The 110,229-nt window shown below is 52.5% G+C and overlaps 4 protein-coding genes across 13 annotated transcripts; 3 read left to right on the top strand and 1 right to left on the bottom strand.

The window, feature by feature from the left end:
* Positions 1 to 1,240: 1,240 nt before the first annotated feature.
* On the top strand, positions 1,241 to 43,398 carry MKNK1 (MAPK interacting serine/threonine kinase 1). 8 transcript variants are annotated; one of them, XM_080800678.1, is made up of 16 exons: positions 1,264 to 1,283; positions 1,828 to 1,919; positions 11,265 to 11,438; positions 16,905 to 16,959; positions 17,946 to 18,052; positions 20,209 to 20,310; positions 22,406 to 22,503; positions 25,438 to 25,517; positions 27,076 to 27,149; positions 29,945 to 30,049; positions 33,444 to 33,499; positions 37,050 to 37,145; positions 38,809 to 39,003; positions 39,687 to 39,851; positions 40,830 to 40,873; positions 42,065 to 43,398. In XM_080800678.1, exons 5-16 carry the CDS (start codon positions 18,037 to 18,039, stop codon positions 42,297 to 42,299), a joined length of 1,266 nt encoding a protein of 421 aa, XP_080656804.1. In that variant the 5' UTR covers positions 1,264 to 1,283; positions 1,828 to 1,919; positions 11,265 to 11,438; positions 16,905 to 16,959; positions 17,946 to 18,036; the 3' UTR covers positions 42,300 to 43,398. The 8 variants fall into 8 exon arrangements, with proteins under 8 accessions (XP_080656809.1, XP_080656806.1, XP_080656804.1 ...); XM_080800679.1 differs by lacking the exon at positions 1,828 to 1,919 and adding an exon at positions 5,721 to 5,812; XM_080800677.1 differs by lacking the exon at positions 1,828 to 1,919.
* A 6,411-nt stretch (positions 43,399 to 49,809) lies between these two features.
* KNCN (kinocilin) lies at positions 49,810 to 52,764 on the top strand (the record flags this gene model as incomplete). Of its 2 annotated transcripts, none has more annotated exons than XM_080802266.1 (4): positions 49,810 to 49,960; positions 51,052 to 51,120; positions 51,769 to 51,873; positions 52,685 to 52,764. In XM_080802266.1, the coding sequence occupies 4 exons, from the start codon at positions 49,810 to 49,812 to the stop codon at positions 52,762 to 52,764; spliced, it is 405 nt and encodes a 134-aa protein (XP_080658392.1). The 2 variants fall into 2 exon arrangements, with proteins under 2 accessions (XP_080658392.1, XP_080658393.1); XM_080802267.1 differs by having other exon boundaries at positions 51,799 to 51,873.
* Positions 52,765 to 63,648: 10,884 nt separating this feature from the next.
* On the top strand, positions 63,649 to 64,176 carry TMEM275 (transmembrane protein 275; the record flags this gene model as incomplete). Its single annotated transcript, XM_080802514.1, has 1 exon — positions 63,649 to 64,176. One exon carries the CDS (start codon positions 63,649 to 63,651, stop codon positions 64,174 to 64,176), a length of 528 nt encoding a protein of 175 aa, XP_080658640.1.
* Positions 64,177 to 82,262: 18,086 nt separating this feature from the next.
* DMBX1 (diencephalon/mesencephalon homeobox 1) lies at positions 82,263 to 87,549 on the bottom strand (the record flags this gene model as incomplete). 2 transcript variants are annotated; one of them, XM_080802516.1, is made up of 4 exons in its annotated part: positions 82,263 to 82,714; positions 83,519 to 83,867; positions 84,113 to 84,291; positions 87,396 to 87,549. In XM_080802516.1, 4 exons carry the CDS (start codon positions 87,547 to 87,549, stop codon positions 82,263 to 82,265), a joined length of 1,134 nt encoding a protein of 377 aa, XP_080658642.1. The 2 variants fall into 2 exon arrangements, with proteins under 2 accessions (XP_080658642.1, XP_080658641.1); XM_080802515.1 differs by having other exon boundaries at positions 84,113 to 84,306.
* Positions 87,550 to 110,229: the final 22,680 nt, after the last annotated feature.

Here is a 110,229-nt window from a genome sequence, read left to right on the forward strand (position 1 = left end):
TTGAGGTTTCCTGCTGCCATTCCCACTGTCCCACCCCCAGAAGCTGTTATGTAGTGCATGGTGACGGGAGCCACCGAATCAGTGGAGGTCCACTGATTTGGGGGAGCCCTCCTGGAGCCCTTCCTTCTCTGAATCCTCCAGAGCTCTCATCTAGTATTAACTGAACTATGTACTTAGAGACATAGCAGTTTGAAGAACCTGGATTGAAACATAGGCCTAAGAGACTCAGGACCAGCTGACTATTTCAATATTCAGGAAACAGAGAGGAATAGGCAAGCATGGCCACAGAAGACATGAAGCTTGAGTGGGCCTAGAAGGTGATGGGTGGGAGAGGTCAGGATATACAGGAGCCTTTGGATTGGACTGAGGGATTCTCTAAGTGACTCAGCACAGAAGCTTGGGAGAAGGCCCCCTCTCCAGCCTTCACCCAGACTGAGAAATGTAGCAAATTCCTGAATGTTCTCTCAGGTTCCAAAATCCCTTCCATCACACAGATGAGAAGACTGAGCCCAGAAGGGGAAAGGAACAAAGCTTTATTGGGGTGGTGGAATGGAAGTCTAAGGGTCTCTATCAGCAGTGCTCACCAGACCCACATAACAATCCTGAGACAGACAGGGAAGGGATATTTTACTTCCATTTCACCAAGGAGGAAACACTCTCTCTAGAGTCAGGACCTGAATTAAACCCAAGTCAGCACTCTCGTTCCCTCATTACACTTGCAGCCTGGGGGAGCGGAGGGGGCTGGTTGAAATACTAATTTAAAAGCAGCTGGTTTTCTCCAAGAAATGAACTTTTAAGTGTTCGATTTTGAACTACTGGGGGTAACGCTTTGCTCAAGAAAACTCTTACGGTGAAATGATAGGTACACAAACATCTGAGGAAATTTTACAGAATTAGCCCTCGTCTTAGAAAAGACTGGCAGCATTTCCCCGTATGCAAAAGGCACTTTAAAAATTCCATCCTGGCACACGGAAGCTCTCGGAAGCTCTCGGTAAATGGTAATTACACCTGCCGCTGCTTAGCTCCCCGCATCCTGGCGCTTCCCCGACCTCCCGACCTTCACTAGAAAAAAAAAATAATAACGTCAAGAGGAGCTAAGCCCCACCCCCCGCCCCAGCAATCTTCCCGCCCCTCTCTAGCAAGTCTTCCCAGTTTACTTAGCTCGCCCCCACCCTTTGGCGGGGCGTAGCCATTAGGGCGCATGCGCAGCTCCTCCCCTCTCTGGTCGGGCCCGCCCCTCGGGCCTAGTACCGCCTCTTCCGCGTTCTCGGAGCGACCTGCAGGTGGGTGCGCGCGACCGGTCCCGTGGCTGAGGTAAAGGCGACACAGCGAGGTACCCCTCCGAGCGAAATGGGGCGGGGGTCTGTGAACGAGTCGGTGTGCCCGGGACAGGGCAGTTAGGGCCTTCAAAGTGGCCCGAGGTCACGATCCGAGCGTGCTGCGGAGGGACCGTGGAAGGGAACGCTTCTTTAGGGCTCTCCTCAGGGACCCCGTCTGTGACCTGGCAAGGTTCCGTCCGTGGCGAGCTCAGGACGCGGCGTGTGTCCCCGGCCGGGGCTCAGCTGGTGCCTGGGGTGAGGATTAGGTCGTGACAGGTGTCGGACGTCGGAGCTCCGTCGGTGGCCAGTTTGAAATCAGTCCCTAACACACCGTATGGCTGGGCTCAAGGCTCAAGAGTCCAACATCACGAATAGATTTTCACGTGAGGAGTTTACATCTGTGTGCACTGCCTTATTTTAAAGTTAACTGTTTCATCCCAAAGCTCTTGACATGTGTGGGTTCGCTGTACAGTGAGGAGAGATGATGCCTGATGTATTCTCTTCTTAGGGAGTTTCCAGGCTACCTGTCAGATGGTCTGTGGCAGATGAGAGCCCAGCGCAGGTGACACGAATGAAATGTTGGAAGTGCTTGACTTTGGGGTAGGTAGTCCTGGGTTCAGATCTCACCTCTGCCACTTCCTAACTGTGTGTCCTTGAGTCATTTCCCCTCTCAGAGCTTTGGTTTGTCTTGTATAAAAGGGACACAATAAGGTCATTGTAAAGGTTGACTAGGATCACAGGTGTCACCTAGTATGGCACCCATCACAGAATGGGTGCTGAAGACATGGCAGCTGTGATTTCTTCAAACTAGGTCATTTTGGTTGGGAGTACTTTAGAGAGGTCCCTGGGGAAGAGTTGAGGTGACCTAAGTCTTGAAGCCTCCTTGGGCTTTATAGGTGGAACTGACCTTGCAGGATGGGAAGGGAACTAGTGCTTGTTGAACATGGCTCATGTGCCAAGCCATGCACTGGGCCATGGATGTATATTGTTGCACTGGATCCTCAGCCCTCAGCCTGGTGCTTTCAGTCTTACTACCCTTTGCTTTAACCCCTCTAAAAAGGACGAGGCTGGAAGTGATGTAAAGAGGAGACCAAGGGATTGGGTTTTCATATGGAACTGAACCAGCTGGAGACTTTGGTGTCCCCTTCCCCAATTTCTCCCATCTCAACTCTTCCCTTTTTGTGATCCCGGAGTTAATTGGGTTCTTGACTTTGGGAAACCTGTTACTCTAGTGATCTAGCAGACTTTGGTGGTTTGAAGGCCTGGCAAGAGAGCACCTCTCAAACTTAGACTGCGTGAAGCTGAACCTTGGCAGAGAGAAGCTCTGTGAACAGGACCTGTGGATTCCAGCACATGCTTAGAAGTGTAGGTGGTCTCCTGCTATGTGGTCCCATAGTAATCTAGTAATCTGGCCCCTTTTGCATCCTTTTCATGGGGGCCCATGCGATCTTCCTCAGACAATGGTCTTCATCATGTTTTGTCTCTGCTCAGAAACCTTGGCAGGCTTCCTTGCCTACTGTATAGAGTCTGAACTCAGTCGCATAGAGGAGTTCCCCCATAATCTCTTCCCATACATCAATCCTGCCTTGTTTCCCTTTGTTCTCCCAAACCTACACCCTGTGCCTCAGTCAAAATAGCTAGTTTTTGTTCCTTAAACACTCCCTACATGTTCCTTTGCTTGCACTCTCTTCCTTACATTCCCTTTTCCTTCCGGTCTTTCAAGGTCAGTGTCTCATATGACCTTCTCAGGGAAGCTTCTCTGATCTCCTTGCTGGATTAGTTGCCCTCCTTCCCATCTTTGGTAACAGGGGCTGAACTTCAAATATAGCTCTGATTACTATCTACCTTGGGGTATGTCTCCCCATGTGTATTCTGAGTACACTGGTAGTAAGGGACCATGTCTATTTCATCCCTCCTCTTCCTGGCACATAGTAGGCCTTTGCAGTGTTTGTGGTTGAATGAGTCATTAACATTTTTTATTTATTCACTTTGGTCTTTGTTTTATGAGCTTTCAGGTTCAGAGTGGGCCTTTGTGTTTTTCCTTCTCTTTGTGCCTAAGGAGAGCCCTAGTTTAGATTGATGATGCCCTGATTTCCAGCATCAAAGGCAAGAAAGTGCAGGAATTCTGTACAAGGCAAGATTTTTTATTGCTGTTTTTGTTCTCTTGGCTTTGCTGTGAGTTTTGTTAGAAGGAAGGCGGTGCTCTGTTCAAAGATCTGAACTGAGTGTGATACAGTTCATGCAGGGGAAAACTCACAGGTGGTTTGTTAATCTGTTGTTCTGCCTTTGGCCTTGGCCTTGGGGCTGGTCCTTCTCATTTGGGAACCTGCAACTACAAATTCACATTTTTCCTTGCCAACAGCTTCAGCATGTGGAACAGAAGGCTCTTTGATGATCATAGGAAAATACACATCATTGATAGTAGAAGGAGCTTGGGAACCATCTGGTTCTACCTCTGATTTTACAGATGGGGAGAGGTCCCAAGAGAGGAGGGACTTGATTAAGACTGCACAAAGAATCAGTCAGTGGTGGAGATAGTACTAAAATAAAAGTGAGATAGTACTACAAGTGAAAGTCCTGACTGTTTTTTCCGGTTCACTACCTTTTATTTATTTATTATTATTATTTTTTAAAGATTTTATTTATTTATTAGACAGAGATCACAAGGAAGCAGAGAGGCAGGCAGAGAGAGAGGGGGAAGCAGGCTCCCTGCTGAGCAGAGAGCCCGATGCAGGGCTCCATCCCAGGACCCTGAGATTATGACCTGAGCTGAAGGCAGAGGCCTAACCCACTGAGCCACCCAGGCGCCCCGGTCCACTACCTTTTAAATATCATATCTAACAGATTGAGCACTTATTATATGGCAGATACTGTTTCTGTGCTTTATATGTAACACCTTAAAACTCTGTTTATAGACTTGGAAATTGAGGCAGATAGAAATCATTCAGATTTACTTTCTGATTCCACAACTCTGATTTTTAATATGGTGGAAATGGCAGCCATCTCCTCACCAGTGGATGGAACAGTTCTCCAAAGAGCTTGCTCCCAGATTGTGCTACCTCTGTGAGTGAGAGCTGTCCTCCTGGCGATGTCCCCCTGTAACCTGGGGAGATGTCTTGAGAGGAATCCAGAGTGCTTTGAAGGAACTAACAAAAAAAATGAAGGAAGCCCGTGAGTATTCGTTTATCATATTTATCAAGTCAGATAGTAAATGCAGTTTTAGAATAAACGTAGTCGAGGATCTTTCTGTAAAGATTCCCGGTCAAGGGTGGCAAGACTGAATTCAATAAACACATACTGAGCTCTTGTTAAGTACAAAACCCTGGTATTGAGAAATATACACAGAGGAAAACAACACATTTCCTGTGCTCCAATAAGTAATTGTCTTCTCAGAGCCTTCTCCCTCCAGTGTAGTTGGAAAGACAGAGAATCACATAAATAACTGAAATCAGACTGACTGTGGTAAATGTAGTAAGGAATGTAAACAAAGTGGGAGTTTGGGAAAAGGAGAAATCAATCCCAACATGACCAAAGGGAGTCTAGAAAAGGATTCCTGAAGGTGGAAATTTATGCTGGGCTTTGGAAGAAGTTCATTCCTATGCAAAGCTGCAATTTGATCAGTAGTCTAGAAGTGGAAAGGAGCAGGTGTTTGTGTGGGGGGGTGGGTGGGAGAGAGGAATGGACTTGGTAAGGAGAGGAAATAAGCTGAAATGGTAGATTGTGGCCAAAATGTAGAGGGGAGTTGGGAAGAAAACATTAACATTTATTGAGGGTCTGCTCTGCACTGTGGCTTGCAATATGTTAAATGCTTTACACATTATGATTTATTTAATCTTCACAGTCCTACAATATGGGGATATTTATCCCTGATTTAAAGATGAAGAAGCCAGACCTCAGCAAGATTAAAGTGACTTTCCCAAGGTCAGGTAGCAAGTAAGTGGCAGAACTTGGTCCAAACTTAGGAGTGTTGGATTTCAAAGACCTATGTTCTTTCCATTATGCTGCAAGCCTCCTAATACCATCACTAGGGCTCTGTTTACTCTGGCTGCATAATGGAGGCTGGTCTGGAGCAAAGAAGGTCCCAGAAGGAGGACATCATCGAGGAGGCTGTTGGAATAGTCCAGTTCAGGCTTAAACTGTGAACCACCAGCCTAACATGGAAGCTGCCTGGTCCAGGTCTGCTTGATTGGTTTAATGTGTGAGTATTTCTGGCAGCTGCTGTAGCACCATCAACCAAGTGCATTGGCATCCTTTGCTATTAGAATCTCAGAATCAGTTTACAGAGCCTGCTGGCATGTGTTTCAGGCATAGGTTCTAATGTGAGATTAGCAACTCATCACAGAAATGTCTGGGGAGGGAACCCACTTGGCAGATACCATTCCTTCATTTTCTCACCCTCAGATTCAGCAAGAATCTATAATGGAGGAAAGAGGTCCACACTCAAGACTTACTAGGCTGCTTCATTCAAGTCCTCGTTCTGCTCATTATCATCTGTGAGTTGTTGATCTCGGCTTCTTTGTCTGTAATATTGGGTCTAAATGGGTTCACTTCTGAGATCTCTTCTCTTGCTAATGTCATGTGTTGCTTTGCTCTTCCTGGCTTGGGGTGGTGTAAGGAAGTGGCCAGGAATATGCACCTGGATTCTGAGAGATTAGGCTTTAAATTCCAGCCTCTCATTCTTCTGGATTCACAGTAGCTAGGTTACATAAAGATCCAGAATTGGACTGGCTAGGTTTGAGTCCTGGCTCTTTCACTTGCTAGCAGTGTGGCTGGGGCAAGTTATTTAACCTTCCTGGTTTTCAGTTTCTTCATCTGTAAAATGGGGATACAGGTATTACCTACTGCATAGCATTGTTGTGAGGATTGAGATAACCTACGTCAAATACTTAGCACAGTGCCCACCATATAATAGGTGCTCAATGAATGTTAGCTTTAATAGTAATCATATTAACAATTATTATTAATGTCCCATTAGCTATTGTTTTTATAGAAGGTGTATTTATTTGGGTAGTTTTCCCTACTGTCTTACTCTGACATCTCTGCCTTCTCTTGCCTTCCATTGATTCATCAGGAAACTTTGAAATAATACATTGTTCTGTCGCAGAACTGCAAAGTGTAACGTGACAGGAAGTGCCTACAGGAGAAGGGTCTGTTAAAAGTCAGTGGCTCATTAGAAAATCTTACCTGACTTGTGTTTTCACCCAGCTCTCTCCACAGTAAACAGGAACAGAGCAGCATACTTACTCCCTTTTGCACAGCCTTCAACAAAAGTGCTAAGTAAGCTTCAATTCACTTGCCAAAAAGTACAATAACAGTATCTCTGGAAAAGTGGTACCTAATTTGGTTCTTTCTCTCCAGCTTAAAACCCTCTGACCTTAACTTAAGCCATTTCTTCTTGTTCCATTTTCCTTGAATATGGAAAATGTCCTTCTGATTATAAAGGCAGGATGAGATCAAGATTTTCTCATGAGAACCTTTTGTGTACTTAAAGCCAGAATCGAGTTAGGCCTCCTCTTCTCTTCTCCAGACTAAGCAGCCTTAGTTTCTTTCACCTCACTCTTAAAACCTATTTTCCGTGGCTTGGATCACATTGGTCATGCTTCTTTTCTTTCTTTTCAGTTTTTCTACTTCTTGGCAGTGACCCAGACTGCTTAGTCTGCTCGTAAGAGTCCAGCTAAAACAATATAAGGGAAGAATAACTTCAGGTGTTTTCATTCATGCATTAACATGTATTGAGTATTTGCCCCATGCCAGGCCCTGTGCTAGGTGTAAGTACCCAGAGAGGAATCAGACACAGTCTTCACCCTGTCCCCAGATCACAGGCTAAGGGGAGATGTGCAATCACATGTGACAGATGCTGTGATTGGACTATGCACACGTGTGGAGAGCTGGGAATTGTTGAAGGCAATTAGGTAGAAACAGATCCATTCTGCCTGGACTGTAGGTCGGGGTTTCTGTAGAGGAATGGCAGGACCTAATGAAAGAGGGGTAATCTGGGGCAAGGTTGTGAGCCCCTGAGTGACAGCACAGAGGCCTGGTTATTCCAGTGGAGTGGACAACCATTAGAAGTGTTGGAGCAGGGAAGTGACAGGCTCAAATTTGACTTGTGAACCAAGGACAGATACCACAAGCCTGAGTCTTATCTGCCCTTCATGGATGTTTTCATATTACTTAAAAATAATATGATGGATTCCTTGTTTTTTAATAGGCCTTTTTTCTCTAAGACTTCTATAGAAAAACTAGTTCTTGAACTCTGGGAAAATTTCATTCCATATACATGTAGGAAGTTTAGAAGAAATGAGGGAATTGGGTGCCCCACCTGTCTTAGACCCAGTGGCACTCCACTGTGTGTAGGTGTGGTCTGGCCTCATTCATCCTTTCCCAGCCCTATCCCAGGAAGACCTCCAGGAGGGAAGGGAGGGCTCCAGGGCTTATTGGGGTATTTGGTAAGCAATGCTGAGAAGATGCAGGCAGTGTGAGTCAGAAGTTCTTTCTGAGGAGGAAAAGAGACCCAGGAATTTGAAATGGTGCCAGAAGGAATCAGGGCCAACCAGGCACTTAGAATCCTGGGTCATGAATCTGAAAATCTTCATATTCTATCTCTCTGCCTTTGTACTTTGCTGTCAGTTTATTCCTTCTGGCTGCCCAGTTGTGGTTTACAGAGCGCATTCTAGGGCCTCAGCTGATCTGGGGAAGCCATATCTCAAGCTAGAGTCATAATTGCTATTTATTGAGTGCCTACTCCATGCCAGCCATTGTGCCCTGAACTTGAAATACATTAGCTCACTTAATTCTCCCAACAACCTTACAGCGTCGGTGTTCTTGCCTCCATTTTATAGATGATGACAGTAAAGCAGAGAAGTTAAGTATTATGTCCAAGACAACTTATTAGTGAATGGGAAGCCTGGAATTCGATTCTAGGCCCTCATGGCTCAAAAGCCCATGCACTTTGTACCTCCACAGCCCTTGAGTAGTTCTAAACAGCAGAATAACACAAAATCCATAAATAAATTCTGAAGGTTGTTTTTACCATAGGCTTGCTAGAGGTGGGAGCAAACGGAGGTGCGTTTGTGTGCATGTGTGCGTTGTGGGGAGGGAAGGAATGGAGTTGGCAAAGAGGGGAAATAAGCTGGGTTGGCAAACATGGCCTATCGGCTATATCTGACTCATCATCTGTTTTGTATGGACTGCAAGCTAAGAATACTTACTACATTTCTAAATGGGTGGGGGAAAAATTCAAGAGAAGATTAATATCTGTGATGGGAAGATTATCTAAAACCCAAATGCTAGCAGTGCCTGGGTGGCTCATTTGGTTAAGTGTCCAAGTCTTGGTTTCAGCTCAGGTCATGATCTCAGGGTCCTGAGACTGAGCCCCTCATTGAGCTGTATGCTCACCAGGGAGTCTGCTTGAGATCCTCTCCCTCTCTGTCTGCCCCTCCCCCACCCCCTGCCCCTGTGTTGACTCTCTTTTTTCTCTCAAATAAATAAATAAATAAATAAATTGAATAAAGGGGCACCTGTGTGGCTCAGTCTGTTAAGCATCCGACTCTTGATTTTGGCTCCGGTCATGATGTCAGGGTTGTGGGATCAAGCCCTGTGGTTGGGCTCTGTGCTCAGTGCGGAGTCTGCTTGTCCCTCTCCCTCTGTTCCTCACCCCACTCACACTTGCTCTCTCTGTCTGTCTGTCTCTAGAGCAAATAAACAAAATATTTAAAAAGAAAGACAAAGAAAGAAAGAAAATCCAAATTAGGCTTTATTTTTTTTTTTTTCAAGATTTTATTTATTTATTGTCAGAGAGGGAGCAAACACAAGCAGGGGAGGCAGCAGGAAGAAAGAGAAGCAGGCTCCCCACTGATCAAGACACTCAATGCGGGGCTCGATCCCAAGACCCTGGGATCATGACTTGAGAAACATAGCCACAATCATTTATTTACATATTGTCTATGGCCCCTTTCGTTCTACAAAGGCAAAATTAAGTAGTCACAATAGAGATCATGCAACATAGAGAAAGCCTGAAATATTTACTGTCGGGCTCTTTGTGGAAAAAAAATTGGCCAACTCTTACTATAGGCAATAAGATGGAACCTCTGGCAAGACTAAAGGCAGAGTTATAGTTCAAAGGTGTTCCAGGTAGTCCCTGGAAATGTAGCCTTAAGGAGAGGGAGTGTAACCTGAGCTTCTCTGGGCCCTAGAAATAGTTTCATTGGGCCACAGAGATTTGTTGGGGAATAAAAAGCACGCTAGGAAGAATAATTATGTATGCTAACATTCTCTATTGGACAATAAAGAAATATTTTATGGATGAAGTAATGTAGTTAGATATTTCCTAGAGCCCTTCTTGAGCTAGATACTATGTTAGATACTAGACAAACATGGAAAAGATCCATCCCTGCCTTTGAGGAGCTTACGGCCTAGTGGGCGAGCCATGTATGTGTGTGAATACCCAGCTCTGTGTATTATCATAGCGTGGATGTGATGAAATGCTGGGTGAAATAGAAAAAGGTTAGGGACTGCTGTAATTTGTGGGATCACTTTCAGTAATTCCTGAGGGGCCCGGAAGGATGAATATAGGTGTTCTTTTCAAGAAGCAGCATACCAGGCTGAGGGAAAGCCTGAGGGTGAGAACATTAGGGACAACAAGGTTAGAGGAGAAAGAGATAGTGGAAATGATTCAAATGATCTGTGGCTGGGCAGCTGCCAGGGTGGCAGAATCTGATAGAGAAGAAGGGAAAGGAGGAAGGATGGGGGTTGGGATAAGTCAAGTTTGGGACACATGATTTGAGATCCTGGTGAAGCATATCCGGCTTCCAGTTAGAAGACCATTTTAGAAATGTTAGCACAAGGGCCCATAATTCAGATTTTTTTTTCAAGATTTTATTCATTCATTTGAGAGAGAGACAGAGCACGAGAGGGAGGAGAGGCAGAAGGAGAGAGACAAGCAGACTCCCCACTGAGCATGGAGCCCACACACATGTCACAGGGCTCCATCCCAGGACCCTGAAATCATGACCTGACCTGAGCTGTAGTTAGACGCTTAACTGATTGAGCCACCTGGGTGCCCCATAACTCATATTTAAACTGCATGCTCAGAGCTTTTCCACTGGGGAAAAGGGGAAATAGATACTCATTTTGTAGAGAAATTGGCAAATCAGCTTTGACATATGGTAGCCAGAGTCGCAAGATTGAAAATCGCAGTGGACATATAGAAGATCAAATTATCACATGGAAAACTAGCAATAATTGTGCATTGGACTTAAAACCTTTTTCATGTTTATACCACCTGCTGCTCTCAGCATTACTTTATCTTTCTGGCTCTGTTGCCTCCTGCCTGTGAGACCTGGACCTGGCCACTAAGAGATCGAGCCAGAGTTCATTCATCTCTAAAAAGCATGGGTGACAGGGGCGCCTGGGTGGCTCAGTCAGTTAAGCATCTGCCTTTGGCTCAGGTCATGATCCTAGGGTCCTGGGATGGAGCCCCACATCGAGCTCCCTCCTCAGTGAGGAGCCTGCTCCTCCCTCTCTCCTTTTGCCCCTCTCCCTGCTTATGCACACGTGCATGTGCATGCACTCTCTCAAATAAAATCTTTTAAAAAAATAGAATAAAAACATGGATGACAGAGAAGTGTCAGATTTTACCTTCCGCAGGACACTCCTCAGTGAACAGAGCTGTCCAGATCTATCCTCCAGGTCCATGTCTGGACTCCCACAGCGGAAAGAGAATCTGAAAACTACTCAGACCCTCATCACATCTTCAAATGCTTAGTGTCAGCATTTTCAAATGCTCAAGTTCCTGATTTTAAAGATGGGAAATCTGTGATAGTCTTGTATGTATCTACTTACTGATGTGATGCATAGGTTTGGGGGACATGTAGGGTGTGCTTTATTTTCACTGCTCATTTTAAAGAAGTCGGATTTGTATATCTTTTCTATTTCTGCTTTTTTAAGATTTTCATGAAGCCAGAGGAAGCAAAAGCCGGTCAGGAAGTGAAGAATGCCTGCTACCTCCAGAGACTATTGACACATTTCCTGTAGCTGGAAGACAGCAGCCCTCCAACAGGAGCATTATTTTATTATTTCATTTCAGTTTACAGAGGATTTACTTCTCAGAAGTTGGGCAAGGTAAGATTGGATGCACATTTTGCTTAAGCTTTTAGGTTGCTTTGGGTTGAAGTTATCTGATAGTTCCAGAGGAAAGGGTGGGTGGGAGATTTCAGTATTCAGTGGGCAGCTAGGATTAGCTGAGCTGCCTGGCATGCCTAAGTTATGTAGTAAGGACGAGCACATTTCTACCAGAATACAATGGCAGAGAAAGTAAAAGGGAGATTGTGCAGTAAGTAAAACATACTTATTTACTTGTAATTATGAAAGTAAAACAATTGTGCCATAAATAACAAAATCAAATACAACAGAGATATGAAAAGTATAATTCTATACCCCCCTCCAGTTTCGTTCTCTCAAAGTAACCATTGTTAATAATGGCTTGAGATGTATCTTTCCAAGTTTTTGTTTTTCTTTTTAACTTGCCATATTTGTGACATATACAATGCTCTTTTGAAGTGTTCTTAAATGCCTGAGGCTCTGTCATGCCTGGCAGGTTAGAAATAATGCCTTAGTTGGAGATGGGGTCAAATGACGGTTGGGCGAGGATGGTTTGAGTCTGATCTGTGAGCTTTTATACTCCTTGGCTGCTGTGTGTCAGTCACCCTTCTTCATCTGAAGCTTCCCAGCGACACACCATCTTCCCCGCTCCCCATTCCCAACCAGCTCCCCTTCCTGAATTCTCCCCTTCCTTAATGGTACCACTGCTCTTCTGGTTACCTGACTTTAGTTCATAAAAATATATTGAGGTCCCCCTCTGTGCTTGCTCCCTGCTGGGCAGAGGGGCCAGAGAGATAAAAGGCCCCATCCCTTCCTTCAAAGATGATGGGCATGTCTGACTCTTCCACCATCTCCAGTCGCTCAGCAAGACTAGTGCCAGTTCCACCAGTTCCACCTCTGAGATTTCATCCCCTCACCTCTTTCTCTTCCTTCCCATCCCTGCCTTAGTTACAGGCCTTCCTTGCCTTCCTGCCTGCCGCAGCAGCCTCTCCTTGTTCTCACAGTCCCCGGCCAGCCTCCAGTTGCCTCTTCACATCGCAGCCAGTTTCACGGCCCAGTCCCGTCCCACTGCTTAGAGCAGTGATTCACAAGTGGGCTATGCGGACCTTGGGGGTCCTGGAAACCTTTTCAGGGTATCGACCAAGTCAAAACTATTTTTGTAACAGCACTAAAATGTTACTTGTTGTAGAGCAACAGTGCGTAGAACTGCTGGAACTTTAGCATGAATCAAGGCAGTGGCCCTAATGAACTGTCCTTGCAGTCATGCTATTCCTCTTTGCTACATCTCAGGGTTTTGTTTTTGTTTTTGTTTTTAAAGAATGTCCTGTGGCGCCTGGGTGGCTCAGTCCTTAAGGGTCTGCCTTCGGCTCAGGTCGTGATCCCAGGGTCCTGGGATCAAGCCCCACATCGGGCTCCCTGCTCAGCGGGAAGCCTGCTTCTCTCTCTCCCACTCCCCCTACTTCTTTCCCTCTCTAGCTGTGTCTCTCTCTGTCAAATAAATAAATAAAATCTTTAAAAAATAAATTTTAAAAATTAAAAAAATAAAAAAAGAATATGCTGATGAAGCAGTAAAATTGCTAATTTTAATGAATGTCAACCCTCAAGTACACATCTTTTTAATATTCTGTGTGACAAAGTGCAAAGGCTCATAGAGCACTTGTGTGCATGCCAAAGTACGGTGGTTGTCTCAGCGAAAAGCATTTGCGGGATTGTTTGAATGACGAGCTGAATTAGCCATCCTTCATTTTTATTTGGAAGAATGACTGAGGCCTGGTGAGGCTGCGGAGCAGATGGGGCCAGACGTTGGAGGACCTTGTGGTCACATTATTAAGCTTGGCTGATCTAACTTCAGCCTGCCTTTTTCAGCTTTTTATTCTGTCCTCTTGCTCACACAAATACAGTCCTTCCCTCTCGCTTACTCTTTCTAAAGCACACACTTCCTTTACCCGCTCCATCCTTCCTCTGATCATTCCTTCTGCCAGGAGATGCGGGTGACAGCTTTGAAGGCTGCTGTGATCCCAGAATCAGAATGGAGGAAGAAGATGGGCCTAACTCCAGACCTTTTCCCTCTGGAAATCTTGGTGTCCCAGCCTTGTTTGAGGCCTGTTGTGACTCACCGCCCTGCTGGCACCCTAGTGGGCCTCAGACTGCCCACTCTCCCCTAAGTTGAGTGAGATGCTGCAGTTTGCCTAACGCTGACCAGCCTCACCATACATAGGCCTTTGGGAAAAACCCGTGAAATAGCCTAGGCCCTCAGAATCACTCACAGACTGGCCTTTGAGTGAGCTGATTGCACAGGTGGCTCCTTTCATCCATCATGCCTTAAATATGACTAGCTTCTGTTTGAGTGTACTTTTTCCTTGACCTTGGTCCCTATGTAGTAATGATACCATCAGAAATTACATCAACCAACTAATACGTCAGATAGAAGAAGAATGTAGCCTTGTGCTTGATACCAGAACTGCCACGAAATCATGTGGTTGGACTAGTTTGTAGCTCATCCTCTGTAATATGCCAAAACGCAAAATACAGTTATCTCCAAGTAAGACAAAGAAACTTCTGATTAATTAGATTTCAGATTAAAATAATAATGGAAATATGGTGATAATGCCTTTGTATTTGTGTCAGCTAGAGCACACGCAGAAAATGCCCACACAGGAAATGATGTTCTTTAGCCCGGTGAGAGCATCAGTATCTCATTCACAGTGCCTCAGTAGGGAAGCTCTGTGCTAAGGGTTCTAAATAAAAGCATTCTTGTTGGTTCCTGGCTAACTCTGACTGGGCTACCCCTCCTGCCTTTCAGCATGAATAGCTCAATAGAATATTAATAATATTAGATATATGAAATAATATTAAATATACTACTAGTAACATAATAGTTAAAGGCTTGAATTTTAAGCCAGTCTGTCTCAATTTAAATCCTAGCTCTACCACTTACTAGCTGTGTGACCCCGGGCAAATTAATTATTTAATCTCTCTGTACCTCAATTTCCTCATCTGTAGGATGTAGATAATAATTATTCTTATCTCCTAGAGTTGTGAAGATGAAAGGAGTAAGGACATGTAAAATGTGTTTGTGAAATGCTTAGGACCTTGTGCCTGGCATCTGGTGAGCACAGTGTAGGTGTGTGTACTGTAGCTGGTAGCACCGTGCACAGCGCGTTAGTACTACTCCTTCAGAGAAGTCAGTGTCCGGGCTCTGTCTTCCCAGGCCCCTCCTCATTGCCGCCTCCTTGACCTCCCATTTCTCAGTCTTGGCTCTTCCTTAAGAGTGTCCGCCCTCTTTCTTTCCTTTTGTCAACTCTCCATCGTTTGAGGGCCTCCACCAGCTGGCGACTGAAGAGGCAACACCACAGATAGTTGTACTCCTCAGCTTGTTGTCACCACTGTTCCTTCTCTGGAAAGCCTTTGTGACTGAGGGAAATGACTCTTACAGGTTGGGAAGAGGAGGGAACCATAGACTTTGGAAAGAACTCTCGAGTACTCGGGAGAGTAGCATGAACTACATTTGCTGAGCTGAGTTAGCCAGCAAAGTCGTGTTCTTAAGGGGAAAGCGATCATCTTGGGTATCACATTCCAGATGCTGGAGCTGCTTGGTTCTCTGTAGGCTCCACCAAAACATGGAGAACAGATCTGCTGCTTTTGGGGGCAGTGTGGCTCCTAAGACCCTGGAGAAGTGACAATTCTTTCAGAGGTGGGCCTGGCGGTCACCTGTGGGGAGAACAGTGATGAAGGGTACTTACCTGTTGGGAATAGCTGTTGCTGTTGCAGGCCCACCAGGTGAGACTCCTGGGCTCCCCCCTCAGCAGCTCTGGGAGTTCTCCCCAATTCACACTGACCAGCCATGCCTGCTCTCTTCGGCCTTAGCACACGCTCTTTCTCTGTCCTTCTCCCAAGGCCCCACCCTGGCCAGTTCCCACTCATCCTTCAGATGGCGGCTTAGCTGTCCCTTCCTCTGGTTACTGAACTGAATTTGATGCCTGTCTTCTGCTCCACAGCACCTGGTACTTGCCTGTCACATAGCCCTTGTCCCACTCTACTGAAACTGTTTTATGTGTCAGTGGATTTAAATTCCTAAGGGCAGAGATACTATGTCTTCTCTCGTAGTCTTACCATCTAGCACTGGACAATCCGTAGGTGCCCAGTAAATACAGTATTTGTTGAATGAGTAAGTCATCAGCACTTTCACACCATGTCTTCTTTGACCCTCACCATAGCCTCGTGGTGCAAGCAACGCAGGCCTCACTCTGACCTCTCTCAGTATATGAAGAAACTGATACTTAGGGAAGCTAAGCAAGCTGCCCAAGCACACTCAGTGGTGGGAGCCAGGATTTAAACTGGTCTCTTGCACGCTCATTACATCATTTTGTTTTTTACAAAGTTTTTCCTTTAAAAAAAATAGCATTTAAAAAAATAAAAATTAAAAAAGAGTGTTTGTTGTTTTCCAGGTGCCAATATTCCTGAAACGTTTTTTCCTCACTTATTGTCGAATTTCAGTGCGGAGAAATCTAGATATGATTTTAAATACTCTGTATATAATCAGATTCTGAATTCCAGTGTGTGTTGGAGAAAGAGTATCGTGTATTTTATTGAAAATAAGACTTGGCTAAAATAATAATAGCATTAAAAAGTAACACATTTCATTGTATAAAATTTGGAAAATGCTGAAAAATGTAAAGCAGAAAATAAAAATCACCCCATCACACAGAGAAAACTATTATAGATTAGAAATGTCCTGGACACGAAAGGCAGCACTAAGATTAAAGCCCAGTTAAGCCACTAACTAGATGTTTGGTGTTAGGTAGATTGTTTAACCTCTGAGCCTCAGTTTCCTTGCCTTAAATATAACAAAAATATTTACCTTGTGGGATTATTGTAAGAATTAGAATTATTGTAAGAATTAGAATTACTGTCATGTACATAAAATATGTAGCACAGTGCCTGGCATATACTAGGCTCTCTTTCAGATTGTTGTAGTATTAGCATTTTTGTGTATTTCTGTCTAGTATGTCTACATACCTATGCATACTCATAATTTTTAATATGCATTCATTATTTTAGAGAGGGAGAGCCAGCAAGTAGGGCGGGAGGGGCAGAGGGAGAGGGAGAGAGAGAGAATCCCCAGCAAACTCCCCGCTGAGTGTGGAGCCCAATGCAGAGCTTGATCTGACGACCCTGAGGTCATGACCTGAGCTGAAATCAAGAGTTGGACACTTAACCGACAGACCCACCCAGGCGCCCCATACACATATGTTTTTCCTGCACATTTATATCAAGTATGTCATTGGGTCCTCACAGGGTTGCTGGAAAGGGCAGATGCTAGTTTAAAACCTGTTCTGTAGATGAGGAGGCTGTGACTCTAAGAGGCAGAGTAACTTGGCATAGCCTTGGTGCTGTGTCTACTAATATCTGAGCTGGGACTTTCTCTTTGGTCCCCTGATGCCAAGCTCATGTCCTTTCCCTGTCAACACTGTGCTTCCTCTCCAGCTCCACCTCCACCAGTACACGGATGGTAGACCACCGAGCCCTGACCAAGGGGAAGGTAAGGGCTGGAGGCCATAGAAGTACTGGGAGCTTCCACACCAGCTGGGGTCTGTCTGAAAACTTCAAAGAAGTGCTTGTTTCCTCCTCTGAAATCACAAACACATTGCCCAATCCTGCAGCAGAGACCACGCTTCTGGCTAGAAGGACAAGAACCTTCCAGGCCACAGGACTCTTTCTGAGGAAGAGTTTGTCAGAGAGCTCATAGAATGGACTAGCCTCACTCTGCACAGTCTGTAGGGCAGAGTTGGACCTGCTTTTCTTTCAGTGCATGCACTTGTTACCGAAAGGCCCTGGGTGTCAGGCACAACACCTAACACTAAGTATGCGCATCATTTCCTAACATTTCATTTCAGGGCCCATTTTCTGATGGTTGATGTGGATCTGACACTGTGCCATGGCTTGCAGGAGATACAGAGATGAACAGGCCACAGTCTGGCCTTTACAAACACTGCGGGGAGAGAGCTCAAGGCCAGATCCCATCAGTGCTCCAGTAGAACTTCTGGCAGGGTATTCGGGAGCAGAGGAGGAGCACTGTTAGTTCTGTGCAGTAAAGCCATCTGTTTGCCTAGTACCTGATTTCCAGAGTGTTTGTACGAACTGAACTCATTCAGGCGGGTGGAGACTTTGAGGGTGTGGGGAGCAGAGACTTTTGAGCTGGGTTGTAGTGGCCGAGAGGACGTCTCCGGCCAAGGGAAAGAGGTGAGCCAAGGACCAGCGTGATTATGGAGACTTACGCCCCAAGGAAACTTCCATCCAATGTTTGCATGCTTAATAAATTAAGGTCCCCCAGACCCTGCCAGTGGACTGTCTGCAATAGAATAGAGATTATAGACAGGCTCCAGGTGGGGAACCTATCAACCCGTTGGTAAGATTATGACACCTCTCCCTCTTCCCTCCCCCCATGTAAACAGGGAAGTTAAGGATGGTTGTTTTTTGTTTTTTCTTTTTTCACTTCACTGCCTTCCTACATTTTTTTCTTCCTAGTTTCAAAAACAACTCTCCTTCAACAAGTTCTGTTTCCAAGGAAAGTCTTAACCATTTGTCCCTTCTGGCGTACCCTCTTCCATTGAAATCCATGCAGAATAGACCAGGTACTCTATCTTTTTGTGTGTGAAGCCATAAAATCTAATATTGAGTATGTGGCGGTGCTCAGAGGTATGATTCTTCCACAAGAGGCTCCCTCAGCCCTGCTGTGGTAAAAACCAAGTATAAATTGCCGCTAACAGGGTTTTCTAGCTCGGGTCGTAAGTATGTCTGAGCATCCCCTGTGAATTATAATGCTGCCAGCTCTCTTGCTGCTTCTCTGCATTGCCTGCCTTTTGGCTGTTTTGCTTGTCTTCAGGCCCTCCGTCTGAGAGCAGGCAGAGGAAGGAGAAGGAGAAGGGAATCCAAAATCGGTCCGCTCTGCACTTGCCTCGCAGTGCTGATAAGAAAATGGATTGGCCTTGACTGCACACAGGGCAGGGCAAGAGGGACAGTGGGCCCTTCTCCTCAGCCTGCTGTCCCAGTGGCCAGTCCCTCCCTGGGCTCCTGAAGAGCCCCCTGAGTTTCATTTCTGTAGAATTTCTCACTGTGTTGGGCAGCTTTTTCCCTTTAACTTAGCTTGATGAGGGTAGATATCGGGTGCCGATATTTAAGTTGGATTCTTTGAATTTATAGTGTGTTGCCACCCCCAGATAGATCTTGTGCTTGAAGCTGTTGGCCAGAGTAATATTTTGAGATCCTCTGTGGATTCCTTTTATCCACGTGTTTATCCATTCTCTAACATATAATTGAAAAATCTGCTGTCATCAGATCCAAAAATGGGAGGAAGAATGCACCTAAACTGAGCCGTCAGACACTTGGCTGTCTAACCAGGCTTTCCGGATTATAGTGGAAAGTACCACCGTTCTGTGTGCTCTCTCCTAATAGCTGTTGTGTACTTGCTCCTGAGAACAATGTAGAGACATGCAGCGGCCCTAATCAATCTTCCCAAGCAGACTTGCCATTTTTCTGACCGTGTTCAGCCGGGGTCCTCTGAGAAGAAAGTGGGCCTTTCCCCTCAATGGGCAAAGAGCCAGCTTCCATTTCAAAATCTCTTAGAAAAAAAAATCCAACAAGTCAGAGCCTGTGTTTATTGAAGGTTGGTGTAAAAGTCTCTCACACTGAATGCCCCACCAGCACCCGAGTGCCTCTATTTTAGAAGGATGTAAAGGTTTAATCACCCTGGTGGGGATTTAGACCCAGAGACTTCAGAGAAATCTTATTATTTCTAACTGCAGGCGAAGAGTATTAAGGCTCCGCTCTGGATCAGGGGCATGACATGTTCTATAAGTAATTTATCTTTAACAGGAGAAGGCCCTTACTAGAGTGTCTTAGAAACAGTGCCCTGATTGGGTCCTGGTTCCCTGTTCCTCCTTTCTCTTTCCCCCTCTCAGTCTCCTGCTTATTCTTTCCATCCCCCCTTTCCTGCCTGGCGTGCCCAGTGTCAAAATGTCTGCCTCACAAATCCACCATTTAATGTGGGGAGCCTCCCTTTAACCTGCTGGCCAGTGAGAGATAATAATGTTTTTGCAGTAAATGACCTCATCCAGCAGCCCAGTGGAGACCTGTCAGCTGTAGACTTCTCAGACTTCTGAATAGACCCTAACTGCATCCTCTCAAATAAGGAGCTAAGGGGAAGGGGAGAGGATGCTCAGGGTTGCATAGGAACTCAGGTGTGTGTTCCCAGACGTGAAGTAATTTAGGGCCATCCTCAAAGCCGTCCCCTGCCCTATTGTACCCCCAGGGGCAACTCCACTGAAGGCCTGTAAATCCCTGCGCACATCCTCTCGGATGTCACTGAGCATATGATTTCATTTGCTTGGACCCCTCCCAAGCTCACGCCCTTGCTTAGCTCCCTGGGCCCTGCCTTTCTGGTGCTGAGGCAGGAGGATGTCACAGGTGGGATTCGGCTTATAGAATCATTGTTTTTGTTGGGAACTACAGTTTGACTGGTGGCAGATCTAAATCCACGTGCTAATGAGCTTGGTTAAAGCAGGCTCTGCTATCCTCTTTTAATCTAGCCTGTCTGTCTGAGTTCCTTTCCACAGTTAATGATCTCCAATAATGGCTTTGCCTTTAGTTTTGCCTCCTGGGTCAAACAAATCAATAGTCCTCACAGATATTTAAAAACCATCAGTGTAAAGCTCCTGGGTCCCCCTGCTTCTGGGTGAACTTATGCCTTGATCAGTATAGTGATATTTCCCTTACATCTCTTTTCTCCCAGAGATGGGCAGCAGTGAACCCCTTCCCATCGCAGAGGGTGACAAGAGGAAAAAGAAGAAGCGGAAGGCCCGGGCCACTGACTCCTTACCAGGGAAGTTTGAAGGTTGGTCACACGACTCCTCAGATCTGTGCCTGTGGCTCCCCGAGCATGGGAGGAGCATCCAGGTAGCCCACAAGTCTAGCTCTGAGCGTGTGTATCTGAGAGTCAGCTTGTGCTGATCTGTGTGACAAGGGTAAAAGGTGGAATGACAGAGCTCTCAGATGGTGCAGTCTGAATGGTTTCAGCACCTGTTTGGGAGTTAGAAAGACCGACCCATCAGACTTGTATATGGAGTGAGATTGCTTGGTACATTTTGGCCCTTTTCTGATGTGCTCTTTGCCCTGACTGTTCCTGGAGGGGCTGCTGAGAGGTAGAACGACCGTGTAAAAGGATGAGAGAACACCAAGGCCACAGCTCCAAGTGAAAGTTAAGTCTTCTAGAAACAGAGGATTTGACCTCAAGAAATCACAGCTACTTGTGCTGTATGAGTTTGACTCCACTTTAAAAGCGCATGCTGTGTTCAGGGGATACGATGTTGGATCATCAAAGATTTTGAACACTGTGGGAGGCACCGGCTCAGCGCTGGTCCTGTCATCGCTGGGCATGCGATGGCATGAAGTGAATCATCATACACTTCTGCAAGGGACTGAAAGCGTCAGTAGCTACTCCAGGATGGTGTTTCTTTCACTGTGAGACCTAAAAGAGCATCCCCTCATGGTCCCTCTTTGCAACATCGAAGATAGACTAGTGAATCAGTTGTTTTGTACAGTGGTTCTAGTAACAAGCCCTTTATGAATCAGGGGTATTGGGCTTCCAACCACCAACCTATCCTGAGGTGCACAAAAGGCTAATACCAAAGTGTCCATTGCCGGAGACACATGTCATTTAAAACACTTAGAAACAACAGTGTGCGTGCTTATAAACAGCTGCAGGACCCAAGAAGGTAATTAGAGAAGGGTTTGTCTCTTTGTTTGTCTTTAACTTAAACAGTAGATATATGTGTAAAGGGGTGGAATGGAGGGATGGACAAAAGTCTCGAGATTTTCAGAGGAGTTTCCAAATCAACAGGTCTTGCTCTTTCTGTGAACATGAGAGTATTTCCTGTTATTCGAGGGTGGCTTGTGCAATTATGGGCCTTCACTCTAGGAGTGATAAAATCTAATTTCATGGTTTAAAAGTGTTTTGCTCACCCTGTGGGTTTAAATGCTGGGCTGCCTCAAGAGGGAAGGACTGAAGAGTGGAGGTCAGGGAAGGAAGAGGTCAGCTTGACAGAGACCATGATGGAGCTGTGGCTTCCTTTGAAAGGGGCTCGAAGAGTCTGTGCTATTTGTGAGCTTGGGCAGGTCACCTAAATGTTCTTTCACCCCAGCCTATTACTCTGTGAGAACCACCCTGAGTCAGCACCCTAAAAACCTCAAGGCATCCGTTTGCATCCTACTTCTGTCTCCTATTTCCTGTGACTGACTTCTGGAAACTTCTCAGAAACCTCCAGTCACTTCTGTGTGTGGTACACAGTGAAACAGTGCTTCGTTCCCCTTTGTATCACCAGTGTCAAGCACAGCTGGGCACAGAGCTGGTGCTCCACAAATGAGTAATATCCATTGAAATCACACTCCTTCTGTGATGATCCCTTAGTTTCCCTACACAGATTTAACCTTTCCTTCCCTCTGCTGTTTTTTGTTTTTTTGTTTTGTTTTGTTTTGTTTTTTGTCCTGTGTCTTGTCCTTTTATGATGGTACTTACTACTGCCTGGTTTATTCTGGGGTCACTTGTCTGCATGTCTGTCTTCCCTACCTGACTGTGACCATCAAAGGGCAGGAACTATATTTTATTCCTCACTGTGTCCCTATTATGAACTTAATATGTTGTGTGGCACATAGTAGGTGCTCAGGACACATGGGCCAAATTGAAACTCTTCCACTGACCTCATCTCTAAAATGAGGAACAGGATGCCTTTGATGTGGTCTAGTTGTTGAGAAACTGAGTCCTGCGATGGCGGGAAGAGTTAATGGTCTTCCTTGTCACTGTGTGCTGCAGAGTCACCATGTGTGCCCTCGCTGTCACACCAGGGAGGCTGAATGACAGAAGCTCTTCTTTCCATCTGAGCTTGCAAAGGCACGACTTACCTTGTTATTCCTCTCACCCGTTTCACCTCTAGATATGTACAAGCTGACCTCTGAATTGCTTGGAGAGGGAGCCTATGCCAAAGTTCAAGGTGCTGTGAGCCTGCAGAATGGCAAAGAGTATGCAGTCAAAGTGAGTGTCTCCTCTGGATGCCAGACTTAACTTCGCATGCAGTCACTCCTAGCTTGCCTAAGCCATATACGCTTCATAGTATGCAATATGGCAACTCAGTAAAAATGAGGACTCCGAAGCTGGACTCACTGGATTCAACTCTTTGTTTCTCTTTTTACTTGCTGTGTAACATTGGGCAAGTTACTTAACACTTCTGTCCTTCAGTTTCCTTCTCTGTAAAATGGGTGTAATCATAGAAGTTTTAGAGCACTGATGTGGGGATAGAATATATATAAAGTGCTTAGAAGCATACCTGGCTGATAGTAAGCTGCTGTATCTTATTCTGAAAAATGGAGTAAACTTCAGGGAGTAGACAACCAGATTTGGAATGAGAAGGCATACCCACATCTCTGTTTTACCAAACTACTACCTGACTTTGGGCAAGTTGCTGAATCTCCTTAAGCCTCAGTTCCCACATCTCTAAAATGCGGATAACAATACCTAGCTTTCCTATTTCAGTGGAGTGGTTAGGAAGATGAAAATAAAAATGAACCGGGAGAAGTAGAAACACTACCAGTTACACAATGCTGTAAAGTGATGTACAGTATCATAATGAGGGCTGAGCATTCAGCTCTGGAGCAGGAGAGGTAGCTCCTTGTGGCATGACCTCACAGCGGCTCACTCTCCCCATCTGTGCTTCTGTTTGCCAGCTCCATGTGGAGAAAGAGATGGATCTGGAGCACTGGTTCTCAAAGTGTGGTTCCTGCACCAGCATTGCCTGGGACTTGTCAGAAGTATGAATTATCTGGCCCTATCCCAGACCTACTGAGTCAGAAACCAGAGATGGGCCCAGCAATATGATTTTAGCCAGATCTCCAAGTGGTTCTGACGCTTGCTGAAGCTGGAGAAGCCCTGATATGGGGCTGCTTTACATTCAGGATGAATCAGAATCATCTAGAGAGCTAATAGCACAGAGACCCAGTTTTCTTGATAGGGGGTAGGGCCTGGGTCTTTGTGTTTTTACCTCGTTCGCCAGTGAGTCTTATACTCACCAAAGTTTGGGAATCACTGATCTAGAAACAAGGTCTCATTAAATCCAAGGAAGCAAGTCAAATGTAATTCATATCATCTACGTGAGCCCTCAGGTCTAAGCCCTGCCTCACACAGGCAAACCCAGCCAAAGTGGCTCCTGAAAGAAGTGTTTCTTCTTTTAACCAACTGGCCATAGTCCCAGTTATGGATTAATAAAGGAGAATACTTCTGCTAAGTCACATTCCCTTTTTGCTGGAGTTTTGCTTCATATGGTAACAAAAAGTACTACCTCAATTCCTTTTTGGAAACTTGAGTATAAATTACAAGTAATTTTTTAAAAATATGCTTAAGTGTAGTAATAAGCTACAAATATAAGTTGATTTTCAAAGGTTTGGGGACATTTATGCATCCGTCCAGACCTATTTCTTCAGGTTTGGATCATAAGAGGAAAACCTGGCGCTCTGTGCCCCTAGGCATTTTTGGTGCAAACACCAAACCCTGGCTTGGTAATTCTTTGATTTGAGCAGTTCAGCCCACATCTCATATCTCTCCTGTCCTTTGGAAGCTCCCTAAAGACGGGCTTCACCCGTCATGCCCTCACAATATTTGATTTTATTAGGGCTTCCCTATAGGCATCCAAATGATGAATCCTAGAGTCTCAGGGTTGAAATGGAACTTCAGGATGGTCCTGAATTTCTTCCAGATCTCCTCAAATAATTGTCCATGTTCTGTTCCCCGACCTCTGATAGCAGGAGCCCATTACTTATGCAGAGAAAATAATGCCGTTGCTGAAGAGCTTGCCTGCTAGAAGGTTCTTCCTGACTTTGATCTGAAATGCTGGGTAAATGAACGAGTTAGATATCTTCTGTGCCCTGGCTCTACACTTCTCTGACTGCTTAGAATGTGGGCCCACCGTGGTTTACTCCCAGATGTGGAATTGTGTAGAAAATTACACCTGGTCATAGGCGTTTATGCTGCAACACATGGGAGTTGTTTGAAGTATTCTACACAGCAGTCTGGGAACGAAGGAGAAGGATGTTATCATCTGTGCTGCCCACTCCGTACCTGGGGCCATAAGGCAGAGCCAGCTCTGCAGAACACTTGCCCCCAGACTCTACTCGCAATGGTCTGGGGCTGTTCATGGGTCCATGGAGATGTACAGAGTTAGCCAGTCCTTGCTTAAACTACCTGCTCATCTGTTGGCTCACCCATGCCTTCAGCTCCTGCTTGCCAAGCATCTCCAGGTATATAGATGGGAGACAATGTCTCTAGGTTGTCTGAAAGAAGCTGGATGGAACATAGATAGGGGTAGGATAGCAAGGGCTTTGAAGTCAGCTCTGGGCTTGGATGCCAACCCTGTCACCACTTATCAAGCTGTGGGCAAAATGTTTGACCTCTTCCTGTCTTTTGGGATTATGTTGTAAGAACCGAGACTGTGTACCTGAGTTACTTAGTACAGTGCCTGCCAAAGGGCGCGTTCTCTGCAGAGGTGGGGTCTGAGCCGGGTCCTGGAGCTCTAGTTCCTCTCTGCTGCCTCCTCCAGCCCCACTGCTCTTCCTCCAGCCCTGGAAGATCCTTCAGTGGGGGTTGTAAATCTCACCCTTACCACAGGAAGAGATGCCCTTGAGGTGGGAGCCAGGTAGAGGTAGTTCTGTGTCTTCTTGCTGGCTGCCTCGGTGTCCCCATAGATTTTCACAGCATTTGCTTAGCCAGAGTCAAAATAGGCCTCAGCCAGACTGAACAGCCTTGGGTCCGTCTCCTGTGCTGCTGGTGGAGTCACAGCGCCTGTGTCACCAAGGTCTACTCCACATTTGTGCTTGAATCCAGTCGTGGGCTGAATTGGGCCTTGCATTTGCCCAGAGGGCTCCTGCCAAGAGGCATTTCAAGGTCAGGTGGGTATAACAGATTTTATTCTTTCCACAGATCATCGAAAAACAAGCAGGGCACAGCCGGAGTCGGGTATTTCGAGAGGTGGAGACGCTCTATCAGTGTCAAGGAAACAAGTGAGTGCAATCTTGGGTTACTTGCTGCTTCTCTTGGGGGGATGCTTAGCTGCAGAAAAGGTCATTTCTCACCACCTCCGACCCCAGCATTTAGCTCACGTGCCTTGGCCACAACCGTAGGGGATTCCTTCTGTCTTTCCATGTTTAAGAGAGTGGGGAGAGGAGACGCAGCTGCAGCCTTTGCTTTTGTTCAGGCTGAAGTACTGTGAATAACAACCCAGGCAAATTGGAAGAATGAGCCATCTGAATGAGGGGCTGGGAGAAGATGGGGTTCCCTCCTTCAAGTGCCCTTGGGAACAAGGCTGACTGAGCGTTACCCAGTACACACTGTTCGGGCCCAGCTTTCGTGACTAGATGAGGACAGTGTGAGCTAGCACGGGTACTTGCTGTGTCCCGCACCCAGCATGTTAGTGGATGTGCAGCTGCCACTCAGGCTCCGGAAGCCCGCTCCAGCACTCTGCGGGCCCGCTAGGCCGAGGTGGCCTCCAGCCCCGCCTCAGCCGCCTCACCACCAGCTCCAAATGAGTGGTTCTCCCACGGTGGCTTTAAATCAGGGTCACCTCTAAGACTCTGCTTCCCCCTCTGCCTCCCTGCACAGCAGGGTCAGCGGGGAGCCAGCGGCCAGGTATTGATGGCTTTGTCATTAAGCTTGGAGGATGGGGGCTGCTGTTGATTTAACTCCAGGCGCTGCCTCCACAATCTTCTTTCAAATCAGGCCATTTTAGTCATCTTATTTGGACGCCTTCATACTAGTAAAAACCTGGTGTCTCCCAAAGTGGTCAGCATTTTTTATGAGGGACAGATTTTTATTTTCAGCCCTGCAGCTTCTGAGTTGAGCATTAGAGCCTCTACTTGGTTTATTTCGTTCTTTAAAAGAAAAAAAAAACCCCAACACCTCCGATATCCAGGCCGGTGGCTTCCCTCCTGAGTTACAAGACGACCTTGTTGGCAGAGCACGGTAATGCTCAGGCAGACAGAGAGTGCTCACCGGGGAAGGCCACAAGTGCTACGGCGGCCGGGAACGCGGCCGTTTCATTAAGCAGCGCTTAGCAGTTAGGGTCTAGCGGTGCCCACGTTAGGCCCCAAGTCTATTTGACAGATGTTTCCATTTTCTCCAGGCAATGTAAATACTGCCCCGTGATTTATGGGCAAGAGGGAGGGCAAGTAATTATTTGCTGCTTGCCTCCAGGACACACACCTACTATTCAGTGTTATTAGCCGCAATTGCTTCCAGTCGGCTGCAGATTTTATTCAGTTTAATGTGACCGGGACTTTTTTATAACTCTACCTAGTGGGTTTTAGGGTTGGGGTTTGACAGCACAGACTTGGTGAAAACACCAGAGACTGAACATTATGGAAAGATAAGGTGACCTGAGTCTTGCTAACACCATTGGCTACTTCTCAGACATGGGTCTTTAATAAGCATTCTGATTTCAGGTTGATTTCTGCCCTGCTACAGGGCATTGTATATTTTTTTCACTGTATATTTGTAAGTGGGCTTTAATATATAATACCATTTCCCTTTTTTTCCCTTTCCTCCTATTTTTTCCTATTTAAGGAACATTTTGGAGCTGATTGAGTTCTTTGAAGATGACACAAGGTTTTACTTGGTCTTTGAGAAATTGCAAGGAGGTACTTACTGTTGAGTATGTGTTTGGACTTCTGATTAAGACCCAGGGTGGTGATCATCCATCATGAATCCCAGAGACTTCTAAAATGAGTCAAGCTAATAAAAAGGATGAAGGACTTAAAACTGCCCTTGATTTGGGAGAAGGGAGGCCGGAGGGAAGGGTGATAATTAGCATTTTGCAGAACCTAGAATGTCACCTGTGTGGGCATTCTATAAATGCCTTCTCCTTGTAGTAGGACTCATATAGATACATTTAGTCATCAATTTATCAATCCATTGTTTTGACCTGTTCACTATTTAAATTAATTATGGGGTAGAAACTCTTGCATACATTGTGAGGTCCAGAAAGGCTAACTAGAGCAAAGGAGGGTCCCATGGCTTAGGACATACACCCAGGATAGAGAGGAAGTCTGAGGATTTGTGTCCTTCGGATGGAAAGATGCCACTCTTGACTGTCACCACTACTGCCGTCACACACACACGTGATCACTGGAACGTGTACTGAAGTTGTTTTCCTAACGCAGAGAAGGGGCTTAACAGCCCTTGCCCTCACCGTCACTCACCCAGCCCAAGGATAGATTTGCAGGGTGCAGGTTAGAGAGGATATCCGGAGCTGAATGGAGGGCCACATGGAAGGGTTTGGTGGTTAAGGGAGCATGCTCTAGAAACCAGCAAAGCTGGGTTTAAGTGTAGCTCCATCACTTTCTAGTTGTGTGACCTTGGGCAAGTCACATAACTTTTCTAAACAGTGTCCTCATCTATAAAATAGGGATCATGACAGCACCTACCTTTTTCGATAGCTCTGAAGATTCATTGAGATCATTTAGATGAAATGCTTGGCACAGTGTCCCGTGGGCACTAAGGGTTCAATAAATGTCAGCTATTAATATTATTAAAACTATTGGGTATGCCGAAGGCTATCTTAGAAGTAGGTAGCATATTACTGTCTATCTGCCCTTTTAATAAATTTGGAAGCAAGAGACTCACTACAGTAAAGCAAATGTGAGACCTAGCCAGGAGCCGGTTATCTGGGAATGATCCCTAGCATGCTGGGATCCTTTCATTGTTTAATCTGGCAGGTGAAAGATCTGTCATCCCTTCCCCATGCCAAAAACCAGCAATAAGTTAATTTGTGCCATTTTTAAAAAAAGATTTATTTATTTGAGAGAGAGAGTGAGCAGGGAAGGGGCAGGGGGAGAGAGAGAAACTCAAGTAGACTCCCAGCTGAAAACAGAGCTCCATCTCATAACCCTGAGATCATGACCTGAGCTGAAATCAGGAGTCGGACATTCAACCGACTGAGTGCAGGCGCCCCTGTGCCATCTTTAAGATGCAGAAATGAGGGCACCTGTGTGGCTCGGTGGGTTAAGCCTCTGCCTTCAGTTCAGGTCATGATCTCAGGGTCCTGGGATCAAGCCCCGCATGTGGCTTTCTGCTCAGCAGGGAGCCTGCTTCCTCCTTTCTCTCTCTCTGCCTGCCTCTCTGCCTACTTGTGATCTCTCTCTCTGTGTCAAATAAATAAATAAAATCTTTAAAAAAAAAAAAAAGATGCAGAAATGACCCCTTCGGCCCTGAAATACTGACTTCCAGTTGTGAGCATAGAGCACATGGAGCCAGGCCATGTGCTCATGCCTGTGCCATACGTTCATGCCCCTGCCCTGCCACCACCAAGACGTTACATTTAAAATGCTGGGGGTTGTCTGTAAACATATTGCTTAGAGTGCAGCCCTGCTGAGGCCAGAGCCACTGCAGTAGGAAAGGAGACTGTGGTTGGCTTAGTGCAGCCCGTGCCCCCGGCAGCCAGACCACATGTCCAGCTGAGGGGTAGTCTGTACAGGTTCTAAGGCCAGACTCACTGAGCTTAAGTCCTGATGCCTCCACTTACTGGTGTGTCATCTTGAGCAAGTTGCTGATCCATTCTTGACTTCAGGTTCCCCATCTATAAAACAGGGATAACTCTATTTTGTACATTTTGTACAGTTGTGGTGAGGCTAAGGTAACCTATTTGAAGATTATTACATAGTGCCTGACACATAGTCACTACTCCATAAATGTTAGCCATTGCCAACAAAATAATACTATTATTAATAAAAAATAGGAAAGTCAGAGGGAAAGCACTTTTCCCCCTTTTTCTAGACTTTCCTAGACCTTTACATATCTGTTGAAGGCGTGGCACCTCTGTTTGAAGGCTTGTGCTCTTGTTTGGATCTGAGATCAGAACCAAAGGGGAAATGTTCCTGTGGTGAGGCCCCTGCCCAAACCTTATGTGGATTCACTTTAATTCTTTCTTATTTCAAAAGCCAAATCTGCCTCAATGGCACTAATATTTTTGGTCATGCATATAGTTGTTTTTTCTCCCTTCTCCTTTTCTCATCGTCGGCAGGTACAGAAGATGGCAGTCCAGTTCTGTTCAGTCCAGTTTTTTTTTTAATATTTTATTTACTTATTTGATGTTGAGAGATAGTGAGAGAGAGAGAACACAAGCAAGGGGAGTGGCAGGCAGAGAGGAAGGGAGAAGCAGTCTGCCTGCTGAGGGAGAAGCCCAATGTGGTACTCGATCCCAGGACCCTCAGATCATGACCTGAGCTGAAGGCAGACACTTAACCAGCTGAGTCACCCAGGTGCCCCATGTTCATTCCAGTTTTGTGCTGGCACCTCGTCTGTGCCAGGTACTACACTTGGTGCTGAATGAATAAGGTTCTGTCCCCACCCCAAACTTGAACAGACTTGACCTCTGAGAAGTTATACTTCCTAAGACCTAAAAAGACCATACCTGTGTGTCTCCTCTGCTCCCCAGGCTCCATCCTGGCCCATATCCAGAAGCAGAAGCACTTCAATGAGCGAGAAGCCAGCCGAGTGGTGCGGGATGTGGCCGCTGCCCTTGACTTCCTGCACACCAAAGGTGAATCAAGCCTTTGTCTTCGTGATTGGGTTGGAACAGCCAGCCTCAGGGGACTGATGGAGAGGGACAGGCCAGGCAGAGAGCCAGGCCAGGCAGAGAGCCAGGCCAGGAGCTGGTGTACCTGGCAGCCCCACCCATGAGGGTCAGCAAGCAAGCCAGGATGGCCCTGGGCTTCCCATGTGGATGGGGGGCAGATGTGGCAGTCTTAAGAAGGGCAGGGACAGGGGAGAAAGAGCAGGGGGGAAAAAGAGTACATTTCATGATGAATAAGATGAATGAGTGTGTGAGTATGGATGATCTCCTTTTCCTGTCCTAGGAGGATGCAAGCCTCATCCTAATACTATTCTAGTGTAAATATTCGGGTGTTACTTTTTCTAGGTTTTTGGTGTTTTTTTGTTTTTTTTAACTCTGGACCCCTGATCAAGACCTGAGCCGAGATCAAGAGTCAGACACTTAACCAACTGAGCCACCATGGCGCCCCCTTTCTAGTCTTTTAAAATATGTCACCTATATCTCTCTCTTTCAAAATGAGCATGATAGTATATATCTAGTTTTATATCTTGTTCACGATAAATGGAAAAATGCATTTTTCTACTAACGTGGTTAAGTTTGAGGTGTCTGTTGAACATCATGATGGTAGATTGCAGGCTGCCGTTGTCCAATTTACACTCAGTTTACAAGTCCCTTATCTAGGACTGATTGTTTAAGAATTTTTATAGTGAATTAAATCTTTTTACAAATTGTTTTTGTATTTCCAAAAATATATCTGACGGTTACCTTTTTAAAGCGTGCCTTACAGCAGTGCCATGAAAAAATGAGTTATGGCGTTACCTTTTCACCAGCTGTGTGCTCTCTCGGTAATAATATCTGCCCCCAGAGTTAGGGTGAAAAGAGAGAGAATTATGTCATCAGCGATAGTTAGTGCTGCTCTGGTTAACGTGCAGCACTGTCCTCACTCACTTATGGAGCCGTGTGAGCTTGTGGATGAATCGTGTGTGTATAACACAGTTGGGGCACAGGGCCCAGCACATAGAAGCTCTGCAGAGTGTTCCTTCCTTCCTCCGCCCTGATCCCCCCACCAGACAGGAAGCATTTTCATTCCTAGTATTAATACTCTTTTTTTTTTTTTAAAGATTTTATTTATTTCTTTGACAGAGATCACAAGTAGGCAGAGAGGCAGGGAGAGAGAGAGGGAGAAGCAGGCTCCCCACCGAGCAGAGAGCCCAATGCGGGGCTCGATCCCAGGACCCTGGGATCATGACCCGAGCCAAAGGCAGAGGCTTTAACCCACTGAGCCACCCAGGCGCCCCTCATTCCTAGTATTAATACTCTTAAAATAAAGCCTTCTGTCTGATGAGGGGCGGGGGTGGATTGAATAGTTGGTGACTTAGCTCTGCTCCCTTCCGCATTGTGGATATTGGCCAGCCACATAGGTTGTGAGTGCTCCAGACCACTTGTAGGCATGGTGGGCACACATCTTGCCTTGGGCCAGCAGCGCAGTACACGCTGGGGGTGGGGGGCACGTGTGTGGGGAGCTCAGCCTCGCTGGTCCTACGTTGTTTCCTCCTGCTGCTGAGGGGACACCTGCACGCTGACAGTGGCCGTGCTGGGCGCCTGACTTGCACATGGGACGAAAGTTCCTAGAAGGGGTGTCTGTACTTTCCCCAGCATGATGAATAGCACTAGTTCTGTTTCTGAAAGCCAGGATGCATGTAGGTAACACCTGCTTGACAAAGATTTACAACTGTTCCCCGAGCTGCCTCTGCAGACTGCAAAACTGGGTCACACTTTTTGCAAGACCCATACCTTAGACGGGGGCAGAGGCAGTTTTATTTTTTATTTATTTATTTTGTAGAAGGCGGACTAAAGGGAACAGAGCTGGTATGTGTGTTAGGAGTTCTGAAGTGCTTGCCAGCATCTAGCCAACCAGGTGCCTGTGTGACTTGAAGTTGGGATGAAAAACAATTTCTAGCTGAACTTGGCTGTTTTCTAAATAACTTCACACTGGGAAGATAGATTGGGCAGGAATGGGTCAGCCTGGAAACAAGTTCCACACTTTTAAATACTGGACACGCTGCAGCTTAACCTCTGGGAAATGAAGCAGAGCAGCTCGATGGCCGGCGTGCTCGCAGAGGCAGGCCCATTATCCCGGCATGGCGCTCAGTTCTCAGGCTGGGGGACGACTGGGCCATCGGCACCTATTTGGAGAGCAAGGCTCCATGTGTGGCTCATGATCCTTCTGTGGGAGCACTTGCTGTAATGGAAAATATCTTTCACTTTTAGTGCAGCATGCTGCAGCCCGACTCAATTTGTACAGCCTGGACTGAGTTACTCTGGGTTCTTACTCAATTAGGTGACTGATGAAGTTACTTAGCCTGCTGGAGCTCAGGTTTTCCCTCCCTGGCGAAGTGCCTCCTGGCGGGGAATCAGAGGGAGGCCTGAGAAGTTGGTCATCGAGGGAGTTTTAGGAAAGCAGGTTCTGCTTTTCCCTGTGACTCCATGAAAATTCTGCTACTTTGTAGGACTTCTGAGCACTAGCTGTTTGGTTCTTGCTCAACCTTCTGGCCCCTCTGTCCCTGCACTGTGCATTCTGCAGGAGGCAAGAGGGATGGAGTGCCAGTGTCCACCACACTTTGAGTTGGTTCTCTGTCCCTGTCTTTGGTCAGAAGGTGGGTTTCTCCCCAGGGGCCTTCTTGGCCAGGTTACCAGCTTTTAACCCCTCATGGAGTAAGCTGCTGTCTGTGGGCTCCTTTAGGAGGTCTGGTCAGAATGCAGGGGAGGGAGGTGTCTCTTAAAAACAGCACCCTCCAGCCAAAGCAGTCCTTGTTGTGCTTCCGACAGGACTGCCTTGGAAATGCAGAGCAGGTGCGAAGGGGATCGGACAAGCTTTGGAAGATTTGTTAACTAACGCTTGGTCTTCTGAACATGCAGGGAGTCCCACCTAGGGAATCATTTTTTTCCTAAGTCGACCACACAAGAAGAAACGAAGTAGAGCAGCTTCAGCCCCCTGAGATGCTCTTAAACAAGGCACTGATTATTTCTGCATTGCAGTTCCAAGCATGGCCTTTGGCAGGGCTCTTGGCTCTGTTTCATATTAGGCTTCTTATTCTTGGTTGTCACTGCAGTGCTGAGAGGCCGACTAGCTGGGATTCATTTAGCCCCTTCTTATTCCTGCCTGACTTGTAAAGCTTCGGCTTCAAAAGAACTTGCAGAACCAACTGTGCTTTTGGTTCATCTCTGGTTACTTCTGCCTCCTGCAGCTCGTTGATTTTTTAATGTACCATAATTGGGAATTAATCTGCGAACAACAGCATTTGGAAAAAATTAATTGTGTGTGGAATGTTTGATAATTATGTGCGTATGTTAACCATTTCTTTGCTCTCTGTCATTTCAGGCATCGCTCACCGCGATCTGAAGCCAGAAAATATATTGTGTGAGTCTCCAGAAAAGGTACTTACGGCTGACTTGTTGGGGCACACAGTTCACACCGAGGTGGGGAAGCCTCGTCTACTTTCTGTTAGGTCGTTAGCAGCTCTCCCAGCTGCAGGTATCAACCTGCCCTGATTATTATGGACACGTGAGAATGTCAGACCAAACATGTAATGTTTCCGCGTTCCAAATCGGGTTAATCTCTGTCTCTCCTTTGTTCTTTATCAACAGTGTGATTGGCTTACACCTGAGAGTTTGTAAAATACATGAGAACTGCACAAAATGAATGTTTTCTAGCCCAGTGCACCTGTCTGTTGAGCAGTTGGTGTGAGTCATAGACAACAACTCAGTCTTCTGTGAAGTGAATCTTTGCCTAAAAAAGATGTTTATGCTATGGTATATATGCCAGCTGGTGCCTAGCACTTGACATAATAATTAGGAAGCAAGTTACTGAAAAGGGTTTCTTGTTTCCATTTTTATTTCCAAAGGTGCCCATTAAAGAGCAAACATGGATACTGGGTGTTAAAGAGATGCAACCTATTGTAAACTTTACCTTAACCTCCTACTAAATGGAAGTGTCTGTACTTCCATAAGCATGTAAGAATTTGACAAGCTCTCTGTTTGTTTGGAGGGTTTGAGGCCCTGGTGGTTCTGCTGGCTGTGTGTGTATGTACACGGGCACGTATGTATGAACACACCCTGTCGGTCTGAATTAAGGGACAGCCCATAAATAGAAATGGCTGCAAGTGAATGTGTCAGCTGCTCCTTATTTGTCAGCTGCTCCTTATTTGTCACCAATATCGTTATGATTATTAATAATAATTATAGCTAACATTTCTTGAGTGCTTACATTGTGCCAGGCACTTATACTTATTTTATTAAGTATTTATAAAATCTCATGAGGTAGGTACTATTACTATTCTAATTGTATGTATGACAGAAGTGAAGCTCAGGTAGATTATGAAGCCTGCCCAAAGGCCCTCAGCTGATAAGTAATAGGGTACAGATTAAAACTAAAGTAGTCTGATGCCAGAACTCCACAGACGCTCTGATCTTCTCTCTTGCCTCCGGTTCACAAGATGCTTTTATGGCTTTTGTCCTTTCATTTGATCTTATTGGCTCAGGTTTACTGCCCCTTTTCTGTGGTTGAAAAACTAAAACTAAGAGCAACCAAGCATCAAAAGACATTATCCAGGAAATGAAAAGATAAGCCACAGAATGGGAGAAAGTATTTGCAAAGCATATATCTGATAGAGGTTTAATATCCAAAATATAAAGAACTTCTAAAACTCAACATCAAAAAGATAACCCAGTTTTAAAAATGGGCAAAATGGGTGCCTGGGTGGTTCAGTCGTTAAGTGGCTGCCTTCAGCTCAGGTCATGATCCCAGGGTCCTGGGATTGAGCCCCACATCGGGGTCCTGGGATCAAGCTGCATGTTGGGGTCCTGGGATCGAGCCACACATCGGGCTCCCTGCTCAGCAGGAAGCCTGCTTCTCTCTCTCCCACTCCCCCTGCTTGTGTTCCCTCTCTTGCTGTGTCTCTTTCTGTCAAATAAATAAATAAAATCTTTAAAAAAAAATAAAAATGGGCAAAGAACTTGAATAGACATTTCCCCAAAAAAAAGTATACAAATGACCAATAGCATATGAAAAGATGCTCAGCATCCTTGGTCATTAGGGAAATTGTTGATCAAAACCACCATTAGGGGCACCTGGGTGGCTGAGTCGGTTAAGCATCTGCCTTTGGCTCAAGTCATGATCCCAGGGTCCTGGGATTAAGTCATACATTGGGCTCCCTGCTCAGCCGGGAATCTGCTTCTCCCTCTGCCCCTCCCCCCGCTCATGCTTTCTCTCTCTCTTTCTCTCTCTGTCTCTCTCTGTCTCTCTCTCAAATAAATAAATAAAATATTAAAAAAAACAAACAAACATCATTAGACACCACCTCACAGCTGCTAGGATGGTTAGAATTATAAAAAGAAGAAAAAACTAGAGAAGAGCAAATGCTGATGAGGCTGTGGAGAAATTGGAGTCCACTGCCAGGGGGGACTAGAAATGATGTGGCCACGGTGGAGCAGTGTGGCGGCTCCTTGCCGAGCTAAACAGGATTACCACAGCACTCAGCAGTTCCACACCTATGTATATACCCAAAAGAATTGAAAACAGAGGCTTGAACTTGAACATCAGTGTTCATGGAAGCATTATTCACAACAGCCAAAGCTAGAAACAACCTAAGTGCCCGTCAGCAGGTAAATGGATAAACAAAATGTGGTCCTCCTCATACAATGAAATATTGTTCAGCCATACAACAGTTGAAAGTTCTGATCTATGCTACACCATGGACGAAACTTGAAAACAGTATGCTAAGTGAAATAAGCCAGACACAAAAAGCCAGATATTGCGTGATTCCATTTAATGAAACATCTGAAATGGCCAAATTCTTACAGATGGAAAATAGATGAAATGTTACTGGGAAGAGGGGAGAATGGGGAGTTCCTACCTCATGGTTTCCTTTTGGGATGACGGAAAAGTTTTGGAAACAGATACTGGGGATGGTTATAATTAGTGCCACGGAATTATACATTCAAAAATGGCTAAAGTGGATTATTTTACGTTATATATGTTTTATCACAATAAAAAAAAAGAGACTAGGTGAAAAAGAAGGGTATAAGAGAGAGAAGGAGGAGAAAAAAAAAAAGAGAAGGATGAGGAAGGGAGAGGGGAAGAAAGGAAGGAAGGAAGGAAGGAAGGGAAATTGAGAGATGGTTGGCTTCCCAAGCAGGGCGGTAGTTGAGCTGGGACTCCCGCAACCAGCATGTTTGAGAGGCTCACTGTGCTGCTTCCACCACGCAGGCTGTTCTCTGGCAGGCACGGGAGGTACCCTCCCGCTCAGCTCCAGAGATGACTCATGCTGTCTGTGGTTTCAGGGGCAACATCCAGTTTGGGTGACCAGATCTCCCAGTTTGCTGGGGCCCAAGGGGTTTCCCAGGATACACAGCTTTCAGTGCTGCAACCAACAAAGTCCCAAGCAAGCAAAGATGAGTTGGTCACCCCAAGCCACCTGAGGTGGTGCCCCCCACTGAATGGGCCACCAGGAGTCTTTCAGGAATATGTACTTACTTCTCTGCTTCTGCAGCCTACACCATCATTTGTCATTTGTGGGCAAAAGTTCTGTAGGTTTGCTGCTCATTTTACTAAGTGCACAGCAGTCTGACACCACGTAGCACGCACATTTTCTCTTAGGAAGTGAGGAAAGAGTGTGGGGCAGAGGACACCTTAGGGTAAATCCTCACGTGATTTCTAGTTAACCCAAGGAGAGTAAACATGACGTGGCAGATAAAGCTGGGCTTTGGCATGGCAGCCATAGAATGAGAGCGTGCGAGAGAGAGAGTGTGTGTGTGTGTGTGCACGCACGCACGCGCACACATGCGCGCACACACGCGTGAGCAAGAGCCATTGAGTGAGAGGGGAAGGAGTGAGGGATGGTGAGTGACTGTGTCACACTCATATTGGTCTCCTCTTGCCCTTGGGTTTCTTATATTTGTAAACTTTGCTTTTTGCTGTCCTTTTCAGGTGTCTCCAGTGAAAATCTGTGACTTTGACTTGGGCAGTGGGGTGAAATTGAACAACTCCTGTACCCCCATAACCACACCAGAGCTGACCACTCCAGTATGTATGGCTGAGCCCCCTGTACCACCTCCTTCAGGGCTCCTGTGCCCTTGGAGTACCCCCAACCCAAAGCTGGAGTCCAGAACAGAGAGCTAAGGAAGGAAAACCGAGCCCCCCCACCCCGGCCCCGTCAGTGCTTAGTTGCTAATGAAACTGACATGAGAGCTTTTTGTTCAGGGCAGGTCCTCTGCCAGTGATGAGACAAATTGTATCTGTGGGACAGGCTGAGCCCTGACTCCTGACCCAGGTAAAGACAGACACTATCCCAGGCCAGCCCTTTGCACGTGGTGAGTACACGACAGCTCTGAGTTCCGCCCTCCCTGGCAGTGTCTCAGTGCATCACCCTGTGATGGAGAGGGGGAGTGTGGTCTCTCTGTGGCCAGAACTGAGAGGTCCCAGCTCTCTACGTGTAGGATCACTTGCCTAAGTTATCCTGTTGCTTCCTTCACCTCATATTTCATGCCCAGATGTGCAGCTGGGAGCTGTTCTTCCTAAGACAGCTCTTGAACATACCCGATGTACTATAATTATTATGAATCTTTTGAGATTTGCATGCTTCATAAGTGAATTTTCCTAATAACCTTTTTTAAGACATGCATTTCAGTGTGCTCATGTCTTATTCTAATTGACATTATTAGAAATGTTTCTGTATTAGCTTCTACTACACTGAGGTACCTTGTTCTCAAAGTCATTAACTCTAATTGCCAATAACACGGAAAATGTCCTTTCTCCACTTCCTGTCTTCCCATCTAATTAGTTGTGTATGTTGGGGGCCAGGGAGGCATCTCTTGGCAAGCCTGCAATAAGGAAGATGGGAGCAAAAAGAATTTGTTTTGTTTTTATCAGCATCTTCTATGCAAGGATGGAAGGAAAAAGCCCTGAATGTACTGGGTTTACCACTGGTGTGCTGGAACCAGATCCCTGCCCTCTCCTCATCCTTGGTTTTCCCATCTAAGGAGAAGCAGGGAGATTGGATTTGTTCTAAGAGCTCTCCCAGGTTGGACGGACTCTTAATTCTGAATCCTTATACCTCTTTTACCTCCTTATACCTCCAAGCTGGCAGAGAAGCTTGGCAGGACTTCACTTTTAAGAACTCCTTCTCTTTTGGGGGCACCTGGGTGGCTCAGTCAGTTAAGCATCCGACTCTTGATCTCAGCTCGGATCTTAATCTCAGGGCTGTGAATTCAAGCCCCGTGCCGGGCATGGAGCCTACTTACGATTTAAAAAAAGAAAAAGAAAAAAAAAAAGAACTCCTTGCTTTTGGGATCAAATGTCCACAGAGCCCTTCCCAGAGCTGTGCCCCTGGTCCGTTGAAGCCCCTGTACATGAAGTGAATGCAGAGAGCTGAGGCAGAAATTCCTGCAGCTCCTTGACCTGGAGCCTACTGGAGAAGGACCTGGAAAGATAGGAAGGTGACCTGGAACTGGTCATGTGGACCGTGGGGAACGCTAGGACTCCATTTACAAACACAGTTAGCCCAACTTCTCGAAGTGCATTGGTGGTATCAGGCGAACCCTCTGGCCAGCTTTCCTGGCAACTCCTTGCTCTGCGGCCCAATCCTGCTCAAGTGCCATCATTACGTTCTGCTCTTGGCCATCTCCTCTCCCTGTGACTAAACCTCTCCCTTCTCTGCCATTTCCCCTCCCAACCTTGGCCCCCACAGTGTGGTTCTGCAGAGTACATGGCCCCGGAGGTGGTGGAGGTCTTCAGGGATGAGGCCACCTTTTACGACAAGCGCTGTGACCTGTGGAGCCTGGGCGTGGTCCTCTACATCATGCTGAGCGGCTACCCCCCCTTCGTAGGTCACTGTGGGACCGATTGTGGCTGGGACCGGGGAGAGGTCTGCAGGGTGTGCCAGGTGAGCGCAGCTTGGTCACCCACTGCACAGGGCCTGCCGGCGGTGGGGGGAGGGTGGTGGGAGTGGTCAGTGTGCTTGGGGGGATGCCCAACAAGACTGGGCTGGGGGTGTTTCTGCTCCAGAAGAGGGTCCCTAATGCCCCTTCCCCCTTCTGTCCAAAGGCCGACGACAGGCTGAGAGAGAGACAGGCTTAGCTGGGAGTTCAGGGGAGAGTTGTTAAGAGTGGAACCTGCGAACCTGAGTCTTACCCAAGAAATCCAAGCAGGGGTGGCAGCACCAGCCAAGACAAGGAGGTGTGAGACAGCTGCATGGGTACAAGGAAGAGGAGTAGAAATGTAAGGTTAGCAGAAGGGGCAGCTGAAACCTTATAGGATGCCAGGGGCCCATTTGTGGGGGCCCCATGTGAAGGGCTGAGGAATTGGGGCTGTGTTCCCTAGTTGGCATTTGCCACGTGTCACCCATCGTCCAAGTAGTGTAGCCATCCCTGCCCGACAGGCATTCTGTGTGGTCTGATGACTTGGCAGGGAGTGGGGAGCTGGGGAGGGCCCTGGCCTCTGGCATCCCCAAGCCATGAGCTGCAGCTCCGGCTGAAGCCAAGGGGACCCAGGATGACCAAATCAATGGCAGGTACATTCTGCTTATTCCGTGGTAGTGTGGCTTCAGGAGGAATCTTCTTTACCTAGAACAAGCTGTTTGAGAGCATCCAGGAAGGCAAGTATGAGTTTCCTGACAAGGACTGGGCACACATCTCCAGCGAGGCCAAAGACCTCATCTCTAAGCTCCTGGTTCGAGATGCAAAGCAGAGACTGAGTGCTGCCCAAGTTCTGCAGCACCCCTGGGTGCAGGGGGTGAGTAACCCGGAGAGGGGCGGCAGTCCACCTCCCCAGGCCTGTAGCGTGGCGGGGAGGAAGCTTTTAGAGTAGCAAGTACTGGATAGCAGCCCAGGGGGCTGACCTCAGCTGGAGGGAGGCCAGCTTCAGTCCCTGCCCATGTAGAGTGAACTGGCCATTGACGTAGCCCCCGAAGGATCCCCTTATGGGTCATAGACTTCGCATTAACCTTGGCCTAGGACTAGGCTTCTAACTGACCCATGCTGCTCAGGAATGAACAGAGGCCTCTGGGGGATTTGGCACATGCATCCTACCATTGGCAGAGGCACATAGGCTTGGAAGCAGCCTGGTATTGGCATTTGGGGCCTGTGTCATTGGTCTGCCAGGCCCTAGCCAGCCTCAGTGGCCCTTCCAGTGGGAGGAAGCAAACATGGCCAGCCCCATGTTACAGTGGGGGACCCAATCTAGAAACCTCTGAGTGGCTGATTGCTAGCCACCCAAGAGCTGCTAACTTTACTGAGCACCTACCCCATGCCAGACTCTGGTGATACTGGGATGATTAAGACCCAATCCCTGTCTTCTTACTCTAATGGCGAGGGGGAGACAAGGCAATAAATTATGGGATAGTGTAACAAAAGTTTATCAAAAGTGCTAGGAGCACAAAAGGATGAGATTCCACCTCTGCTTGGACAGGGGTAGGGAGGTGGCAGGGGTGGGAGATTGAATGCTTCTCAGAAGTGACCCTCGAGCTGGGTCTCAGAGGATAAAGAAGACTTTGCCAGGCAAAGGGAGTGAGTCTCCTGGCAGAGTCAGCTGGGCTCAAACTGTCCTTTCTTGCTCTCTCCTTGGAGGGTCTGACCCTGCAGGCAAGCTTGGCCAAGTGTCTGTGCTGGGCTGGGAATCTCTAGTAGCCTACCCACTCTGCACTGGTGTGGGTCGGGCAGCTCCTAAAGGAGGGAGCATTGCTTACCCCCACATCTGTCCTTCCCATTCTAGCAAGCTCCAGAAAGGGGACTCCCCACGCCGCAAGTCCTCCAGAGGTAAATGCTCCAACCACCCCTGATGCCCTTCTTTCTTTGGTTTTTACTTTCCCTCAAACTCTCAGCCACACTGGGGTGGAGGTGGGGACAGGGAGCCTAACTCTAGGCTCAGGTGTCGTCCTCCTGAAGGGGCTCCCCAGCCTGCCTTCTCAGCGCGGCCCCTCCCCTCCCGCTCCTTCAAGGCCCCTGTTTCCATATCCGCTTGCATCTAACTAGAAATCACCATTTATAGCCCAAAGACCTTATCTGTAGGTTATTCACCCCAAGGTTCCTTCCTGCTGATGCGGGTTGGTGTCTGTGGCAGGAGGGGTCGCTGTGAGGCAGCTGGACCAATTGTCCCGTCATGGCTGCTCTATAGTAAATGCATGCCACGTGCCAGATCCAGTGCTAAGGGCTTTACAGAACTTCTATTCATACTCTTTATGATCAATTTAAAAGAGAGGTGTTCCTATTACCCCATTTTATGGATGAGAAAACCCAAGCATAGAGAGATTGAGGTTTCTCCCTCAGGGCTCCACAGTTGCCTTCGGGAGTTGGACTTTGAACCTGGATCTGTTTGACTCTAGTGCCTTTTAACACTAGACCATACTCCTAGTAGCACTGCCCTATTCCCAGAGGACCGGGGTACCACACAGTGGGAACCCTGCCAGGGGGCCACCTCATGACAGGGTGCTGGGAGTTTCACAGGGAAGTCTTACGTATCTATAGTCGCCACTGGGGTGAGCCGGAGTGCTGCTGCCCAGGGCAGCCCTACCTGACTCTCTAGATCCACCCTACCAGATATTTTTGGTAGACCGCACTGCCTGCTGTATACTCGCCCTGGGCTGGGCCCCAGGGACACAGACGCAAAGGCAGAGCCTTTGCTCTTGGAGCTCCCTGCCCTGATGGAAGAGGGGGATACGTGGGTGGGCGCTTCATGTGCCCAGCCCTTTGGGAGAGCTGGGTGCAGAGCATGGGAGCGCGGAGGGGATGCTCTGAATAGAAGGGGGCATTTGTCCCAACTCCTAAGTCCAAGGACTGTAGTTGAGGCTAAAAGCCATTCCAGCCTCAGTGAAATCAGATTCCAAACCTGGGCAAGAACGATTTCCCTGGGAGAGCAGCCCAGAAAAGGCCTCCGGGGTCGGGAGCGGGCTGGCCAAGCCAGGGCGCTGAGCCCCGCTTCCCTCTGCTCTGTGCTGCCCGCCCCTGTAGAAATAGCAGCACGATGGACCTGACACTCTTCGCGGCCGAGGCCATCGCCCTCAACCGCCAGCTTTCTCAGCGTGAGGAAGACGAGCTGGCAGAGGAGTCTGAGTCCTTGGTTGAGGGCCTCTGCTCTGTGAGGCTTTCCCCGCCCTGCAAGTCCCGCCTGGCCCGCCGGAGGGCCTTGGCCCAGGCAGGCCGCAGCGGTGACCCAGACCCGTGCCCAACTCCAGCCGCACTCTGACCCGCCTCAGCCACGGCTTCCCCAACCACGGCCTGCCCAGGAGTGACCAGAGTCTGCAGAGTAAGCCGAGGAAGCTGCTGTGTGGCTCCATCCTGTCAAAGGCCCTGAGGTTCCCACCCAACCCCCTATCTCCCCAGAGTCCTCAAGGAAAAAGCTTCATCCAAAGGGGTTGTCTTTGAAAAGGAAAGCAATCACTTGTCACTTTGCATAATTGCCTGCAGCAGGGACATCTCTCTGCTGGGCTCCTGCCCACCTGCTCACCCGCCTGCAGATCCAGGATCCTGCCTGCTCTCCCGGGCCACGGCCAGTGGCGGCAGCGGCTGGGGCTGTGGCCCTCAGGGAGCCAGCCTTGAGAAGTGGCGGTTGACAGAGGCTCGTTCCTCTCTCTGCACTGTCACCCCCCCCATCCCACCCCTTCCTCTGTCCTCTGGATGTCCTCCCCTGGGCTGAGCAAAGCCATACACTCTATTCCGGAAAGGGCAGGGAGCCTTCTGCATTCAGTAGGCCAGATCAGTCTTCCAGTCTGCAGTGCCGGAGAAGCGCGGAATCTTTGCCGGGACCGAAAAGTGTCCCTCATTCATCATCCTCTTCTTTGGTTGGAATTGCTGCTGAAGTCCGTATTAATTCGTTTTTGTTTTTTTTTTTTAATGTTTGTTTTTTTAACCATGCACTTCCAGCAACTATGGGACTTCACACTCCCACTGCAAGCCGGTGGATTTTCCAGCACATGCCATGGCTTGCTCTTCCTTGAATGACCACACATGTGAAAGGTTTTATTCAGCTGTTTCCTATTATTCTAACTGGTTTTAAGCTGTTAAGGTGACCAGTGACTCAGAGGCTGTGTCTGCTGAAGGGCAGCACCAGTCCAGGGCAATTAGAAGGGGCTCCGTGCCTGATGGGGACCCAGACCGCGGGCAGCCCTGGGTCCGGGCCAAGTGCCGCCTGCTGCCAGAGAGCCTGAAGGCGCATCTGGCCTCCAGGAAGCTGAGTGCCCAGCTGCCTGGAGAACATGGATCTGTACAAGTCAGACGGACACTTACACAACACGACAGTGCTATTACACGATGTGCTTGTTTTAATAAAACTGTTTTAAATTCTAGCCGTGGGCTTTCTGGTGGTCCTTTCTTCCCCCTGTAAACCTGAGAGGGAGACGGGCCTTCTGGAGAGGGGCCGAGTGTAGTCCCGTGGGGAGAAGGTGCCCCTCATCGGGACCGTCTAAACCTAGCCCCTCGTTGGATCAAAACAAGGTGAAGCAGAGATCATTGCTTTTCTTTTTTAGGGGAGGGAATGAAGTTCATCAACATTTGCCAGTCTCCTATTCCGTGGCAGGACCCAGAGATGAGTGAGAAACAGCCTCTGTCCTGTAGGGTCTCCCCATCAGGTGGAAGACCAACATCAGCAACCATCACACAAACCGGCTTCAAAAAAATGCCTTAGTAGGTGTGTCCTGTGCCCAGGCCAGCCACACGCCCAAGCAGGAGCGAAGGTCCCCTCTGTCCGGAGCAGCACTAAGCCTTTCTCGAGGATCCGTTGTGTGCCCAGGACTTGCCAGAGTCGGAACAAAGAAAAATGGTGCCTCACAGCCACAGCTGTCCTGTTCGTCGTGCAAAGGGCTTCCATGTGCTCTGTCCCATGTCACCCTCAGAACCACACCGGCAAGGGCTGGGGTGGGAAGGGGCTTCAGAAGTTCCCAAGGAGGAGCAGGAGGGAGGTCTGAGGGCCAAGGCAGTAGAAGAGGTGCTGCTGGCAGCTTCTCTGGGGAGAGGGGAGGTGGGGTCAGGGGCTCCTCACTCTAGGAGCCATCCTGCAGCATCAATGCCTCTGTGTTGATGCTGACATCCTTTCTGTTGATAGTCTTCCCTTTGCAGCAACTGATAGGTCCCCCAATGATAGGTCCGTGATCAAAGGAGCGAGACTGATACAAAGCGAAGGTCGAGCAAAGCTTTATTTCGCACCAAGCATCGAGAATCAAACCAACCGTTCGGGGCCGCCTCTTACAGAGAGGGCGACCCCTCCCTGCCTCACAGACTAACTTTTATAGAGCAAAGGCCATGTGGTTGAGCCTGGCCACACACAGGTGGCCAGTGAAATTGTAACACACAAAGAAATCTGCACAGTCGTGCTAGGTCACACACGGGTGGCCAATTGAATTACAATTCACCCCATAGTAGCTATTTGAACTAGCCTATCACCTTGGTCAGAATTGGCGCCCAAAAGGCACCCAAAAGGCAGGGCCCACACTCCCTGGTAGCTAGGGAGACAGTATGCATGCCCCACTGATTGGATGTCTCCACCTGGCCGGACTCATCCCTGCATTCGGGCTCTGTTACCTCCACCTGACCTGACCTGCCCTTCTATTTGGGCTCTGTTATCAGGGACTGGTCCACTATATTTTACTGGTTTCCCGGACTTGCTTTTAAGTAAGTTCCCCTTGGGGGGGGGGGGGAGGCAGGGTCAGTTTATAAGTTTTACTGCATAAACAACAAAATCACTGTTTAACCGGATGGAATCGCTCTGGCTAAACAGGCCCTTACACAACTGTCACCACCCTCACACCCCTTGTTCTCCCTGGAGGGGGATGGGCTGGAAGAAACAGGCCTGCAGATTCTAAGCCTTTTGGCCCAAAGCCTCTCAGTCCCTGGGGACTTGGAACCAGGGTATGAGTTTAGTCCTCTGGGTTGGCCAGCTGAAAGGTGATTTCCAGGGTCTTCCTGGACCAAGTGTCCCCATCCAGTTCTGGGTGCAGCTCCAGCTGGCTCTCAGGCCTCTGTGCCTTTGCTCAGAAGGCCCACCTCTACCAGCCCACCTCCCCACCCCAGTCCACCTGGCAAGGCCCCTGTCATCCCTCATGGCTCTGCCTCAGTGCTCCAGTGTCTCCTCTGGGTTTGTTAGCATTGTCGTGCACTAAGCAACAACTGCTGGCAGAGAAACGTCCTGGCGTTATCTTGCTTAGTTTCTGTAGCCATCCTGGGAGATAAGTCACCCGACTTAGAAGAACTGAGCAGAGAAAGGAGAGAAAAGCCCTGAGGTACAGGTAGGAAGACAGAACTGGGATTCTTCCCAGAGACACTCGGGACCCAGAGCTAGGCAGCCCGGCTTCAGATCCTAGCTCTGCCACGTAACTAGCTTTGAGCCCTAGGCAAGTTAGTCAGTGTCTGGGAGTGGCAGTTTCTTCAACCCAAAATCGGGGATGCTAGTGCTTACCTTATGGTCCTGTTGTGAAATTATGGATTAATAAACGGGGAGTGGTTAGAGCAATTCCAGGCACACACAGCCAGTGCGCGATCGAGGGTTGGCTATGGCTGGTCCTTCTTACTGCTGTCTCCTCAGCACAGGGCGCAATCCCTCTACCCGGAGCCAGTGACAGAGACAGGTTTCCCCCACTTTCCTTCGCTTGTGTGGGTGGAGATGGATCTAGACTTTCCAGATGGGTCTGGCCTCTGGCCCTTCGCGGGGCGTGTGGTTCTCCTGCTGCCTGGTTGCTCTGCCCCTCTGGGCAGGGGTCTCTGTCCCCAAGAGGCAGCCATAGTGCCAGGGGCAGAGTCTTCGTTTAGGGATCAGGGGGCCCTGGGTTCTAGTCCTTCTGCCACTCTTCACTGGGTGATCTTGGGAAGTCCCCGGCCCTTTTTGAGGACCAGGCCATGGGCCTGGCTCTGCTAGGCAGGGGGAGGTCTGGCAGACACACTGAGGGAGGGAGGCTCTGGGGCCCAGAACTGTGGTGGCCAGTCCCCTGGCTCTAGGACTCAGGTGTGGGCTGGTCTCAGCCAGCTGGCACATCCTAGATCTCAGGCCTCCTGCCTCAAATCCAGTTAGCAGGACTCCTGTCTGACCCCTGTCTGGGGGCCTGGGCACAGGGGCCAAGTCTTTCTCCCTCCAGATGTCTACCTGCCTGAGTTCTTGGGGGCCCCTTCTCCCTCCTGGCTGAATGCCTCTCACCAGACCCCGCTCCTAAACAGCAGGGCCCTGGTCCTGTGCCAGCTACTCCAGCTGCTTAGGTCTGGAGGGGATGAGGAGGCAGGTCCCCCCTCAGCTGGCATTCTTGTTGCCATGGTAGTGGTTGCCTTGGAAGCCACTTCCCCGAGTTCAGCTTCTGAACAGTCTGGGAAAGCTGCCCGTCCCCCAGGGGACCAGTGCATTAATCACGCTCTTTTCCAGGGTCCTCACCCCGCAAGGAAAATAAACAGAACTAAACCACACTGAGGCCTTTTTGCCCAGTCTTCCTTCCCACCCCATGCCAGCCTCGGACTCAGCACTTCTGGGAAGGAAAGAGCATTGGCAGGCACTCCAGCCCAGGCCTCTCCAGGAAACAGATTTTGAGGCAGAACTCAGCTGTGACCCGTGGCCCACCTGCTGCCCACTCACCACCCCGAGTCCAGAGGCCTAGGGGACCCAGACTTCAGCAAGGAGGGCCCCGAGGCTTGTGAGGTGGGGAACAGGTGGGGCGATCGGCCTCTAGTAACTCAGACTTCCATCTCCTTACCTACTATAGGAAGCACAGCATCCAAGGACAAACTTGTATTTTCTTTTTCACAGATGAAATAGCCTGTATCAAGGAAAGAATAATCAAGCCTCCTTCTCTACATTTCCAGTCAACAGGAGAGCAGGCATCACAAAGGTTTCAAGCAGCCTTTAATGACGCTCCCCTGTCATGGGGAAAGAGGTGGAGGCCTTGACTGAACGCAGTGTCTCCCCCTGACGGTAGGGTTGCCAATTCCTCCCACCTCAAATAGGACAAGTCAGAAATCCAGGGACAGAGAAATGCTAGAGGACTTCCCAGCTGCGCACGGAATCTGGACACTGAGGTTCTAGCAAGAACTCTGGGGCCATCCTACCACTCCCCACGTCTCAGTTTCCCCATCTGTTCTCTAAAGGAACATGGAAGTGTTTGTCGTTCTGTGATCTTGTAACTGATCATGGTTTACTGTGTCTTTCCTCCATATTTCCTCGTCTGACTGCGGGCCCTGAGGGATTTACAATGTCAAAAAACAAAACAAAAAAGAAAACCCTCTAATTTAGAACTTGGTCTTGTTTGTAGAGGTTAGAGTGTTCTTCTGGGATCTGGAGCTCACAATGCACAGGCCTCCCTGACTCCAGCCTCTGCCATCTCCATCCCCCCTCCACCAGATGGGCAAAGTGTGGTTCAGGAGGTGAGTGGCTGGCCCATGTCCCATAGTGTGAGGCGCCCTGTCCCGCTGACAGTGTGGGGGCCACCTTCAGCCTCACACCCTGCCCAGCCAGAGTTATGCAAACACTTAATGGGGGTGAGGGGGTTGAGATTCCCAAAGCTCAACATTTCAGGAACCCATTTTCCTAGACAATTATTTTGACAGCTCCTTCTAAAACTAGTCAGTGGGAGAGCAGTTATGTGTGACAGAGACATGGGCTGTCATTTGATACCTAATTAGAGGAATAATCAGACCTCATCCTGGAGAAAGGCACAGGGGACACTGGCAGCAGCCACTGGAGCTGGGGAATGCCCACCTCCAGGGGCTTCTTCTTATGGGGGCCAGGAACACAGCCAGTGAGGCCCACTGGTGCTCCGCAATCACCCCTCCTCTCCACATAACCCTTGAGTTCACACGTCTTTGCCCAGGCCTCTCTCCAGCCTCCTTGCGGTGCCTTCCCTTCACTGAAGCTCAGTCTGGTGACCTTGGCCTTCTCAGTTCCCCACCCCCACCCAAAGAATGTCCCTTGTTAGAGATGGAGGTCCCACGGTGCCCACGGCCCTCCTCAGTGGTGACCTGAGCTGGTCATGCAGGTCCAGGCCCTCCCTGAGCTCTGCCTTATGTTCAGGCAGAACACAGGGAAGCTCACTCCCTGAACCAGCCCTTGTGGGGCTGATGATCTACAGAGGAGACAGAGAACAAGGGCAGGTGATGGGGACACGGGAGCAGCAGTAGGCAGCCCACCCACTCAGGCACCATCAGGAATGCCTTTACAGAGCTGGGGCTGGCCGAGTAGGGTCCTGCAGGACGAGGAGGCATTCCCCAGACAGTGGGGGCTAAGCAGACACTCAGCAGAAGGGCAGCAGCAGGAAAGGGGAGGAACGAGGGGCAGGGGGTCACTATGGAGGCAGAGGACTGTGGCCTGGCTCTGTTGGGTGGCAGACATCGTGGGCAGACCGAGGCATGCAAACAGAGGCCAGTGGAGCTAGTGATGGGACCCTGGGAATAGTGCCCAGGTGCCTAGGTGCAGGCATAGGAGCAGGTCCAGATTCAGGGATCAGGGAGGACCCGATGCATCAAGGGCCCTAGAAGAGCTGGGTCTGAGGGCGGGAAAGGGCAGGGCTGGGCTACCGCTGCCTAGCCTTGACCTGGGGGGTCCTGCAAGTAGGTCAGACAGGCTGGGCAGAGGAAGTCAGGAGGTGCTAGCCCTGTCCCAGTCAGCTGACCCTGGCCACTGGCACCCAGTCCCTGCCAATCCTTCTCGCCATATTTGTTTTCCTCCTACCCCATTCCCCACACCACTCTGCTCCCTGCTCTTCCTTCTCAGCCCCCCGCCAAGGATCCCAGGAGGGCTGAGAGGGCTCACTCTCCCAGCCTACTGGCAACTAAGGGGGGTAGTTACCAAGCCTACCTGAGGAGAAGGAGGTCCCCTAAGATCAGCCTCAAACCAGGACCCCTCAACCCTGCTCCCCCTAAGAGACCGGCTGGGGGGAGGGGCTGGGGGGAGGGGCAAGGGGAGAGCAGGAACTCAGAGGAATACCTCTTTCTCTCCTCCTGTGCCAGTCACCATTCCTGTCTCTTGAGCTTCCTCCAGGTCCCCTCCTGTGCCTGCCTCTGAGTCCCTGAGTAGAAGCCCCATGTGCCAATTGGCAGATGGGCGCAGAGGGTGCCCTAAGCATGTAGCCAGGGAGTCCCCTCACATCCCTGGCTGCTAAGCTCCACGTGAAGCCACCAGTCTATCCTGCCCCCTCAGGAAGCAGCAGCAGAACCTGGGCTGAGGGCCCCAGTGGGCCTCTGGGGCCCGCGGCAGCTCACGTTGCAACCTCATGAATAACTCAGGACTCCCAGCTGCCTGCGTCTCCGAGGAACCCGTGTCCCCTGCACCGACCGCCTCCACTGCTTTAAACTTTCATAGGCCAAGGCCCAGTGGCAGCGGAGCCAGCTCCAGGTGGCCAGGGCCCGATGTCCTGGGCAGGGGAGCTCAGGCAAAGCTCTCCTGAGAGGAAGGTAACAGGGGTGACCTGGTGGGCCAGGCCTGGCTCTCCAGGACCTTGGCAGTCAAGGCAGGAGGTGATCAGGCCAGAGTCTCAAGAGTGGCCTCCAGATTCAGGGGCCTTCACGGTAGGAGGAGTAGGCTGGTGTGACCTGGCAGGGATCCTAGGTCAAGGTGCGGCTGGGGGCCCCTAGGAGAGCTGTGGGATAGGGTTACCAGGGCTGAATCCTCCTGCCCAATTCCCACTCTGAAGGGGGAGCACCCACAAAGACACATCCAAGAGGACCGAGACTTCCAGGGCTTTCCTGGGGACAGGCCCCACTGGCTGTGGAGAGTACCTGAGTAGGCCTGCATGGACATCCCCATCAGCAGCAGAGACTTCCGCTGCCTACAGCTGGCCTGCGTGGGCCTCAGCCTGGTGGCCGGCAGCATCATCATCGGCGTATCTGTGTCCAAAGCTGCAGCTGCCGTGGGTGGCATCTTTATTGGCGCCGCCGGTCTGGGTGAGCAGGTGCTGGGCATGGGGAGGCGAGCAGGGGTGCAGTCAGGTGAACGAGAAATGGAAGGAAGGGCTGGTTCAGCAGGAATTGTCTGGGGAGGATGGAAGCTAGAGGCGTGAGCAAGACAGTTGCTGAGGTATGGGGAGGCAGAGGAGGCTTGCGGTGACATTCCTCCTGCCGGGAATAAGGACACTGTGGAGAAGGGTTGCCACAGGTCTCTTTGGCTGCTCCTCCTCTGGCCCTTTAGTTCCAAGCCCTGGGCTCTTGGGGTTTTGGTGGAATTCATCAGCCAGCTGGGGGTGGGTTGACAGCAGGGCAAAGAGGACAGAGGTCCCAGTGGGACACTCTGTGACCCAAGGTAGGATCCAACTCAAAGGGTTACCTTTTCTTTCCTGGTATACCTTGGCAGGGCATCTGTCTGTCTATCCAGGCATCTGTCCATCTGTCTGTCTGGGCCAGTCCCACTGCTATCCCCATAATGATGTTGAGCATCATCCCTTTCCCCACTCCCCTGGGGTAAAAGCAGAGCCAGAAGCAGCAGACTGGTTGGTTCTTGGCATCTGTATCTGCAAATTCTTTCCAAGGCCACAGACACTTGGTCTGGGGATGAAATGAGGGTGGGCCAGGCGCAGTCCACTGTTCTGCTAAGCCCTCCCCAGGTCTGGGTGGGAAGGAGCCTGCTCAGGAGCTCCCAGCCCTGCCTTAGGGGAAGGTGGGGCAAAGGCAGTTGGTGGTGGGGATGTCCCCTGGGCCCATTTCCAGCCCACCGAGAAGGATGGAAGCTAACCATGTTAATCACCGGGGCGGGCTGGAGCCAGGAGCCTGGGCCTTCACAGCCCGGAGCCCCTTCCCCCAGATAGGCACCACTCCCTGCCCCCTTCTAGGGCTGGGTGTTGGGGAGCTACCCCCTCCCAACACTCACACGCTTACATTGATGCACCCAGAGTCCCAACCTACACTCCCATGCTCCTCCCATGCACACCGTATCCCCCAAGAAAGCACTCCCAGGTGCACAGCCTGCCCACAGCTTCATGCAGCCTGCACTAAGCACGCCCCTTGCCCATCACAGAACCCCTCTGTGTCTCTCTTCTCAGGGCTTCTCATCTTGGCCTACCCATTCCTCAAGGCTCGGTTCAACCTGGACCACATTCTGCCTACCATAGGTGAGTCCTCTACCAGCCCCCAGCAGAGCCCACTTCCGAGGACCACTGGGTGAGACCCACTGTGTATAAGTCCGTGGCCCACTCTGGGGTGGAGCCCAGCCCCTGTGTGTGACTGCTCCTGGGTGTGGGCACGTGCGCGTGCGTGGTGGGGGTGTGTTGGCGTTGCCGTGACTACCATGCAGCAGACTCCAGCCTGTTGCTGCAAATACGCCTCAAACCAGCTCAGAGCACCCAGAACTCCCGTCTTCCCCCGAGAGAGTTTCTAACTCCCCCAGAGCCTCCAACGTCTCCAGATAAGCCCATTTCATACCTTGAGCCCCCATAAACACCCTCTACCACCCCTAAGACCTCAGGACCCTTTATAGCTCCTTAACTCATCTCTGCCCCCCACATACATGTTACCATCTCCATCAGTCCTGGGGAGTTTACATAGTCCTAGTTCTCCCCATGATGTGTACCTCCTTAAAAAGTCTGCCATCTTCCCCTTCAAGGACCCATTTCTTCGAACTGCACTCCTAAATCAGCCCAGATCATGTGGGAGACCTCCAGGAATGTGGTAGAGCAGAAACAGCAGCAGGGATGGAAATGAGACAGCAGGAAGGACTTCCCTTCCCAAAGCAGGACTTGATCTGACAATGGCTTAGTAACAAGGGGCCTTGGGGTGGTCTTATTCCACAGGGAGCCTGAGAATCCACCCCCACCCAGGGCCAGACCATGGCGAGGGAAGATCCAGTGCCAATGGCAATAAAGAGGGTAAGTTTAAAAAATTGCAGAGTCCTTCTTCCATCTTTGCTCTAGGGCTGAGCAGCTCTGTGGGAACCTGGAAAAAGCCTTGAGAGACACACAGGAGAGACGTCCCCAGTTACTGGGAGTCAACAGATCAGGCAGTTCTCCCATGTGTTTGGTCAAAACCCTTCTTGCTCCAAACTGAGCTGGGCTCCTCTTGTATGACCTCAGGCCTTCTCCATCATGCCCAACATGGATACTGGGAACCCCCCTGGGTCCCATGTCCCAGTTCATGTTTTCACTCTCTTCTCCAATGATGGAATCCAACTCTCAGAGCTGGTACCTGAAATGCAACATCTTCCTCCTCTCCCATCTCCACACACCAGAAAATTCTAGGGCAGGAGTTTCTCAAAGATGGTGCCAGCCTACAGCGGCCACCCACCAGTGGTAGGATGCCTAATGTCAGCATAAGGTCCCCTTCCAGACCCTGCTCCAAACTATGTATTAGTTTGTTCCATTCTCAAAACAACCCTATGAGGGAGAGACTATAATTAGGCCCACTTTATATGTGGGCCAACTGAGGCATAGGAAGATTAAGTAAGGCAACCAGGAAGTGGTGGGGCCAGACCTGAAACCAGGTACTTGGCCCCAGAGTCCTCTCTCTAACCACCCCCCACCATGCTGCTGTCCTCTTGAAGGGCCATTCTGACCATCTCTGCCTCTTTAAGTTCAGCTGAAACTGTCCCCTGGGACTCCCCTCTCTCCCCGGTGGTCCCTCTGGGTTGCTCTGCCCCAGAGTCGGTCTACTCAGGCAGCCCTGTCCTGGTCTGTCCCCCAGGAGCCCGCAGCAGCCTGTCCACGGTGAGCAGAACACTGGAAAAGCTGAAGCCAGGGGGGCGGGGGACTGGGGAGGGCTGAGGCAGGGGCTGAGGGTCTACACCCTGCCCGCCCGCCCTCCCTCCCTCCCTCCGTGCCTGCCTGCCTGCTACCCGGCTCTCACAGCCCTCCTGGATCCAAACCAGAGGTAAACCGGGCCCTGGAGACACCAGCCCCACATTCGCCTGGGCAAAGCTCTTGCAGATGGATGCCACGCAGCCTGCCAGCAGGGCCTAAAGTGAGGCACCGCTGAACGTTCTACAGAGGGCCCTTGTGTCGGGCTTTTGCCCTGGGTTTTCTCTCTCGACTGCAGCTCGGCAACCTCCCCTTTTTTGACCTACTGACTAGTTTCTCTGGAATTTGGGGCCAGAGAGCCCTCAGTCCCTTGCTCCAGGCTGGCCACAGAAATGAATCACAGACCCACAGCAACCACAGATGGGATCCCTCAGCCCCTAAGGCCTGGCCCTGGGCCTATAGAGCTCACTGGCTAGATAGAGGGTCTGGACCAGATTCTTTCAGGTTCTCAAAAACTCTGGGCAACTCCTCAGAGACAGGCTCTTGGCAGCAGCAAAGCAGACAGGAGCATGGCCCGGACAAACAAAATGGTCACCGCCATGATGCAGAGTCCCAGTGAGGCACCAACCTAGGGTCTTCCAGGAGGCAGTGGCTCCTGGGCTGAGTCCTGACCTGACACTCTTGTATGTGACTCCATCCTTCAACACTTTTGGTGATCTAACTCCAGACAAGACCTCCAGCCTTCTCATTTGTCTCCCACCCTCTCACGGCTCCTGAACAATCTCAAACATTCCAGCCTCCAAGCTTTGGCTTGTGTTCTGGAGGCCTCCCGTTCCTCTCTGCCTATCAAAAGCCCCCACCTCCCGGGTCTGGGTTGCTCAATTAAGTGTCTGCCTTCAGCTTAGGTCATGATCCCAGGGTTCCGGGATTGAGTCCCACATCAGGCTCCTTGCTCAGCAGGGAGCCTGCTTGTCCCTTTGCCTGCAGCTCCCCCTGCTTGTGCTCTCTCTCTCTCTCTCCTTCTTTGTCAAATAAATAAACTCTTTTTTTAAAAAATGTTAGCGACTTAAATTTAGTGGAAAAACAATCCCCAGTCTTTCCCTGAAAAGCCACGTCAAGGCCCACGTACCCACCGGGTTTGGGGCGAGGAGGACCTACCCAGGCGTGCATGGACGCATGCAGATGTGGCTGCGCCTTCCCATGGCTCTTTACTCCCCGACACCCTTGGGTTGGAGCACAGTCTGACCTCCACAGAGCCATCTGCTCCATGTGGCCTCTGTCCTGATTTCTGAGCAGGGGGACAAGCTGGGAAGAGTCTCATTCTTGCAGGACCAATGCAGATAACTGCTCCTCTCAGAAGCCTCCCCTGACCTCTCTGTGCTCGCCCAGCTCCAGGGCTTCCATCCATCACAGCCCTCACCACTCTGAGTGGTCCCAGTCTTCGTCCTCCTCTCAAGAACCTCGCCCAGAGGAGCAGGCCCACGGGAACACAGCAGATGTTGCAAAACCAAACCAAAAGTGCCCGAGACATCACTGTACAGATGAGAAAGCTGAGGCCCTCCAGAGAAAGGGACGCCTCAAGTCCTGCAGTGAGAGGTTGGACTGCCAGGCCTTGTATCCAGGGCTCCTCTCTCTCCCCACCCGAGCCTCTACCTGCTGCTGTCCTCTGCACGGGGACCAACCCGCTGGCCACGGTGTGACAGGCCTCCACTCATAAATGCTGGCCCATCGTGGAGCCTGTGGTTCCTCCAGCCTCAGAGAAGTCCCCCTCTCTGCATTTCCCTCCTTTCCACTTCCCCCCTGCCTGCTCCCTCAACAGCATTATCATCAGCATAATCCAGGCCTGGGGGCCCCTCCTTGATCAGCAAAGAAACCCTTCCTCCTGCCCATCTTCGAACCTCACCAAACCTCACCTGAAGCATCCCAGAAGGAGACCAAGGATGGAAGGAGTGGAAATGAGGGAAGTGGAGCCTGAGCTGTGGGGAGGAGGAGGGTGGCACCCTTTGACCCACCACCAAACCCTTCCCCAACATGATCTCCCTAAGGCAAGGCTTTGGTATCTTTGATGCCGGGCAGAGCAGTGTAGGGGATCAGAACAGAATAACCTAAGGCATGAATGCATAAAAGGCAAGGGCTATGTCCACTGGGGAAGAATTAGGCAGGGGCCCTTGAAATCGGACCCCTGAGATCTCCTTTCTCCCAGTCTAACTGAATGTCCAGATCCATCCTCCCAAGCGTCTCTCCACCCCAATCCCCCCTCCCCTCAACCTGGTCACAGGAGTAGTCCATGCAGAGCTCATGCCCTTCCCCACCCAAGCTTTGGAAGGTAAGTTTGGGCCAAGTGGGCAGGGTGGTGTGGGAGGTCATGTTAGGGGGGAAGTGCTCTCTTTCCTCTGAGCAGCTCTGGAACCCTCCAATATTTCCGCACAGAGTGAGCATGGGCAGGGACAGCTCATGGGACCCAGCTCTCCCAGCAGTCTGTTCAATAAATGAAATCGGTTCTGTCCCGCAGCCCTGTTCTGACCTCAATTGTGCGGCTGTGCCCGGCTGGCCCCGTGAGGTGGACAGAAAGCCAGTCCTCAAGGAAGAAAGTTGGAGAACGCAGACCTGGACACTGGATCTGACCTGCTGCGGTTTGGGAAGTTTAGGAAGTCTTCCAGAGGGAAGTGATGTCCCAGCTGCACCGTGAAGGTCTATCTGGAGTTAGCCAGGTGAAGGCAAAGTCAACCATGGCTTAGAGAACACACCGAAGTGGACAGTGAGTGGTCCAGGCAGCCCCTTAGAGGTCATAGCCCTGCTGGCCAATCGCAAGGACTGACGGGGCAGGGGCTGGAGTCTGGGGATGACACATCCTGCCTCTGCATCCCCTACAGCCCCGGGGCATGGGGTGGGGGGCAAGAGGCTGCCAGGCCTTGCACCTCAGTTTCCTTCTCTGCAGACAGAGGAAGAGGCAGTGCCCTCTTCGCAGGGCCATGGTCAGGAGGGAGGTTGCCCAACACAGGGTTCGCATCAGGAAGGGTTTTTGAATGGATAAGCAAATGAATGAAGGCAGAGGCTGGAGGAGATGCTCTTCCGTCTGAACACCTCCAGCTCCAGGTTCTAGAAATCAGCGCCTCAGTCTGCTACAGAGTTGTCCCTCCCCAACCCTCACCCCCCAATAGGTCCTTACAGACCCCACTGGGAGACAGTGTCGCCTCCTGGAAGGAAATCGTGGCCACACCCCATACTGGGGGGCGGGGGGGGGAGGATTGGTGGGCGGCGATTGGGGAAGGGTGGCTGGAATCAAGCCCCTTCCCCCAGAAGTCTCCCTTCCCCCCAGAGCTCCACCCCCGCCCCCTCCAGGGAAGGTGGGGGAATCCGTCAGGGGCTGCAGACCAAACGGTGCCACCTACGTCGCTCCAGAGTGGCAACGTCTGCATCCCAGGTCCCCCAAAGTCCGGGCTGGAGACCGCGGGGCTGCTGGGAGCTCAGTGCAAGGTGCTAGATGCCGCCGAACTAGAGGAGGGAAGGGGAGGGGGCGGTGCTGAGCGAGAGAGGGGAAGACACTCCGTGAGAACGCCGCTGCGCTGGGGCGCGGAGGGGTCCAGCGGCCGCAGCGGCGCGGCAGAGGGGCGCCCGGAACCCGCCGCCCGCGGCCTCTAGGGGCCCGGCAGCCAGGGACTGCGCCCCCTACCCCTGGCGCCCGCACGTCCGTCCCCGAGCACCCCATCCCCAGCCTGGGGGATCCTGCCCTCCTGCTGGCCTGGGCTGCTCAGACAAGCGTCCGTCCCACCGGCTCAGGCAAGTGAAAGCCCTATGAGTTGGGGGAGGTGGGAGGAGGCCAAGGGGATGAGACCAGCAGGAGAGGGCTGCCAGGACAGGGCCGCCAGGACGGGTGTCTTTAGGGAATGGAGGACACGCTCCATCCAGCCTGAAACCCCAGCAGAACGGAGTAGTACCCAGACAAGAGGCCAGGGACCTGTAGCCCAGGACAGGCTTTTCCGAAAATAGATGAGAAAGACATAGAGGGAAACAGGAGAAGGGGACATACAGCATGCGGTGGCTACCTTGGGCCCCCTCTGCTTGACCCGGATCCCTCCCTGCTCTATAACTCAGCCAGAATCTGCCCCAGGACCCACCTCCAGTTGCTGCTCCGTGGACAGCCATCCCCTCCCAAGGCCCAGAGTGATCAGGGAGTCAGAGAGAAGTAGGCAGAGTCACTTCAAGACCAGGACCCAGGAGAAACCAGGAAGGCAGGACACCGCTGTGACCAACTCCTCTCTTCCCCATTTGTCTAACCAACATACTCCACTGTGGCCATAGCAGCACACAAGGGGGACAGAATGCTGGTCCTCCAGGAAGAGTGGTGGAGGACACAGGCCCCGACACCTGACTTGACCTGCTGACCCGGGAAGTTAGGGAAGGCTTTCTGGGGGAAGTGAAGTCTTGGGGGCACTCTGAGGGTTGAGCTGGAGTTAGCCAGGTGAAGGGAAAGCCAGCCTCGTTTCAGGCACAGGGGACAGAATGTCCACCTGACCACACCTGCTGAGTTAGGCTCCACTAGAGCACAATCCAGGGGGCCCGCCTGGAAGAAGCCAGCCCAGAGGCAATAGTGAGGAGCCCAGGAAGGGTGCAGCCAGCTGGGAGAAATGGAGGAGGGGAGTGGGTGAGGAAGCAGGGAGATGGAAGAGGAAGGGATGGATTCCAGAGACACTCAAGAGGGGAGAATCTGCAGGGACTGGCGATAGATTGGGTTGGGTGTGGAGAAAAGCCTGGGGGAGGAGGGAGAGGGAGGGTGAAGCCCGGGTGTCTGGCTGGGAGTCTGGGCTTTGTGGCAGAAGATGAAGTTTAAGGAGCCTGTTTCGAAGAGGAAGGGAATGCTTCCAGAAGGGAGGGATCAGCAGGGCCAAAGTTGTGGAGAGGGCAGGTTAGCTAAGGACTAAACCTCATCTGCTGATTTCAGCAACGAGGAGAGAGCAGCTTGATGAGACAGAAACCAGACTGGAGTGGAATGAGTCTTGTGAAGGTAAAGTGTAGACAGGTAGGGAGTGTAGACAGAGCTTTGAGGAAGGGAGAGGGAGTGGAGGTAGATGTGGGGTTGAAGGGGGGTCTGGACTGGAGGGTCATGAGTGTCTCCAGAAGGAGGTGTGGTCACAATGGGGGGGCTTGATGAGCACTGACTGGGTGGAGGGAGGATCCCCAGGAGCCTTGAAGGCCTGAGTGGTGGCAGAGACGCGCCGGCGGGTGGTTTTCTTCTCACCCATTAGCCTTAGCAGTTTGGGCAGAGTCTCGGAGGAAGCAGAAAGCCCCACTGAGGCGAGGCCGGGTGGAGGCTTTGCTGGGCAGCTTCGGCAGAAGGACGAAGGAACAAAGGACAAAGGCAGAAGCTGTAAGACAAGGTAAATTGCAAGGGAGTCATGGAAGTCAGGTAGTGTGCAGAAGGAAGTGGGGTCCCGAGGCTCTCGGCAGGGATTCCAAGAGCTTCAGGACTGCCCCAGATCTGAGAGCAGTCAGAGCAGGAGGCAGTACAGTGTCATGGCCAAGAGCACGGATTTGGAAGCCACACCACCTAGGTGTGAATCCCAGATCTGCCATATCTTCCCACCATGTCTATGACCCTGGGCAAGTGATGCAACCCCTCGGATCCTCTGTGTTCCCATCTGAAACAGAGGTGGTGAGAGTATCTGCCCATAGATGTTCAGGGCACTGATCTGAGATGACACAGAACCTACGCAAAGGGCTTCAAAGAGTGTACAGCAGACGGTAGGTGCTGTCCAGGTGTTTCTCTAGTGGTAGCCGTGAGGGTATAGTCAAGGGTAGGATGACTGGGTTTCTCAGAGCTGGAATGGCTCATGGTGCTGACAGGGGTGATGAGGCCCCAGGTGGGGGTAAGGGGGTGAGGGAGAGGGTCGCTGAGATGGAATGGAGGAATTGGGCCCTGGAGATGAGAAGCCAACCAACTAGGAGGGCACAGGATGGGGCAGCTGTGTCAAGGATGCTGAAGTCTCTCGGAATTGGGGGGAGGACTTGGGCTGGAGGGCAGGAAGGCCACCTCCACACCAGGCAGCCGGCAGTCCTTCCCCCTACCCCTCCCACTAGCTCCAGGCAGTGGAGTTGCATGGAGGGGAGGCAGAGGCCCAGACTGAGGCTGGAGATCCAAATCTGGTCACAGACATGGCCCCTGCTGGGGGCTGTGGCACAAGCAGTCTGGTGGCAAGTCAGCGAGCACTGGGGCAGGCGAGGAGAGCGGGAGGCGTAGGGGCGTCAGGAGCGCCTCCCCTGCCTCAGTGCAGACTTGGTCCGATAACTGCAGAGCTGGGATCCCTGCAGAGTGCAGGGTCCCTGGGGCCCCTCAGCTGTGCAGGAGTCTGGAGCCTGTGAGGCAGGCAGGGATCATCTAGGCCAGACTCCTGCTTTCCCAAGAGCAAACCTGAGCCCCAGGGAGGGGACCTTCAAGTCCCTTGCCTGTTGCAGGCATGGGGACCCACTGTAAAGGGGAGGGTGCCATCAGGGCAGCTAGAATGGAACCCCCATTACTCCTAGCATAGGCTCCAGCTCTGCTTATCACCAAATTGCCCCCCTACACACACACACACACACACACACACACACACACTCCCAGGGGAAGAGAACTCGGGAGCCCCTCTACTGGGTGGCAGCTCATTTCCACTGGACAGGCAGGCAACCAAGAGAGTCTCTGTGTGCTGGCCTGTGTCTGCAGCTCTCAGGATGTATGACCTCTGTGTTTGTGTTTCTGAGTATGTCTGCTCACTGAGCGTGTGTGTGTATGTGTGTGTGCACACATGCACACACGCGTGTGCCTACGCACTCAGGATTAGGATGATGGGACCCAGGGGTCAGATACAGGAGCCAGGAAGCCACACCTTCAGACCTCCCCCTCAAGCCTCTGTTCCAGCTTGGGGAATGTGTGAGGGGGCAGGGGGTCCTGGGGGGTTGACTGGGTAGGGGTGGCAGCAGCTCTTTGGGCTCTGGGGAGGCAGAATTGAGCGTGCAGAAAGAAGCTGAGAGCATCCAGGCTAGTGAGCAAGTCAGCACTGTGTAATGGAGGTGTGGGAGGCTCCCCGAGGACAGGGAGAGGTTTGGGGGTAGAGAATATGCTAGACGTGTTGGGGGCCTGAGAGTTGGCCGAGACTTTCAGGGACTGAGGGGGAACAGAAGGGCTAAGGTTAAGGGGAACAGAGGGGTTCACAGTGAGGAGTAAAGAGCCAGACTGAGCAAACAAGGGACTCGATCCCACCTGGAGGACAGTGGCTGGGACTAGCGGCTACTGCCTGGCCTGAAGCCCCAACCCCTTCGTCCAAAACCTCCTGAGCACTTGGAGCAGGAACCTGGGGTCGGGTGGCCTGGCTGTTGCCCCTGGTCAGGCAGCTCGTGTCACAGGACACAGACCTCCCAGATCCATGAACTGGGTGGGGGCTGGGGAGTGGCTGACAGACCTGAGGGGGCTTCAGGCAGAGACTCCCTTTTCCAGGGGCTCTCACCTCCCCCTTCTGAAGACCACCCTCCTTTGGCCCCAAGCTTGTTGACAATTAGCTGGATAGTAATACTCAATTACTAGATTTTTTAATCAAACATCTCTATACCTTCCTGTAAGCAGAAATTATGGTATAGGGGAAACATGGGCCTTTCAGCCTGACAGATCCGGGTTTGAACCCCAGCTTTAGCTTGTTACAACTGAGTAAACCAGGGAGAGCTCCTTCCCCTCTGTGAGCCTTGGTTTCCTCCCAATGTCCTGGGTTCAGGACCACAGCAGCTCACACAGCTGTAGTAAAGATTCACAGTATTAGCGGAGGGAACGTGCTCAGCATAGAGTTACTAGAGAATGACCAGAACCCCTGGGCAGCCGGTAGCGTCTCAGGGGGAGTGACTTAATCCCAACCCAAAACAAAAAACAGCCATATCACAGATCAATGGACCATTTTTCAGGAACGTTTTGATATTTTGACAGTAATTTCTGAAAAGCTTCCCATTTTCACCTCCACAACCACAGCTAGGTGAGTGAGACAGCAGGTTAAGTTCAGAGAACAAGCCGGTTAAACCTTCCCCTGCATTCTGACAGCTGAGGCCAGGAAAGGGGCACAACCCTCCCAAGTTGCCCACCCAAACCAAAGTCAAGAGTCTTGGTCATCTGAGGCTTGGCATCTAGTGTCTGCCTCTGCCCCAAAGTGCTTCTGGCCTGGACTCCCAAACAGAGACCACAAGGCCCGTCCTGCCAGAGGGTGACTCCTTGATCAGGGTCATGGGCAGCTGAATGACAGTTGTCAAGATCCTTCCTGGGCAAGGAAAGCATGGTTCTGGTCTGGTGTGGGCCATGGACTCCTTCCCTGAGCTTTCTCATTCCAAGCCTCAGTTTTCCCCATCCCTAGAAGAAGGGATTGAACTAGGTGATTTCTACCAGCTCAGCAGCCTGGAGTCCTCACTAAAGCAAAGGTCTGTTGGAGTCCCAGCAACTTAAGATTCGGAACAATGACCTTCCCTCCGGCTCAGGCAATGAGGTCGAGGGCTGGGCTTGGGATTAAGTAGAAAGGCTTGAAGGATTCGGGAAAGCAAGAGCATCATCTCAAAGGTTCCTGCTTCTGAAATTAAATTCAGAGACCCAAAAAGAACAGCATCAGTGACACCCCACCACAGAGCCACCCAGAACACCTGCCATAAAACAGCATCCCATGGCGCTGGAGGGCCGCAGTCCCCCAGAGGGAGACGGTGGCCCAAACTGAATGGTGACAGCTCAGTGTCCCCACATTTTGCACCGCAGATCCCAGCCAGCCAGGGTCAAGATACCCGCCGGCCGGGAGCCCTTTCTCTGCCTGGGGTGGGGACTCGGGGGTAGTTAACCTTCCAGAGTCAACTCGGCCTCCCAGGAGCAGCTAAGAATCCTTCCTTGGCAGTTAGCCCTTGGAAGCTCAAGCCCCTGTTAGTGCTTGTGTTGCACTGAGTGTGCTAAGTCAAGGAAGGAGGAAAGTGAGTTCACCTTTCTGGAGAGAACCACACAATGTGCGGGTCCCCTCCTCTGCCGTTGACCTTGGAGCAGTGTCCGTACTGATTGCAGGAGCTTATCTACAGGGCCTGAGGAGAGTTTGAACCCTTGGCTCCAGCAGCTCCCACTCCCTGAGCATTCTCCCCAGCATTTAGCAAACCCAGCCTGAGGCTAGGGAACACCAGGTTTCAAGTCCTGACACCACCACAGCCACTCAAAGGTCTTGGGTGAATTTAGTTAATCTTTTTGTGCTTCAGTGTCCTCCTCTATAGAATAGGGCTTTAACACTGATACCTAATCTCACCCTGTAAAAACTAAACTAGCTGTTACTGCAAACACAGAGGCCTTGCAGAGAGAGGCTGTCCGGAGTGAGGAGGGTGTGGTCCCTCCCTGGCACTAGCCTTGGCTTTCACTCACCCAGTCTCAGATTCTCCCCAGCCCCACGGTGTGCAGGCCTTGAACGTGCAGGAAGGACAATTCAGGTCTCAGATCTGGTTCTGTTCCCCAACTCCATCTGACCAGCCTCCCCAGATCTGAGACCTTTTGGCCCCCTTCTCTGGCAACCTCCACAGTGACAACGTGGCTAACATTTAGTGAATTCTCACTATGTTCTGGGCCCTGTGGTAAGCATCTGATTCAGCTGAAAGCATGTAATTCTCACTACAGCCTGAGAGGTAGGCTGTGTTACAGGGGTCAGCACTGACGCACGGAGAAGCCGCTGGTCCAGGTCGTGGTCAGCTGCTCACCTGGCATGCTCTGCTCCCACCTGGGGTAGCACTATCCCATTACTCCCCTCCCATCCCCACTCAGAGCCCTTTTCTGACATTTTGTCACAGTCCTGACACAGCTCCATAGCTATGATCTCATTCTTTGAGGGACTTTATACCTGTGATATCATGTTCTAGAACAGAATTCTCAAAGAAGTCATGAATCTCTAGATTCTAATTACATTACCCTTGCTTCTGCATGCACTCCCAGAATTCTAGAATCCAGTGATAAATCCCAGACCCAGATACAACTAGAGAATCCTAGAGAAGAATTCTGACACCCAGTGATTGGGCTTTCAAGTCTAGGTTCAATAGTAGAATCCTGGGGGTGGGATGGGCGTAGGGTTGGAATCTCATAGAAAGCCCAGTCTACGAAGAAGGATCTGGGGTCTGTTCCAGCCTCTGTGGAGACTGGCCCTTCTCACTGGGCATCTGAAACATCAGGGCTCCTCACTCTCACATGGTCACTCCAGGACTTCTTCTGATGGTCAGGAAAGCTAATGTCACAGTCATGCCTAGCAGAGCCTAGGGCCAGGACTCCCAGGCCAGGTGTCAAGGTCATTAGGTCCTGGTCCTCGTCCTGGCTCTTGGGTAAATTGCTAGACCTCTCTGGGCTTCAGTTTCCTTATCTGGACAAGGAGGGGCTTGAGCAGATTATTTCTAAGGCTTCTTCCACTTGGGAGATAGAGGAAGCTGTCCAACTTCCAGGAGCTGACATCTGCCCTCTCATTAGGACTAGGGGTCATGACGATTATCATTTGATGAGCACGTAGGCACATGCTGAGCTCCTTACAGCCACTCACTCCCTTAATTTAATTAATGCAGGAAGGCTTCCCGGAGGAGAGGGGGTGGAGGGGCTGGGTCAGTCTGCAGGACTAGAGAGAGGACAGCCACCAGAGCCTCAGGGGCCTGAGTGGGGAAACGATGGGCAGACCCTACCCATACAGGATGGGTTGTACTTCCCAGAAGCAGAAGCCAGGGGTTTGGTCAAGATGACCGCTGCCCTCCCTGGCACGGAACCGAGAGTGGTGGAAGCCGAGTGCCCCGCTGACCGTCCCTCCCGCTCTGTGCCCGCAGAACGACGACGGTGAGCTCGCACACGCCATGCAGGCCGGGCCGGGCCCATGGCAGGACGGAGCCTGATGGGTGCCCCGCGTCCCCAGGCCCATGCCGCCTCCAGAGAAGAGCCGAGGCCCCGCCGCCCGGCCGCCCGCGGGCCGCGCTCCGGGCCGCCTGCCGGGCCTGCCTTCGCCGGCGCTGCTGTGCGCCTGCGGCCTGTGTGTGCTGCTGGCGGGCGTGAACGTGACGCTGGTGGGCGCCTTGGCCTCCTTCCCATCCCGGAGCAACGCGCCGCTCGTGGTGGGGCCGGCGCTGCTGGCGCTGGCGCTCGGCTGCTTCGCCGCCTGCTGCGTGTGTAGCCGCCGGGGCCCCGCGCTCCGTCCGCGCTCAGCGGCGACCTCGGGCTCGGGCCGGGGCGGCGGTGGCGGCGGGCCGGTGGCGCTGGAGATGGAGAGCAGCGAGCGCACGGCGCAGGACACCACGGCCGTGCAGCTCAGCCCCGCCGCCTCGGCTGCGTCCTCGGGCCGCTCCAGCCCCGGCCCCTTCGCCCTGGACGCCCCCGCGCCCGCAGCGGTCTACGCGCCGCGCACTGACGGCGTCCAGCTCAACCTGCCCCGGGAGCGCGTCGCCCCCTAGCGGAGCGCGTGCCGGGCCCGACTCCCAGGCCGGGCTCCACTTAAGGAAAAAGAATGGGAGAGAGGAAGGAAGAGAAGAAGGAAAAGAAAAGTGAAATTGTTTCCGTATGGGTCCGATGCTGGGCACAGATGGCCGCAGCTGTCCCATGTCTGGAACTTCTGGAGGGGAGAACGACAGTGAAGAGGCACACTCACCAAAGGAGGGAGCAGTGCCTTGGCCCTTTAAGTGGGGTCCGCTGGGCCCTACTTTAACCCACTCCCCAGACTCGATGAAATAGGCCCCTGGACCTTCCATCCCTCCCGCCGCCACCACCCATGGCACGTGGGCACTGTGAATGGAGCCACTCTGAGAGGGACGAACTCCCAGCAAGGCCCCTGATCCCAAGGGGTGGGAGGAAGCAGGGCCAGGGAAGAATGTCAGCCTGGGCTGTCTGCTCCCCTCACACTATGAAAGGCCACCAGCTTCCCCTTCTGCTCCTCCCTGCCCTTCTTGTCTCTGCCCCCAACATGAAGGGGGGCATCCTTTTGGGATTAAGGGGCAGGGGCCCTGATTTGAGCCAGGATAATCTCCTAAGGCAGAGCGAGGTTGAACACCTGACTGGTAGAGCAGGGGAAGCTGGGTGGGGGGGAAGCACAGACAGGGGTGAATGATGAGCGGGCTGGGCACCCAAGCAGGAGGGCCTCAGTGTGGTCTGCACTGTGCCATCCCGACATCCCTCACTCCTCAATAAAGCACCTTTTTGGAGTCAAGTCCCTTGTGATGGCGTGGCCCGGAGGGAGGGGCTGACTGCGGAGCTTTTGGCTGGGCACCCTTGACTCTGGGGCCCTCCCAGCCAAGCACTTCATCTGCCTTGCACCAGCCCCTCCTGGAGGCCTGGAAGGGGACCCCAGGGGAGCAGAGTATGTAACTGGGAATATCCGTGGGAACAGGCGTGAGAGATTGGGGCCTGGATGAATACGACTGTGTCTGTGCTCGGGGTTGCCTGGCTACGTGTGTGAGATGGGGAGTGTGGGAGTATTTGGGTAGCACTGTCTGACATCATCCATGAATGTGAGAGTGTGTGTGGGTGTGTGTGGTGGTGGTGAAGGGGTGAGTCACCAGTGAGAAGGGTGAAAGAAGGGCTCCCCAGGGCTATGCAAAGCCTAGAGCTTTCTTCTGGCCTGCCTGTGTTCCACCCAGGTGGGCCAGGGCATCTGGTAGAGGGAAGGAGGCTGCCTCACAAGAAGAAGCAAGGTTCCTGGGGCCTGGGGCTGGGGAGGTACTGCAGTGCCGGGACAGCCCCTCCGCTCACTGCTCACCGCAGGGACCCGGAAGAGACAGGCCCAGTGATGGTGGCGCACTCCTCTCCTAGCTCTAACTCGCTGCCCATCCACCTTTGGCTTCATCGGCCTCCCTTTTTCTTTACAGGGTGGGCTCTCCTGCTCTTCTGCCCTGGTCTGGGACTTCCCACCAGCCCTTGGAAGGGCTGACCCCCTCTCTGCCTCCGAACCCCCCCTTCATCTGACCCCCTCCCTGCCTCTGCCTCTCCTGCCCACTGACCTGGAGAAGAGGGAATCTATCTCCATAGGTGCTAAGCAGGTCATCTCTATTAATTCTATTAATTCACAGGGATCGATGGGCCCTAACCTCTGAAGCACCCAGCCCCTGACCTTTCCTCGGAGCACTTCCCCACCCCCACCGTGTGTGTGTGTGTGTGTGTGTGTGTGCGCGCGCGCGCGTGCACACACACACGCACGTGCACACACACACACACACGCGTAAATTCATGCAAGGAAGGCCACCCGCCCAGGCTTCAGTCCTGTCCTGTCTCTTCTGGATCACTGGTCTGCAGCCTCAGACGCCACCTGCTGCTGCCTTCCTTGGTAGAACAGGAGGTGAGAGGGGCCACTGCTGATGCTGCCTTGGGATGTGGTCTGAGCCACCCTCCTTAGGAGGAGACACCCCAGATTCTAGCCCTGGAATGCTAGCCCCAGCCCGAACCCCTCTCCTGCCTGCTGGCACAGGCCTGGAATGACATCACCAGGGCTCCTTCCTCTTCTCCCCACCTACAGAGACTTCCAGATCCTGTCTGGGAGCCTGGCTGCTGGGGAGGAAGATCGAGCATGTGCTAAGCGCTTGAGGCAGTGGGCCCCAGATGGATGGTGTGAGTGAACAGAATGGGGGGGTGCACCAGGGGCAACATTGGCTTCCTGGAGTCTCCCTTCCACAGCCTCCCCCGGGGGGAATGTCATCGTTTGTCCCATCTGTGCCTCCTTCCCTACCACTGGCACACCAGGAGATAGTCTCCCTACCCCAGGGTCCACTTTGCAATCACCCAGCCCTGGCAACCACTCCCTCACCTCCCCAATCCCCAACCCCCAAAGCCCCCCCCCCATCTTTCTGGTCCTGCTACTCCAGGGATCTCCTCCCCTCACACTCCTTCAGGCCCTTCTAGGGCACCAGCAAGGCCTGGGAGCACCCCACTCTCACACAGAGGCTGGGCGCTTGCTCGGTCCCCACCCATCTGCAGGCCCCTCCCAGACAGGCTTCAGGGGACTGGTGTGTGGAAAGTGAGGACACAACTCTGAGAGCAAGGGCAGTAAGCTCCCTGGCCTGGAAGAATTTGAGCAGGGACACTGCAGAGGAGCATGGGGATGAGGGCCTGACCCCCACCCCCAACCCGACTCCCACTCTGAAACTCTGAGAATTGAAGTGCCAGGGCCTGTCCTCAGAAGTCCAGGAGCTGCAGGACAGGACACAAAGCTGGTTCTTCTGAAAGGAGGGATGCTTCCTGGGGCCTGTGGGGCTCAGGGGTGGCCAAGTGAGCCCCACTTCCCAGAGGGAACTCCCCATAGCGTGGGATGGAGGAGGCCACAAAGGAGCTGGGAACTCAGATCTCCTCCCTGTCTTCCCACTGCAAGAAACGAGGGTAGCCACTTAGGACCATTTTTTACTGATTAATTAAACAATTCCTGAGCCCTACTATGTGTCCAGCACGGGGAATATAGTGGTGAGCAAGCAAGCTCTGGCAGGTGCAGGAGGGGCTTACATTCTACTTGGGGGAGACGGACGATAAACAAGTAAGTAAACAAGACAAAAAAAATACTAGCTAGCAGAAGTGCTATGCAGAAAAATCACAAAAAGGTGTGCCCGGGGGACTTGGTGAGTGGCTGGGAGGTCTTCTCTGAGAGGTTGCATCTGAGCTGAGCTCTGCCAGACAAGAGTCAGCCATGCAAAGGTCTAGGGCAAGAGCATTTGAAGCTCAGAAAATGGCCAGTGCAAAAGGCGTAAGGTGAGAATGAACTTCACCCATGTGTCTCCGGCCGAGAAAGAAGGGCTGTGGGGACAGGGGTGGGAGATGCAGTTGGGGAGGGCGGGCGGGGGGCGCGTTGCTTAGCTCACGTACAGTTTAGTGAGCCAGGGTGTGGGGTTGGGCTTTTATCTCAGTGAAGTGGGAGCCACTGGAGGGTTTTAAGCAGAGAAGTGACATGGTCTGATTTATGATTGTAAAGATCGCTCTGCCTGCTGTGTAGAAATAGAGTGTTGAGGGGTAAGAGGGAGAACAGGGGCTGGGTTGGGAGGTTATGGCAGTGAGAGGTGCTGGGGGCTGGGATTGAAGTGGTGGCTGGGAAGTGGACAGATTCCACACCCATTTTTGAGGTCTCCCTGTTGGGGGAATTTCAAGAGGCGTGAAGGAGAGAAATCCAGGAGGGACTTCTAGAATTTTGTTTTGAGCAACTAGGCGGAGGGTTGGGGGAGAGCCAGGGCTGTGGTAAGATGAAAGTTCTGTTACCGCAGTGGAGCTGTCTTGGAGTTGCTGGTGGCACAACTCTGAGTTCTGGAAAGAAGATACAGATTTAGAAGCCGTTGGCATCTGGGTGATGGAGAAGCCATGAGTCTAGATGAGGCAGCTGAGGAGAAATGAAGATGGAGAACTCAGAATCTAGAATAGTCTAGAAACCTCTGGGTCTAGGGGAGGGAAGAAGACCTGAATTACCCAGCTCTGAATCTCACCCAACCTTCTGCTGAGACAGGTGCCTTTCCGATGAGGTCTGTGGCCTAGGAGTTGGGGATTCAGGAGAAGTGAGTGGAATGTGATCTCCAAAAGATTAGCAGTTCTGCTCTGCACCCAAGTACTCACCTGGTCCAAGGTAGGTATGCATTAGATATTTGTTGAATGACCGAATGAGTAAAAGGTGTGGATCTTACCCCACAGCTGAGACCAGAGGTCTCCAGTAATAGAGTATTATTAAGATGCCTGCTCTGGACAGAAAAGAGAAAATCTCCTTACATGTGTGGGAGTTCCCCTGGCCAGTTCCTGTTTTCTGCTTCTTTGTGGGAGAGAGGGTGACAAAGGAATGTAGAGCTGGCTAGATGGGCATTGATAGATGGGCTCCCAGAAGCAGGGAAATGGCCAGAGAGATAGGCTAAGCCTGAGGAAATCGGCACTGCTAAGGAGCGCCACCAGAGGGCACCCTGGGCACATGACAGGGGATAGAGACGTCGCAGCCCAGCCAGGCTGCCCAACTTTGCCTTTTCCCCTTCTGAGGACCAATGCCCTGAAGAAGAAGGGGAGCAAGGAACTGGGCACATAAGGGGTAGGGAGTGTTAAGTCACCTAAATTTACTGACACCTCCAAACCGGAAACCTGACCTTATCGCACCGGGAGGCCTGACTCTGGACAAAGACAGCCTTTACCAGGGGTCACAGGTAGGTCCTGAGTCTGGTCATAGACTGAACCTTCACCTTGATCCTAGACGGAGCCTTCACCCTATTCCACACTGAGTCCCGACCTAAATCTGGTCATACTCTGGGCCTTGATCCTGCCTGCCTGGTCCCCACACTGAATCCTGATCCTGGGTTTTAGACTGGGTTTTGACTCAGTCTAAGGACTGAACCTTGATCTTTATCAAAGATTGAACCCTGACCAAGGCACAGACTGAGTCTAGATCATGGACAAATATTAAGCCTTTATTCTGGTGTTAGACTGAATCCTGACCCTGATCCCATACTGAGCCGTCAATCTAGTCCCAACCTGAACTCTAACCCTGATCCATACATTGAACCCTGACCCTGGACAAAGCCTGAATTTTCATGAAGGTCATAGCATGAGTCAGGTTTCAGTCCCAGAAGGAAATAACTCCTGGAAATACTTCTGAGGATAAGAGAATTCTGGGTCTCTGAATGGTCCAGAAACTCCTCAGGAGCCCTGAGAGGCCAGGCAGAGAAAGGCTGTCCAGGACATGAGAAGGAAGGACAGTTGGGCCTTCTCGAAATACCCTTGGAGCTCCAGTGGGGCCTTCCTGCCTGCTTGTGTGTCTAGGGGGGCCCCAAGGCTGGGATTTTCTTCCATTTGTACTTCTGACTCCCAAGAAACCTTGGGCAAGTCCCTTTTGTTGTCTACCCCTTGTTACCTTTCAGGGACAAGGTAAGGAGAAGGTGTCCTTCCATGGACCAGGCCATGACTGAGGGCAGGCTGGAGGAGAAGCCCCTTCACTCTGGGAGCTCACTCTGGCTGTTCATTCCAAATAGGCAAAGAAAAAGTGAACCATGCTCAAGGTGGCACAGCCAGGCCTCAGCCTCTGGTTGGCAGGCGCCCGAGAGCATCAAGGAGGTGTGGCTCGGGAAGTAGAAGTCCCAGAGGTCCCTGAACCTTCTTGGGGTCTGTTGTGTGTAGGGCTGGGAAGTGCTCAAGGGACCACACACCTGAGCCCAGGACACACGGACCGGTTCAGTTTCTGCCCTACTTGGGGTTCAGCCTGGGCACCTTGCCCTGCAGGCGCGTGCTGGCCTCTCCCAGGCACAGTGGTAGCCCAGTGGCCAGCTCACCTTGAGAGGCAGTGAGGGCAGGAGTGAGGGCCAAGCCAGGCGGGAGCCTGGGCAGGGGGGAGGGGACGCTCTAGTCAAAAAACGCTGACGCCAAAGACAATGAGCTCTCCGAGGCTGAGGCAACTCATTTGGTCCCGGCCACGCTTTATTAAATTCTCATAAACCTGTCAGGGGGGACAGGGCTCGCTTCAGTTTACCTCATTAGCCCGACACAATGACAGTGGGGGGGGGGACAGAGGGAGGAGGCGGCAAGGGGAGGCCCTTGCTCAGTGCTGAGAACTGAGCCAGCCGGGAAGATAATTGAATTAAGTGGCTTTTGTTAATGGTTTTTAAGACTCCGAAGTGTAAATAACATTTAGGGGCTTTCTTTTAATGGTGCTGGGGTTTTAGAGACCCAGGGAGCTTAGAGGAGGCCCAGCAGGTCCCTGCCCCTCTCCCCCACCCCAGGGGAGCCTGTGGGGGAAACACTGAAGTTAGACTGGGAGGAGCAAGGGGAGGGGACAGAGAAGGTAGGACAACTTCCTGGAGAGTCTTTGAACAAGTGACAGTGACGGGCGGGGCGGGGCAGGTGGGCAACGTGAGGGGGGGCAGTGCCAACCATGATGACCTGCCTGGGCTGGGATGCCGCCACGGGACAAAATGGCCAGAGAGATCCCTAGGACATTACCGGAGGCATGGCTTGGGAGTGTTCAGGGGACTGGGCATCCTGGGGCACCCAGTACTCATCCCTCACTGATGGGTCATGGGACTCTGAAGTTATGGCTTTATTGCTTATTGCCAGGGGGAGGGGCTCCCTGGGAGGTGGTGAGCCCCTCATCATGGTACATGTGGGAAGACTATGCCAGTGGATTACACTAGACCCCAGGCCTCCTAACGGAGACTGGACTTGAACTGCACAAAGGGGTGGGGGGCTCACTTCTCTGGGGGCACAAGGAAGGGCCTGGGGGAGCTGCGTGCAAGGAAACAGACAAATGGGCAAATTGTTTTGGAACCCAACCCCTGGCTTTCCTCAGTGACAGCATCTCCCTCCCTGCAAATACAACCAGGTCCAGGACTTCTCTGGGCTGGAGGCAAAGGGCTCCGACTAGATCCCAAGGAGCTGGAGGTGGGATGGGGTAGGACTAGCCCTAGGCCAGCCCACAAAGGGTTAAGGCGTTAATCGCCCTGCATGCGACAAAGGGAAGTGAGTTTTCTGATCCAGAAAGGATCAGTCCCTAGGACGCCCCATCAGACCCTACAGCGTGAAATTACACCCCAGCAGGGGTGCCCCCCCCAACTACCCGCCTAGGCCTGGCACAGGATTAGGGCCTGGAGTCATCAGTTTAATGGCTCCCACCTCCCCTCCCTACCCCCTCTCCCCCAGGAGCCTTTAGTCCTGCCTCCAGGCCGGGGCCAAACTCTTCACTCACCCACCAGTCCACCTGACTATGGGTCTGTCTGGTCATTCTGACCTCACTCTTGGTCTATTCATTCCATCAGTCTCCTTGTCTGAGCCCTGACCCCCACCCCCACGCACTGAGCCTTGACCCCACTCCCTATTCCAGTTTCTTCATAACCCTCAATCAGCACTGTGCCTTTTCTGGTCTCACCGCTTATCTAGGTGTGGGTTGTCTCCCCACTAGCGCTCAGTGCCTTTGGAGCAGAGCCCGTCTTTTTCGGCACTGTCTCCCCAGTGGCCTGGCCTATTTGGCCCATAGATGGCACCCAATAGAATGAGCTAACTGCGGGGCCTCCCCTCCACCTCACAGAGAATGTGTTGTGGTCCCTAAACTCTGGACATCAGGACTCAAGGTGGAGAGGTAGGAGCTGAAGCCTGGGCCCAGCCGGGGCCATGGCCTTCGGGAGAGACAGGGGGCTGTGCCCGTGCTCTGCTCGGGCCCAGCCTCATCTCTTACTTATGGATGCCATGAGTGAGAGAAGGGAGAGACCCTGCATGGCCAGAGGGTGCCCACTCACCCTGGGGTGCCATCCCTGGAGACCCTTATACCCACTTCCTTGGGCTGCTACTAGGCCTTTGCCACACAAGGGCCATCTGCACCTACAGCTGGGCGAGAGAACATTCCTTGTCCCTGGATAGACAGTTGAGGAAACCAGGGGACGGGGGTGGGGGCGGTAAAACCATACAGGAGAGAGAACCTGGCGAGACATTCAGAAAGCAAGGCTGTCCAAGGCCGGCAGGCTGCCTGTAGAAACTACCCTCCAACCTCTACGCGAGGTTGGACACAGAGGCCCCCGAAAAGCCAGGGCTTGCCCAAGGCCACACAGCAAGGGCAGATAGAGGTCAGGTTCCCGAGGTTCGAGAGCTTGTCATTCACCCCACTGCTCCAGTTCACTTTGACAAGAATGGTATTTAGGCTGAACACCGGCTCCGAGCCAGGCTTTGGACCATGCCAAGTCCTGCTCAGGGTGTTCTATCTGGCTGTAGCCGAGAGGGCTCAAGAGAGGGAAGGGGCTTCCTCTCCCCTGGTGTAATCAGGCAAGGCTGCCTGGAGAGGGTGGCTTGTGAATGGGTTCTGAATAACAAATAGGCTTTCCCCAGGAGGAATCAGCAGGAGCAAACATGTGGGAAAGGGCACCCTGAGTGTGTGAGGTACCACATGGTTTAGTTGGACGTTCCAGAACATGTTCCATGTGCACAGACCCCAACCCCACCCCAGGCCAGGCCTGATGAGGAGGTGGCCGATTCCAGTATAAAGAAGAACTTCATGAAAGTCAGACCTGGTAATGAGCTTCCCAGTCCTGCGGATCTGTGACCAGGAGCTGGGTTTTGGTGACCACTCCTGCCCAAAGGGGGATTGAATTAGAGACCCCTGAAGACGTCTGTTCTCAGAACCTGCAGCAGAAATCTCCAGGCCATCCCCAAGGCCAGTCCTCCAGCAGGAAACCTGTCACCCTCACCCTTGTCCATTCCCTGGGGTTCAGTAGGATTCTGATGGCTGGAATAGGGGAGAAGGAGATGAGGAGACAGGCAGAGAGACGCGTCTTCCAGCTCCTCAGGGCCCTGCCTGTGTATCTGTAGCTTCCACCCAGCCCAGTCTAAGGGACTTAAGTTCAAGCCTAACTTAAAAACAGGACTACCCTGAGTGGGACTTTTCCCATATCCCACAGTCAGAGAGGGAGATGGAGGCCGCGCGGTCTTTCTCAAGGTGGCTTACAGAGAGCAGACTAAAGGTGAGCCTGAATGAAGAAAGCCTTTCAGGCCTTCCTGTCCGAGATGCCTCCAGAGGGTCTGGGCGTGCCGGGGGGAGGGCTCTGGGTCTGAGGATGTCCTGTACCTCCCAAAAGAACAGAAACTTCCTTCTGTCTGTCCCATGTTGTCAAGCGTCCACCTCAGCCTGACCCGGATTCTTCCTGAGGTCATGGAGCTCCTGTCTTCTGGGAGTTCTCTCCTCCGAAAGAATCTTAAAGTAAAAAACCAAAGCGTCTTCTCCCTGCTGGCTGCCCAGCACGTCTGCGTGGAAGCCGGGGGAGGGATGGGGCGACCTGTGAAGGATCCAGGCTGCCAGGGCTGCCGGGCTGCTCAGGTGGAGACGGCAACAAAGAACGGCTTTGTGCACACACGCTCACGCTCACACGCACCCGCACACGCCCCACACAAGCTCTTTCCAAGAACGGCTCTCCAAGCCCGGTTGCCAAGATAAAGGAGCCACTGGGTGGTCAGCCCCCAGGAGGAAATATCGCTCCTGTGGCCTTTGTTGTTCAAAGGGCTTTGCGAAATCTCCAGACTCCTCTTGGAACTGATCCCGGGCTGAGGTGGCGTGTTTCCCCGCAGCTGGAGATGGAGGCCAGGCCTGCCCTCGGCCTCCCAGGCCTGGCGGGAAGAGGAGAGCCCCGGGGGGCCAGGCTTGCAGTCCTGAGCAGCACAGCAGCTTTAGTCTTTCGTTTCCATTCTTAGCTCACTCAATTCCCACAAGCCTGGGGGTAGGCAGAGATCTCCCCATTTTATAGTGGTAAAACAGAGGTTCAGAAAAGCCTACGGTTTATTAAACGGCCCCACAGGGAATTAATGCTAGGAATGAAACTGACTTGGCCCCAGGCAGACTTAGCTCAGCCCTGGCCCCATTCTGAGCCCCAACTCTGACCTCTAATTGAGCTGTGACTTGTTTTAGACTGAGCCCTGCCGCTGGCCTTGGCTGATCCCTGATCCCAGCTACACACAGAGCTTTGACCCTGGCCCCTAACAGAACTGCCGACCACCCCAGATGGATTCCTGATCCTAGCCTCAGATTGCCTCTCCTGTTAGCTTTAAGCCTCGTGAGGTCAGAGGTCTGTGCTTCTCATTCACCCCCCTACTTTACATTTCTATATGTGTGATTACTCGAATAATCTTGATTTTATCTGTTAGACTATATACAGGGCCAAGGGGCTGAGTTGGTCTAGTTTGCCAGCACTGAGTATAGCAAAAGCAATAAAGAACAAGTATTTATTGAGCGATTACTAAATGGCAGGTGCTAAGTGTTTAACAGACGCTATCTCATTTAATCCTTACGAAGAACCCTGAAGTAGGTGTTATCCTGAGTGCATCTTACAGATGAGGACACTGAGCCCCAAGGTCGCACTAGGAGGCGTAGAAGTACAGGATGCTCTTAGTAGTTCCCTCATCTATCACATTCAGCTGCCTGGTGAGGGCTGGGGCCAGAGAGGGCAGCAGTGGCAGTGAGAGGAAGTGGGCAGTCTCGAAGAGCTGAGAACCTTCTGGAGACAGTTTCTGAAGCCACGGAACCGCCAGGTGAGGAGCGCCTGGGTGGCTCAGCTGGTGAAGCATCTGACTCTTGCTCTTTTTTTTTTTCTTTTTTTAAGATTTTATTTATTTATTCAAGAGAGGACAAAGGGAGAGAGGGAGCACAAGCAGGAGGAGCATGAGAGGGAGAAGCAGTCTTCCCGCTGAGCAAGGAGCCCGATGCGTGGCTCGATCCCAGGACCCTGGGATCATGACCTGAGCCAAAGGCAGATGCTTAAGGACTGAGCCACCCAGGCGCCCCATGACTCTTGCTCTTGATTTCAGCTCAGGTCATGATCTCAAGGTGAGATCCAGCCCCACATGGTGCTCTGTGCTCAGTGGGGAGCCTGCTTGGAGATTCTCTCCCTCTGCTCCTCCCTCAGCACTCTCTCGTCTCTCAAAAATAAATAAATCTTTTAAAAGGCGGAGGGGTAAGAGATTGCGACGAGAGAGGCAGACCAGCTATATCATTTGTGGAGTCCAGTGCAAAATGAAAGTGCGGGGCCCTTGCTTAAAAATGAAGGATTTCAAGGTGGCAACATGAGAACATTCTAGAGCTTGAGGGCTTCACCACAGGTCACATGTCCATGAAGGCAGCCCTGAGAGGGAGGGCATGTGGATTGTGGGCCGGGAGGGTCGGAGGACAGCTCCAGCCGAGTACCCACTCTTCCATGGGCATTTGCAAGGCATCTTCAGCAGCACCAGGCAGCAGTCACGGAGTCTTACTGGGGGACTGTGGGGCTGCTGGAGGCCTGTGCGTGGAGGGGAGCAGGTGCCCCTCTCTGTGCATCCCAGGGCGCCTGTCTGGAGTGTAAACTGAGAAGAATGCACGTCTGGGGGTGGGGTGAGTGTGTGTGGAACATCCAAGCACCAGACTGTGGGCTATGTGTCTGAGGCCTTGTGTGGGAGGTGTGTCCGTGTGGAGGGGAGAGACAGACACCCTGAATCTGTGGAGTCCAGTGCAGAAGTCAGCACATCCCGTGTGTATGAAAGAAGATGTGTATGTAGGGGTGTGTGAGTGAGAGAAAAGGTGCGTGTGTAATTGTGAGTGTATGGGAGTGTGTGCATGAATATGTGCATAGCCCTGCCTTCCCTCCTGGGCCCTGGCCTGGGCTGCCTTTCCTGCTGTGAGGGGCTCCCAGGTGAACATGTCCCCCAGCCCAGCCCCCAGGCCTTTGTGGAGACAGAACCTCCCAGAGACATTCCAGACTGCCATAGGGTGGGCAGGGCTGTGGGGCTGCCTCCTGGGCTGCTGGGGTGATCCTGGGCCAGTGGTGTCAGGTTCCCCGGGCTGCCTGGGCCCTCCCTCCGCAGCCCTCTGAGGGCCTTTGTTGGAAGTTCAGACAAACTTGTCAGGGGGGCGGGCAGGAGGCCACCTTCTAATCGGCTTTCCCAGAAGGGAGAGGAGAATGAGAGATTGGGCGTGGAGGGGGTGTCCAGTCCCCGCAGTTCTGTGGGAAAGAGGGGGGGAGGGGCAGACCCAAAGGGGTCCATCCCCCACGACCTCTCAGAAGGTTCTCTGTCCCCTAGGCCCCTGAGGGATTCAAAGAACACTGGGGCCAATGCCCAAGAAAAGTAAGATTTGGGGGAAACTTCAGGGACTCCCCCTTCTGCCTTTCTCATCTCACCCACCACTGGCTGTTCCCACATCTGCGGCATGCCAAGCACTCAGCCCCTCGGCCTCCTCAAGGCTTCCTCCTCTTTACCTCATCTGAGCCTCCGAGGAAGCAGGCTGGACATAATTAACCATTCCCATTCAACAGAAGAGGATACTGAGGACCAGAGAGGGGCAGTTATCTGCCTTAGTAAACAGCAAGCTGAGAGTAGCTTATCCCAGCTCCATAAGAGAACCTTCTTCTCTTTGTTGCATTTCCCTGAGGTCCCCTCACACTCCGTGTGATCTCGTGTAGTGACAAGGCTTCATCTGCCATGTCTCCGTTGACAACTACCAAGGTTAAGAGTGTGGATTCTGAGGTCAGCCGGGGTCACACCTTGGCTCACTTATTACTAGCTGCGTGGTCATGGGCGAGCATTGAACCTCTTTGTGCCTCAGGGGTCCTCATCTATAAAATGGAGATAATAGTACCTTCCACGTAGAGTTGTGTGAAGAATGGGGGACTGAACGTTTGTGGAGTTGCAGGCCCAGGGAAAGTGCTATGTGGTATTTGTTAAGTAAACTCAAATCGAGGTCAGCAGAGCAGACTCCCCTCCTGAGCCCCGGTCCTATACACTCCAACAACTTCCCTTGAATAAATAAATTACAGAAAGGCCCTTCAACTGCCACAAACAAAGCCAGACAGGGCTCAGGCTCATTTCTTCACATGCGCCCCAGCCCAAGGGTCTCCATCTACCATGTGGCCAAACCAGAGACTCAGGAGTGCCCTTGACCCTTCCGTGGCCTGTAGTCACCACAGTAATTCTACTTCCTAGATTTCTCATCAATCCAACCCTTTCTCCCCTGACCTCTCCTCCCAGTCCAAGGGATGCCACCACCCTCTTACGGGGACATGACCACCGCTGGTCTCCCAGCCTCTTCATGAACCAGCACACTACAAAAGATGGTGGTGGGGGTGTTACTAAAATGCAGTCTCATCACCCTACTCCCCCACTGGAAATAACCTTCAATGCCCTCCACGGCCCTTGGGCTGGAGTCCAAGCTCCCAGGTTGTCTTTCCATTCTCAGCCCCTGAATACCCCTGCACCATCCTCAAGCCCCACCCAGACAGTCCCCCTGCTCCTCCAGGTTCAGGGGCTCCCCCTGCCACTCAGTCCTGCAGCCCTGTGTGTGCCCTGCCTCTCCTGGGATCCCCTGCTCTCTTGCCCTCTTGGTGAACACTGGACCTAGGAAGCACAGCTCAAAAGTCTTTCTCCCAAGGGGCCTTCCTGGCCTCCACAGCCTGACCTGGGGACTCTTCTGTACTCCCAGAGCTATTTTTTGAACCCCAGATCACCCTATGTTGTAAGTGTCTTGAGAGCATGTTTTCCATGTCCCTGGCTCCCCACACAGGCACAGGCATAGGACAGATGATCGGCAGGTGTTGGGTAGTTGAGGGATTCAAGCCGCAGGACTACTGGTCACCTTCTACATCCGGGAATGTGTGTTCTATGGGGCCAAAGTATGGAGGAGGCACAGGTAGATCGGGAGGAAGCAGTGGGAGACTTGGGCAGACGTATGATCTGCCAGCCTAGGGAGGTGGGAAGGCAAGGTGAAGGGGGGTGCCCCCCCGCCCGCGCTAATCCTCAGCCACACTGGGGAGAGAGGAATGCATCCCCTGGGGGCACCAACCAGGGAAGTGGGGAGATCGGGACCCTCCCAGGGTCCCTGTGGCCTGAGGCACCTGCCCCCCAGAAGCACAGCAGGCAGCTCCCTCACACTATTAGGGCCCGCTGAGGTTCTACTGGGAAATCTCCAGAGGGGACTCTCACCACCCTCAAACCCCAGCCCCAAGATCACACTACTCCTTCTGGCTCAGGGGCCCTGTGCAGACACTCTGGAACCCCAGGAAAGGGCAGTGAAGTCTGAGTAGGGAAGCTGGCCTGTCATCTTTTACTTGAAATGCAGCAGAAATGCACAGACACACACACACACACACATGCACACACACAGACACTTAGGAATTCATGGCACAGGTTCTCATACATACATATAGACTTATAGGCTATAATCACACACATACACACACACACACACACGCACACACACACCCTGTTCACCCTGAGTGGGAAGCACCTTCATAAATCTCTAATCCATCTGGCCACCCAGAGCAGAAATCCCTTCTTCATTCTCTGCTTGTTTATCTCTGAGGACAATGAGCTCACTCCCTCCAGAGGCCACCTGTCACACTGGAGAACAGCTCAGGCTTTAGATCCAAATGTGCCTTCCTGTCATCCCCCTTTGGTCCTGGCTCACTTGCTATTTCCATGGAATCCCCCGCCTCTCTCCACCTTACAGACCCATCCTCCCAAGCTACCTTGGTTACCCCTTGCTGCCCCTGGGCCTGCTGCCTGTGCTGTGGTCTAAGCAGCCCATAGAAGATGGAAGCCCCCCATCCCAATTCCTCTGTTCTCCATGACCACTCCAGAGTGGCACAACAGCCACAGATTGGAAAGGGCCATGGAGAGAGCCATGAGGCCAGCCTTCCCCACAGTCAGCCACAGCACTAGACAAGCAGTAAGGAGACCTTGAGATAGCTGCCCGCTCAGCCCACGGCCGGCGTCTCTGGGAATGAACCTGGACCAAGGGCTGTGCTGCTGGATTCTTTTATTAGCCAAGAAGGACAAAGAACAGGTCACAACATCACAGGAAGTCAGACGGACAGACGGATCACAGGACAGAGCATCATGCTGCACTACGCAGGAGGCAGGGCAGGGAGGGGGAAATCTGAGTCTTGTTTTTTTCAGCTAACAGAATAAATAAATACGGTACACAGTGTTTTTTTGCCACGGCCTGGCATGACCTCTAAGCACAAATGGTCACAAAGCGGCTGGGGTGGAAAGCAGTCTGTCTAGCCCACCAGCTGAGGAGTCGGGGAGAGGCCCAGGCTCCTGGACCATGCTCGCAGCAATGAAGAAGCAGGGAAACGGAGCCCTCAAATCAGAGGGAGAGGTGAGGAAGGAGGCTTTCCTGGAAGGAACAGTCAGAGACGGAGTCTCAGCGTGAGCCAGCAGGCCTGGAAAGGCCTCCATCTCAGGGCAAGGGGCCCACCCCAAGTCCATACCCTCAGGCTCCGGTAGGAGACTCAGTATGATGTCCTCTCACTCTCTAGCCACTTTCAGGAACTCAGGCTGGTCCCCTAAACTAGGTTGACTCCCACTCCAGGGGCCGGGGGTCATACACGCTCTCCCTGTCTTCTCTGGGCTGGTGTAGGCGGCTCAATCGAATGAAGTGTTGACAAAGATCTGAGGGAAGCTGGCCGAGCCTGAGGAGGGCCTGGCTCCAGCCACGACAGAACATGGCTCCAGGGTGGACCTGCCCCTAAGGTCAGGGGAGGCTTCCTGGAGGAGGTGGTGAGGTCCAGAGCTGCTGGATTCCAAGGCCCACTGACAGTCTCCTGTATCCAGGGACTGGGAAAAGCATCAGTGCTCATGCTTGGTCTAGATGAGACTGTTTTCACTTCAGAAACAGATCTTCCTGGAACTGATCCCAGAAGACAGACCAAAAATCCCTTCTGTCTCCTAGCATCTCCACCGCCTCCCTGCTTCAGTCCTCCTGCCTAAGTCTCTTTTCATCTGATGCTCCTGTGGCTGTTGGATTCACCTTCCAAATCCCAGATCCCAGATCCCAGATCCCAGATCCCAGATCCCGGTTCAACTCATCCCCTCCATCCCCACCTGCCTGTCTTGGTGCTTGCCCCATCAGGGTGAGGCCTTTAGCCTGGATTCAAGGCCTTCAACCTCGCCTCTCATGAAACCAGGGCCCCTTGCCCCACCGGCCACCTAGTCTCACACCATTGCCTTGTTCAAATAGCTTTCCGGGCCCAGGCTACCATCTCCCTCACTTTTTCCCACCCAAAGACTTCTCCATCTGCCCCAGCTCAGATGGACATTCCCCTCCGCCCAAGGATGTGCCTGGCACCAACAGACAGCCCTCTGCCCCTTGGCACAGGGAGAAGAGACACACCTTAGGACTCTGCACCCCCCTTTCTAGATGCAGTTTCTCTAAGGAGGGGGTGGAGGGCTCGGCAGCGGAGTCACAGAGAGTTGGGCATCACAACTTGGAATCTGTGCTGGCCACTCTCCTCCCCTTGCCCTGAGCCCCTGACACTGTGTGAAGGCACGGCGATGGGGCAACCACAGAGGCTGGCACGGTAGCTCAAGTAGGTAGATCAGGATTCCATCCTGATTTTCTCAACTCGAAGGGACCCATTCTATGTATTGAGAAACTGGGGCCCACAGACTGGCCGTGCCCATGCAGAAGCTTGCACCCGCACCACTCATTGCTCCCCAGCAAGGCAACAGTAATTTTCCAACTCATCCAGTGTACTTTCTAGAACCTTTTTGCTGTTTTTTTTGTTGTTATTAGTTTAACTAAAAACTTCTGCCCTGCCGGGGATGTGAGCATAGACATGCAGAATGTTACAGGCCATCTCATCCAGCCCAGAACACAGGCCCAGAGAGGCTATGGGCTGACCCCAGGTCACACCGCTTGGAAGGGGAGTTTGCTGAGCTGGGTTCCCAGCCAAGGACAGGAGCACACCTTTCGGTGCCAGCGACTAGCTGGCTGGAAGCCCTCACTTCAATACTTGGCCCCGATGGCCCGTCAGCAAGACGGAGACCGAGCACTGCTGTGTGGTTTGCACTTAGTGTGACCAGGAGTTAGAATTCCGCCTCCCTTCCTGGCTCAGCCCCACCCCTGCAGTGGACTCTAACTGCTGAACCTGGAGGCCAGGCAGTGGGAGAGGAGAACCTGCCCCCAACCCCGCTCCCCTGGAGGGACCTCTCTGAGAGCACCCCTCCCCCTGCTGCCTCCCTCAGCCAGAGAAGTCTCACCAGAAAGATCTAGAGCCCTGCAGTCAGTCCTGGCTGAACGCTGGCTCCAGGACTTTTCCTGGAGACCTTCCAGGCAGGAAAGCTGCCCTGCTCCTGCCTGCCTCAACCCCACTCCTGCCTCCACTCCCCTCCTCCTCAATCTTGGGAATGGGGCTTCAAAGCTGAGAAAAGAGAGAGAAGAGAATGTGACCCATGACTGCTTCTAGATGCCGGGCCTGAGGGAGGGCAGCGAAGGGGGCCAGTCCTGGTTCCTCCAGGGGCAGCGGGGGTCTCCAGCCAGAGGCCTTCCCACCTCCACTGGGGATGGAAAGGGACAGCAGCCTAAGAGGACCTGTGCAGGGAGGGGACAGGCAGGTGGGAAGAAGTAGGCGACCAGGAACAGGAAGAAGCAGAATTACTAAGACTAAAAAGTCACAATCCCAAACAAAACAAAGCCTTGGGGACTGACAACACCACACAGCCAGCACCAAAGAAAGAAAGCAGGAGTGGGGAGGAAAGATGTTGGGCCAAGGTCCAGAGCAGGGGATGCTGGAGGCTAGGGAGAGTGGGGTAGGCAACAGGACAGAGGCAGGTCTCGGAAGAAAGAGAGGGAGGAGAGAGCCAGAGAGCGATGTGGACACCGGAGGTGTAGGCAAGAGCTACAGGGGGTCTGGGGCAGGTGGGTGGGGGCCTGAAAATATAGCTTTATATATTTATATTTATATCTCACATTCCACACATCGACTTACTAGGGGGCAGAGAGGAGGGAGGGTAGGCAGGGAGGAGGCTGTGCTGGGGTGAGGATCTGGCCCCTGCGGGCCTCACTCCCCAGCAGAAGGCCGCAGGCGCCCTGGCCTCGCCTCCCCCACCCCCCTGTGGCCTCCATGGGATCCAAGCAAGGGCCATGCAGAGGGTGTGCAAGTGTGGGCTTCACCTAGGGCTGGGACTTGGGGAGAGGGACTGGGAGCAAGACTCCAAGGCCCCGGGATCCCTGGGCTCCTAGAGTTAATTCCTTGAAAGCCATCGGGGGGGATAACCCTGGGGCTGGGAGGTGGCACCCAAGACCCCTGGCTGGGGCTGAGGCCAGCAGTCAGTTGGGGAGCGTATCGAGTCCCAGAGAGGCCGCGTGCTGCTTGGCCCGAAGCCGCAGGTTCTCGATGCTCGTGGTTTTACTGTTCAGGGCAGCCGAGGCAGGTGCCAGGCCGGCGGGGGGCGCGGGCAGCAGCGGGGACCCCCACACGCCCTGGTGGGCCGCCGCGGCCGCTGACAGGGACTGGTAGTAGGACTGGCAGTGCAGGGAGCCCAGTGGGGCCATATTGACGCCCAGGTAGGGCACTGCGGCCGCGGCAGCGGCAGCGGCGGCAGGGGCCGGACCCCCCACCTCGAAGGACGAGTAATGGACGAGGTTGTTGGTGGCAGCCATGTGCTGGCGGAACTGCTCCTGCAGCCGGAAGAGGCTCAGCGGGGATGAGGAGTAGGAGTGGGAGGGGCCCAGGAGGCCACCCCCGGGGGCTGCAGGAGCCAGCGCCAGGCCTGGGGAATCTGCAAGCAGAGAAACCGAGAACCAAGGACTCAGGACAAGGGCAGTGGTCTGCCAGGGCGGGGAGCTCCCTCTGCTCCCTCAACACCACAGACAAGACAGATGCTGGCTCAAACCACATCCACTCATCTCAGCCACGCAGCTTCTGAAGCATCCCTTGGGTTCCTGGGAGGGAGGGGATCCAGGCTTCCTTGCGGGGGCGGGTGGAGGGGGCAGGGTCAGGAGCCTGCCAAGGCCCCCATGTCTTACTTCTTGGGGATTCTCGTTTTCATTTCAAGCACTGTCACCTCCCTGTCCCCTCCCCTGTCTGTGGCTCCTGCCCCTTGCCAGCTCTCTGGCTGGGCTCAGGATTTGTGTCTGAGCTATGCCTCATGCCACAGCTCTGTTCCTTCAGAAATATGGCTCTGTCTCTCCCGCCCGTGAGAATCCCTGGGACCAATGTGGTATTCGCCCAATAGGCACTACTTTGTCTGTACTGGTTGTTAAAATACCATCAAATTTCTATAATGGTTGATAAATAGTTTTTGCCCTGAGCAGTCAGTCCCCTCCCCTGCCACCCACTCCCTCCCCAGAACCCCCAAGACCTTTCAGGATTCAGCAACTGAAGAGTGAAGGGCTGGCCCAGGCCGGCTCTAGCCAACTCCTTCCCCCGAGGTCCTGCCCTAGTGCCCTGTGTAAGAGCTGACTCCCCGTGGCTCTGATCCAGCTCATGCACTCGGCCCCTGTCCTGCCCCAGATCTGGCTGTTCTCCCTGGGCTGGGCCCCTGCCCCTCCACCCCTGCCCCACAGCACCTGCCAAGCCTCACCTGCCTTGGGGCTGCCCCTCTTGCAGCCCAGCCCCTTGCTCTCAGCCCCAGGGCTCTTCTCAGTTTTGGGGTCCTCAGCCCCTGCCCGGGGATCCTCCTCCCGGTCTGGCTGGTCCTCGGGGGCTGACTCACTGGCCGACTGCTCAGACAGGCTCAGGTGAAGCTCAGTGGGGGGGTCACCACTGGGCAGGCTTGGGGGCTGTTCAGTCTCCAGCTGGGCGTCTGGGGTTGGGGCCTCTGTCTTGCCTTCCCCGTGGGAGCCTTCGGCCTCCTTCTGCTTCTGGAGCTGCTCTTTCTGCAGGCTGCGCTGCTTCTTTCGGAACTTGGCCCTGCGGTTCTTGAACCACACCTGGGGATGGGAGAGGAGCTGCAGGTTGTGGCGCTGGGTGCGGAGGTGCGTGATAGCATTGCTCCCCGCACCCCCCAGGAAACGTGCACCCTCAATCCCTTCCAAAACTCCCCTCCTATCACTGCCTGAGTTCACAGGAGAAAGCAGTTCCGTGGGGGTGGAAAGGGCGGCTCCCGGGCAGTGGGAAGCCAGACTGCTGGGCTGGTGCGGGTCTGCAAGGTCTCCTTAGAGGAACGGGGCCCTACCTGCACCCGGGCCTCAGGCAGGTTGGTGCACATGGCCAGCCTCTCACGCATCACCACATCCGGGTAGTGGGTCTTCTGGAAGGTCTTTTCCAGGGCCTCGAGCTGCTGAGCCGTAAACGCTGTGCGGCTGCGGCGCTGTTTGCGGTGCTGCGAGCCATAGCGGGCCTCCAAGATGATGTCTTGAAATGTACAGCCGTTGGAGGGCAAGGAGAGGGGGCCCATTTAATTATGGGAAATAGGTTTTGAATCTTACTTTGCTCTGACCCACTGTGGACACTCAGGCCCTTGCAGACCTGGGTCCTGGCCCTTTCCCCTTGGAAATCACCATCTTCTCTCCATACAGTTGGGGTTTCAAGATCTCCCCATGCCCACATTCGCTGTAAGGACCCCACAGCCTGCAGGAAGTCCTCTCTGATGACAACCAGAGGTCTAACTCATCTCCATGAACAGCTGTCAGGAATATGACTGACAGGGGTCTTCCTCATCTGGTCTGGGTGGGTAGGGAGGTGGACACTGCTCTAAGATCCTTAAAGTCCTAGGATGCTATCAGTATCATATCCTGAGACCAGCTGATGTTAATAATCTGTACATCAGTGTCACCAAGGTTCTAATATTCCATGACCCTTAGATTCTGGATACCGGCGGGACACTGGCCTCTGACTGTGCGGAGCCTGGCTGGCAGCTGGGACGTACCTGCAAGGTCTAGTTAGAGGAGGTCTGACCTGTAGCCCCAACTCACTGGTACTTGATTCTATGCCCTCTGGGTATGACTCCCGTTATCCCAGTTGGCCTATGAGTCTCTGACGGCAGGACCTGAGGCTCCTGCTCTCACTTCTCAGGAGGAAACCTGGCTCTGGCAGGACCCTCAGAGGACAAGAAAATTTTCGCATCTAGTCTTGACCCTTTGGGCCGCTTCCTCACAAAAGAACAAAAAGATAAAGTTCTAACTACCGCAGGTTTGGAGCGGAGACAGAGCTGGGGGACCACCACTTCTACAGGCTTGCTCACAGGCTGGTAACATGAAGACAACTCAAGGGGCGCCTGGGTGGCTCAGGCGGTTCAGCTTCTGCCTTCAGCTCAGGTCATGAGCCCAGGGTCCTGGGATCAAGCCCCGCATCAGGCTCCCTGCTAAGCAGGGAGCCTGCTTCTCCTTCTGCCTCTGCCCCTACCCCCACTCATGTTCTCTCTCTCAAATAAATAAGTAAAATCTTAAAAGAAAAGAAAAGAAAGCAACTCAAAATAGAGGTCTGCCTAGGGCTGGTGTCTAGGATCCAGCCCTTCAGCTTCACTAGACCCCAGTGGATGGACAGTAACCTCTCTCCCTGCCTCCCACTGCCCATAAATGGTCCTGGGCTGTCTACATTGAAGAGAACCCGAGCTGTGTCAGGCTCTGATGGGGCTGCCAGAGCCTTCTCCTGTGCGCCAGGGACTGGGGAGTCATCCACAACCCCCTAAATGAAGAAGGAGGCAACTGGGTGTCCAGAAAGGCTCAGACTTTGGGGTTGCTCCTTCAGCTTCAAGAGGGAACCCTGAAACTCTCACAAATTGGCACTAATCCCAGCACAGACTGAGCTCCTGCTCGTTACCTGGGGACCAGGGACCCCTCTTCAGTCAGCTAAACCCTGGTTGAGGGAGCAAGAATTCAGCATCCTGCCACTGGCTCCAGGGACCAAAAGCCTTGGTGATCACAGGGGAGGCCAGGCTATCTGTCCCATCCCCAGAACCTGCCCAAACAAAGGCCCACCTGGAGCTCATGTTCTTCCTTCTTAGGAATTGGAGAACTGGGGTACAGAGCTAACTATTCCAGTTCCTCTGCCCCCACCAGCGGCGGGGAGCCCCCATCCCCAATTCCTCTCTGGATCTCACACAGGTTGGACATAGGGAATTCACGCCCAACCAGGGAAGCCGCCAGAGCCGGGACAAGACCATACCCACACTGAAGACTCATGCCCCACACTGATCTAGAGAAGGGTAAACCAGGGGCTCCATTTTATCCGCTGAGACTTGGCCCCAAGGCTGGCAGGGTCTTGGAGTGGGAATGCCACCTCCCCCTCCCTGCCAGGCCAGCAACTCTTTCCAGGCGGGGTCCTCATATCTCGCCCCTTTTCTGTGCCTTTGCTCATGGGTTCCCCTCACCAATCATTCCTTTCTAAGGCGTGGCTCCTGCCCCACAGCTGGCAGGAAGTCCTCTCTGAAGACACCAGCCTCCGATGCTCTGAGCTGTCCCACCACAGGAACCTCGCTTCACTCCTGCCATGCTCTCCTAGGCGTCTCGAAGCGCCGATCTCCCGGGGACTGCTCTCGAGCCCTCTGAGTACTGTCTGGCACAGGGCTGGGCCCACAGGGGCTCACCAGCTGACCTGGGACAGGAGAGAGTGGGAGGCACTCCCCTCCCCCCAGGAATTATGTCCCTAGCCTATGCTGTCACGTCCTTCTCTTGCCCAGTGAGAGGCTGAAAGGCAGAGGGGGGACACAAGCCTACAGCTCCCTTGGGGCCACTTACCTTATGACTTCTGAGCTCCTCCCAGGCTCTGCCGAATACTTTGAGTATGTTACCTCAAACAACTTCCCAGCCAGCCTATTGTCCCCTCTGTATAAGGGGAGACCCTGGCTCTGAGAGCAGAGGTGAATGGGCAGATCTGCAGTAACCACAGATCCGAGACTTCAAAGTGCTATTTTTACCCATCATGTCTTTTCCAAACCCCCCAGTCCCACCCCCACCGAGATGTAACCTCTCTGAGCCTCAGTCTCCTTGTCCATGAAATGGATATAATAACCTCTCTTTATTGGCCTTGAAATTGATGCACAGAGAAAGCCTCACACAGCACCTGGTCCATCCTCCACATTCAAAACATGGGAGTTGTTATTATCTATGCGACTCCCATGCTGGAAATACCCTCCTCTGGGCACCCCAGCCCTCTTCCCGCTAATTCCCGCTATAATCCTCACTGCTCCCTTACCCTCCTACCTCAGTCTCCTGGGAGATGGGCTAATGCATCCCCCCCCTCCCATAGGGTTGTGAAAGGAATCTGAAGGCTTAGGACCGCTTCAGGGCCCAGCACGGTGCTGGCAAACAAGAAGGGCTCTGGTCATGCAGAGATTTTGAATGGACACCTCTCTGTGTTGCTGAGTGACCTGGGACTTCCAGAGCCTCCTGGAGGAAATTTTCTCAGTGCTCCCTCCGTCCTCTGGGGGACTCTCCCAGAGCCTCCCCATCCGGACCTCTCCTCCACCCCCAGCCCCCACTGCTGTGTCCCCAGGGTCCCATCCCCATGGCCCTTACCAGCCAGGCGCTCAGCCAGCGTGAGAGCGTGCACTGACGGCCGGTAGTCCGGGGCGTGCTGGGCCTGCTGGGCCGCCTGCTGGTGCAGGTTATACATGGCACTGAGAGAGTTCATGGCGTGCAGCGAGTAGCCGTTCACCCCGTAGTGCTGCATGGCGGCATGCGCCTGCGGACGGGCAGGGAGGACATGGGACATGACACAGGGTAGCACACTCTCCCCTTGGGAGACACCACCTGCTCCCAGCCCAGACCTGGGACACCCGCCTCACCCTTAAGAGCATCTGCTCCTCCATCGGAAAGCACCCCATGCTCTGGGCTTCAGGGTCAGACTGCCTGGGCCGGAATCTTAACTCTGCCACTCGAGAATTTTGTGACTTTGGGCAAGTCACTTCGCTTCTTCGACCCCCAGTTTCTCCCTCTGCAAAATGGGGCTAGTCATAGGACTTGCCACATGGGACTGTTGCAGAGGGCCAGCACATAGCCCGTGCTAAATAATGTTAGCCATTGTCATTTCTCAGCCCCGTTGCTGCTTTCCGAAGCTGTGTCTCCTCTTAGTCACACAGGTGACTTATCTGTACCTTCACTGATTCACTCACACACTTATTACTCATTCAATCATTGAGGCCCACATGGGGCCAAGTCCAGAGCCGGACGGGGGACATTGAGGCATTTGCCCTGACAAGATCTTGGGTTAGGACCTTCATGTGCCATACAGATGTAAGAATACTATTGCTGTGACTGTTACAGATTTACTACGATTTCCTCCCTCTATTTACCATTTCCTTAAGAGCAACCGACCCCATTTACGGATGGGTCTACTAAGTAAGGCTTGAGAGAAAGAGCAGGGACATGGGGAGGCCACACAGCCAAGCCAGGGCCCAGCCTGCCCACACTGCTTCAGCCTCATTCTTTGGTGGCCAAGTTATCATCCTTCCTACTGAGATCGCCCAGCTCGGCATGAGGTCCTGTCAGCCCCAGGTGTCCACTCACGGTCCTCATCAGACTGCCCACCCCAGGTCAACCTGGAGTGGCATTTTTGGAAGGCATAGTCATATTCACACACAAACTCAGCAGTATCTACAAATTCAGTGTCCTTATTCCCGTGCCTCTGCTCATGGTCTCACAGAGGCCCAGCCACGCAGCAGCTTTATCTACAAACATTACACTCCCACACATTTATATATTACACATACTTATTCAATAAGTATGGATTAAGCACCCACCTACTAAGTACCAAAGTCCTTGCCTTCATGGAATTTACATTCCGAGGGAGAACTACAAACAACACATAAATATATGTAATAATGTCAGAAGGGAACAAGTGCTCTGAAGAAAAATAAGACAGAGGAGGAGAACAGTAAGAGGAAAAGGGAAGATTATTTGAGAACATGTGGTCCGGAAAGGGCTCTGTGCTATTTGAGGGAAGCCACGCAAAGTTCTGGGGCGAAGGCTTTCCAGGCAGAAGGGACAGCAAGGACAAAGACCCTGAGGTATGAAGAAGCTTGGAGTATGTGTGGAGCAGCAAGAAAGCCAGGACAGCTGGAGCCCAGAGTGGGAGGGAGCAGGTGAAAGGGATGGGGCTGGAGGGAGAGGAGAGGCCAGACCCCACAGAGCTTCATGGGCCCATGGTAAGGACTTTGAATTTTATCCCCTCAGTGATGGGAGACTCCTGGCATTTTTGGAAAGGTTTCCAAAAATGCCAGGATCTTGAATAAAGAGGAATATGATACAATTTGTCATGAAAAGCTCACTTTGGCTGCAGAGAGCAGACTGCAGAGGTTCAAGAAGAAAGGCAGAGAGCCCGGTTCACCACAGAAAGCTAGGCCAGCAACCCAGGTGCCTTCCGCTAGGCAGCAGGAGTGGAGGCTGTGAGACGCGGTCAGATTCACGACATATTTTGAGGAATCAACATGACTGCTGAGAGGTTAGCTGCAAGATGTGAGGAAAAGAGGTAAAAAAAAAAAAAAGGATGACTCCGGGTGCCTGGCGGGCTCAGTTGGCACAGCATGCGACTGTTCATCTCAGGGTTGTAAGTTCAACCCCCACATTGGGTGTAGAGCTTATGTGAAAAAAAAGGGGGGGACACCTGGGTGGCTCAGTGGGTTAAGCCTCTGCCTTCTGCTCAGGTCGTATCTCAGGATCCTGGGATCGAGCCCTGCGTCGGGCTCCCTGCTCAATAGGGAATCTGCTTCTCCCTCTCCCTCTGCCCCTCCTCATGCTCTCTCTCTTTTTCCTGAGTCAGGAGCATTGAGGGAGAAGGGGGTCTGAGGAGGAGGCAACAGAAATCAAGGTTTTGGGGGGGAACATGCTAAGTGTGAAATATGGATCTGACTTCCAAGTAAGGGTGTTGAATTGGCAGTGGGATATACAAATCAGGAGTTGAGGGCTGGCTTTATAGATTTCTGAGTCAACACTCACACGTAACACCTAACAACATTTTCTTAGGCCCATTCTGTGCCTGTAAACATGACGCCAAGGGGAGACATCTAAGAGAAAAGAAGGATAGACACGACGACATAGGGTTTAAACACTGTAGAATAGAATATAACATAAACAAAGCTAAAAGGCAAACGACAAACTTAGAAAAATCTTTGCCATATATATGACAGAGCAAAATTGATTTAAAAAAATAGCACAAATAAAAATAAGAGAATGTTTGTAATATATAAAGAGCTCTTCTCTCGAAACAAAAAGATGGGGGCTCCTGGGTGGTTCAGTGGGTTAAAGCCTCTGCCTTCAGCTCAGGTCATGGTCTCAGGGTCCTGGGATCGAGATGGAGCCCCGAGTTGGGCTTCTCTGCTCACTCAGCAGGGAGCCTCCTTCCCTTCCTCTCTCTCTGCCCGCCTCTCTGCCTGCTTGTGATCTCTGTCAAATGAATAAATAAAATCTTAAAAAAAAAAAAGATGGTCTCCTTAATAAAAGACAGCAAAGTAACTGAAGAGACAACTTATTAGGAAAAACACGAATAGCCATTTGACCTAGGACAAAAAGCTCACCTTTCCTTGTAACCAAAGAAATAAAAGTAGAAACAATGAGATACAATTTTTTTCACCAATCAGATTAGCAAATATGAAAAAAAATGATTACCCAGGGTTATCTAGAGGAGTGGCAAATGGTCCTTCTACTTCGCTGACAAAAGAGCTTTCCTTCCTGCATCAGAAGCCTTTAGAAAGAGCCTCATTTGACTCAACAATTCCATTTCCAGAAACATATCCCTCAAATATGCAGAGATGTGTGTACAGGAATGCTTATCACAGCTCCGCCTATGGGGGCGAACAATTGGAAACCTCACTGTCCATCAAGAGAGGTTAGTTCAGTAAATGAGGGGACAGTCACGCCCGCGCTGGAATACCGTGCCACAGTCTGAGACAATGATGTGTATCTATCTCTACGTGCTAATGCTCACAATATATTGCTGGGTGGAAGAAATAGGTAACAGTATGCATGATATGATCCCATCTTTGTAATGTATGTATAAATATGCATAGAAAAGAAGTCTGGAAGGTGAGACCCTGAGATGTTAACGGAGGTTATCTCTGGGAGATAGCAGATGGGATTACTGGTGATTTTCACATTTATATCTTTTCTTTCTTTCCTTTTTTGAGGGTGGGGATGGGGAGGGTTATCCACGTGTTCCAGTGGATGTGGGATTGAAGCCAGGCCCCAAAAGGCATCACAAGCTCCAGGTGAGGAAGAGGGAACAGAGTTTAGAGGTAATTTTATCCATTCCCTTCCCCCACCCCTGCAGGGTTTTGTTGCTTTAAGACTCACTGCTGTCGACGTGGTGACATTTTAATTGACTTAATTATTGCTGATCTCACAGTTTTTGATGCAAGACAAGTCTTTATTAACTAAAGCCAAAGAGGTACCTCTCCCGGCACCATGACTTTCCCAGCTCACTGGTCCCCTGAAGGTCTCCAAGACCTTCCCAGTCCGGCCTCTGCTCACCCCTCCGGCCTGATGCCCTCCCTCTCCCCAGCACCCAGCAATCTCAGATTACCTGCCACTCCCTCTTGTCACCTCCAGCCTTTGCTGCTGCTGGCCCCTCCACCTGAAAAACCATTACTTCCACCTGCCAAATTCCTCCTTCTCCATCAAGGCCTAGTTCAACTAACACCTTCTTTCCCAACTAGTCCCTAAGAAGGTATCTCTCACATCTCCAGGCTCCAGATCGCTAAGCTCAGGTCATAGAAATGATGATGTCCACAGTAAGAAAACAACAGCAACCACATCAGATTCCTGAACACACTCGGAGCCCTGCTCACCACACAAAGCACCTTCCACGGAATTTCTTAACTCTAGCCCCTGAATCGGAGTCGTGTGATGACACTTCTACCACCCGCCCCCAAGACCGAGCTCCTTGAGGGTTAATGGGGTATCCCACACATTTCTGGACTCCCCACCACAGCCCAGATCACAAAGTCAGGCACAGAGGCAGGGCCCAGGAGGTGAGGATAGATTAATACAAACTACTATGTATGAAGCATCTCAGATACATCAGCCATCTCCCTCCGTCCTCCCAACACCATAGGAGGTGGGGACTGTGTTTATCAGATGCGGAAGTGGAAGGTGAGAAAGACCGATTAATTTGTTCAAGGGCAAGCAGCTAGGAAGTGGTGGAACAGGTTTCCACGGTGAGGTTCTTCCCAGGAACTCGTGTTTCCTAACCCCGATCACGCAGGCTCTTATTCCAGCATGTTCCATTCCCTGACTTCCCGCATCTCTGATTTGATCCAAGGCAACAGGACGGCAGCAGAGAAATAGCACATTTCCCCAGTGTGCACGCTTGTGCATGCGTGTGAGTATGTGTGCACGCACGCACGTGTATGTCGCGAGATGAGACTACGTGTGAGCCCAAATCTTCCCAGCTGAGCTTCCCTCTCCCCAGCTTCACACTCCTCTTCCTCACTCCAGGTGGACGTCAGGGCCCCAGGTCTCCTCTGAGGCCACAGAGGGGCCCTCATCTGTGGATGCCACTCGCCACCGGAGTGCACACATGTGGCAGCACACAGTCCCAAGTCTGCAGCTCTTCTCAGTGCAGACTCAGTGCTCACGTGTGCCCATGTGTGTGCACAGCCAGACCGCGACCGGCCACCTAACGGTGTGTGGGTCTGTGTTTATGCACATCTGCAGCTGTTCATGTCTCTGTGTGCGTGCATGAAAGGGGGTGTGTATGTGTGCGTGTGACCAGAGGAACACACACTAAATGGTACCCTCAGAATAAGGTCTGAGGGAGAGCAAGAGAGAAATACAAGGAGAACAACGTAGAAAAACCAAGGAGATAGAGTTGATGCAGAGGTAGATCAACATAGAGAAAATGAACAGATTTGTCTTTTCCTTTTTTTGTTTGTTTCTGCAACAGCTAGCACAGAGCCTGGTACGCAGCCAGTGTTTAGTAAATCATAAATGCTGAATGGATGAGAAAGAACCACAGGCTAAGAGAGCTGAGGGAATGGTTGAAGGAAACAGGGCCCCCGTGGCTCAGGATGGTCCTCAGGGCAGAACAGACACTCAGAGCCCCAGTCCCATCACCTCCTCTGTCCTCAGGATTAGAAGCCAGAGTTTGGGGAGAAGGCTGATCAGTGGGCCCTTTCCCAGCAATCAGGGCCTCCCAGACCCGCCCTGGGGTCCTCAGCCAGGGCCCAGCGGCCGGAACCCCATGCACAGCCACTTCTGAGGGCATGGGTCCCCCTAGCCAGGCCAAGAGCCACCCAGGCTGGTGTCCCGCAGGGCCTGCAGGAGCCTCTAAACAGGGCCCTGCACTCCTGGCCCCAGGCCGGGCCCCGCACGGGCTCAGCCCACTGCACACTCCAAACAGAATCAATTATATATTTAAAAGGTGCCGCCCCGCAATTCCTGGCGAGCCAGGAGAGCCATCCATCACGGCGCGGCCGCGTTTCACAAGCTGTCGAATTGTGCTTACATTGGTTAAAAGAATCTTTATATTTCATTAAGCAAGCAGATCGGCGGATCTCCCGCCACAGGCACCATATAGATGGCTTTAATTTTCCAAATCTGCAAATGCATCCGTTATGTCCCCGCGTCGCTGCTGGCTGCGGCCTAATGCCCAGCCAATCGAAGAATCAAGCAGAATTTTATTAGGGGGCATTTTTTATAAATTAACAGCAAGACTGCTAGGAAACTGCGCACGAGGTGTCTTTGATTACCAGGAAAGTGGACCCTTCTTTTGGTCATACTGGGCTTAGTGCCCCACAGGTCCACGCCCTCTCTCTTCCCCTCCTCCTCTCCTGTTCCCAACTTTTACTTCCCCCTCTGTTTTCTCTCTGTCCCACACACGGTGGGGAGCAAGGCAAAACAACTTAGTTTAGAGGGAAGGAAACAAAGCAGAAGGGGAGGAACCAGTGTTCTCTGAGGACTTCGCCTCCTCTGTTCCAAGCCCCGACGGACACATTTTCTCATTAATGATGCCAGCCACCTCACAGTGTGCACCAACCAGGAGCCAGGCCCTCTTCTCGCTCACGAGCTTCTGCACAACCCTGCTAGTTAGGAATTATTATCCCCATTATATGAACAAGAAAACTGAGGCTCAGGGAGGTAAAACCACCTGCTCAAGGTCCCACAGTAACCCAGGGCTGGCCAGCCCCTTGCGGGAGGCTGAGGAGGAGAGATTCCTTCATGGGGGTACATGTGGGTGCGGGAAGCAAGGCGCTGACCAAGAGGACCCCGAAGACTTAACAGCTTTAAGCAGTGGTCCAAGATTTTAAGAGAAGCACATGCCAGATATCCAGCAGTGGTCACCTCAGTAATCTCTTCCCTCAGCTCTGTGAGGGAGGTACCGTTGTCACCTCGGCTTTACAGAGGAGGAACTGAGGCTCAAGGGAGGTAAGTTACCCTTGGCTGGCCTGTTTGGGAACTGGAAAAGTTGAGCCCCTCCCAGTAAGTACCCCTATTCCCACATGGGTCCTTAGTCCTGAGTTGCCAAGAAAGAGCAGTGGGGACATGTGAAGTAAGGGGGTATCGACAACCCTGCCCGTCTCTGAGCAAGGGCCCTGCGGGCACCAGATCAGAGAGCAGACTTGAGATGAATGCGTCTCCAGCGCGGCTCCCTCTCAGGCACTGTTCTATAGCTTCTCTCCGAAGCCTCCAACTCCGAAAATCTCCGCTGTCAGTGTCAGGCACTCAAAGGTGCAGAAAGCCCAGGAACCAGCCACTTCCTCCCCTTGCCAGGGGCCAGATTCCCCCACTGACGGCCGCCCGCCCAAGGGGGCCACAGTGCCAACAATTCAGTGATTCAACGTGGCCAGCAAGGCCACAGGAAATGGCCAAGGACTCATTCTAGAGACATACTTAAGGGCTGATGGCTGGAAACGTGGCATCATTTTGCTTCTAGGTGTGTAAGAACTGGAGAATGAGGGGCACATCCCCCTCCCTCAGATTACCCCCCCCCAGATGACAACCCCCACCCTGCTGCTCCTATCAGTACACATTCAGACCTGTTTCCATTTTCTCCTTTTAAAACAAATAGGCTCATCTCTCAGACCAGTTATCTCTGGTCCCTTCAAAGACAAATTTCCTGAAAGCCATTTCCAAATTCATCATTTCTACTTCTTTTGCTCGCCCCCAGCCTCCTGCACCACCACCCTCCCACCCACCATCGAGGTACAACTCTCCAAAGTCACTGTGTTGCTGCCTTCACCTCTGGACACACTCTTCCTCCAGCTGAAGAACTCCTGATCCCTCACACCAGGCTTAGGTACCCCCTTTTCCAGGAAGCCTTCCTTGATACTCCAGGCTGGGTCAGGTGACTTCTTCAAACTCCTATCATAGCTTTCCCTCACCAGATTATAGTTAGCTGCCCATCTGCCTGCCCTTCACCCAAGACATAACCATAACTCTTTTTACCAGCCATCCTGATAGAGACCTGACAAGCGGCATCTCATTTAACCCTTATAACAATCTCGTAATTCCCATTTGACTGATAAGGAATCTGAGACTCAAGGAGGTAAAGTCATTTGCCCAGAGCCACACAGCTAAGCAGTTTAGCCAGGATGAAAGCCGGAGGCCTACTCCGCAGTGAGAGCTCAGTGCTCACGAAGGGCTCACCAGTTAGGGGGCTCCTGTAGGGCAGGATCTGACTCCAGAGCCAGTTCTCAGTACCCAGCACAGGGGCCATTAGACCCTGATTCTTCATGTAAAGAGAGCCCCTGTTTGTCAGGCCGTGGACTCTGGGGTAATATAATGCCCACGGGCTCAGATTCTAGGAGAATGGTCAGATGTCTTGGATGAGAAGAGCCCAGCATTTGGAGAAGTAAAAGAAGCAGCAGAGCCCAGAACTGAGTGAGCCAAAGCCCAGAGTCTCCCCCTCACCTGCCCAACCTGCCCTACTTTCATGTCCCCAGCAGAAGCCACGCCACCTCCTGGCCATAACTGTGACCCTGACCTGGCCACGGACTGAGCCCTGACCCTGTCCCACATGAACCCCGGGCCAGTGCTCTCACTTTGGCCATGCCCCATCCCCCAGTGTCATTTCATAAAGGTACCATGACCCCCCACATTGGTACCATTAACCTCACACCGCTTGATCCACATAGGGAGGAAATGGGCTTTTGTTGAGGTCCAGAAACTCCAGTGGCCCCCTTCAGCTGAGGGCCCCCAAAGTGGTTCTGGATTTGGAGCCAAGGACAGGTGGGCCTCAGGGTGTGTAGCTTTCCAAGGGTCAGCTCAGATGGGGCAGTGGTCTGGTGCCTAGAGCTCATCAATTCCTCAAAGGAGATTCTTACCTTCCCTCTGGGTTTAGGGATGCCCCCCCACCCCAGTGGGGAGAGCTCCAGGGTCAGATGTGGGTCTCAGGACGGGCCCCGCCCCCCATGGCCCTCTTGAGGAGCCCAGGAGCTTAGTTCCCTACACAAACTGTTATCCATTAACATCCAATTATCCCTTGGTCCGAGCCATTAATTATAAATCAGAAGCTAATTGGGGTAATTAGCCCCCCGCAGGCTAATGGGCCGAGACTAAGGGAGGCCACTCTGCCTACTCTCCTCTGGTTTTCTGAGGTGCTTAATGTTGTGGGGTGCAAAGAAATCAGGCGGCTGGAGTTAATTTTTTTAAGGCAGTGAAATGCGGCAGAGAGAGGGAGAAAAGACGAGAAAGGCCAATTTTTGTTCTTTTTTCTCAAACCCGAAACCCCTGGAGCACGTATGCTCTTGCAGACAGTCTGGTGCGGGGGAGGCCTGATCACGGGTCCTGGGAGTAGAACTCCAAATGATTGCTCGGTTCTCCACTTCCTTTCCAGCATAGATGCAGCAGAACACCAGAGAAAAGGGAGAAGTCTTGGTCGGAGCCAGGGTGGCGCGGAGGTCGGCCACCAGCACGTTCCCGCCTCCCATCCGCGCAGAGGAGGCGGGTTCGCTCGTCTGGGACGCCCCCGCTTAGGGCTCCGCGGGGACCAGTGGGCCTCCCGGACTCGTCCAGACCCAGACCGGTGCCAGCGCGGAGAGACCCAGGTGTGGGCCTTGGAGTGCGGGAGGAAGTCGGGGAGGAGTGCGCGGTGCCGGCTCAGAGAATTTGGTTCCCGCCCTGTGCGCGGACACACGTCCTGGTAGACAGACGCGCGGTCGAGGGATTCAGACAAACCTGGCGGATAGAGCTGTGCAGGCTGGAAGGGGTCGCCAGACCCGGTGGGCTCCAGTGACCCGGGCGCACTGAAGCGGCGCCCGCAGTGGCGGTGGACTGGCCGCGAGGAGTAACCCCAGCTGGGAAAGGCACTCCTGCCTGGTGGCGTCGGGTCCATACAAGTCTCCGCTTTGCCGCTGCCGGAAACCCTGCTCAAGTTCGAAGAACAGTCGGAGCCAGAGCTGTGATTCCCGGTCTGTGCGAGCTGGGACGTCCACCTATCGGGCAGCAGCGGGGCTGTGTCAAATAAGTCGTCCGAAGAACGGACGTGTGATTTAAACCGAAAGAGAGATCGCTGGGTGGCGGACCGGGTGACGGAGAACCCAGCTAGCTCAGTGCCCTTCTTTCCGAAGGGGAAACTGAGGCCAAGGAAGAGCAGTTACTCGCCCAAGATCAGAGATGAGGGGTGCTCTGAGCGGGATGACTGTCCAGACCGGACCACACGCTCCGCTAGAAGCTCACCCGCCACCTCCCCCCAACACCCTAGCACCCCTCCCTACCCCACCCGCCCGCTCGGTAATGGCTTTGGCGGGCGGCGGTGGCGTCGCCCGGGGCCTTGATTAGATATTTATTGCTGTCATTTACATGGGCACCGCGGGGCGGCCGAGCGGGACTGCGAGGAAGGGGCGGGGGAGGAGGAAAGGAATGGGAACATGGGGGAGGGGGGCGGCTCCACACGGACCAGAGACCCAGAGAGAGCGGCAGCCGTTGGGAGTGCAGAGGCCCGGTGCCAGCTGTAGACACGCCGGCCCTTCAGGTGGGCCGGCAAGAGGGAGAGGTGGTTTGTTGTACCTCCCAGCGTGGTCCTGGGGTGGGGGTGGGGGGTATCTGCATGTGGTGAGCTGAGAGTCTCACTGTGAGTTTAACCTGTGTACATAATTGTCTCTCAGAGGGGTTTTGTGGCTATGTGGTCTGCAGACCTGCCTGTGCGCCCCTATGTGTGTGTGTGTTCCTCTACCTGCATAAGGTCTCACCTGGGTAGGTCTTAGTGAGCTACCCCAAGCCCAGGTGAGCCTATGCCTCTGACTGTGTGGCAGGCAGCTCATGTGTGGCCCTGTGTGTTTGTCAGTCAGAATGGCCCGCAAATGTGTGTGTGTGTGTGTGTGTGTGCACGTGCACTTATGTGTGCAGGATGAGCTTAGAGATGGGGCTGGGAGGCTGTGCCCCTTGGTTAGGTTCCCTCCTTTGCCCCCACAACCTACAGGCGGGGTCAGGGTGCTCCAGTCCCCCAGAACCCAGGCTTCAGGGAAGCTGGCACAGAAGGCGCTAACTGATCCCTCATTCCAGGCCCACTGGGCTAGAATACTGTCAGCTGGGGGGGCTCCTCAGTAAACTGCTTCCTGCTCAAGATCTAGCATGGGAAGTGTGAGTGGGTGTGCAAGGGGCCAGGTCTCCAGAATAAGTGGTTTGTATCTGAGCAGAGAAATGGCTCCACTTGCGCGACCACTTGGATGATGCCACGTGTGAAAGTGGCAGTGACCGTGTGCAGGGCTCCCCCTCCTCCCCCCAGACACTCACCCCACACCCTTGAAGCTGACCGGCAAGTCTGCCAACAGACAGAACCCATCCAGAGGCCCAGGGTGCTCGCCTTGGCGGTTGTCTTCGCCCGGGGCGGGTTTCCACTCCTCTGCACCTTTGCCCTTCCATTCGGATTTCCACCTGGGGGTTGTTCAGCTGCAGCCAGGTTCCCCGGATCCAGCAGGAGTCAGAGCCGGAAAGCTCTGCAAGGGGTGGGGGGGTGTTTACCCCCATTCTGAGTAGGGATTCCCTGCTTCTGGTCCAAGGACTGTGTATACCCCAGCCACAGAGGAGAGAAATTTGAACCAATTATCCGGGTAATTTGCTCTCACTAGGTAGCAAATTCGATTTTTTTCTGATCGCCTACACACACATTAGCACAGCTGGCTCGCAGAGAGGGAAGGTAGTGACTAAATTCACTGATCCTTAGGTCAGGCTGCTTTCCCTTTGGGGGAAGACTGGGGATGCGAGGAAGTGAAACGCGAATCCCAGCAAAATTGAAAACAACTCACTTCACACACACACCCCAAAAGCTAATAGACAAGACCTCCCAAGAAGACACTGGGCCCGGCCAACCCGCCTGCAGCGCACGGGATCCCGAGCTCGAGTGAGTGGAAGAGACAGCGGCTACCATTCCGTCGCGGCGGCAAACTGGGAACTTGCACAATTTCCACCGCGCAGCGCGAACAACCTACGCGGTGCGAACTACCTTGCCCTCACCGGCTTGGAGGGCCTATCGAGTCTGTAAAGTCTTTCCCTCTTCCCGACGTCCTTAAATCGGGGAAGCCTCAGAACACCAGCACCAGCCCGGCCGATCCAGGGCCTCTGCAGACTTCCCTAAAACGAAAACGGTGGCTCCCTATCCGGGTGGAACTGAGCCTGCGCTGGAGACTCCGCGGGTTCCCTGCTTGGGAGGAATCCAAATACCCAAAGAAAGCGAAAAGGCCGCGATCCCAGCACCCAATCGAAACCCTCACATCGAACAAATCACCAGCCTAAAGAGCCCCACGTCCCGCCGCCGCCGGAATTCAGAAAAGTTCGAACCCCGGTTTCGGGGCGAATTTGGAGGAGAGGTTGCGCCTAGGCACCCCCATGCGCCCCACCAGGGCCGCCGCGGCCCCAGCGCTGAGCCTGGGAAGTTGGGATGGGGGAGAAAGTTCAGCCAGCGGTGTCCGGGACACCGCCTGTTCCCCACCAGAACCCGGTCAAAGCCACCAGGGTGGGAGGCCCGAAGACAAGAAGACCAGGGCAATTTCCCCAGCCCTTTGACCGCTCCTCCAGATGCACCGCGAGAGCCGCTCCAGGGACTGGCCCCAGCCTGCGGTTCCCAGCCGGATCTCGCCCGATCCACGCCGGACGAGGCCACAGAAGGCAAAACGAATTCCAGAGGACTGGGCCCGCAGCGCCCCGAACATCTACCTGGGATACCCTAGCCCGAGGCCGCGTTTACACGGGCAGAGGCAGGCTGAGCGCCGAACCACCCCTAAATGAGAATTCGTGTCGCAATCCCGAGAGAAAAGGCGCACTCGTCGGCTGCGGAGTTTGAGCCTGAGCCGCGCGGGCGCGACCTGAGCCGGATTCCGGGTAACGTCCCGAGTACCGAGGGGTTCGCAGGCGGCCTGGACGCCGAAGCGGAGGGAAGTGTGGGCGGCCCCTGCGTTCCCCGGGTGGGGACCTGGGCTTCGGGCCGCGCCCCCCTCCCCAGCCTGGGCCCCGGGCTTTGCAAAGCCTGGGGCGCATCTGCTCCGCATTACCCTGGGCACCTCCTCCCCACCCCCTCCAAACTGAGAAGGATTTGTCTCCGCTTAATATCCAAACCTTTTTTGTATTTATTTTTTTTCAGGGGCGAAGTAATATCTTCCAAATGAGGCAAAACCGTGACGGATCCGAAGCGTTCTCTGCGGGTGCCTGCGTCTCCGCGGGCCAAGGCTTCCGTCTCTGCCGCGGCGCGTTTCTGCCCACGGCTCTCTCCTCTCTTTCTGCCTCGGAATTCCGAGTTCTGCGCGCTTTCTGACTCCCGGGGTTGCTCGCTGCCTCTGACTCCGTTTTCAGCCCTGAGTAATGTTCCCTCTGCCTCACCCTGTGTGTCTCCCTCTCTGTCTCTCCCTGAATCTGTCCCTCTGGCCTTCCCCTAGGCTTCCTCTGTCCCTGCGCAGTCTGTCTCGCCTCCAAGTCCCTGACCGCAAGCAAACTTTCCAATCCTCCCAGCCGGTATGGGACTGCAGGACCGCAAGAGGGGAGGCGGTCCCCAGAGTTCTCGGGCCATGTCCTCCCCGCCCCGGCGCCCCTCCCGGCTCGGCCCCGTCGGCCCCGCCCGCTCGCACCTGGTCTCCCCGGCCGCGCCGCCGCCGCCGCTGCCATCTAAGCGCGCCGCGGCAGGAGCTGGAGTTTTAAACGGCATTTCTCCGGTGCGGGCGCGGGCCCACGCGCTCCCTAATGGTCCCAGTGGCTGCCAATCACGCGTCGCTCCCGCCCCCGCCCCGCCCCGCCTCGCCGGTGCTGCGGAGCCACTCTTGGCCTAGGCGGCCAGGGTCGGACCGTCGGTGGGCCTGTGGGCCCGGCCAGCATCCGTCACCTCCTCGGAATCTTCATCTTTTGCTCTCCCAGTCCCGAGACCTCTGCCTCTCTCGGTTCTGCAAACGTCGCAGGCCAGCTCCTGGGACGAGGAGGGGTCTTGAGAAACCTTTTCTCCCAAAGCCTCACCCGCGACTGGGGTTAGCACCAGGCTCAGTAGCGATGGCGTGGGGGCGCTCTGGCTGACCCCCGCCCCCACTGTCCCTCCAAGATTGGTCTTGAGCAGTGAGGGCGCGCGCGCGCGCAAACACACATACACACACACACACACACTCTCTCTCTCTCTCTCTCTAGGGTCCCACACCAATGGCAGCCCTGCCACCGCCACGCCACCGCAGCACCCCACAACCTGAGATCAGAACTCACCGTGAACACAGCCACACGCTGGATGACGCTCCTAACCGCCAGCCTCCAGTCTGGCGGCTATAGGCCCCTTGGAGAGGCTGCGGCTGCGGCTGCGGGACTCAGCCTCACACGCAGCTCACGCACCTGTCTGAAGGGGGACAGACACGTGGTTCCAGGGCCACAAGGGGAAAATCCTGGGCCTGGGACCCTCGTTCTCACATTCCTGCCAGTGTCCTGCTCCTTCCCAGTTCACAGGAAGACAGAGTTCTGCAGCTGGCCCTGGGGCCAAGTGGTGAGGGAGGCCAGCCTCCTGAGAGGTGTGTCTGAGGTCTGTCCCAGAGGGGCAGGTTAACACCCACACAGCTGCTGACGCCCGAGGGAGGAGCCATTGTGTTGAAGCTCTGGGCGTGTGTGGCTGTGTAGTGACCCGAGAGGCACTTGGCCAAGAGTGTGTAGGCTGTGTGGGGTGCATACAGTGTGTGCCCCTGTGTGGCTGGGATTCCGTGCAGTCTGCCTTTGGCCACCACGGTAGCAGCAAGTGAGTCGAATGTGTAGTGTGTCCTTGTGACAAGTGCTCTCAGGACTACAAGTCCATGTGTAACTATGGCCCTAAGTCCCTTTTGTATGCATAACCAATCTTTGTGCAATTGTGAGTCCAAGCATGATTGTGAATCCAGGTGGCTGCTTGGAAGACAGACACACAGGGTGAGCACATGGTCTTAAACTTGGCACTGGAGCAGCTGGACCCTGGTTTTGGCATTCCCTCTGCTAAGTGGAGCTCCTGAGAGCTGGGCTGTTTACTTAGGGGCAAAGGCACGAAGAGGTAGAAGATGTTGGCTGGCTGATGCTGCCAGTAGATTTTAGAGCCCTCGCCTGGGTCAAGGAGGTCAGGAATTTTGGCCTGGGCAGGGCAGAAGGGGCCATGGACAGATTTGAGGATTGATCCCCAGGCAGAGTTAGGGGCTGAGCGCCTCAGTGGGGGGGGGGGGGGCAGGGAGTGGTGGGCCTCAGAAGGGAGGGGAGAGGAGGGGGCGGTAAGAGGATTAGGCCGCTTAGACCCTTCTCTCCCACCAGGGTCCCCCACCCCCACCCCAAAGCTCCAGAAAAGATTTCTTCTGCCAAAGCAAAACCGTTTAGGCTCCATTTAAAGGGACAAGAAAGGTGGAGGCGGGGGCTTTAAATAACCTTTTAATTTCCCTTCAGGGATCCAGCCCTGTGAGGGAGGGGAGAGGGAAGGAGGGAAGGGAGGGAAGGGGAACGAAGCCTGTCTCTTTGGCTTAAATTATCCAGACTTGGGCCAGACGTTTCACAAGCAAGAGAGATGGTGGGAAGGACACTGCACCCCCACCTGACTGCCCTCTGTGCACAAACACATGCGCACAGCTCATCCTGGAGGAAACTAACCCCCTTCACACATGTACAGTCACTCAGTCACACCCAGAAACCTAGATACAGGTGCACGCGTGGAGCTTCCCATTTAGAGATGCACAAATGAAGGAAGGGTCACTGAAGTCCCTTCCACAGTAGCACCGACATGCCATCCCTCCCTGCTCAAGCCTCGCTACTTGGTGGTATCAGAAGGGTTTGCTGAGGGCACTCCCCCAAGAGGAATACTGGCTTCAATTGGGACTCACTTCCTGGCAGGAAGGGGCTTCGTCTTGGCCCAGAGACCCAACTCTAACCCATCTCTCCTTAGTTCCTGCCTCAGACAGGACAGGGGGCTGCCAGGCAGGAGGTGCCTGCCCCAGGAGGGGCGGGCACCCCAACCCAGTCAGGAACCAGGCTTGCCAGGCCCAGATTTGCAGAGCAGCGCTGCTGAGGATAATGTAGGTTCTGTTGGTGAGCTGAGGGCTACGGAGGGTTCCAGAGGATGGGCGATAGGGCCCAACCAGTCACCTGCTCTTGGAGGGAACTTGTCCGCCACACAGTCTCTGAGCCCAGCTGGGGAAATTCCTCTTAACCCAGGCCCCTGCCAAGGCCAGCTGTCCCACTCGCAGAGGTCTGGAGGTGGTGGCTGGGTGGCCAGTATGTCTCAAGCCTCATGGTACACACTGGGCCTCCACAGACTGGAATTCCAGGCACCTGGAGAACACCACACTACCTTGCAGGGACAGGTAGGCCTCCCCAGAAAGGTATGCTGTGGGGACCATCACTGTCATAGTTCCACCCCGGTGCAGTTCCAGAGATATTGCCGCCCAGTGTTGGACTCCGGGTTGATTGTGGATTCTTACAGGACTAAGGAGAAGCGGGGGGGGGGGGGGGGGGGCAAAATCCCTGGCACCTAGCTGGGAGAGAAAGTCAGAGAGGAAAATGGGGGAGGAGGGGCAGAGGGAAGGTGTCCTTTAGGGAGGCCTGGGGTGATGAGGAGCTTGGCAAGCCGCAAGGTGGGTGGGTTTTACTGATTTAACAAAATGATTTCAAAGGTGCCACCGTCTAGACAGGAGCTAAGAAGTAGAAATGATTCAGGGCCTCCCTCCCCAGCCTGCTCCCGGAACCTCCCACCCTCCCCGCCCCGGGGCTGTGGCTGACACCTTCAAAGGGCTTAAAAGGAAGGCGTCCCCAGCCTGGCTGCGGACCCGCCCCCAATAGACTTTCCTGGGCTGCTGGGGCTGAGAGCAGAGGAAGCAGTGCATTTTGGGATGTGGTTGTATGTTTGTGTGCATTCATTATCCTGTAAGTTATGTGCACATGAGTAGTTACGCGTGTACACTCCCATATTTGTGCACGACATATGTGTGTACACATTTAAATACATAATATGTGAGTGTAGACTGAGCCTATGTGGATTGTGTGGGGGCATGTTGGGGAGATGTTTTTAAATTGGACCACAGTGGTGGGTAGGTGAGGAATGGGTTAACTTGCGAACTTGGGAAAATCGCGGGTGTTCACAGGCTGGAAACTGAGACCAAAGGGTCCCAGCCATCTGTGCAGAAAGATCTGGGAAGCGAGGTCCGAGGTTCCCTAAAGTCCCATCTCTGGGCTCAGTTTAGAGCAGCAATGACAAACCAAGCCCCTACTTCCCCGCCACACTCATATACACACTTTCTGAAAGAGAACTCGTAGCCTCCTTGGCCACTCGCGGAGCGAGAGGGAAGGGGGCAGACGCCCGGATGAGGCCAGTCGGTAGGCGCCCCCAGACCCTCGAATCTCCCGAACCCCGCTATGAGGGAAGAGGCTCGCGGGGCAGACTTGTGAAGGTGTCCTTCCACGGTCCTTCCAGGAACCCCACTCTCCCCTGCGTCCGGATGAGACGGGAGTCGGGGGTCTGAGCCCTAGCTCCACGTGGGGGGCGCGGGGCCCACTCCCCAGCCCGCCCCCACGGCTGGCGCTCCCCTGGGCAGTGGCTAGGTGGTGGGCGGCTTAGAGCTAATTCGAGAGTTAATGGCGGCGGCCCGGCCCCCCGCCGCCCCCTCCACCCCCCCTGCCCCCACCCCCACCCCCACCCCCGGGCAGGGCCGCGGGCCGCCCGCATCTGCGCGGTCCGCTGCGATTCATCATCTTGATCCATGGCGCGCGCTGACGGCGGCCCCGGCCGCGCTGACAAGACTAACAAAGCAATTTGCCACGAGCCATCTCCTGGACAGGTTATTAGCGCGGCCGCCGCTTAAAGAGCCCTCCCCCCCAGCTCCAACCCCTGCGCGGGGCAGCTACCTGCTCCGTCCCCTCCCTCCGATGGCTTACTGCCCCTCGCCGCTCAAAGATACCCCAGCATATTCCTGGCCCTCTTCGGCCACCCCAAAGTAACACCCCCCCCCCCGCAACACACACACACTCACCCTGCTAGTTGCTCTGCGTTTCTGCCTCCCCTAGCTGGGTCCCATACCTGTTCTGCTGCCTTCCTACAACCGGCTCCGGTCCCCAGCCGCTCCTCCAATCCCCCACGCGCTCCTGGCCCCTTCTCACCATATCTCAGCCTTATTCCCAATACTACCTGAATTAACCCTCACCTTCTTACTCCCAGAGGGTCCACCCACTTCTCTCCACCCTCCTTACCTCTTCTACCTACCCCCTTGCCATCAGGGATTGAAAAACCCTATTAATTTCCTGCTGGGGGGGGGGGAATCTCCTGCTGGGCTTTTGAATTTTTTCCCCACCACTTTTGCCCCCAGGTAACCTTACTGTGGTGGTTGGGGTGGCCCAGGGCAGCTGGTTAGCTGTGGAGATGGGAGGACACTGCCTACCTCAAAGGGTACCTTGATGGGGGAGCTTGGTGGTGAGTTATGTGGACTTTCTCTGAGGGGAGGCCATGAATGCCAGGGGGAGATGTTGGTCCCTATCCAAACAGAGGCTCAGAGAAATTCAGGGCCATACGGCAGATCAGTGCAGAGGAGGGACTGCAACCAGGTGTGTGGCCTCCCAGGCCTCAGCTTCTTTCCTGACTGTACCCCCTCTGGAAGGAAAGGAGGCCAAGAGATCAGGGCACCCTCCTAAAGCAACTCCTCTCCCATCTGCAGTGAGAGGTGGAGGGAGAGAAAGTAAAGTCGGTGTGCTTGGCCAGAACTATCTATATATGATAGATAATGAGAGAGAAGGGCATTTCCCCAAAGCAAAGTGACTATTTGGTCATTTTCCGACAGAAGTCACCCTTAAAAAAATTCTCTGGGTAGGGGAGACGTGGTCCTTTAGATGTATGCCAGGTCCGAGTGCAGGGACTGGGTGTGTACTAGGTAAGCTCCTGGGGTGTGCGGGTCTGGATGCCCAGATAAAGCCAAGGGGCGTGTACATGCACAGGTGAGGGTGGTTAAGGGTGTCCCTCTGGATATATGCACACCCTGGGGGCTAAGTCTGTCTTTTTCAGTGTACACGGTGGCCTGGGAGGGGCCAACATGGGGCCTAGGTGTGAATATGTCTGTGCATACCGAGGGTAACTGGCTTCAAACCAGGAAGGAGCCCCCCACCCCATTGTTCACTCTGCTCCCAGGTTGGCAACATTCCCAAACTGTCAGTCTCTGTAGCTGTGATAAGGAGAGACAGAGAGACTCAGCCTGGCTCTGCGAGCCTGGGGGTGGGGGGAGCTCCGTCTGAGGGATTTGCATATAGGAGGGGGCCCCCTGTCTGAAGGACAGCAGGCCTCCAACCTCTACCCTGGCACAGGTTGGTGCTGAGTCCCCAGATGGGGGCAGGAGAATGGACCCTGTGCCAGGAACCTGACTTTTTTCTTTTCCTGTAGCCAAGCAGGCCATGTCTTCACCCGCAGGGAGACCCAGCTCTGTCGCTGCCTGCACCACCACTGCGTCCCTGACGTGAAATATGGGGGGCTCGGGCCGCGCTGGGGAGATTTGTCATCTGTGCTCAGCGGGTGACTCTATCTGCAGACTATTAGAGTATAAAATATATTTTACAAGAGTTTTAGCTACAGGTGACTTGCTCTTTATTACTAGATGTGGGCAAAATCAATACTTCTGTAACTAAAAGATCATTTATTTTGCTTTTTGAAACATTTTTCAACAGGGGCACTGGCTAAGCTCGCAAAGCTATGATTAAGAGTTATGGCGGCTCCTGTTTCCCTTAACCCTTTAAGGACCGCAGTCCAGGCACTTCTAGGGCTGGTACCTGGCTGTGGAAAGCCAGACACACGGACATACAGACACACAACCCAATTGCAGCAGACACAGACACACTGACTGAGTGCACAGGGCCCCATAAAGCCATTGTGCAGATACTCGGATTCTCTCATATATGTACCCACACACTCTCCCAGGTACACCCAGAAATATAGCAGCATATACATTCCTCCCCGCCCAGAAACCCACAAATGAAATGCACATGTGCACAAATGCATGCTACATAGAAGCCCCCAGCGCATGTCTACATATGTGGAGATGGGAGGACCTCTCCCATCTTCCTTCCTCCATGCACACACATGCACCCTGACTCTGAGATGTACACAATCACGTCATGCTAACCTGTGACTCTGGCTCAGTGGCCAGCCAAGAACAGGGACTCTGAAAGCGGGTCCGAAGATGCTGAAGGCAGGGAGTGTGGTCCCATAAAGGCAGCTATGGCCGCTATTGGGCAAAGAATGGAGAGAGACCAGGAGTGTCAGAGCCCAAAGATGGAAATCTGTAGGACCTGGACCCTGCTCCAGTCAGCCCAGCTCTCTTCAGGCCCTCATCCCTGAGACTGCCCTGCACTTTTGGTGGCAACGAAAGCAGGGGGTGGTTTTTCTGGAAGCCACTGTATAGGAGAGCTGTGAGTCACATACTTCTGTCAAAACTGCTCATTGGCGATCGTTCCTGGCCTGGGTGGATTCAGAATGATTAAGTGGCCACATGCTATTTCCAGAATGGCATCACCTAACCATCCTGTGGCCACGATCTGGTTCAGCAAATCGGCATTAGCCAGTTGTTGCGTATCTCAGGGTTGGGGAGAGACATAGAGGAGACAGTGACTTAACCCATCCATAGAGGAAGCTCTAATTGGGGGGGGGGGGGTTCCAGACCATGAGATTGGCCAAGTGTATCCGTTACCCGTTGTTGCATAACAGATTACTCCTAACCTTAAGTGGCTTTAAACACTCACAGGCCCACCTCAGGGATATTTGGCAGGTTCCATTCCAGACCACCACAGTAAAATGAGTATTTCAGTAAAGCAAATCAAATGAATTTTCTGGCTTCCTGGTGCATATGAAAGTTATGTTTATACTACGCTGTAGTCTATTAAGTGAGCGATAGCATTATATCTAAAAAAAAAATGTACAGGGGCACGTGGGTGGCTCAGTGGGTTAAAGCCTCTGCCTTCGGCTCAGGTCATGATCCCAGGGTCCTGGAATCGAGCCCCGCATCAGGCTCTCTGCTCAGCGGGGAGTCTGCTTCCCCCCTCTCACTCTCTGCCTGCCTCTCTGCCTACTTGTGATCTTTGTCAAATAAATAAAGAAAAATCTTTAAAAATAAATAAATAAAATTAAATTAAAAAATAAAAAACAATGTACATATCCTGGTTATAAATACTTTATTGCTAAAAAATGCTAACCATCATCTGAGCTTTCAGCAGGTCATACTCACTGATCACAGATCACCCTAACCAAGATAATAATAACAAAAAGATTTGGAATCTTGCGAGAATTACCAAAATGTGCCACAGACATGAAGTGAGCAAATAGTGTTGGGAAAAAACAGCATCGGTAGACTTGCTCGAAGCAGGGTTGCCATAAACCTTCAATTTGTAAAAGAACACAGAATCTGCGAGGTGCGATAAAGCAAAACTCAATAAAATGAGACATGCCTGCATTATATCATGGTTTCAGAGGGGCAGGAATCCAGAAGCAGCTTAGCTGGGTGGTTCTGGCCAGGGGTCTCATAGGGATTGCAGGTGTATTGGTTAAGGCTACGTCCTCTGAAGTCTTGACTGGGGCAGGGGGCAGGGGGTCCTCTTCCAAGAGGGCTTATTCACATGGCTGGCAGCCAGTGCTGGCTGGCAGCTGGGGGTCCTCAGTTCTCCTCCATAGAGCCTCCTCAGCACAGTAGCTTAGACTTCTTTATATGGTGGCTGGGATGGGATGGGGTGGGGGAGGAGAGAGAGGAGAAAAGTCGAAAATAGAGGCTGTCATCTTTTAAACTTAATCTCAAAAGTGACGTCCCATCGCTTCTGCTATATTCTGGTCCTGGTAAGCAAGTCATTAAGTCTAACCCACACTCAAGGAGAGGACAATTAAACTCCACCACTCAAAGAAAGAAGTATCAAAGAATTTGCAGACACAGTTTCTAAACTACCACAACTAAGCAAGAGGATGCTTCCAGTCTACCCCAGTGTCTGCAAAATGGCAAGCGTCTCTTGATGGCTCCAAACCTCAGGAAAGCCATGTAGCTTCCTGACATGGCAAAGGCAGGGCCGGGTGATGGTGGAGACACAGAGCTAACCCTTGCTCAGGACCACAGTGTAACAGTATAATTGCACAGTAACTCCAGGCATGGACCATGGATGGAGCCAGCCTGCCTGGGCTCAAATCCAGGCTCTGCCACTACCGATTACCTGTGTGACCTTGGGCAAGTCACTCCACCTCTGTGCCTTAGTTTTCTTATTTGTAGAATGCGGGGGAATAATAGTACTTATCTCCTAGGGTCATTATAAGGGTTAAAATTATTTAGCACGGTACCTGGTCTGTTAAAAATACCACGTGAGCGGCGCCTGGGTGGCTCAGTCAGTTAAGCGTCTGACTTTGGCTCAGGTCATGATCCCAAAGTCCTGGGATGGAGTCCCGCATCAGGCTCCCAGCTGAGGGAGCTTGCTTCTCCCTCTCCCCTTCTCCCTGCTTCTGTGCTCTCTCTCTCTTCTCTCTGTGCCAAATAAATAAATAAAATATTCAGAAAAAAATAAATGCCACATGGGTTTCCGCAAATACAATCAGTTCCTACCTCTCTTTGGCAGATCCCTCCCTGTGGACACTTCCTCACAAGGAATTTATTGAGCTCCTTTGATGTTCCTCAGGCTAAGCCCATCTAGCCACCACCACCAGCCCAGTAACCCTGGGCCCCTCCCTGTCCCCATCCCCTCAGGCCAGCCCGATGGAGGGCTAAGCAGACAGGCTGGGCTCCATGAGCTCCATTTGACCCTGCCAGCCCAGCACTGCCTTTTGTGGCCTCTCTGGGAATGTTGGGCAATATGTCGACCACAAACATTTTATGAGCAAGAAGACAGGAAGAAATTTTCCTCTATCGACCGACTGCGGTCAGACCTGCTCCCCCCCTTCCTCTTCATAGGTCTCCTTGGTGATGAGGGGGACAAGGTGAAGGCTGCCCTCAGAGCAGAGCCTGGAGGAGCAGCT

The sequence above is a fragment of the Martes martes genome, assembly GCF_963455335.1.
Source record: "Martes martes genome assembly, chromosome: 4".
NCBI classification, from domain to species: domain Eukaryota; kingdom Metazoa; phylum Chordata; class Mammalia; order Carnivora; family Mustelidae; genus Martes; species Martes martes.

What these genes read in the sequence shown, in the direction of transcription:
- MKNK1 (XM_080800678.1), top strand. An exon ending in CACCAGAGCTGACCACTCCA is followed by an intron (nt 37,146 to 38,808) that starts GTATGTATGGCT and finishes TGGCCCCCACAG; the next exon opens with TGTGGTTCTGCAGAGTACAT. An exon ending in AGGTCTGCAGGGTGTGCCAG is followed by an intron (nt 39,004 to 39,686) that starts GTGAGCGCAGCT and finishes TTCTTTACCTAG; the next exon opens with AACAAGCTGTTTGAGAGCAT.